This window comes from Passer domesticus, chromosome 1, assembly GCF_036417665.1.
Source record: "Passer domesticus isolate bPasDom1 chromosome 1, bPasDom1.hap1, whole genome shotgun sequence".
Lineage (NCBI taxonomy): Eukaryota > Metazoa > Chordata > Aves > Passeriformes > Passeridae > Passer > Passer domesticus.
This window is the reverse complement of record NC_087474.1, coordinates 94,211,274-94,333,169: the sequence shown is the minus strand read 5'-3', so window position 1 is coordinate 94,333,169 and position 121,896 is coordinate 94,211,274. Positions and strand designations below refer to the sequence as shown.

The 121,896-nt window shown below is 36.9% G+C and overlaps 2 long non-coding RNA genes across 4 annotated transcripts; both read left to right on the top strand.

Moving 5' to 3' along the window:
* The first annotated feature begins 10,662 nt into the window (after nucleotides 1–10,662).
* Nucleotides 10,663–93,772, top strand: LOC135288855 (uncharacterized). Of its 3 annotated transcripts, XR_010351738.1 has the most exons (4): nucleotides 10,663–10,909; nucleotides 53,770–53,898; nucleotides 93,126–93,309; nucleotides 93,674–93,772. It is a non-coding gene; the product is annotated as an uncharacterized LOC135288855 (long non-coding RNA). The 3 variants fall into 3 exon arrangements; XR_010351740.1 differs by lacking the exon at nucleotides 53,770–53,898; XR_010351739.1 differs by lacking the exons at nucleotides 93,126–93,309; nucleotides 93,674–93,772 and adding an exon at nucleotides 57,310–57,446.
* LOC135288870 (uncharacterized) lies at nucleotides 73,192–77,133 on the top strand. The gene is made up of 4 exons (XR_010351741.1): nucleotides 73,192–73,260; nucleotides 73,789–73,819; nucleotides 74,093–74,207; nucleotides 77,101–77,133. It is a non-coding gene; the product is annotated as an uncharacterized LOC135288870 (long non-coding RNA).
* Nucleotides 93,773–121,896: the final 28,124 nt, after the last annotated feature.

The following is a 121,896-nucleotide window of genomic DNA, read 5'->3' as shown; positions in this document are numbered from 1 at the left end:
ACCAGCTATGAAAGCAATTTTTAAAGGATATTTCATTCTGGAATAATTTTTTAGTGAGAATGGTGTAAACAAGGACCAACAACCTTTAGAGAGACTTCAATCAGTTTACAAATGGGTTTAAATAATATATTTAATTACAATGTCCCACAGTGGTTCCCCATCAGAATCTGGGGGAGGTGTCACTCCTGCTCTACTGTGATGTGGGGAAAGGCTGAGAAATTCTTTTTGATGGACTTGTCTTCAGAACATCAAGATATACCTGTTGTCTGTTGTGAAATTCTCTACCATAGTTTTCAAAATTTCTCTCTGCAGCTTTTCTTTCCTTTTCTTTTTTTTCTTTCTTTTTTTTTTTTATTTTTTAAATGTTTTTGTAGTCTCCATTTGCAGTTGCACCTCTTCTCTCCAACAAACATTGCAAGGCTTTTTTGGAATGTAACTCCTCTCCTCCCTGCACCTAATCTTCTTATCCAACACTGCAAAACTAGGTTCCTGCCACATTAAATCTTATACTTGTGTTGTTATAGGTAAGTTTCTGTTGTACAGATCCATACTTCAACTATACTTAAGTGTTTGTTCAAAAAAATAAAAATAATCCCATCTTAGTATATCAAATTTAAAAATGTATAAATTTGTGATGTTTCTGAGGACAAAACCTCCACAGTCCACCCATTTTCTGGACTTGACCTTGGCAAATGAAATCCAATACAGAATCTTGAAATGCAGTGAAAACTCTCTAAAAGAGGGGGTTTTTAATTACAAATTGTAGTAAGTCTGCTTTTATATACTGCTAGTGGAACAAAAATACTAAAGGGCCATGACCAGCCTTGTAGGAAAGGTAACTGGAAGAAAAATTATTTTCTTTTCTCTCAAACTACCTGTATGAAGGTCACAGAATTGAGCTTTGTGTTGTCATTCCAAATCATCCCATTGTTGGAAAGTTCTACATTTTTTCCAGATTGACTTCAGTTATGAGTGACATCAGTTCTACCACAATTAGAGGACCACCTAAGAGAAAAGGTATGCCTATTCTGCTTGGGAATGGGCACATAGCCTGTAGTTCTGGAAGCAGCTATTGGCTTTTGAGGAGTTAGCTGGGATTTTATGAGCCCTTCAAAGACCTGCTGTTTTCTTACCAACAAGACCACCTAGAAATAATAATTAAATTTTTGCTCTTGGCCTCTGTTATTCAAAAATTCTCTTTCTCTCTGTCCACTGAAAACCTTATGAAAGTACTGTATCATGGTAAGTGGAACAGCTTGTCAGTTAGAAAACTGTTCACTCTGGAGTCACTTAAAATCAGTGGATGTTGGCCACAGGGTCTTGAGACCCCCTCTTCCCACTGGTATTAGAGGTAGAAGATTATGTACATTGCCTGTCTAGGTACATCTCTTTGGTGCTGAGCCAGGGAAGAGGAAATGGGAAAAGTGACCTTTTTACTGCACATACAAGAAACTAAAATATTTAGGAGGGAAATGGTATGCATCTGTTTCAATGAGCAAAACAAGACAATTGAAAAGGAAAACAAAAAAAGGCCTAAAAAAAATTAAAAGTACTATCAGATGAGACTAATCCAAGATGCTGCTGGGATCCATGTACATGCACACAGACCCTTAAACTGTATTCTGAGAGGTTACTTGAGATTAACTGTCATTTCAAAACCAATAAAGTTGTCCATGCAAATCCACATTTAATATCCTACTGAGATGCATTTAAAACCCATTAGCAAGATAATATTCATATGCCTCATAGAAAGGGCATGAAAAGTAGATTTTTAAAGATATGAATCTTCACCAGTTTAACTGGGAACTTGCCTAAGGAAGGACAGAAAAAATAATTTCACTATCTCTGTCAGTGCTGGCAAATGGAGCCAAGGGACCAATCTGTTTTGGCAACCAGGTCTTGGCAAAGAGGTAAGCTTTTGATTCCTTCCTCTCAAGGAATTCCTCTCAACCTGCTGCCCCTACCCAGTTAAACCTACCCAGGTTATTTGCAGAGAAAGCCCACTTACTCAGCTTTCCAGTGCCGGAACAGACTATTCAAGGTCTGTCTTCAGAATACTTCAGAGTATGAGGTCACAATTCTTCATTTGATTGTGCCTGAATGCTTCCTATTACATCTTGCTGAAATGTTTCAGGTCTGATCCTTTGCTGGTGACCAGAATCTTTCCATTAGTCTAAGCAAGGGAGGTTTGATTCTCTCTGATTTGTTTATCTTTGATGCATCAAATCAGTAGAAGAGGGAAAGTCTCTTACACTTTAACCAGGTTTTTGCTATCACAAGAAAGTTTACTTATCTTTCTAAACCCAAAGACTGTATGTTTTTCAGTATATCAGTTGTTATCCTCTGCTTCTAACTACAGCAGTCAAATTCTATGTAACAGAACAGGGTTTTGTAACTGATTTCAGTTACAAAATCAGTTTTTGTAACTGAATTCCCTATTATGTTCTTATGTTCCTTCAGTACTTTTAATTGTGGTGCTCTCTCAATGTTATGGTCTCATTTGCTTTATATAAGCAGTGTTCTTGCCCCACCACTTTTTTAACACTTCTCTAAGATGAGACTTATTTTATCTGTTTGGGTGCCTCTCTTTCAATTGTTCTTGCTTTTGTGAGTTTTTGACATATGAAGTAAACCAACCTTCCTTCAACTGTACTAAAACCAACTTCAGAAACAATGTGAATGAAAGTGCAAAGAGAAAATTTAGTGTTATAACTTTAGACAGAAAAAATATAGCTGGGTTTCTACAGGAATGAAAAACATGCCCTTTACACCAGAGGTGCACGAAAAATTGTTTATATGGTTGCTTTTCTCTTTGACCATTCAATTCAAACCCAAAAATGGAATCCTACAAAACAAAACTGAAATTGTGTTTAGAAGTGCACCATTCCAATCCTGACAGCTGAAAGGAAAACAAGTTAAACAGAGCTAACTCCTTGAAATCAGGTGAGGGGATGAAGTTCTCTCTCCACTTTTTCCTGTAGCCCAGAATTACAGGAACTGTGCAGAGGGATGAGCACCATTGCTGTGGGTGAGATAGTCTTTATTTCAAGAGTTTCATTTAATTTAATGCCAATTAACAAACTTCATTTTACTGATTTGGGTACTGAAAAAACCAAGAAGATAAACAGTTAAACATTTACTGAAACATCTTTCTTCTCACTTCCCCAGGCTCTGTTTCAGTCCAGTACTTCTCCTCCTCCCTTTCTATTCTCAATTCCTCTTGTTTTTATAGTGAGTTATGTTCAGTTCCCTCTCAATTCCCTCTGTGAGGTAAAAAGTGGTGCTGGAGGCTGGAATCAGTGCATAATGGTTTCTATCAGCTGCTTCTTGCTCCTTACTCTATTTCACCTCCACTACTCCACGCACCTTACTTAAAAAACACAGAACTTGCAAGGTCACAACACTTTGAATAAATATCCATTATTTTATTTTTATTTTCATCCATTACCTTTTATTCTTGCACACCGGACTACATAATAATACTGGTTTGCATTACTTTATGGCCTTCTCTGTGCAAAACTCTCAGCCTAGAACACTACAGCAATTTCATTACACATGATTTACAAATTCCACACTTTATCACTGCAAGGGGATATCTCCTTTGGAGGAACAAGAGGATTCAGCCATCACTGATGACAAGGTTATCTTGCTTCTGCAGGGCTGCTTTTATGAGGGGAGTGTCCCCCAAGTTATGCTAATCAATGCTTTCTTAAAAAATCATCTCTATCACAACAGCGTCACTTTGGTTAAATCCAGGCGGAATGTAGATCTCTTATCCCAGCTAACAAGAAATAGGACAAGAAGAAACAGCTTCAAGTTGTGCTAGGGAAAGTTTAGATTGACTGTTAGGGAAAGGGATTGCCCTAGGCCCATTGTGTGTGGGCTGTGGCCTCTCAGGGCTGCCCTGGCCCCAGTGCATGGTCCTTCTCTCCTGACATTCCTGTGCATGTGTCTTAGCTGGCCCCTCTGACTGGTGGAGATTCTGAAGTAGGTTTGATCAGCCAAAAAACCATCTGCAGCTGACTGCAAGGGGCACAAGGCAGCACAAAGGCACCCCCATCCCCAGTGTACCCCATTGGGACTGAGGAGAGCCAGACTCAAACGTCTGGAGAATATTCTGTGGTCCATGGAATGGGCTGCTCTATAGCAGGGCTCTGGAGAGGGGCAGTGCTCTACTGGCAGAAAACATTGGCCAGCTCATCAGTGAAGGGATGGTGAGCCCAGTGGGGTGTTCCTGGTCACTACAGCTGGAGGAGTCTCTTCCATAGTCCAGGGAACATTCCTGTGATATGTCAGAAACTGAGGGAATGACAAGGAAATCTTTGGGAGCCCTTGGTCAGAAGTGGTGCAGTCTGAGGCTCAGAAGGTAAAGCACTATGCAGAGAACTGTGCATGCAGCCATTTCAATTCAAAGATCTGGTGGAATGAAAAGGGAACAGCCAGCAATAAAGGGATTGGGGGAACATGAGTCTTTTCCTCAAATCTATACTTGTGTTTTCCTTCTGCAGCTTCATAAAATTATTTCTGTTATAGGCTTTAGATGGCAAGACACTTTTTCTCATTAAGCCTATTTGTTGGTGCTGACTCCTAAGTGATTCCCAAGCTGAGTGCTCCTTGCAGACCGCAACACAGGCTGCAGAGTAGTCCTGTGCAATTTTGTTCCCCGCCCTGACTCTTTGGGAGGCAATGACAAACTGCTGTCTTGACTTGGCTGTCAACAAAATTGGATCCTTACTTACCAAGAGTGATGTAGTCTTTTAGGCTGCACTCTTATTGATCCTATTAACTTTCTTAGCAATTCATGAATATTTATGGCAACATACCAGCTGCACAGTTTACTGGTTCCCTTAGAGAGAAAGTTGTATTAAATTGGACATAGTTCAGTGACTTAAAGGCATCAAATATTCTCAAAGCTCCTGAGCAATGCATTCCGACAAAGAGGAAGTCAGGCAAAAATGCCAGGAGGAACAAGGAGCTCTTGAAGCAGCTCCATCTCAAAAAGGAAGCCTACAAGGGCTGCCTACACAGAAATTGGCTGAGCAGCCAGGGATCAGGTTAGTTAAGATAAAGCACTGATAAAATTATATTTGGTCAGGGACATAAAGGGCTACAAGCTTTTATAGTGATAAAATGAAGACTAGAGAAAATGTTGGCCGTCTCTGGAAGGAAATGCGTGACTTGGTTACCCAGGACATGGAGAAGGCTGAAGTACTCCATGACTTTTTTGCCAATCTTCACTGGCAAGTTCTCCAGCCACACTCTCCTGCTACGTTCCAAAGGCAAAGGCAGGCACAGGGAGAATTAACCAGCTCGTGTAGGAAAAAAACTTGGTTTTGAGACACCTAAGGAACCTGAAGGTGCACAAGGCCCTTGTTGAAATAAATTCATGGATCCTGAGGAAAGTGTTGAAAAAGTGGCTAAGTCACTATGAACCACATTTGAGAAGTCGTGGCAGTTCAGTAAAGTTCCCCCTGACTAGGAAAGGAGATACAACCCTAATTTTTAAAAAGGGAGCTACAGGCCAGTTAGTTTCACCTTGGGGCCTGGAGAGATCATGGAGCAGATCGTCCTGGAAACTGTGCTGAGGGACATGGAAAATCAGGAGGTGATTGGTGACAGCTAGCATGGCTTCACTAAGCAAATGGTGTCTGACAAATTTGGTGGCATTCTATGATGGGGTTGCGGAGAAGTTTTTGCTGCCCCATCCCTCAAAATGTTCAAGGCCAGGGGTGCTGCACAACCTGGTCTAGTGCAAAAGGTGTTGCTCTAAGTTCCCTTCCAAACATAACCATCCTATGATTATGATTCTGTGTCTTAAAACTCATGCTGAATTAGTCTCCAAGTAAATACATAAGTTGTATGCTTTAGCATATCCCCCTTTCTTTTTTCAGTTGTCTAGATTGTCTAGAAGGGGACTTGCTGTGATCTCTACCTTAGTCAAATTCTGATTTGCTTAGTGAAAAGAAATTATGCTGTATAGGGACTCTCCAAGGATTGGAAATGCAATGGATTTTAGGCCTACTGAAGTTTTTGCTGCTGTTGGTATAGATCTTTAATCCTATTATTTTTTTTTCTGAGAAGTTCTGTTGCTTCAAGTCTCATGGCAAGAACCAAAGCAGAGACTGTATCCTTAAACAGATAAAGAAATGCCACATGTAGCTGACTGGGGACAAGGATTGTGAACACAACTCAAAACCATTCCTGCACATTCTTCCTCCTTGTGCCTTTTGGAGTTTGAATCATCAGCGCTAAACTGAAGGGTTCCCCATGTTTGCAGCACTTGGATTAATATGCCTTTCTCAACACTTGCTTGATTTGCATGAAGATTTAGAAAATAATGTAACTCCTATTACATATGAGCTGCAGATTGAAGCTTGAAAAGGGTGTCAAACAGACTTCAAGCTGCATTACAGATGTCCTTTCTGGTACTGAGGATACCACTCCACATACATACTGCAAAGACAGCAACAGCAGCTCCCAGTATCTGACCTGTAGTGGCCTTCTGTGTTAGACACACCTTAACACCACCTCCCATCAGTAATTTTTGCTGGGGTGTCTCTTGCAGACAAGTTTCTGCCACAGATGGTGCTGAGGCATTGTTTTTTTGAATCTTACTTTGGAGATTTTCGTTTGCTCTCAGAATCTTCTGGATAACCACTGGGGCTGAGCTGAAATGATTAAAATAGAGCAATTAAAAAGAAGGGATAGCAGGGAGTGCAGCCCACAGAAGCCAGCCTGCTACTGCAGTGGCTTTACAGCTGACTGCATAAGTGGATATCTGACACAACAAATGTTGCTTTGAGCTCTGTTCTCTGCTGAGCCATGGCAGTGATTCCATGGAGGCTTTCTTGCGGGATATTATTATTATTAGAGACTTCTGATTAGAAAATTAAACCAGAGATATTCTGACTACTCAGAATGTGTCTTTGCAGAAAGGAATGAAATAACAAGGTGAGGACCAACAGGGAAGGGTAAGATTCTTGGGACTGCTGTGATGGTAGTTTCTGAGCAAGCTCATGAAATCTGTCATTCTCCTGTCCCATAAGAAGGCTGAAATCCTAAAAGGCAGAGAATTTTGAGAGTGTTTGTCAAATCTATATTTCACAGATTAAAAGCGGAAAAAAGAAAAGGATGGAAAAAAGAAACAAAACTGAGAAGAAATGGACACGTGTTTCTGGAAAACCAACCATAAATATGCCAAAATCTGTCAATTAAAATAAAATTTTGCAAAAGTCCTGTATAACTATATAAAACGTTTAGGCTAACAGAAGGGAATTCAGCACAGAGGCTAGAGGAAATATTAGTCAGGGAAATGAGAGAGCTAAAGGTGATGGTGTATATTGGTGCTCTGAAAGAACATTAAAGCAGGCAGTGCCAATCAGTTTAAAATAGAAGAGAAAAACATGAAGAATAAATATATTTTGTTTATTTTATTTTGCTTACTTTTACTTCACGATTGTGAGAAATGCATTTTCATTTCTGCTTTCAGAGGTCACAGTGCATTATTGATCTTATGCTCATCCTATGTTAACAGAAGTTATAGGGACTTTTTTGTGGACTGCTGCCATGGTGTCAGTCACAATCTCCCACTGTATCACCACACATGAAAAACCCCAGAATACTTTCTAACCCTAATAGGTAGCAGTTTACATGCACTATTGTATGAGATACTGCAGCACTGTTTTGATATTAAGATGAAATAATGAGAAATAATGGAGGTATAAACCTGAGAAAAGGCTTTTTGTCAGCCTAGCATGGAAAAGCACATTATAGACAGAACAAAAGCTGCCATTTTACAGGGGAAACAACCCCATGGGGTTTTTTTTGTTTCTTTTGTAGTGAAGTAGATGATTGTAATCAATTTGCCCTGCTTTAAGTCATTATTGTCTTTTCACCTACTTTTAATTATGTATTTGGAATCTGTGAATCTATCTCAAACTGTCACTTTTATTAGTGGTGGCTGAACTTGTACTGCTTTCACAGTAAGCCTGCCTGACTATTAATTCAAAAAGGATTTTGAGGTTTTAGCAGGGGAGATAGGGATAAATTTGTCAAAGGCAGAATGTTAGTAGTTTAGAGTGTCTGTCTTGTCAGATGGTGGCCTGCTCCTAACCTGAATACAGTACAGTGAGTACCTGAAATCGTAATGTAATCATGTCTTCTGTCACACACACACATATAAATCACAAAAAGACATATGGGCGAAATGGTGTGAGGATAAACTTTAGAAAGCTGTTTCAAAGTAATTTCACAGACAATCCATCAGTTGCTGGAGTTATTTAAGGAAGTGATGACATAAAGGCTGCATTTGGCTTCTGGTCTCCTAGTGCAAGCTCCTTTAGACAGACTTTAAACTTCCTTTTCAGTGTGTGTATTTATGTGTGTTTTGATCTTCTTCCACAGTCACTTAGAGAGTTGTTTCTCTCACAGGAATGGCAGTAACTGCTTCATTCCAAAAAGCCTAAATGGAAGATCCATTGCCATGAGTTTCTGGCCCCAGATACATGACCAGAAACAGCAGATTGCAGGAGGGGAGAAAGGGCTCAAAACTAATTACCTTTCTTAAGAAAATATCTTCCAGGGATTGTTAAACTAGAGGTGCAAAATGATCAATTTTATGAAAAAGTAGGCTTCATTTGGGAAACCTTACCAGATGAAACACAGGGAGAGTGAAGTCCCTCTTTTCCTGTATCGAGAAATGCTCTCTATTTTGGAAGCAGTCCTGTGAATATAGGTGTCTGACATTTTTTCTTTCTGGGTTTCTATTCTCTCAGATCTTCATAATTTTCAGACTGTTTTGGTTATGCAGTCTGGATAGGGATTCTGTTGCTGACTGAAGCAGTCCAGAGATTAGAGTCTGACTAAAACACTTTAAAATGGCAAGCAGTTCTGTGGGTCTTTGAGGGGATTTGAGGTCCTTTAGCTTTTCTTGGGAGGATTTAGCATCTGTCAGTTGTACTAGAAGCCACAGTCATCCTAGCAAGGGCTGTCCTTGAAGGCACAACAAGCTGGTGGATATCCTTATCAATTCAGCATTTCCTTAGGGCTCTCTCTTTGTGAGAACACAGCCTGTTGAAAAAAAAATAGCCAAAGTAGCTCATCCAAACAACATGCTATGTGTGGACAAAACCATAATCCAGTGGAGATTTGAGTTTTGCTCTTGGGGAGCATCTTGGGGAAGGGTAAACCATTATTTCCTAAGGAAGCTTATGCTTTCACCTGATTGCTACCAAGGATAATTAAGATGAGGGTCAATTGCACCTTAGTGGCAGCCATGTATCTGTCATGAAGCATTCCCCTCAGACACCTTTAGTGTATTTTGTAATCTCTTCTTTTTTGTCCTTTTGAAACAATTTATTACACCCTTGACAACAGAACCATCTTATCATGGATTTTAGTCATTATTACACAAGTTGAGCTATTAGTAGGGTGACACAATTAATGTGTAGTTCCTTCACTGTTTTCTTAACATAAACCGTGGAAAATGTGGATTTTCTTATAAGGCCAGCATGTTATTTGTTTTCCCCAGCTTAAATTTTAGAGGATTATAATGCTTTTAAGTGCTTCAGAATCCACAGATGGTGGTAGAAAAAAGGCTTGGTGGGATGTAAAAGAGTAGCTTTTTCCTTGTGACCCTCCTTTCCTCCATCTCTTCCTTCACAGCAGCCTTTATTATATAGAGTTTGTGTACATCTTTATATGCATCTTTTGTTCGAGGGAAGTACATTTTCAATAAATATGAGCTAGAGTAGCAATATTTCTAGACAGGAATAATTAGCTAATTGATGGAGCACTAGACTAAAATTCAAGAAACAAAGTGGTTTCAAGTGAAACTTTACAATGGAAGTGGTAAAAAAAGATTATGCTTTCCTTATTTATTGTGTTTTAGACAAAGCATGTTCATTTTATAACAGAGAAAAGAAATGTGTGAATCAGTCATCCCAAGTACTCATTATTGGGACCCAGAGGTCAAACTGGTGCATTAACAACACCAGAAATTTCCACTGGCAAAGTTATGTGGCTATCCTGTATCTCTCATCTATACATCCTTGATTATACAAATGAAAACCAAACCTGTATGATATAAGTAGCTTTATCCATGATATCTACTTATTCTGTGTGCTCTATTTTCACATTTTAAAGAACTAGCTGCCTAGAGCCCTCGGCAAAGAAAGAGATCAAAAAGGATGCACATTGTATTCCTGAACTGGGACTTATTACTTAAGTAGCTTCTGTAAGTACTTATCAGGTTTAAATTACTGCTGAAAGGCTATCTTGGATGCAGCTAGGGGGTTGTTAAAATGTGCTAATGGCTTATGGTTTTCATTGTGGGGCACCAAGGTGGATGACTTCAGTTCCCATGACCTACATTATGTCCTGTGCAGGTGCAGAGGAGACAGAATAAATTTTTATTTTAATATAATTTATTTGAGCTAGAGCTTAAACTAAGGCCTTGAAAATACCTCAGTGGTCTCTTTCTGTAAAAGACACCCTGTGAAGGGCAGCTGTTAACTGTTCACACATGGGAAGGCCTGGCAGGCTGGAATAACCTCTTTTCTAATTGTGCCCTGTTACACCTGTGATCATGACTGCGAGTCTGCACTGATGGACTTAATTATCTTCAGTGGGATTGGGGCTTATGGAGAGAAGTTTGGCTCAGCAGGTGAAACCAAGGCAATGTGCTAATGTGTCAGACTTTATGTATTCAAACAAGCAAGCCATGGTCTCTTTACCTGTGGCTGTGTTGGCTTTGCCCTGTTTGGAAGTAGGAAACCCTTCATTGAGTCAATTCAGCAAAGATGACTCTAAATGTTCATGGAAAATGAGTCTGCACAGTGAGCGGGTGCCATCTTTGTGCAGTGTAATTGTCTTGCATGGAGACTGAGGAGTGGGTTTGCTGAAGGAGAAGGTACAGTTAAATAATCAGACTGCTTCAGTGTTTGTATCTCTGCTGTTTTGCAGCTGCAGACATGGGAGTATGCAGCCTGCTGGCCCTTCCAGAGGGTGAGAGCTCCTCTCTGCATAACACTAAATTCTTTTGGTCTTGGCGCTTGCACTTGTGGGATTAGATTAGCTCAGGGTAAAAGTGTATGTGTGGTGGTGGCTGTTGTGACTGCAACAGGGCAGGTAATGTGTTTATGCTGAATTTATTGAAAGTAGAGGTTCTTTTGGATGGAGCTCTGAGGTGAGTTTAGAATCGAGCCTGGCTGGAAGAGCTGTCTATGAGCTTACTTGGGAGAAGTCAGGAGGATAATATTTTTAATCATGAGGCAGATGTTGATAAATGAAGGTTAAAAGATTATTTGATGTAGAAAGCAAATAACACTTTGCTGTTACAAAGACTCCAAACTACTATATCTAGAAATGTAATAAGTGTAATCAAGTAATTGTTGGGGGGTTTTATGTTTGTTAATAAAGGAATTTCATTAGAGAATATCCTTTTTTTGACCTCTCTTTTGAAAGTCCTATCTGCTGGCTTGATACTGAATCCATTTTACTGTAACTCTCTGTTGCCATTTCTTGACAGCTGTCTTTGTAGCAGGAAAAACTGTTCTTGACTAGAGGTGACAGAACAAGTGATGGCTGTAGAGGTGAGAGCATGTGGTCTGATAACAGTGATTTCTATAGCATACTCAGTGGTATTTTGAGGGAAAAATTGAATAGGGACAGAGAATTCCTTGCCTTTCTTCTTAAAAATAAAGTTATTGCCCAAATACTCTGTCTGTGAAGATACTGTTAATTCAAAAACATTCTGGAAATGTTATAACTGAAATAATGATTCCTTTTTTCCTTTCCTGAGTTAAATAATAATCCTTAGACTGAGAAACCCCTGTGGGAGCAGGGTAATGGGGCTTACCAGATAATTCTGACACCAGATCATTTTGTGAATGGACCCAGTGGATAAAAGAAGAAATGATAGAAGCCTTTTCATATCAAAACCAAAGTATGTCTGGATAGGAAGGTATTCCTCTTGTTCTGTAGAGCAGCCTGACTGGTTGGAACTGGAAAAGAAGGATCATAATGGTTTGGGTTGCATAGCTCTTCAAGATGTTGATGGTGAGGCTGATTTGGTAGCCTAACAGTTGGGATATTCACTTGGAAGAACAAAAATGCGTGTCTGATGTTTGAAAGCTTGAGACGTTGCCTTGTTCAAATGTCACAGACCAGAATCTGTAGAGCTTATTGACTCTTCCTGGTCTGATAATGAACTGTACTGACTATTTGTTGCTTTAAAGGAACATAGATATGGCTAATTCTACAGAATGCACTGTGGAAAACAGATTTGATTTGGTTAAGCTTCAGATTTGCTGTCATTGAGTCATAGGTTGATAAACTAGATCACGTTTTTGTTACACTGCTATTAATGATTTCTGTATATTTTCAAAGAATTGGTCTGTAGCTGTCTCCTCTCAGTCCATGCTTGCTTTCCTTTGCACTGAAACAGCAGAGTGCTCAGGCAAGCACAGAGCAATTTACTCAGTGTGTTGCCAAAGTACCAGTATGGTTTACAGCTTTTGCTGCACGAAGGAAAAGTTCAGTCTTCAATGCCAACCTGACACAACCTTCGTATTCTGGTCAAAGACGGTTTTCACGTATTGTAGGAAGAGACCAGAAATTCTGTAAAGGCTGCGAGAAGTGGTCTGAAAACTAAGGCTCAGATTCTAACTTAAATGGTAATTTGTCTTGCAGTGTGAATTTGCCTCATGTTAGTTAATTCAGAGTCCTGCTGCATGTGCATGTCTGGAATGTGGAGTTCAGTGTAAATGAATAATAAATGAATGTAAGAATGTTAAATTCAGAAGTTAATTTTAACAGCACCACATGCATTAGTGACAGCAGAAAAAAAATGCATGTGAGTTTATATTCTGCGAAGTTGTGACAGTGATTTTATGTGAATCCCCAGCACTTGTTAATGTTTAACTTAGATGGTGTTCTTGCATACTATATTCCTGAATTTTTATGTTCTGGGCTGAGTTGAAAGGAGTTTGACATGGGCTTTTTCTAACTCTAATACTGTAAGAGATACGTAATGTACTTGTGTGATAACTTTAAATTAACTAGTCTGCTTATGACTAACAATTTAGATATGAGATTATAAGAGTACTTTACATGTCTGAATAAATTAATTTGTGGATTGTTTTTGTGAAATTTAGTAGGATTGTTTTTCCTGTGCTCTCTGCCTAACCTGAGTTATCAAATTGAACATCAAGGATCTGGTTAAATGTCTAATATTTAAAAATAATAATATATAGCTTAAATTTTGTGAGGAGAGATCTTATGCCTGTAGCCTCTCCATTCCCCCAGTCCCAACAGCTGGTTTGTATTCCTAGAACTTTGCCTATTCTTTCTTAAAGCAAGGATTGCTAAAGTAGGGAGGTTTTCTTTTGTGATTTAATTCTTGTTTAGTCGATCATGAATCAGTCTCAGCCATTTGTATAACAGTCAATTTCTAAAAGTTATTATTTATAAGCTATATATAGAGAGTACAAAAACACTTTGGAAAAGACTTTCTGAACAAACCTCTGTGAGCAAAGAGCACTTTGTGGTTGGGTCTGTGGCAGCTCTGTAGGAGTACCTCTCCAAGGCACTCTTTGGCTCTGAAAAGTGATGTTGGTTCAGTGATGTTTCATGGAATGTTGATTACAAAGACAAAGAAGAAGTTAAAGGCAGGAGAGGAATTGTCTTCCAGGTTGGGAGCTACTTTTTATCCTGTTCTTGTAACTCTGTGAGCAGTCCTAGAGCCTCTTGGCTGCAGCAGAAGCATCACTGTTGTCCTCAAACCAGACTTGGTAGGTGGATGGGATTTGCAAATTGATTGATCACTGTTTTTAAGAAGTTGCCTCTTTGCTGTAATGTAGACCTCCTGCTTTTAAGAAAAACTGGAGAAACCAGTTTTGATTCCTTCTGTGCTTCATACATCTTTTTTTTATGCTAACTAGCCACAATGGAAACAATCAAATGTATCTTATGATTTGCATTTTCTATCAATTACTGTTAAAAGAATGATGGTGTAAAAAATGTGTGGACTGCACCAAAACCAGATGCTTATTCTTTTCTGATATTCAGAATCTATGGCCCTGTATATAATCATTTTATCAGTAATATAAATGGAACATTTTTGCACCCAACATAGTCCTCTTGTAAGAGAGAAATTTTTCATATTCAATAGATACATAGGGCTTTATGGAAATTCACAACTCCTCTGTGGAAGTTGGAAATAAAAAATTATAAGTTGTGGCATATATAAATCTCAGGTCGTCACTAGTTTTATTCTACTGTTATGAAAAGTCAAGATGGAGTGATCACATGATAATATAAAACATTAAAAGAAAATTGTCTCACTCGTTTGTATACTGAAGTAGCATACTTTGCTTGGAGATTGTCTATGTAGAGCAAAGTTTGAGTTCAGCAGTACAAGGGACAGGAAATCTGTGATGTTGCTGAACAAAACTTCTAAAAAGACCTCAAGAGATACTAATGAACAAAGCAGTGAATACCAGAGACTACTAAAAAGGGATCTTGGTGACAGCCTCTGTGGACCATGAATGATAATATCAAAAGCTTCTGTCTAGACATTTTTCCTTTTTATTCTGTTCTGTGAATGTTTTTCAAGGGTATGGCTGTTAAATTTTCAGTTATTGCTTGTAATGAAAGGCTTTTGGGTCCCATTAAAAAGTAATTCTATTTACTAACTGAGCAAGCAAGTTTCTCACTTCTTGGGCCTGATGGCTATATGTTTCAGCTGTTAGGATGTATTCTGTTTAATGATGTTTGGAAGATATAGGCAGTTGCAATTCTGAGACCTTACTCTCATTATTCAATGGAACAGGTGACCTGTGTGACTTGAGGTACTCGGAGGACTTAAAAGCACAATTGCCTGTTCCAAATGCTTTTAAAAGCTGCAGAAGGACTTTTCCATGAGATAAGCACAGCAGGGAGCAATAGGATGGCATCAACTCCAGGCCTGGCAGAGGCGAGATCTAGTTAGCACATTCTGTGTGATGCATCCAAACAAAAATTCCCAGTTCAGCACACTGTAAAGAAGCAACTGCCTGTAGTCATGTCACAGGTCCAAAGAAAGATCACAACAAGTTATGGGACAGATGGCATCTGCAACCACAGAATACTCTGTCTCTTCCCTTACCCTTTGCTGCAAATATGTCTCTTGTAAGTCAAATCACTCTGACAGAAACCTGAGATAACACCTAGACAATAATACCATCTTTATCCTATCTCAGACTTAGGAGAGGTGAACAAACCTAGGAGACAAGAATGTATTGCATGTAATAGACACAAAAAATGTGGAATTTACAGGGCACAAGGAAAGTCAGCTCAGCAACTGTGCAGAAAGCAGGTCCTACTTGATAAATGTTAATTTCAGTAGGGGGAAGCTGTGACCACCAACTCACGGCACACTGACCCAAGAAATCCACTGATTAAAAAGAAGAGAAACACTGCAGACTAATTAGCATGAGAAGCAAGGAAATAATTTTACCAACAGAATAAGTGAACTGTGCAGCCAATGAGCAATAATTCCTTTGTTTGTAAAAATGTATAAATAGATAAGTTTGGAACAATCTTGGGACCCCACCCCTGCTGAGAATCCCATGGTGAAACAGGGTGAGTGAAATGCTGCTGGATCCACAGGTGGTGACCATCTTCTGCTTGATTTCTCTCTCTGCCCATCCCCCTCCATCCATCTATCCATCTAATCTCTCTCACATTTAATGTTAAATAATTCTGTATTACCAACTTTGGTACATGGTGTTGTTTGCACCTTAATTTGGGCAGCGACATCTCTCACTACTTAGATCATAACAGGTACTGAAAGAAAACATAACCATTTTGGAGACTGAAAATATGCATTATTTAACTGGGATTGCAGTGTTGTCCTTTGGACTTAATTTAAGCACATTTCTAAAGATGAGTTGGACAATCCTACCTATTTAATAACTTGGACTTCTTTTCCCAAATAGTGATGGTGAAAAAAAAGGTAATAAAAGATAAATTTGCTGTTACAATCCCCATCAAGCAGGTATAGTGGGTAGTTATATTAGGTAGTATGTTATTATTTAAATATTAAAAAAATAAGAAATGGCATCTTGTTTTGAGAGAGACACATCAGTGGTCTGCAAAGTGAGGCATATGCAAGATGGGGTGTGGGAGGAAATACTGGAGCCTACATTTATGCATACTTTTTAGATTTAAAAAAAAAAAAACAAAAATAAGTTTACTAATACTTAATATACAGCTTGACACTGGTGCTCTGACTTGGTCCACATGTCAGATCAAGGTCACAAGGTCTATTCAGGGAAGAGTGGCTGCTCCAAAATGTAGAGGGTGACAATGGTGCTGTCACTTGTTCATTCCCTTGAAATATTTTGCGATATATTACAGTTTACATGTATCTGGTTAAGTGGATTTTAAACATTATATGATCTACTTTTAGCTAAAAAAGTCCTCATAAGATAGACTTTTAGACATAAGATAGATAAGTATCTTAAAAAGGTATCTGCAAAGGAACTTGTTGATCAAATGTAAGGCTAATAATGTGAGAAGAGGTGAACAAGAAGGAAATGACAGAGCTGAAACTTCTAGTTATAGTAGAAGCTGTCAGCTGCATTATGAGGTGAAAGCACTGATGTCCTTACATGATCTGACAACAACTTGGAAAAAAAAAATTGTCATGATAGAAATAAACTGAACTTTGAACCAGACTTTTGAATTGATGCATCAAAAAATGTTGAACCAAATTGGCAAAAATAATGGGCAATATTCAATCACATACCTCTCCCTAAAAAAAAACCCCAAAAATTAGTTATATTTTTAGGGGAAAGCAAAAAGGGGGTTTTTATGCTGTTAATAGGTAAAATTATAATTAAATTATTGGTTATTGAATCCTCATTTTAATTTACTTTTTTTGTTTGTTTTAAAATGTGCATAATGTATTAAAAGAGTAGTACATGTACATATTTTTTAAACCAGAAACTATGCATGTGTTGGGAATGCATGCTCAAATTTATTTTACTTTATGCTCAATAGGCTTATATGAAAAAAAGAATTGGAAACTGTTGAACTAGGGAATTGACACTTAAAGAGTAAATGGAGATTAGATCATTTACCTTCATTCATTTAGAGTCCTACAACACTCTAGACTGTTGGTATTTTGAAAGAATGGAAATTTTCCTGTGGTTCACCACAGTTTGCTTCACATGGGATATCCCAGAGGTGAATCAGTTGTGTCATGTACAGAATGCAGCATCCTGTGGTGCTGCTGTCACTCTGAGACATGTGTTGTGCAGTGCCTGAGTTATGAATTCAGCTAAAGAGTCTATACATTAACTGCTGGTGTTTTGTTGAGTTCATTAGCATCCTTTCTTAGGTTTTAGCTTTTTAATGTGAGTGGCTTTGATGGAGTGATTAGCACCAACCTTGGTGCTGGTGGGAAGGTTAACATGACATAAAATTTTGGAACACAAACTTTGTCATGGTCATCATTATATGAAATACTGCTGTATAAGTCAGCCAAGGACACCTTGATTAGTCTGTAACGTCTTTTGATTAACATTTCCTTTTTCCCCCAGTGACAGATATTTATTAATACAAGCTACATAATGAAGATTTATTTCTTCTACAGAACTATATACATGTTCTTGTATTTCTGATTATATAGCAATTTTTGAATTAATGGTAAAAGACTAATGACCTGAGGAAAGATCTGTGGAGATGCAAAACTTTGCCAACTCTGACTGTATAACATGGTGCTTTTTATGTTGGTTCTACATGAATGAATGAATAATCATGTATTTAATGTGAATATTGGACATTACTCTGTGATAATGAATTAGCACATTATTTTGCACAAGAATTGCACAGGGAAATGCAATCAATGATATTTCATGTTCGTTTCAGCTAATGTCATTATTTTTATAGCCTCATTTCAGTCTTTTCTTTCACTTCAAAAGTCTAGTGCTGTTATTTTGTGTGTGTGAAACAACACTAAGTCCACATTTGTTAAGGGCACAACTTTTCATACATCCATATTAATTCTAGAATTTAAACTATGAGTGTGCAAGTTAGGGCCTGAGATAAGATTTCTTTATGCAATTATAATTTTTGGACAATGAAATGTCTTTGCCATGAATATGACAAGAGATGATACTGTATTAAGTGATTTTTCTTTTTTTTTTTTCTTAAATGCTTTTCCTAGTAGTTTTCAGTCATACTTGGTATGTTCTATCCAGGGGAAGACGTAACTTGGGTGTAACTCAAATCCATTGACAATCATTTAATTTCTTGTAGTTTCATCTTTCTGTGATCTTCCTGTCTATTTTCTGTCTGATTCAATGTGAAGGCAATCCTTTTCCACTCCAGTTAGTTATAAACCTGGGATGTCTTTCCCTATATCCTTTTTATCTGCACCTGTGCACCATTTTTCTATGCCTGGGCAATTTGCCCTGCAAAGCAAACTGTAAGGGTCAAACAGACCAAGCCTGTCCTCTTCATCCATTGCCTGCTGCACTGATAAAAAATGTGCTTCTGGTGCTAAGCACCAAACAGGACTTGTAGAAGAGGCTATTTCTGCCATGCAGGTCACCTGTCTATAGCTGTTCTCCAATGATTTAGGGTGAGTGGTGTGTCTGTCTTGAAAAGGTTGCATTTCTGGACTTGCTCAGCTTGTCCTAAAAGAATTCATGCATTCTTTTCAGAAACCAGGAGGAGATCAGAGGACTAATTGTTACTGCAGCTTGCTCACGTATTGTGCTGGTAACTGCTGGGCCATCACTGATTCTGTTTTCTAGAAAATATATTGCCAAAATATTCAGAAAGGTCTGAAAGGGGAGTGGAAGGAGAGTAGGAATGATTCTTAGAGGATGTAGTTCAACAGAAACCTGGAAGGTTATTTAGTTGCCACTCAATATTGGGAAGTTTTCTACCTTCTTGTTTTAAAATGCACAGCTTCCAGGTTTTTAAAAATAGTTGTGTACTTTTCAAAGCTCTAGTGCAGTTCAATATTTTTCCCTGTTATTTATGGAAACCATGATTTATTTAGAGACTCATTTGGACTTAAAATGACTAATTTTATTAAAAAGGATTGGCTCTGCTTACATCTGAGGTAACTTTCAAGCAAGTCTTTTACAATTGTGTGTTTTTTCTATTTTGTTTCAGTTTCAAAACTCCCTCTACTTTAAATTTTATTTCAGCTCTGAGACAGGTTCTTCCTACTTACTTGTGTTAAATATTTATATCAAATAAGAGGAATGGTGGAAGAAATAGAGTTGGGATGAAGTTATTGTTATTCAATAGTACCCTGGAGATACAATGAATAAGTCAGGTGTTTAATATGAAAGAGTGATCAGTTTAATTTCTGCATCCTTCACTTCTCTGTGCAATCATGTAATTTATCAGTAGTTAGCACAAAATGTCACTGTTATAAACAGATTTTAATTTACAGATAAATGTTACAATGCAGAATACTGAGGAAAGAAATTGAACTCCTTTTTCCATCTGCTTATGTGAATTCCCACACATATGTCAAGAGTGCAGCAGCATGTACATAAGTAATGAATAAAATGTGTTTATTATTTAAGTAACATGTAGTGCTCAGATTTTAAGAGAGTGCATCTGGTCTTGCTTCTCAGTTTAATATTCAGTTTGTAAATGCATGGAGACTTAACTTTGGGGTTCAAAGTAAAACAAATCTAGTGTCCTTCCTGTATTTCTTCTTAATCTTTTCAGCCCTTGTTTTTGTTCAGAATAAAGCACCATATATTGAACTATAGTACCAAGTCTTTCACTCTTGTGTTTCTCTCAGCCTTAATTTCTCCCATTCTCTCTCGTGTTCTTAGTAACAGTGTGTGGAGAGGTTTTCTTAAGTTTTTCAATCTGAAGCAGTAGACTAAGTGCAGATTATCATTCTTTCCCCTGGCTCTGCTTTGCTCTTGTGATGCTGGAACTGAAATATTAGGAACACTTAAATGAGACCAAACTGCTAGCTTGTGACAGGAATGAAGTCTGGTTTTCTACAGGTTTTGGCCTTATGAAATATGGGTTTGAAAGCAATGGCAAAATAGCATACAAATGGGCAGGAAACCATCTTGACACAGATTTTTGGGGTTCTGGTTTTAGCAAGTCCCATCTTCCACTACATTTCCATCTTGCCTAGTCAAACAGGAGGAGGTGCTGTCTCAAGATTAAGATTCCAAAGTTTTCAGTGATTTCTGCTCCCTGAAACTCTCCTCAACAGTCAAGATTTCACAGTGCTTCTCAATAAGGTTCTTGGTTAAGATTTTTCTGAAGAACAAGTTAAATATTGCATATAAATAAAAATTACTGAATTGGACAAAAAAATCTGATTTTGTGGGTAGCTGTGGACAACGCCATGTATCAAAATTTTCAACTGACCTTGATTAGATACGAGGAAAAAGATCTGCAAACTACATGCCACATTTCTGCCTCTAGGACATTCCTCCTGCTTGATGACAGAGTTTGAGCACTGTTATAACTGAGTGGCTGTAAGCAAGGTCTTTGCCACAGTTCTTTGCTTTTTCCTTGGTGTGCAGGAAAAAAAAAAAAGTCTCAATTTTTGCATTTTTAGTTTGGGTTTTTTTTAATGTTTTAACATAGCTAAATGTAGACTGTAATATAGACCAAGTCATTTGAAAATGGCCTTGCAGAGTGGTGAGAGTGTATTTCTGGACTGTCATGGCTTATAAATTTTATGTGGCTGATGAATTACACAGTAGACAACCACCTCATACTTTGTATTTCCTGCTGTGGATAGAGAAACTTCCTGAGATCTCTGTGGTAGAGAAGGACAAATAATTTATTGGCTTTTCTCACTTCTGAGTTTTGTAGGCAAAGGACCAAAAATACTTCTTGCTCTATGACAGGAAACCCAGACTTTTCCCTAAGTCTGTTATTCAACCATCTGGGAAATGATGTTTGTTCTACCACAGAAAAAAGAAATTCTATTTAATTTCAATGTGGTTGAGCAAACTTGAAAGTGTATATATGTCATTATAAGAAACATCTCTTCTGTAGTGCAAGCTAGCATTTAAGTGCTGTGACTGGGAAGTATCCTTGTCCTTCATGCCTTCCAAAGGATCTTACATTAATTTAAATTATGGGATACTGTAGATTTACTAATCTTGGCCATAGCCAAAAGTATCTGGCAGCAGGATGTTCTTGGGACAGCTGGGTGCCTGCAGTACTGCCTCTGCATCCATTGCTCCCATGCTCCCTGTGCTGCTCTCTCAGAGGACTCTGGTCTGGCTCAGGGTGTCATCTCCAGGTGCTCTTCCCACATCCCTTGGGACAGACAGCTCTTGTGAAACTGGGTTCCTCTCCTGTTGCCTCCCTGCCCTCTGCATCTTCCTGTTGAAACTGCTCTTTGCCCCCATGGTCTTCCAACACACCTCAGAACACCTGGCTTTTTCTTTAGTCTTCCCACTTCTCCAAGGATGAGAAACTTGCAGGTTATTTAAATTCTAAGCACAAAAGTGTTGGAATAGACTTGGTAAGTAAACTGAATAATAATAAGGATATTTAAGTAATTAAATTTCTTTGTGAGTGAGTGCTTGCATTTGGTTACAGGTATCTGAACAGGTGCACAGAAATGAGCTTTGAACTGGCCTGACTGGTTTTGTCTGTGTTTTGGAAGGGATATGCAAACAAACCAGTGCTCTTAAGCTGTTTGAGGTAACAGTGAAGACAGAACAGAAAACAAGTAGACCATTAACCTAGTTGTCCATGTACATTTTAACTTCTGATATATGTGAAAAGCATAGTTTCTTATACAGTAATTTTCTTTACAGTGGTATATTTTTGCAGTCTGAGTTAGATGGAGTATGTCTATATCTGTACAGATTATATCTCTATCTGTTTATATATATTGCCTCAAGATCAAGTAGTCCAAGGATCGTTTGAGGCCTCATAGCAATGACAGGAATGACAAACCACAGGGCAGTGTTTTCAGGCTTAGCAGAAACCTGAGAAAGCTCACAACAGTAGGTATTGCCAGCAGCCCTGCTTGACTGGGTAGCTAGGAATGATGGACAGATTTATCACAGGTGAGTTCATAAAGGTCTCTATGATTCCAACAGCAGTGCAAATATATTGGTTGTAGGTGCTATATTTCAGAGGCATAAAGTCAAAGAAAGGCTGTGTTCCCAGAAGGGATTGGAGAGTCATAATATCATATGTCTGGAGTGACTTTCATCTGCAAACAAGCTAAGGTTGTGTCTTACTAATGGGCTTAGATTGAGCAAAACACTACTGCAGAAAACATGTGAACCACAGCTGATCGTGTTATCAATTTCAGTGATCACTAGAGCTGAAGGAAAAACAGAAACTGCCAGGTGTGTGTTTGGAGAAATGATGTGCGAGTTTAATTCCATTAATTTGAGATGAAGTGAGAAGAAACTTTTGGGGTAGTGTCTTAGGGACCTTTCTCAGGCACTTGTTTATTGGATTACGTGAGAATATAAACTGTATTCTTAAAGCAATAGAAAACAGTGTTTTTAAACTCTGAATTGCAGTGCCACTATTTATTTTAGAATATCAGATTTTATGGGCTAGCATCCTTACTATCCAAAAGCTGATGCTGATGTGTAGAAGTCTAATTAGCCATTACAAAGGTATGAACCAGCCAATTATGAGGAAATAAGATTTTTCCAAGATTTTGCCAAGAGCCCTGAAAAAATCTTCACCACAGGAGCATATATATTTAGTCAAACCAAGCCATTGTGCATTCCTGCCTTGTCTCTGATAAATGGCTGGGAGGAATAAACAAGCTGGGAATAAAAGCACAGGGCAACTGTTATTACAAAGAATAAAAGGACATGGCAAGTGTCTACAATACATATTCCTGATTCCTGTCCAATTTTTACTGCTCATTTCCAAGGAATTTCAGAGCCACCTGTGATTTCTCCATGGTTATGTTGCTGTTAATGGATTTTTTTTTTTTTGTGATTATGCCCACTCTCTTCTTGTACTTGTATAAATTTTTAATATAATTATATCCTTGTCAAGGAATTCTATGACCTATCACCAATTTAAGAAACAGCTGAGTGGGGTTGTGAAGAAGGATGCTTACTAGAGGTGTCCATTTTACTGGAAGCTTGAAAACCACACAAGTTCCATGGAGAAACATTGTCTTCTGCATGATGTTGACATATATGTTATGTCCAATATTTGCCTATGGGACACATTTAAGCATATTGATTTACAATTCTGACTTAAATAGAGTGAAAAAGGAGTGAGAGAGTAGAAATAAAAAAATAAATTCATGGGATATACTGATTAATCCTGCTGAAATTTGGGGTATGTCAGCTGTTCAAATCAGTGTGATGGCTGTGACTGTCAGGAATCACAACTTTGAACTGGTGTATTGTGACTTGTGAGCAGGCAGCTCTGAGGAGTTTGTTGTGGGAGCTGTGACAGTAAACTGGTGTCATGGACAGGACACTGAAAGGGACTGAACAGCCCCTTAGATATTTTTAGCTGGGATAGGCTCAGTTTTCTCCATCCCTCAATGGGAGATAAGATGGATCTGGAGGATGCAGGAATAGGATATACCAAACCTTGAACCCTTTCACTTTGTGGACAATACCTGCCTCATCCTTGTCTTCTTAAGTGAAGTGGGTCTTATGTGTTGTGCTGATACAGCCTGAACAAATAAAAAGATTGATGACTTTTTATGAAAATGTTTAGATAAAGTGCAAAATGAGAGAGACAAATTTTTACAAAATCTGTGTGCTGCTTTACAAAAACATTCACAAGTTCTGGTTGTTTTTTTACAAAAACATTCACAAAATTTGGTTGTCTCCTTACAGAAATTTTCAGGTTACGAGAAAAATGAAAGGGTGAAATTGGAAGCTCTGCTGCACATAGAAAGAGGCCTTGTCTGACAGCTGCACTTTGTGCCCTGTGTGGCTGCAGAATGGGAGCTGAGGGCACTGTTGAATGCTGGGATAGGAACGAGATGGCATTGGGAACGTTTATTTTGTTATTGCACTATGATTGAATTATTTTAAGGATCAAAATGATGACGAGACTGCTATGGGAAATCTGGGACTGAGCCAGTGAGGAAACTTGGTCAGATTATGTGAGTGTGGGGTGTGTAACTGCAAGGGGCCTTGATCCCAGCTCAGGTGGTGCAGCTGTGGCTTGCCAGATTGGCTCCTGGATGGTTGGAAAGGGAAATATCCTTAACAACTGTACAATAAAACATACAAGTTCCCTGATATGTGGTCTGATGTCTTTGTACAACTGGAACATCTCTTGTCCCATTGATGGGCTGTGACACTGCTTCCTGCTCTGTAGAAATAACCTATTTTTTTGTTCACTGTTTTCCCTGACAGAGGTGATTCACATCACCAACTTGAGGCAGATCTGGAGTGAATTTTGAGAATGAAGGGTGGGTCTGAATACATTTTTAAACATTTCTTCTTGTGGCATTACATAGCCTCCATTTCTTCTGGTTCTCAGACATCTGCAGGAGTGTGAAGGACAAACAAGGATCCTTCTTTTGTATTTGTGTAGAAGTAAATTCAAGTAAGTCTCCTAGGTTTTTATCACTCTCACCCCATATTTTTAAATGAAGAAAAATATCTCTGCTGTCAGGTTAATAATGATAAGGATTCCTCTGCTTTGGATTTCTTTGCTCTGTGCAGCAAGAGCAGCATATCACACAACTGAAATCATAGCTGAAACTGTGATTATGGATAGTGCAGGCATCTGTGTTTGACACAAGTCTAAACTACCTAGGAAAGCACACTTCTTATGTCCTGTTATGGTGAGAGAATTCACCTTGATTTTTTTAGTAGTCTCTCTAATTGGTTGAAACAGGTGTTATTTTATTGTGGTTATAAAATCATAATTAAAAGCTGAAATGTCCTCCTTTTTCCCCTTGTATGTAATGAACCATACCTGAAAATACACACAGATGTAAATGTCTGAAAATTTTCTCTGCAACAAAAGCAGACTGTTAATTCAAAATGGGAAGGGATTGCTAAGTATTACATGTCTAACAATATTTAAAAAGTTTCTTTAAACAGTTCTGTGTCATTCAACAAGAGTTCTTCTATGGGAGTGTTATTTTAGGAAAAAAAATACTTGAAAACATGCTGAAATATGCATTGGAACTGAATACTTAGCATTGCTGTAGGAGTTCACATTCAACTCTGCAACTTTTTTCCTGCAGACTTGATGTAACTTTATTGTGGTCTCTTTTTCCCAGTGAATCTGTTGTGAATGCCTGTGTGTGCTGTCTTATTTAATATATTAGAAATTCTGATTTTTTTTTTAATGAGATCTCTTCATAAAGAGTTCAGGAAGTGCTGTGATAGTAATGTGAATGCCTTTGGTGAGCCTAAGAGTATAGTGCAGGATAATATGAACCCTCAGAAATTTCCAAGTTGTTTTTGTACCCATACTAAGGCAGCAAATAATAAAAATTAATATGATCTCCACTGGTAATTTAGCATGTTTCTCTCTAGGCATCTTAAAGCACAGTAAAAGACCTATGATGCACTGGTCTAGATGATGTTTAAGGTCCCTCCCAGCTCAAACTGTTCTATGTTTCTATGAGATATTTTTATTTGGGAACAAATGATCAAAGCATATTCCTTTGCAGACACAACAAAACTTTTGTTCTTTTTCTTTCTTGGGATGTGTATGAAATGAGGAAAAATCCTAGTCCCACTATATTCCTTTACACAAATCCTCTTTTCTCTTACTAGTAGTTTTCAGTTGTTGTCTCAAAAGACGTTTTGCTGAGAAATCACTTGGAATGCAGTTTGAACCATATATTTTAAAGTGAATAATCAGCATGTAGCTAATGCTTTTATGTCTACTATTTAGATTAGTAAATTGAGTTATATATCTTCTCTCTGTACAGCTGATAGAAAATCTTTCATTGTGGAGAATCTTTTGTACATGAGATTGTTTCAGAGCAGAATAATAATGTGCTTCAGCTATGTGTGTTTTCTTCATGGTTAAATTTTTTTGGTTTTGTTGTTACTTTTGTTCTTCTAAAGTTTTCTTTCTGTCTTACTCTAAAATTATTTGTGGAAAGATTTTTTTGCCCTTTCTCCAGGACAAAAACTTATGTTCTTCCAGTGTCCCCAGGTCGATGCTTGGTATTTTTGGTACAGTGAGAAGAGGAACAAAGTGTTTTCTTCAAATCACTTTTCCTTAGTTGGAATTGGCTTTTATGGGGCTTTTAGAATTCTCTTCACTTCCAGATATTTGTTCTTACTGCTGTAAAGAGTCATGAAGAAACAGATGAGCAGACAACTGATGGGTTTGTGATCTGCAGTCACTTGAAGAGCTGCACTTCCCAACCCTGTGTTATAATTCTAGAGAGAGAGAGATCCTCTCTCCCAATGCAGCTGTCAGATCACACAGTGCGTGTTCCAAAAAATATTCCAGAAAATATTAACTCTTCCAATTTTAAGCTCAGGTCATCCTGGATCCAAATTTCCAGTGCAGAAAATGGCCATCATTGTAAAATCACAGTCATCTGACACTATTCAGTGAAATGATTAGCTAGATTGCTCTGGATTACAAAAAAAGTGAACAGCATTGATTCAAGTTGAGATAAAAAGCACCAGCCGCACTATGGGTCTTGGAGTTTGTTGTTGCTGACAGAATGGGCAGTTGAAGCTGCTTTTGTGAGCAGTCAGAGTTTGTTGTATTCTTAAACTGTCAAAAACGTTTATTGTGTTTGGAGTGTTGAACTAGAAAATGTCTTGTTTTCTGTCAAGTGTATTGCTACTATTTCTCTAATATGAGAACCTCTCACTTTGTTTTCAGGATAATTCACAGACCTGCACAAGACCCTAGGGTTCCAGCAGGCACTAAAATCCTCTAACTGACATTCCTGGCTTTGCTCAAGGGCAGTAGCTGGTAAAAAAAAAAACTGACTTAGAATCATTAGACTCTTGTGCTTAGAGTTATAGCCCTTCAAAATGCTGTAGTTGCGAATAATTAACTTGCAAGTTAAGTGGAAATTCATTAGAAGTATTTCAGAATTCAGTGGATGTGGAGAAAAAAGGCTCTGAATGAAAAACTGCTCTAAGTGTTGAGTGGAGTTCCTCTGGTGATCAAAGGCATTACCAACCTCATTAAGGCTGGTGCTGGAAACCTGGAGCTCTGCATTCCCATGGGTTTTTCTGGGGTGGAAGGTTGCTCTGTTTCTTCAGGACTTTTCTGGATATTGGAGAAAATTCTCATGAAAGACCATAATCCTATGAGAAAGGAGACACAGGGGAGTAAGGAGAGTGGGGAGTAACTTGATGTTCAGGGTATGAAGCTGATATGTCTATATGTGGTAGTGTAACAGTGATAAGGGCAAGAGGTTCACCAGAATCTGTTTGCCAGAAGAACATTCCTAAGCAAATTGCTTTCTCCAACTCAAGAAATTCTCTTAATTCCAAAGCAGATGTAGTAGGTTTATCTTAGAGAACTTAGACTTTTTTTAGGAACACCAAAGTATTAGCATAGATGGAAGGTGTGAATGTGACACTTTTAATAGGTGTTGAACTGCATCTTGAGTAACACAGGATGATTGTGAAGCTCTACAGAGAAGTAATAAAGGTGGTAGAAGGATCTCTGAGAGGGACATGAAGACAAGAAGATACTCAAAATTCAAGTCAGGTGAAAACACAGAGAGATAGATGACTTTGTTATATAGCACTGCATAGGGAATGGAAAACTATGATCCTGTTTTTCTGGAGACAATAAAATTTATTTAGAACAGGTAAAAAATAAAATGTTCTAAGTCATATCTGAATATCTATCTGAATGACATTACATTATTTAATACTGGAAAATGAACTAAATTCCCACAACAGGAATGTGTTTATATTCTATAGGTTAGGATTTCAAAAGTTCCGTCAGACTTTATTTTCATCTGAAACTGAAGTTAAGAAATATTTCATAACCTTAGGATTTTGACAGCTAAACACTCTTGAGATCTGCTTACGCTGAAAATACTTAATGTTTTGAGTTTGTATGTGTGTAGTTATGTTGCCTGCAGCACTTTACTATCATCATCTGCTGTGATTGCTCTAAGAAGGTTAAGATCATTCTAAAAGTATTTTCACAGGGAAGAAAAACTCAGTAACAGAAGAATCTTTCAATAAGCACTGAAAAGTACAACAAGTGTCAGTGTCTCAAAACTGAAGCTGGAAAAAAAATCAGGCAAAACCCAAATAAACAACACTACCTATAATGTTTTGACATCTTTCACACACTCGTTGAAATGGATTTCATATTTGGTGTATTTAGTGGCAAGGGATACTATTTTTGCACTTCTTTTTGCTGTACTGTCTTCTGTTCACTCTCCACTAAGATGATATTGATTCATTTCTGTACAATTCTGGACAATTCCATTTACATTAAATTTGAAACGAAACCTTGTGTTTTTATTTGCTACTTCTGGTTTTAGGGAGTCTAACTGTTACTAGTTGTTCCTTTTTTTCTAAGCAAGTTAATAGCATCCCTGTGCTTTGAATTTATTTTTCTTTAACAAGAATATCTGAATTTAATGAACTTGGGAAGAATTCAAGTGGGACTAAAACAACTGGATGAATTTGTGAGCTTTACTACAATTGAGGCATCTGACTTGATAGTTTAGTTAACTAAGAAACACTCAACCCTACCTTTTTTGAAGAACAAGGTCTTAGGCTCACTTCTTTTTCCCTTTTCTTTTGGTTCTCTCTGAGCTGTTGCTTCATAATTCTCCCCAATTGTTACCAAGTAACAGCCAGCAAATTGGCCTTGTCTTTAACAGGAGAAGGCTTCAGTATTGTTTGACTGAAGATGTTTCTTGCTACTTGACTCCCTTGAAGAGAGCAGTAATGTCTACTTATTTCTGCTAGGAATTTCAAGTATGCTGGAAGGACTTTTTTGCTTCACTGTGCAGGTGGCTTCTTTAATTAACCATTAACCTGGATTGCAATGAGCCTTTTCTTCTCATCTCATCATGCAGTAGGGCATTCAGTTTCTGGAGACTGCTTTGAAGATTTCTTTTCTGCTTGTGGGTTTTTATTTATTGAATTAAATTAGCAGTTCCTCCTCATTGATTCTTCACACTGACACAAACTCTGGGCTCTACTGCATCTGCAACATTTGGTATGGGTGTGGTTGTGTTAAGTAGTATAGTGCTCTTTTTAATCTTTGCTTTCTTTATTCTTGTATGTTTCCTGTGAGGGGCACGATCCCAGTGTTCCAAATCCTTAAACATAAAACCCCCAAACCAATCCTCCCACTGTGTTGTACAAAGTTTTCTCTTTTCCTGAAGAAGTTTCAGTACAGAGGTTTCTGCTGTGACCCAAGGGATATTTAAAAATCTTCCTAAAAGCAAAAATTACCATTTTGTTATAAGTCCTAGTCTTCTACTTGCCTATCAACCTTTTTTGCCCACAAAACCTTTAAAGTTCAGGTATCCTAGTTTGATGTCCCAGGAAACTATGCCAACTTCTAAAACTAATTTTAAAAGCTCTTTCTACAGTAACCTTTTCAATTATAGTATTGCAACACCAGTATATCCTGCTTTGCATCGTCACTGTGGTGATCTTGTGATGAGACTGACATGGCAACACAGGCCTGTGGGATAGAGGGACAAAGACCATGCCTGGAAAGTGGTAATCTATCAGTTCAATAGTCACAAATGAGATTATGTCTCAATGAATGCTGTGGAAGTGATAAAACCTGTAGCATCTTAGGAAACATCTTCCATTTTCATCAAAATATCTTTCTCTTTGAAGGAGACTTAGTCTGCACTTAACTTTTCAGTTTGTGTGTACTCAGACATGTGCTCATAAATGTATACTCTGAGGAATATTTAGTGGGTTGTACCAGGTAAAAATTCAGTCCAAGACAAAATTTGTGATAAGAGAAATGCTTTCATGGGCGGGTCTGTTTCAGACATCTTTTTCTTAAGAGTTGCAAGCTATGTGTGCTGCCTTTACCTCTGAAAGAATGAGTGAACTCTGCTGAACTGGGTGGTATCTTTGCCACTGCTCTGAATGTTTTGACAGGAAGATCTATGTTTAGGCTAAGCTTGACTGATCTTTCACTCTTATATATATATATATATAAAATCTTTCCTTATCTATCTTTCTGATACTTAGTTGTCTCAGACTATTTAAGCAATGTGGCTGCATTGGTTATGACTAGGATAAAGTTAATTTTCTTCAGAACAGTTTGTATGTTGCTATGTTTTGGATGTGCTTACACAGTCTTCACTGTTTCCCAGAGTGTTTCACCAGCAGTGGAGGAGGCTGGGAGTACAGAAGAAGCTGAGAGGACACAACCAGGACAGCAGACCCCAAAGGACCAATGTTGTATAATGATGTTACCAGGGGGCATAAGGGGGAGAAGGAAAATTGGAAAATTAGGATGACGGAAGTGACTTTGGGAGTGATGGTGTTTGTTTTCCCAATTTGCTGTTAAATGTGATGGAGCCCTGCCCTTTGGGGACTGGCTGAACAGCTGCCTGACCTTGGGAAGTGTGAACAAATTATTTGCTTTGCTTTGCTTGAGTGCATGGCTCTTTTGTACCTTTTAAACCATCTTTATCTCACCCCATGTCTTCCTGCATTTTTATCTTTCTGATTCTCTGTCATCCCATAGTGAGGGGGTTAGCAAGGGTGGTGTTTTGTTGCCCGCTGGGGTTAAACCATGACAGAGGCAAATTCTTTTAATGAGTGAGACTGATTTGCACTGCAAATACTGTTTCCCATGGATTTCTGTCCAGCAAAGCTGACCAGGATCCCAACAGGATCCAAAGTGTTCTTGAGGGTTTCACCTTCTTCTCACATGAAAATTCCTTTCAAGAGAGCAAGTGATAAGGTCTAGCTCAAGTATTATTTTATTTAAATTCACCCTTTATTCTAATACAGTGGATGTTGCATACCCCAGTACATACATATGTAGCTTATGCATGAAAATGGAGCAGAATTTTTAGGTGTGGACTTTACAGTGTCTATGCCAGAGCATACATGTAATAATGTGCCTGTTTTCTTACTGCCCTCCATATCAGTTTCATTGGCAGAACAGCTGTATATTTTCTGCTGACATTTTTATGGGAAGTTATATTGGATGACTGTGGGAACTATGTTATGATGTTGTATTACCTTCAGAAAGTGGCACTATTACTTATGTCAAGTAGCTTACTTTGCAGTCTGTACACATTCCCTAGTGGTTAGAAAGCTAATGATTTAAAGATCATTTTATGTTTTAAAAGAGACTTCTGTGGATACATTTTTTGTTTTAAAAGAGACTTCTACTTCTGAATGTGGTAGGATGCAATTAGTTGTAGAATATGTTTAGTAACTACCCATTTACAAATAGCAGGCTAAATATAAAGTGTTGTAGCTACTGCTAGTTCTGAAAGATGCTCAGTGGGCAGCCGCATTTTTTTTATTAGAAAACCTGTAATCTTTGATCTGTTAAACTTTGTGTATTCAGAATAACTGCACTAAAAACATACAACAGGCATTGTATTAAGACCAGGTGATGATTGTTTTTCTTGCTTTTGTCCCCCTCTTTCAGCTTTTGGGAGCCTGAGAGTATGTCACCTGTGTAGGGAAAAAAAGTCCCACAAAATCCCCATGCTATAATCAGATTTTTATACAAGTGTGTGAGCACCTTCTGGTTGGGTTCATTCCAAGGTGCAGAAGTAGCTTTTAATGTGTTTGATAGTATCTGGAAAGGGAAAGAAGGTGGCAAATCACATCCACTGTGACTATGAAAAATAAGGTGTAAGATTATGGCATACACACATGTGCATATTCTTCAGGTTCAAGGCTGGAAAATTGTAAACCTGGCCATTACATTTGCTTGAGAGATGGATCTGAGGTATGCAGGAAGGTTGTGATGACATTTCTTGCCTTTTTTTTTTTTGGGGCACAAGAGGCAGAACTGAGTGTTGGCTTAGAACAATGTGAGCACTGTGCTCTGTCTCCCAAAGAAGGTTGGTGTGGCTGAAAAGAGGTGGTGATGTTGCTACTCTCCCTTCTGCTTGAAGTTGTTTGGCAGCATGTTGAAAGTCCATCTGTCTGTGGAGATGGGCAGAGCTCACAGACATTATTTGACTACTAGTTTATCCCATCCTTTCCTATTCTATCTTCTTCCCCTGATGCAGTAAGTTTACCTCTAACACTCCAAAAGTTAAAATTCTACTTCCATAACTTTATGACTTGTGCAGTAAAAGTTTTGAAGGCTTAGCCTGGAAATATCACTTTTCTGCTTGAGAAACCTTATTTCTGGACTATCCAATTCTGGTGTGTAGTAGGAGGATTTATGCTTGGTGACAGAGGTAACTGCTGAAGCATGGCAAAACACATTTACTTAAAATTTCAGCATTTTTTTCCAGGTAAAGAAAAGAAACAGCATGAGTAAATGAGTGAGGAATGTTTATGAATTAGATGTGATATAAAGAAATTAATTTCTTACTCAACTCAGCCTGAGTTGCAGCAAATGTTGCTATATTAGAACTGAATGTCATGGATCCCCTTGTCAATATAAAATCTTTGGTATAAGTACTATTTCTTGCATATATGCTAGGAACATGGTGGACTCTAAAAGAGGAATTGAACTAATCTGTAAGCAAGCATGGTCTTTAAAGATTGCAGGCTATTCTTCTTAAAGGGAATTAAGCAAATTGTGGTTATATTCTAGAATTTTTAGTGTGAACTAATCTTTTCTTATTAATTTGCTTTCTGCTTCATGAATACTTATGCTGTCTTTGCCATATGTGTGTGATATATTGATTCCATTAGTCTTCCTGGTTAACTCAAAAGGCATCAACAATTGCAGTCTTAGCCAGCCTTCTTACAAGGGAAAGCCCAGGGAAGGTTATGGACAATGTTGTCCAGTTTTAGCAGGTTATTTTTTGGACAGAGCATTATCACTTCTTTAGTGGTTATATGAACTCTGGGTGTACCACCATTGCAACAGCAATGTCATCTGGTACTTCTCAGAAGCCCTTAAGTGAATCAATAATAGCAGTTCTTGCTGTCCTTGGAAGGAATTTGGACAAAGGGGTTAAAAATAAATAGACTAATGGTGGAGTTTAGCTGGTCCTCTAAACTATTTGTCACTTAAAATTGCAAGTGAAGAAAAGTAAATTTTTAGTGGGAGACTTAAAATGGGCACGTTTTCCATCAGAAAGAAAAAGTCCTTTACTGTTTCATTCTATTGTGTCTAAATGTAATAAAATGAACACTTCATTGGTTGTGCTGGATTTTTTTAAAATAAAATGATAAGCAATAAAATGTAATACCACTTATCCTACTTATCTCAACATTATTTTTTTCCTTGAACTTGTTTCTGTGTATTTTCAGTTTCTGAGTTCTCATTCCCCAAATTCAGCATTACTGCTCAAATTGTTGGTCCTGTTTCGCGAGATCAATAACTCATTATTCTTCTCTTTTTCGTGTACCTATGTCTTGCTGAGAGATCAATTTTTCAAATATGAAATCTGAGTAGCAATGATTATTGGTGTGTTAAATATGTTAGGTTGGTAGGAAAGATTTTGAGAAGAAAAGGATAATTTCCAGTGTGTGAATATGCTTGGACAGAGCCATTCCTGAATGATTAAACTAGAATATATTTATTAGTCTGATTATGATCAAGCATACGAAATTCTCTGATGTCTTATTGTTTTTATTTTGATGCTGATCATATTGTAACTTGATTGCGGAGGAAAAGAAGAGCTAAGTTCATTCTTCACGAGTTAAAAAGACTATCTCAAGTTTCCTTACTTATTGCTGCGATATATTGGTTCTGCCTCCCATTTATACTAATTTGTCTGCAAGAGGATGCATGAACACTTAACAAACCCAAATTAAAAAAATTTCATTGAAATAATAGATTGATCCAGGAAGGAAAGGTGGAATAATAAGCCAGTTCAAGAAAATTTATATTTAACTGCCACCTCTGTAGCTAAATTTTTTGTAACATGTGGAACTGTGGTTTTCAGCTTCTCCTAAATTGTGACCCCTTATGTACTTTTTTTTTTTTTACAAGAATGATCAAGTTGATGAGTCTGAAAGCAGTTTTTTGGTATATAACACTCTCTAAATTCAGCCTGAATGGCTGTATGTTGGGAAGTGGTCAAGGGGAAAGGAGTGTTGTGAAAGTACATAATTGCAGTTGTGATTTACTGTTCTGTGTAAGTACCTGCCCCTTGGTCTTAGGAAAATAAAGTCATGTGTGGCTGATCAGTTTTTAAGAGAAAGCAAATGAACATGAAAAATAAAAATCATAATATTATTAAGTGAGGCTTTAAAAATAGTTAAATGTATGTTCGTTACTTATGTGATCTTACTATCCTTTTGGGAAGAATCAACACTTACAAATAGAGTTATGTGGTTAAACCGGAGAGAGAATGAAAATAACTTGTAGATAGTGTTTGTGAATTTTACCTTTTTTCAGACTCAGTTGTATTTATAGGTATAACCACTGGAGATGTTCCAGTCAATAGGCAAAATTACTTAAACAAAAATCTTCCTTTTTTTCTTCCTGTTTTCTGCATTGTTATTATATGCCATTATTTCTTTGACTTTTGTAGGAGGAAAATGTAGTATTTAAGAAAGGTAGGTCTGTGAAAAGCTTGGATATTTTTCCCGCCTCTGAATGTGGTATGAAATAGTTGACTGGCACTTCAGTATCTCATTACTCTGCTCTACCACCTCCAAAGAACAAATCTTGTCCTGTTTTCTTACTGGAAAGAAGAGTTTGTGTTTTAGGACTTTAACCTAAAAGATTTACCTTTAGGCTATACAACACTTAAAGGTTAATTTGAGTCACTGGTCCTTTGAGATGTACTTGTCATTGAATATGCAACATTTGAATTTAAAGTTGGGAAGTTTTGTTTGTTTGTTGTTTACTGTCAAGTCTGTACCCCCTTAAGCCAGGTAAATTATCTTTTGTGTGTATTTCCAAGTTGTTTGTAGGGTGTACTCTATATCTTCTGTGTAGTTTAGCTGAGAAGGTGCTTTAAAGGACTGGCTTGTATGACATTTTACAACTGATCACTGTTTCTGTGTTTTGTGAAGACAGGTTGGGATTAATTCAATCATTTCACTCAGTGAAATGTCATGGTACAGACAGTCTTTCTGACAGTTATACCTTGATTTCAGTGTGTACAGTGACTGGTTGATAGCTCCAACATAATATGCACAAGTCACTATTGAGCTCTGGTTTAGTTAATGTTGGGGATATTTTTTTTTGTGATTCTCTGTGCTATTTTTGTTCTTATGTTGTCATTTTGTCTCTTGCAGAAAAGAGGAATGCTATACTGTCTTACTAATGAGAATGAAAAAACATTCATTCTAAAAATTCATAAGACTTTTGGGATTTCCAAGTGTTTTTACACAGCTTGCTACTACAGTGCTCCTAAATAACAACAGACAAACATCTCTGTGAATTACACAATAAAAATGCCAGTTTTTTAGGTTTTTTTGCTTGGAACTCTGTTCCAAGGTCCATAGCTTTGTTGGATGGCTTGCATTGACTCTTCCAAACAGCTGTAACTTAGTTGTCTTCTGCAAGGAGAGGTACTGAACAATCTTAAGGGAAAGTAGCTGTTTACTTATAAAATGTATTTCTGGCAATGCATCCAGGCAATGTTTTTTTCCATTCACCAGTGCTTCTCTATTCATTTGTATCCAAGGTTTTTGAAAAAAAGCAAAAAACCAGCAGCTGCTTCTATTTTACCAGAGCTGCCAAAAGTCTCTGTTAAACACTCCAGTGTAACACAGAAATTTCAAGAAAATTTATTCAGAAATGCTGTAACATATTTCAACCTACAATCTGAACATCTTTGTATCTTTGCATTAGTCCATCATTGAATATATATAGCATATTTAATCTGTGAGTGTGTTGGACATTGTAGGTTTCAGACAGCTTCTTCTTTCCCTGTTTTCAATGATCTCTACTTACCATAGATGTGATTCTGAATCCTGTTTTATCATCATATAGTTTGCCATCTTGAACTGTCTTCTAAAACATTTAAAATCACTTGGATTGGTAACTCTGCTCCTAGAAAGGGAGAGTAAATCAGTTTTCCCTTACTAATTTTGTTTGTATCCGAGAGCTGGGGGCCATAACGAATAACTGAGCTCATGCTAGGGAGAGCAATGGTCATTATGGCGGAGAGGAAGAAATTTCTGCCTTTCTTTGGTGAAAGCTTGTTGTGGAGTTGTCTGTGGGAAGCACTGTTCTCTATTGCCTTGCAGTATTGGTATCAGTATAGTGTTGGAAAAAATCTCTCCTCAAGGTAATAATTGACTGCACATATGGCACTGCTCCGACTACCCCTGTGACAGGCAGAGCAAATAAATTGTATCCCCTTGTCAGTGGCAGTAAGTGAACTCTTAGATGATGAGAGAATTTGACAAAAGAAAGATTTCTCCTTTTTCTCTGCAGGATGTAATTGCTCCAAACAGATGTAAGCGTTACCCCCTGCTCTAAAGCAGTTTAGAATAGGGTGAAGCTGGGAACCAAAGATAAAATTCATGTCAGAGCATTTACTGAAGGTGTAATTTGCTCTCCCAGCTCAACTGAGTCCCAGTGGCTGCCTCAGTGCCCTGCTCTGATATGCAACAGGGCTGCAGAGCATCACTGTTACCGCAGCAAATGCAGTTGTAAGCTCGGTTCAGAAAGAAACTCTCATGCCAGGATGATTCATGATCATCTAGGAGAAGTGAACAGAAATTCTGGAAGAATTTTTCACTCTGCACAGCCCAAGGACAGGACTTGTTCTCTTTGGTATGTCTTGCATTGAGCATTTTAAATTTAACTGTCAAAGTTGAATGTTTTTTAGGGTGCATTTTAGGTAACAAACTTTAAAGTTCAATGAGTGCCTGGCAAACACAGAAACTGCAGCCTTCTCTGAAGGTTTTCCTTGAAATTTTATGATGTTTGCAGTAATGCATACTTGTTTCCTAAAATTTGGAGACAAAAATGCATCCACCTTGCTTTTCTTTGGGTGTGGCAATTTATTTGGTTTCTTGTTTTTCCTTCTATGTTTATTTGTTGTTTTTTTCCTTTGTCAATAAATAAAATTGTTTTGATGGTGGAAAAATCATAAACTCATAGGATAGCTTGGGTTGGAAGGGACATTAGTGTTGCCAGGATTTTTAGTGAAAAAGCCTCTGCTAGGATTTTTCCTGTCCTGAGGAGCTGAGGGCCTCAGGAAAGAAATGTAAACAATAACTATCTGCTGCTGTGGAGTGCCACAGGTGAATCTTCCATTGGTCCATGTGGATTGTTTTCAATCAGTGACCAATCACAGCCACCTGTGCCAAGGCTGTGAGCAGTCACAGGATTTTTGTTATTCATTCTTGTTCTATTCTTGTCTTTGTAGCCTTCTGATCTTCTTCTCTCTGTTCTTTTTAGTATAGTTATAATGTAGTATTTTAGTATAATATATATCATAATAAATCAGCCTTCTGATGAAAATGGAGTCAAGCCTCGTGTCCTCGCACCAGGGGTCCAAGTCAAAGCAACACATTAGTGATCATTTAGCTTCAACCTCCCTTTCATAGACAGAGATGCCACCCACTAGAGTAAGTTGCTCAGGGCCTTTTCCAACTTGGTCTTGAACAATTCCAGGGATGGGGCATCTACAGCTTCTTTCGGCAACCCGTTTCGGTACTATCACTGACATATTAGTGATGATTCTGAACTTAACTGGGCTGCTCCTTTGGTAATATTAATTTTTATATATTTGAATTTATTAGCCCTCTGTTCCTAAGTTCAACTTGTGTTCTCTAACTACTTGTATGACTTTTTTTAAAGTACTTCTCCACTGGCACAGCTGCATCTACAAACTCTTTAAAAAGCATTCAAGGCATCCTTGTAAATAACTGTAACTGACTCTATTTGATCACTTTTTTCTCCTGAGACATTATTCAGAGGAGTGCGGAAGTACTTCTTCCAGGTAGCTCTCCTGAGGGCCAGTACTCTGTCATGCTGATTTAGGCTGTTTGAACAATGTTTTTTCTGTATTCCAGGAATTCTTTGTGTAGGCAAGCAGAAAATACATGTGTATTCACTCTTAAATTCACTAATTTACCTCTTAAGTGTATAAACACATCTGATGGAATTTTGCCATCTCAAAAAGAAGAGAGTAAGCTTTGACTAATCGGTAATGAGAAAACTCAATTTTTTGAATTTTGAGGATATTTTTTCTCCTTTTGTAGCAGGCCAAAATTATTTGTTTAAATGTGTTATTTGTTTTAACCAATTTGTTTTGGAAGTTTGGCAAAGGTATGCTGAGAAAGGAAAACAGAACATAGGGGTGGATATCTAATATGCAAACATACTGAAACACTATTTCTTAAGGACCAGAACAGCACTGTGGTTATATGACCAAAATGTCTCTGAACATTTATAACTGTTCCACCAATAGTTGAGAAAATGTTGTTAGATAATTTAGTTTACTGAGCACTTGAAAGCGTAAAGACTCAGCTTACACTTTGTAACTTGATGTCTGGAGCCAAGAAAGCAAAGTGTGTTGACATTTCCCTTTCTCATCATTCTGTACTTTTCTAATCCTTGGAAAAGATTGACTGTCCAATTTAGGCTCTGTGAGATACTTCTGAAGTGTGTCAGTTTTCAAAAGGTGTGATTGCCCAGATCTTAAATATTAAAAAGCCCAATGCCTCTGGAAATGAAAGTCCTTTTGGATAAAAGAAATGGATAGTCCTTTTGGATAAAAGAAATGGATTATCAGGGAGTGTTATCAACATGATGCATTTATTTTTAGAAAACATGATGTTTGCTTCCAGCAATGTGCAGTTATGGGCTCAGTACTAATAAATCTTTTCTACTATATATAAGGAAGGTTATTTGGTTTAGTGACAAATAGATTTAAACAGATTCTTGCCTTTTGCTTTTGTCAGATCTGTGCTGTCCAAGTGGAAGGCATTGGGGATGCACTTGCCAAAACATAACTGCAAATGCTTTTGCAAATTAAGTTTTCCCAAAGTAATGTAACAGCATGAATCTGCTCATAAAAGTATTGCAGGAAAAAAAAAATAGACCTTTATTCAAGTATGTGTACCAATAAAATATGTCATAAAAGATGATAATTTTGACTTTATATTGACATAAATCACTTACTGGTGAGCAGTACCTTTTTGTGAAAGTGGCATCATAAGAACAGGCAATAACCGATTGGAAAGGTCATTTGATAAACCAAGAACTTCAAGCATCTGTTTATTATTGGCATTCTTCTTTTCTCTCTCAGAAAACAATTTTCTTTCTGTCACTCTCAAATTTCCATACAAATTGCTAAGAGTAGCCAAATACCTTGGCTTCAGGACCTGAAGGAATTCCTCCCCTTTCTGTCTGCAGTATCCAGATCCTGTAAGGCAGACAATGTGCTTCCAGTTGGTGCACCCACATCAATACAAAAAATTTTTGTACAGAGATCAACACAGACAGGCAAAAACCACATGTGGGGACATCCCCACAAAACATGAACACATCTACTGGCCTCCCCTGAATCTTCTCTTCAGCGAATTTGTTTTAATGTGCGCTCATGGAACACACACATGCACACATGTATTCTCACTCAGCTCATAAGACTGGCATTATCAATGGGGTTATTTGGGCACTGATGATCTTGGAAAAGATGCTGATCTGTCTCCCAAAAGATCTACTTTTCCCTCAATTAGCAACTAAATTTTGGGCATTCCTTGCACATCTTCCCCTTCAACCATCTGTGAAAGCCATCTATCTCTTAATGTGCTTTCAGGAGCATGTAAGCTGCTTGATGTTATCCATTTATGTCCACCAATTTCTTAGGTCACCTCAAGTAGTTTCCCATACGAGGTAACTAAGTTACCTAACTTAGTTGGTTCAGTCAGGTAACTTGAGAGAGCGACTAGTATTTTGCCTCCAGCCTCAACAAGTTTTTTTCTCTGTCTTTATGTGCCCACTTCATTGTATGACACTAAAGGTTTTGGCTTAATTCCAGGCAGCTGTTGAAGAATATCTCCCATGTGAGGCTATCTGATCTGCACTTTAATGTACCAAGTAAATACCGTCTTCATGTTGTGATTTAGGAATGGTACCCCTAAATCCAGTGCTCCTACTGAGTGTCCCAAACCACACACTGCTCTCACACCACCTCACCCCTGCCTTCCCTTTTTACCTCCAACTGCAGGGGAATGGACATGAGAATTGGAGGCACAATAGGGGACGATTACAGGTTGAGAGAAGAACACTTTACTGGAAACAGCCATGAGATAAGAAAAGGGACAATAACAGCCACAATATTAATAACAAAAGTGTACAAAAGAGAGGGTAATGCGCATGCAAAAATGCTTATCATGGACCCAGAGACAATGAACAATAGTAGACAGCTTTGCCACTACCCTGCACTTCCAGGCATGAGGTGCCCACAACTTCTCTGAGCAACTTGTTGCAGTGTCTCACCACTCTCAAACTAAAGAATTTTTTCCTGTTAACTGATCTAAACCTACTCTTCTCCATACTGAAACCAGTCTCCCTTGTCCTGTCACTATGTGCCTTTGTAAGCAGTCCCTCTTCATCTTTCTTGTAGGATCCCTTTAGGTACCAGAAGGCTGCAATTAGGTCACCTTCACTTCTCCAGGCTGAACCCAATTCTTTCAGCCTTTCCTCATAGGACAGGTGCTTCATCTCTCTAAACAACTTGGTGGCCTCCTCTGGACTCGCACAAACAAAACCATGTCCTTCCTGTGCTGGGGCCCCCAGAGCTGCATGCAACACTCCAGGTGGCGTCTCACCAGAGCAGAGCACAAGGACAGAATCCCCTCCCTGGCCCTGCTGGCCCCACTGCTTTGGATGCAGCCCAGGACATGTTTGATTTCTGGGCTGTGAGTGCACATGGCTGGGTCATGTCCAGCCTCTCAATCACCAGCACCCCCAAGTCCTTCTGGGCAGGGGTGCTCTCCATCTGTTCATCTCCCAGCCTGTGTTGATACTGAGGATTGCACTGATCTAGGTGCAGCACCTTGAACTTGGTCTGGTTAAACCATATGAGATACCTATTGGCTCCCTTTTTGAGCTTGTCCAATTCCCTCTGGATAGCATGCCACCATACAGGAGTGACAACCTTACCCTATAACTTCCTGCCATCTGCAGATTTTCTGGAGGTGCGCTCAATCCCTTTGTCTACATCATTGAAGAGATCATCATGTCTACATCATGAAGAGATTAAATAATATTGGTCTCAGTACAGACCCCTGAGGGACACCATTTGTCACTCTTATCCGTTGGGACTCTGAGCCATTGACCTCTGGACAGGACTGTCCAGCCACTTCCTTCTCCATCTGAAAGTCCATCCTTCAAACACATTTCTCTTTAGTTTAGAGAGAGGGATATTGTGAGGGACCATGTCAAATGCTTTAGAGAAGTTCAGGTAAATGACAGCTGTCCCTGTTCCCTAGTCCATGGATGTAGTTACTGTCACAGAAAACCACTGGACTGGTCAGGCAGGACTTGCCCTTGGTGAAGCTGTACTGGCTTTTCAATTACAGCAGCATTGGAACAGATTCTCTGGATCACATTTCTTGGTATAGTGTTCAATATTGTCACTTCAGGTTTACTTTATGGAGTCTTGATTTCAGGGGGAAAATTATTTATTATGGTTAGAAATCCAGGTGATTCTAAACCAAGTGCCATTTAGGCCATAATATTGTTCTGCTTCATATATCACAAAGTTTGACTAAGCAGAACACAAATTAAGAAAATTAGTATCAGAGGAAATCATGGAATTTTTGACACTTCTCTTTGGTTGTGAAGGGAAGGCTGAGGAAGGAGGATTGAGAGAGAACAATTGGAGTAAATAGTCAAAAATTCAGTATTTTGTTTAAAAATAGTACATAATTATGTATTTATTCTAAAAATATGAAAAATCTACATGACATTTAGTAAGTAAGCAAATTCCTTTCAACAGATGTGAGGATGCTCTTCATGTTAATTGTGTAGCATTGTGTGATATTGCTTGGCATTCAATATCTTCCTGTAATTATTATTGAGATTTGTACTTCCTTGCTTGTTTAGAGAAATTTTCTGGTTTATTTGTAAAACTTATGTTCTCTAGATCTTTTTAATGGCCTTACATATTTTCATGTAAGCTTTCTGTACCATATAACAGAAACTGCTTCTGAGGGTTCAGTTTTCCTTTTTTTAAAAATTTTTACATTCTGGATTTTGAAAATACCCTCTGATGTATTCCTGGGAATATGAATACTGCACAAAAACGTGTGATGCAGAAATGTTAGCCTGATGGAGAATACACCATTTCAGATTTTAAAAAGAGCATTTATTTTTCAGTATGGCTATGCACTTCCACAGATATCTATTCAGGAGCAGGTGCTTTCTGTCTCTCTCTATCATCTACTTTCCCAAACTCAAGTGTAGGAAACTACCAGAGAGATAGAGAAAGATAATACTTTCAAATATCTCTTCAGCAGCAAAGAGGTATGAGTCAAAATCTTCTCTGAGCTGGCTTTAATTTAGAGTTGCTTAACTACCTTTAACTAGTTTTAATCCCCAACCTTGTTAAGGTTGGAGATAAAAAAATTACACAAGTATTACCAATGAACTTAAGTTAGACTTTTCTCAGTTTCTAGCACAAATAGTTCCTTCATAGGCCATTTCCTTTCAAATTATTCATTAACAGAAAAACAACAACTAGAATGTTTTTTCACTCTTAATGTGGTTAAAAAAAATGTCCACACATTTTGACACTAATTATATGTTTCTAGCACTTTAATTTTCAGCATTTTACTTTCTTCAGTTCAAGTATAACAGTTCTCTGAAGGTTTTACTTCCACTTTATGATCTTTTTTGAAGTATTGTTGACTTGTGAAAGTTAACATGATATGTTATGGGTACTTGATATAATAATGAAAACTCTTTCAATATTAAATAAGTATATATGGTCAAACTTAGTACTCACTTCATGTAACTTTGACTGTCTACCTCTAAGTAGTAAAATACAACATGAAACTGTAGATTCACAGAAGAATGGTTTTGGTTGTTTTTCCTAATAGGTAAATACAGGTTAGTTTTGGCATTGATTAAATGGATTACTTAGAAATTCTAAACTTTTTTTGATACCCCATATTTAAGGGCTTATGTTACAGGAGGTTATGGGAGACCCAGAAATAAAGAACATATGTTTTAGAGAAATATGTCACTTTTCATAACACGAACAAGGCTTTATTTTTATAGGCTGGAGAAAATTTCTGCCACTAGAGGGATAAATAATTAATTTTAATGGTTCTAAGAATATTTAGATGCAAGGATCCAGTACATAACCTCTAATCTCCATCAAATCAATGCAAACTGACCACTAAAAAGTGCCAAGTTCCTATGGGACACAGATGAAATGCTGCAATATGAACATGTTATTTCATTCAGTGGGAAAATGTCAATCTTCCTCATTCCAGAGGGACCACTCTACTTCTCAGTAGTCATGAATGTATAAAACATGGGAATATTCATATTCATTATTTAGGAAAAGAATGTTCATTGCATTATGGGGAAATCTGAGTTATATCCATTTGTGGATCAAGATAGGCACATTCTTGATGATTTTTTTCAGGACATATATTTTAGAGAGAGCAAACCATTAAAGCAACCTTTGTGTAGTACTGCAGAACATATCTGTATTTGTGGAAATATAGACATTAATAATTTAAGATTTCCATTTACACTTTTAAGTAGGTGTGGTGGGTTATCCCTGGCTTGATGCCAAGTGCCTTCCAAAGCTGCTTTCTCTCTCCCTTCTTCAGCTGGACAGGGGAGAAAAAATACAATCAAAGATCCATGGGTTGAGAAAAGGACCAGGAGAGATGAATCACCTGTTAACATCATGAGCAAAACAGACTGGACTTGGCCAGATTAGTTTAATTTATTGCCAATCAAATTTGAGTAGGGTAATGAGAAATAAAACACCTTCACCTCACCTCTCTCTTCTTCTGGGCTGAGACTCACTCTTGATTTTCTCTACCTCCTCCATCTCAGTGATGCAGTGGGACTTGTAGCAAAGAAGGCCAGAAGCAGGTCAGGGGAGGTGATCCTTCCCATCTCTTCAGCCCGAGAAGGCTCAGGGGAATTTAGCATGTATGAGCACCTGATGGGAGGGAACGAAGATGGAGGCAGTCTCTTTTCATCAATGCCAATGACGGGACAAGAGGCAATGGGCAAAAATTCATGTATACAAAATTTCATCTGAACACAAGAGAACACTGTTCTGCTGTGAGGGGAGTCAAGCAGAGTAACAGCTTGTGCAGAGAGGTTGTGGAATCTCCATCTTGGACATACTCAGCAGTCAGCTGGACAAAGCTCTGGACCCAAGCTGACTCCCCTTGAGCAGGAGGTTAGGATGGGGAGGTAACTTTCTAACCTCAATGATCCAATGATTTTGATATCCCTGATCATAGTCATCACAATTGTTTTTATTTACGTTTTACCCAGTGCATCTTAAATTGTTCAATCGAGATATGCATTTAAAAGCTTTTTTTTTTTAATTTTATGAGAAAGATTTTATTATTAAGCAACAGAACTAATTTGGAATTTGCAAGCCAATTTACGAGAGAAATGCTTATTCTTTTTCTCTGTCACATGCAGAGTTCTGAAAATGTAAATTATTTCTACACTCTTCTTTGTAGGATTTCAGTAGAGATGTTTCATCTGGTAGAGTAAGGTATCTAGAAAAATTAAGGTACATTTGTTCTCTGAATTTGTTACGTTATTTATGTGTCAAAATATAGATTGGGTATCTGCATGCAAAATACATGCAGTAGCTTGAGCATTTTTCAGGCTTTCATGCTTTCTTGCATGAAAAATAAAAAGAAAAAGAAATTAGATGACACCTCATATTTCTTCTTAAAAAGAAACAACATTAAGCAAAACATTTGTAAAGTGCAAAAGACTTCTACAAAGATGGGGAGTTGATCTTATTTCTTGTCCATTCTGAAGTCATAGGTTTAATTTTTTGGGGCAGACAGGATGGATTCCAACCAAAATGTAGAAATTTTGGCCAGGTTAATCTTAGCTTTGTTATTTATGTGTTTAGCATTTCAAAAGATCCTGGAGACTTCCACATATTCATTGTGTAGATTTTTGTCTAAGAGGTGATTCCAAGTTGCCAGCACCAGCCACCTTGAAGGCAGATGTCATCAGTAACTCCTTTGGTTCTTTAAGATATGTCATTCTCTTGCTACACATGGCGTTCCAAATCAACAGATATGGCCACTTTGGAATATGTACAAGAGGAGATGATGAAGTAGTGAAACTATTGGTGTAAGCTTTAAGAACAGCATCAGTCATTTAGAGCCTCTAGATCTGCCACTGAGGAAGATATAGAAGTTTTATTTTTCCTTTTTGAGTACAGAGTATATTTTCATACCCTTAATTCTAGCAGCCCATAACTCCATGCAGGTGACTTCTTGTGGGTCAGCAAAAAAATCTTTCACTGGAGATTACTCAAAAAGCTGGATGCTAGTTTTTAAGGTGACAGATATTTTTAATGCTGAATAGAGAGTAGGTGTTCTTAGAGGAGAAATATAAATCAGAGGAATACTATTGTTTAAAAAGAACTAAAAGAAACTAGAATATTTCCTGAGAAATCTATTGGTCAAGATGGACCTATTGATCAAGCATCCACCTTATTTTCTAAGATTTAGCCTAATTAAAATGGACATTGAGCAATTAAAACTTTTCCAATTGTGTTTTAGTTTTAGATCACTATATTCTAGGTATGTGAGTCATAAGCAGTATTTCTTCAACCCAATTAATTGGCAATAAATGTAGCTACAGGGTGACAGAGACTTTCTGAGGGGACAGGAGGCTTTTCTGAAAAAATAAGCACCTAGTGAGAAACACATGAAGAATATGGTACTTCATTACTGTTACTGCAGTTAATATTGATGTTTTAATTGGTTGTATTAATAGCTAAACAGTACGACACTTATTTTAGGGTCTAATTTTATTTGCAGTTATAATGAGTAAGAGAGTTCTTGAAAGTGGTTTTTAGCTGAAGGCTTCAAAGTAGACACCTTGACGCCGTGTAAGTGGATCAACAGGACAATCACTGCACAGAATTTAGCATTAGGTCCCTTCTCTCCAGCTATGTGAAATGAATTATCATACAAGTGTTTGGCTGCTCTCTCTAAATGGAAATAGGTTTCTAAGTATTTGCATGGTTTAAGCAAAATGATGAAACTAAATTTTGCATAGAGCTCATGCCTTTTCACAGGTAAAATAAAAACTGAAGGAAACAAAAGAAAAACAGAAGTGTATAGAAAAGTAAAGCCTCAGGGAAATAATATTTCACTAGCAGATAATGTGCCTAAAATTGTCACAAAAGTTTTCAAAGTAAAATGTATTTACTAGTAATAAGGTATTTTTTTCTTATTGTATTTTCTGACTATATAGATGCAATTGGCCAAAATTCATTAGCAGTAATTGTTGTGTACTTTGTTCTTTGGTTGAAGTATGTAATGACAATCCTACCATTGATTTGTGAGTATATGACTGTATAGGTTTTGTCTAGCAAATTAATTTAAGATTACCTTAGTTGGTTGGGGCATGGTGCTAATAACACCAGGGTTGTGAGTTTGATCCCTGTGTAGGCCATACATTTGAGTTGCACTCCGTGAACCTTGTGGTGAGCCCCTTCCAGCTCAGAAGAGTCTGAAAATTGTTTTGGCATGATTGCTCTCTGTATTTTTTATCTTTCAGGATAGCATTTAGATATTTGCAAGAAGCTTTTTTGGTGGTTGTATTTTGCCTTTTTTTTTTTTTTTTTTTTTTTTGCAAAATGTCCTGCCCATCCAGATGCATAAGATTGTGTGCATATTTTGTGTATGCAAAAAACCTATTTTGTGTGGTAAATATAGTACCCATTATTAGGCCCTCAGAATTTCAGGCTTTCATATTTGAGCAGCCTGTTTTTCATAACAAGTCTTTGGTTTTCTGAAATAAGTTATACTTTGTTCGGACTGGCACTAGTTCCAAATCTGTTCTCAGAAAAAGCTTTAGAATTTGTGAAACCATGGCACTGTCTCAGAGGACTTAGATGCTCCTGCTTTCTACTCTGGCATGATGTTGACTTTTTTTGTGATTTGCTGTCTTAAAGAAAACTGTATCTTGTCCTTTAACATTGCTGTGATGGTGCAGGTACAGAATTTCTAGAAGTATGTTGTGATGGTTGCAATTTAACATCTTTAGCCTTATTCACCTTAACTTTTGTAGTCCTGCCTAAAAAGGTGATATTAGTACTTGGCTGCATTTAATTCTGATTTTGAAACATTAAAGGAAATGGAAATGAAAGGAATGGAAAGGCTCCATTAAAATGGAAATTTTAATACACAGCCCCTGAATTGGAGACATTGCAACCATTAGAGGCAGAGCTCAGTATTCTCTGTTTCATGTAGGTAACAAGAGATAACAGTGAGAAATGTTTCTCCACAAAGCCATACTGGGTGCTCACATTGCCTGTGAATCTTAATATTTCAAGAAAAGGTTGCTTTTAAAAAATAAAAATATTGGCTTTTAAATCAGAATTACTGAACGAATTGTTAGCATGTTGTTTATGTGCCCAATGCTCTCAATGTTTGATCTTTCTGTGCAATTATGGTAAAACTGAGATATAATTGTGGAGATGTAAGAAAACCCCTCATTTTTAAAACAAACATTTTTTAATTGAAAAATTTCAAAAAAGAAGAAACTTTTGGCATAGTAGAGAAATTCAAAGTCAGTGCACCAGTATGGTTTTAAACTAATATGTAAAACTTGGAAATGGGAGCCTGAAATGCAGAAATTGTTTGCCCTCTGTTCCTCCACAAGTTTTTGTACAGATTGAATTAATGTTGTTACTGAATTTACTTTTTAGTTCTTACCCATTTAGTAGTGAGAAGTGCTATGTGCAATCTGGGCAGCATACATACTTTAGTGTCATAGTTTAAGCCATAATAGAGTAGAATCTCTCTAATCCCCGCCAACGGGGTCAGCAACATGCAAATGGACATAAGGATATTATATTCATTTATTCATAGAAGTAGGTTTATGGATGTTGAGGCTGTGTAGATTAGCTTCAGAAACTTGTCAGTTAGCCATTAAAAATTGGTATTAGTTGTTGAGATAATTTCTTGACTGACTGTGCTGCTTTTGCATTGGAGCCACTCACAGAAGTGATTTCTTTTCTGAGGGAGCCTGCTGAGAGCTTCTTCTGTGCCTAGCAAAACTAGTTGCTGGTTAGCTTTGAGAATAAGCATGTTAATTAGCCAGTTAAAACCAGATCCGTCTCTGTGAGATGCACATTTTAAAATGAGCAAACTCTGGGAATTCTCTCTAAACTGAAAGAAAAAGACAGAGTAAAGACACGTAAAGGAACAACATAAAGACGCCAAGGTCAGTAAAGAAGGAGTCAAGTCCCAGATGGAGAAGAATGAGGAGGTACCTTAATCTTGGGCTGAAATCCTCTTGTAAGGCTATAGAAAATATATAATTGATACATCAGACTCTTTTTCCCTGCAACTCATTGAAAGTATGGGGAGATGAAGTGTTCAAATTTGTAGATGTGAGCAAAGTTATCTATGCTAAAGGAAGCAAATGTTAAAGTAGCTGTGATACCATGAGAAGTTTGAACAGAGAGAGAGAGGAATGGTAAAGACCCTTTGCTCCCAGCTAAAGAAGAAGAAAACTTCTGTTCCCGGAGATGAAGATGATCTCAAAGATAGATAAAGAGAACCTTTGCTTTTGAATAGCTCATCCTTAAAATAGTACTCCATAAGTTGGAATGGCCTATAAACACAGCCGGGGGAAGGCTGCGAAAAGGACTTCACAATTGCAGATTCCTGGGTTGCTGCTATTCATGGAAATGAGAGAACTGTTTTCCTGTGGAAAAGTCTCCCTAAAATGTCAAGAGGAACTCCTCTCCCTTAGTGAACTAAAGAAAGACTCTTCTACATGTGATAAACTGACTGAACTCTTTCTGCACATTGGTAGTGGGAAAGAAAAAGTTGTAGTGGGAGTAGAAGTGTGCTAAAAGTTTTATTATTCTTATTTATTTCACTGTTAATAAACTTTTCTTTATACCTTTTTGAAGTCTTGAGCCTGTTTACCTTCCTCCTAATTCTATATCACAGCAAGAAATCAGTAAGTATATTTTAGTGAGTGCACTGGCATTTAATCAACACTAGACCCACCACATTGACAATGTAGTGAACCATTAAGTTCATTGGATTAAAACCTTTGACTTTGTCTTGCAATCTCCAAGCATCCAGATATTCCTAACTGTGTTAAACCTGCTTCAGTAATGCAGAATTTATTCTAATAACTAAGACACCTGAAAGTCAAATTTGGTATTACTGCTTTCAAGACAAGGCATTTGCTCTTGTGTCTTGTCTTGCAAAGTAAAGATGCAAATATTTAGAAAAGTAGGGAAGGCTTATATGTGCGGTGCTGTAGTACATAATTTAGGCTTCAAGTAAAGTACCAAGCTCAATTTCCTGTTTAAAACCAGTTCTACTTATGAATTACACCATCGAGCATCATTTTACCCCTGCATATAGAAGCGGCTCTTCAGTGCCCTTTCTCTTTTCTACAGGTTTCAGTAATAATTTTTAAACGAACCTCTCACTACTGTGAACTGAAAGTTTCTGAGAAACTCTGTGATGTATAGTATTACTTCATTTACATTTTCCTTTCTCTTTTCTTTCATGCTTCTTTTCTTTCCTCCATCTCTTCCTCCCTTTTCAATCCCTAAAACCTTTAAGCTGCAGACTAGTCACAAAATCAAAATTTAATTTTGTGGTTAGGGTGTCTCTTCTTATTAGCACAGTAGGGATTAATACCTGCCTGTTTCTTCAAGAGTACACATCGTGTATACTGAGGCAATTTGGAGGCATAGGACTTTTTCCAGCTGTTGAAGGTAATGGTAACACCTTGCTTGTGTCTTACTGTGACTGCCACAGAGGGCTATAGTCAGCAATTCCTATTGCAATATCATTCAGTGCTTGTCCTTTTGTTCTTTCAAAGTCTAGGATCTGTGTGGGTTTTTTCCCAAGGAATTCAGATTTCTTTGGTTTGGAACTGCAAGTTTTTCTATTGGGGACATTGGATGCATTCATCTCTGTCCATATAACTTTTTCCTTTACACATGTTGCACCTTTCCTCTGTGCATTGCCCATAACCAACACTAATCAACTGATTTTTAGAGTGGTGTAAGAGTGAAACAAAAAACTATGTGCAATAAATGTTTAAATGTTAATATTGATTAGGGCAAACTATTCAAAAGAGCTGAATCACAACAATTAATTAATTTGAAACAATGAGCTTTCTTAAAGACATGTTCTAAAAACAAAGCAGTAGATCAATAGGGATCCTAAAATTCAAGTAATGCACTGAAACACCTAATTCATGATTATTGCTACTGTGTGTGCTGAACAGATTGGCAGTGATTGCTGTTGATGAGAAAAAGCCTGTCTCCAAAACCTGATGAGCATTTTGCCTCTGGCATCAAAAGTGGTTGGGATTTTACTGTTTTGTGGGTTAGTAAACACCAAGTTCATGACTTGTTTGTCCAGAGAATAGAGAATAAGACACAACTATTCTCCATCCTGGTGTCTGTATTAAAAATCTATTCCTTAATATTTGAAAATTCTATCCTTCTCCTGTTGCATCTTATAAAAAAGAGATTGTGCAGTCTGAGAGCACTGCGTAAAGGACTATTTTGTAGTCTCCTCCTCTAAAACTGCTATCAAGAGATGTGTTGCATGAAGAGGAAAGGAGGACTATTTCTGGCCAGTTTTGCTGGGATGCAAGGGAGTGTAGAGAAATTTGAAAAAAAAAAACATTATACCAGCTTTCTTTGGCTGTTTTGCACAGATGTTGTAGCAGTTGTTTCTCAGAAACCTCTTTGGACAATTTTTTCCAGAGACATGAGGCAGCTGTAGGTGGCCCTATTTACTGACACTGAAATTCTCAAATGGAATCAAGTTGTTAATGCTTTATGTCTCTTTAAAAAAAGGTAGAAAAAAGAAACAAGGGTGGGCAGCAGAAAATGGAAAAAAGTCATTGTGCATGTCTTGCTGTTCTTTAGACTGTTATATGATGCTAATCAATATCCTCTGATAGAGTTTGAACAGAGGTTGAGATTGCTATTAATGATCAGTACAGGATATTTGAATGTTTAGCAATCAATGCTGAATATCAATTTTGTTCAAATTACACCAAGAATGTTTTCCTTATTTTTATTCCCAAGATAAGTTGTATATCTTTTGTTATCCTGGCAATAAATAATTTTGCTACACATTATGTTGTAATTTGACAGTTGTACTGATGTAATTTATTTACCTTTTAGGATGGAACCTTTCCTGGGGATGTAACCGAGTCATTTGTTATGAATAAATGAAATTTATTCTCAGCCATGTCTCAGTAGAACATAGCATATTCAGGGAGATAAAGACCTCTAATACAAAGTTTGCCATGTTAAAAAAAAAAAAATCATTTTCAGTCTCTATGCTCGTGTAGAATTCTGCTATCATAATTCTGCAGTACAGTGTAAGCTGTAAGACATTATTATCTAGTTCTCTGTATACACCTGTATAGGCAAATGACATTAAATGAGCTCTATTTACCAAAAGGAAGAAATACCATGATTATCCTCCCTAATAAATAGAAACTCAGACTTAAGTCTCAGTCATATAAATTCACAGCAATATAATATTAGGGAGAATGATTTTTTTAGAACTAGGTCCCAGACTGGCCTGTTAAAATAATATATACTACACTAAAATAGTAAATTCAAAATGTTCATTAAGATGGTTGAGTATTCATATGTCTCAGTACTGCCAAAGGTGAAGGAAAAAGAAATTAATGTAGAAGCATATAAAGAATGAGACAAAAAGACAATCTAGGAACGCCACAGTGTGTGTTGCTTTAGTTATTGCAAACATTGGCCAACAAAGAGATACAGAAAACATCATAGACAGTCACCTATGAAATCTTTTAAACTGTTGTGGAACTGCTTTAAGAAATACGTGTTCAACATTTGGCAAATGAAACATTTCTGTCAGGTAAAAGCAGAGGTGATTTAGTTATCACTATAAAATAAATACATCTTATTCCTTCCTTGACTACTTTCATTTACAGCATCTATTTACAGAAAAGAAACTACACATGGAGAACTTGATTATTTAGGCCGGTCAAGTGCTATTTCCAGGCTTACACAGCCTGGAAATACAAACTTGGTCTTCTAGATGTCCTAGCACTGGGTTGCTTCATGATGGATGCCTAACCTGAAAATGTCTTTCTTAATAATGCTTATTTAGGAGGAGCTAGTGTCTGGGGTATATTCCTAGCTTCCTAACAGTCAGTCTTAAGCAAAGAATCTGTCAGTATATAACTTCTATTTTTTTTTTTTGGTGGTTTTTGGTTTTGGTTTTTTTTTTTTTTGGGTTTTGTTTTGATTTGCTTTTTGTTTTTTGTGGTTTTTTGCTTATTTGAATCAATATAGCCAGGAATTACAGAGGACCTACAAGTAACTAAAACCAGTTATTTTCAGATATCCTAATTTTCTAGTCTCCTGCTTCAGATCTGGTTGATTAATGCCTTAGCCATTGTGCAACTTTGCTCTTTCACCTGAAACTAAGTGAGAGATACACATTCAGCTTTTGTAAACTATGTTAGAACAGTCACAGTTTTGTAGTGAATTAGAATGTGCTGAGTAATACATCTTTGGTGATTAAACTGTGATGGAAGTAAATCATCCTCTCTCTGAAAGTCTCCTGTGGCAAAAAGAATGCCATGATGACAGCATGAACAAAGGCTGCCCCTCATGAGTGTGATTTGGCTTACTAGCAGGACATATCAGGAGTGGAGTGGATTTTCCTGCCTTTCTTATTGGTAGACAGGTGGGGAGGTAACTTCCTACAGTGTAGTGACTGCAAAACTACAGCAGCAGCTACATCCATCCTTGAAAAACAAACTATCCATTCTGAGGCAACAATGATGTTTGGTCCCATTTAAAATTGTTTAAACCTTGTTTTGCCCTTTGGGAAAATTTGGACAATATCGCATTATGTTTTCACTTAAAAGATTGCACTTCCTTGTTGTGTGTATGTTTGTACATGTGTATTATTAGAAATACTTTAATAGAAACAGGGAAGTTGAAACTTCTGGTTTCACAAGGAAGTATACCTTACTGTACGAACTCTATGAAGTAAGGTTTTGGTAGTGGGGAGGTGGGAGCTGCAGAGATAACCTCTGAAGGAATACATGATGGTCTGCTTTGTTCTGGTTCCAGTCCTCTCTGTAATGGACTTACTGGAGAACACAGTGAGCCCATCAGCCACTGTGGGCACCCGAGAAAAGTTATGTAAGGCAGGTTAAGAGCAAACAAAAGATCTGAAGGTGGTACTGAGATAAAACTTGTGTGCTGAGAACTATCTTAGCATGACAGTTTGGGAGGGTAGAGGACTGTGAATGCCTGTTTGCCAAAAGATTTTTAATTAAATCTCTTTATCAATTATCAAAAATACATCAGCTCATCTCCTCTTAAATGTTGTTGTATTTCTTTGGTGAGGACATAACATTGTAGAGATTATAAATAAAGCTAATTAGAGTGGTGGTTTATTTATTTTTTAATGCTTACCTTTCTACCAAAGTGAAGAAACTCATTTACTACAGTACAGGAAGGCAAGTGGATGCTTCACACTTTATTTTCTCCTTTCACAGTGAATTATCTTGCCTTCATCAGTGTTTTGAGTAATATTTCTGTGACACTTCAGCTTCAACACCTTCCACATACACATAACAAACAGTAAACAAAGTCACTATGAGACCACAGGGCAAGAAAACACCTTGGTAAGTACATATTTACTTTACAATTATGAGCTAACTATATGGAGATACTGAAGTATTTCATGCTAATTTTACTAAATTATCATATGATTACACAGGTAAATTGACATCTGCAAAGTTGTCTGAGTGCCAGGCAAGCCCAGCAGCAACATATTGTATAAATTCACATTTTAACAGCATGAAGCTCAGTCCCACAGGTCTGCTATTCAGTTATTGTTCCCAATCAAGCTGTCAGTATTACTTGGTGTGATTCAGGTGCTTATATGTACTAACATTGCTATATTGGCTCGTTCTGAAAGCAAAAAGGATTAGTATACACATAAATATGTAAAATAAGATTATCAATTCAAGTAATTATATGCTAGTATACATCACCAATAAAATATTTAACTCAAATTCCCGTCTTCATATTTGCCTCCTTATTGACTTTTATTTGTCCCTTCTAGGTCCCATTACTTATCACTTTCCCTTTGTGAATTAAAGCGACATCATTTTACATATAATACCTTACATGTTATGAAAATTATGCATAACAGTTTTTATCGGAGAGGTATTTAATCACAATATTTTGTACACAGCATAAGAATATGTGCTCGAGTCTTAGAGAACTTGAGACATCAATAGTGATGTCTAGCCTTTTTCCCCTCACTAAACCAGGAGAATGGTTGGAAATTAAAAATTATACTGTCAGACATTGGTCCTGCCCAAGAGTCCATCAGCTGTCACTCTGTTCAGATGCACATGGAGTTCAAAGGTGCCTTCTGTGAGGGCAAGACATAATACCATAAGATGAGGTAAATGCGCTTCCATTAGGGATAATCAGGAAGACAATCATGTTCATTATTCAATCGTTGTCCCAGAAGGCCATAAACTCTTAATGCTTATTCCTTATTCCTTTCAGTGAAGACTCTCCTTGCCAGCTAAAGGCTGCTGGGCTCAGTTCTTCAGTTTACTACTAAGGGGAGGCAGCCCATGTACCTGGAGAGGGCCTGTCACAGGTCTAGTGTTAAGAGCTCAATTTAAATACACTACAGGACTGCCCCATGAGGAGCCCTTTTTTTGTGCAGGGGTGTAGATCTGCTAGAGGGTAGGAAGGCTCTGCAGAGGGATCTGGACTGGCTGGAACAATGGGCAGAGGCTGAATGTATGAGGTTCATACAAGTTGTATAGGCAAAGCGTTGGGTCCTGCACTTGGATCAGAACCAGCCCCTTGCAGTGCTCTATACTTGAGTCAGAGTGGCTGGGGAGCAGACCAACAGAAAAGGACCCCATTGGTGCTGATTGACATGGAACATGACCCAGCCCTGTGCCCAGGTGAACAAGAAGGCCGATGACATCCTGGTTTGTATCAAAAATAGTGTGGCCAGCAGGACCAGGGAAGTGATTGTCCTCCTGTACAAGGCACTGCTGAGGCTGCACTTCAAGTCTTTTGCTTAGCTTTGGGCCCCTCACTATACAAAAAATATTGAGGTGCTGGAATGTGTCCAGAGAAGGGTAATGAAGTTAGTAAAGAGGACAAGTCTCATGAGAAGTGGCTGATGGAGCTGGGGTTGTTTAGGCTGGAGGAAAGGGAAACCTTATTGCTCTCTGAAACTATCTGACGAGAAGTTGTGGTGAGGTGGGTTTCAGCCTCTTCTCCCACTTCTCAAAATGATGGGTTGAGAGGAAGTGCCCTCAAGTTATGTCAGGGAAGGTTTAGTTAGGGATCAGGAAAAATTTCTCCATGGAAACAGTGACCCAGAATTAGAACAGGCTTCCAGTGAAGTGTTGGCATCACCATCTTGAAAGTGTTCAGAAAATGTGGGGTTATAGCATCTTAGGATGTGGTTTAGAGGTGAACATGGTGGTGGTACTAGCTGATGGTTGGTCTTAATCTTAAAGTTGCTTTCCAATCTTAATAACTTTATGGTTCTATTGAAATGCAGATGAGTGACAACTGCAAACTCTTTTCCTTCCCATGTGCATTGCCACTGGGCACGTAGGCCGTTCCTTCTAACACCTAAATAAATCCTCTTTCATTATTGCACTGAGCAGACTGGGAATCACTTCAAGCACCAGCTCTCAGGACTGACAGGCAGATGGTTTGTCTGTCTTGGGGAAAATAGCTATGTTGGTGTTTCAGTGTAGCATATTCAGTAACTGCATGTGCAGAATAGTGAGGAATAAAGCTCTGTTGGGATGAGTGATGTCTGAAATCATTGACAAGTCTGTGAACAAAGGGCCTGCCAAATGGCATTCTGGCATCAAGTCTGATACCCACTACTCTTTGTTGTTCCTTGTTTAGGGTTCTTCTCTGTATGATGTAGTAACTTTGTGATTGCCAACTTTATGCATCTGGTGATCACTCAGGATAAAATTGTTTTTAGCAGACCTGCTGGTCTGGAGAACTAGTACAGAATATCTCCTCTGAATGGCAATGCCTCAGATTATTTCAGTATTTACGTTAGAGATCAAGAAGGCTAAGATAAGAAGGAGGCTTTGACCAGTGGAAGAACAGTGATACTGTTTCCAGTGAATCCAGCCGAGAGCATCTGGTGGACCCAGCTGGATTACTGTGTTGGGCTCAGATGGAGTAGCTCAAACTTTGGCACAATCATCTGCAGTGTTTATTCAGTGTGTCGTCATAAAACCATAGTTTTATGAAACCATAAAACCATAGGAAGGGGCCTTAAAGATCATCCAGTTCCAACCCCTGTGCTGTGCACAAGGACACACTCCACAAGACCCTGTTGCAGGAGACACCCACAACTTCTCTGGGCAATCTGCATTCTACTACTGATGTTGATAGGCTGGAGAGTTTTCATACTGTAAAGACATGACACACTCTAGAGTTTTATCAGTCTTCAAGATCAGTATGTAAATTGATCAGAAATTTGCAAAAGGGGAAGAAAAGTGGAGGGAGGTGGACCATATTCCTGAAAAGAAAGCAATTTTTGCTGAAAGCTTCTAAACAGTTGAAAAGCTTTCTGTTTATTTTCATCATAATTTTGGATTCTGTGGTAAAGCACAGCAGGTAGGTTGGTTCTGCACAGATTTAAAAAGAAAATGTTCATCTGTACAATATAGCATATTTTTAGGAAATGGTGTTTTGTATAATGTGATTACTTTCATAAAGAAAACTTCAAAATGTCTATTTTGGAAGTCATTCAACTTTGAAAGCAGTTGGACAAGACATATGTATCAATTAACAGTACTTTTGCAGAAGAGGATAAATAGCAAGAGGGCATAAGTGTAAATTCTCACAAGGTCTAAATAATTATATTTAAAGGAGCTTGTAATATGAAAGGAAAAAATAGAGAAATCTGTGCACCAATATTTGCCTCTGGAATTATTATGGTCTATTTGTTCACTCTTCAGGATGTTTGAATGATGTTTCATGGTTGCAGTAGGCAACTTGTTCGATTATTATTTCAGACATTTTCTGACGTGGGGGCTGAATGTCATCTACAGTTCTAGCTCCTTTGGACCTTGTCCTGCAACTTGTCTTCAGAACACTGCATCTCTTGCTGTACTAAACTGGAAAGAGTTTGTATTACAGCACAAGAGAAAGAACTGTTATTCCAGGATATTTAAGTTGTTGGGTTTTTCCTGCTTATCAGTTAAGTATCTTAGTACTTTACTGTTATCTTCAGCAAAGAATGCATGCAATAATTTAAGAAACAGTTTTAAATTAATTTTAATTTGGAGGATCTGTGCTGTATGCTAAATGTGAAAGAAAGGGAAAGACGAAAGGAGGAATTACCTCAATGTGAAACACTCTGCTTCTAGTTCCACAGTTCATATCCATCACTTGAAAAAATAAAGACCAGCTTCTGCACAGAAATTTTGTCTCAAATTGTATATATATAATAAAATATTTATAAGATTTAATGTATTTAATCTACAATATAGAAATTAAAGACAACTAGAGCTCTAAGTCCTCTTTACATAGCCATCTATTTCCACTGGTGCCTTGTTCTGCATTGCAACTCGGCCACCCTATCCCAGCTGTCTGCTTTTCCTGCTCCCACACTGAACACCTACTCTGCTCCCAGTGGGCTCTTGATTGCCTATCCTATTTCTTTTGTCCTTACTGTAATCTCATGACTGATTTTTAAATTTTTTGGTGCAATTTTCTTCAAGAGCCCTCGAGTTGTGTCAGTATAACAATTTTCACTGATCCTCTAGCCATGTTGTTCTTTACTGGTCCTCTAATTTACAGTTGAAAATTTTTGCCTTATCTTGTCCCAAGTATTGTGGTCTTTCAGTGATGGTTGCTTTTCTGACTTGACATTTGAAATATTCCTCTGACTCTAATTTTACTTTTCCTGCTCAGATTTCATCAGCTTTCATTGTTTCTCATGGTTTTTGTCTTCCATCTTCATTTTTCATTCCTTTTGTGATATTTAGTCAGTAACAATGGTCAAGTGTCAATGTTGTTTGACATTGAAGGTGCAGGGGTGTGTCCCTAGGATAATGCAGCTCTGTGACTATCTTTGAATGCCTTACTAATTAAGTAAATCAAAGCAGCCCTGTAGAAGCGAGATGAGTTGTCTGAAAAGTCACTCCCTTTTTCCAATTTTTCACTCAGATGCGTTTCCTTTGGGAAAGATGTGGAGTGCCTAACTTTTTTTGTCCTTTGCCAGTTGAGCAGCAGTGTATAGAATTGAAAAAGTCCATGTTGATTCTGGCATCATTGTTTACAGCACGGTGAACAGAAGCAATTGCTCTCATCACCTGCAACTACAATTTAAAATCACACTTTTAAAAATTCATCTGTCCAGCCACAGTAGCCAGTCTGTGGTTACTTGAAACCCCTTTCTATTGGTTTGTGATTGTCGTGGGTGTTTAACCACAGATTTTAGTGTCTAGCCACGGATTTCTCTTTGTCTTCTCTCTTTGTTTTTCACTATTCTCTCCCTTTTCAAGTCTGCAAGTTTAGAAACTTCCTACTATAAAATATAAAATATTAACAGAAGAGTGAGCATAGCATCAAGAACCAGATGACCCCTTTGAATTCATCATCTGTGAGTTGCACATTAAATGTGGTCAGTGAGAGACAAACTAGCAAGATGCTTTGCTTTTCACCTGGGTGTTTTTCATGTACATATAAACCTACTTTTTGAAAGAGTGCAGGAGGGTAGAGCAAACATTAGGAGGGTAAAGAGGTTCTGCCTGAAGATATTAGCACTTTACAAATGGTGCTAGGGCTTAGTCAATCTTGGTCAAAGTCCCAAATGTTTTTGGTAATATAATACACGTGTAAAAGTAAAAAAAGTCATGCCATTTTTGTTAAATGCCATAAACCAAGGCAGCATCTCACTGCCACGTCCTTTCTCACTAATTGCTTTTCATTAGTGAATGCATGAGTAAAGTTAATACCTTTGCTAATAGTGATCTCACTCATGATGTATAGTGAGTTTCAGAACTCTGAAACTGCAGCAATTGCTCATGTCCATGCAGAATGAATTGTGTCTTGCATCTGGAATATCATCTTGCCATGAGTACAACATCAGGCAGTTCAAAGAATGGGTAACAGGAGATGCTAGATCTGCTTTTAGGCAACACAACTGTGAAACATTGCAGCAGTTATGTCCAGTAGTGTAAACACCCATCTTGGTTTTAATGTTTCTTTTCAAGAGAGTAAGTGCTATGTATCTAATTATTTCTTACCTCTTTGTTTAGTTGTCTTTATTAACAAAATGAGCAGATTTTCTGCATAGGTAGGAAGAACATAAATTAAACTAATACAAATAGATTTAATTTGAGGAATTACAAAGCCAGTAATTCATCAAATGAGAGAACTGTAATACTGAGGTTTGCAACATTGTAGCTGAGCACAGAGATTAAAATGTTCCACTCTAGACTGAAAAGATGTAGGCTCAAAGAAATGTGACTCTTTGGATTTCTAGAAGCTCAAAAGACAGCTGAAGTGCAAAGTTAAAGATAAGTCTCATATGTGCTCCTGCTTTTTGGAAACATCTGAGGCTGATGCTGGGCTGCAGTGGAATTTCAGAGGGATACCCAAGGAATGTCCATCCCATTAGGTGCTGTATTGCACAAAGCCACATCACTGAGGTACAGCTCTGTAGTTGTGTTGATCTAGCACCAAAGCCAAGATAATCACTCTGAGGATATAATTAGCTGAAGTGCAGTGTGGTAGAGCTATACTGCTTCTGGCTCCACAGGTACTGTGATTTTTATCTCCCTTTGCTCTGTCTTCACTGCAATCAATAAACTTTTTCCCTTTTTCCCCCTTTTTTTTTTTTTTTCCCTTTAAGTGAAACTTTGGTGAGTTGGCTGGTCACATTTCTCAAGGAGAACTTTAGATTTATGCCTTTAGGTGGAGCTCCATACTCATCTTCTGCTGAGGCAGACTCACTGGTGTGAAACATGCAAACCAAAAAGCAAACCTTAAAAGATGACTTCTAAGTACAATATCCAATGTGTAAAATTTTACAGAAGAACATGCTTACAATTTTATAACAGAATGTTTCCAGTTTTCAAAATAATGAGAACTGGTAGCAGTTTTATGGTTGAAAAAAACATGTTTGTTTCCTTGTTCAATCATCTCAGTGGAAGCAATTTCTTCCTGTTTAGGCACCTTATTTAGCCTTATAAAATTTTAAATCTTAGTCAGGAAAAGGTAGTAAAAGCCCCTTTATTTTTCCTTCTTTTTAATGTCTTCTCTAATGTGAATGTTTAAACACGAGGCTATGACTTGCTTCCTGATAAAGGGATTTGTCAGCAGTCTGGTTTTGTCCATGATTTTCTTCTGTGAAGCATAAAGATGTAGCAGATATCAAACCCTGGATCGGTCCTTTGTGTTATAATCCCTTGTTTAGCAGAAAGTAATTTCAGAGTCACCTCTGTCCTAGTGAGCACTGTGTGTGAATTTCCTCACATTTAATGGGGGATTTGAATTCTGTGATGAGAAGAACCAGTGCAACCATGCTGTAGAATGACTATTCTTACTAATTCTTTTAATTAGCTTCTTTCTTTATGTGAGGACTGGAAGAGATAACTGAATTTGGGTTATGATGTGGGAGTTTTCAGGTGATTTTTCACCTATGTGAGTTTCAGACCTTCACTGAAAGACCTTTTTTGTTTGTTTATTTTCTTACTGTTTAATCCTCAATTTAAAGAGGAAATAAAAAAGAAATCTCTGTTTATAATGGGTATTATTGTAAGAACTGTGTTTTTACCTCGTTGGTTTTTCAGCGACATATTTTTTTCCATTCAAATATCAAGATACAAATGCTGCAGTTAAAAGAATTCTCTTCTCCATAGTGACTTTATCCATTCTTCTCCAGATGAGCAATGGTGATTAGTTTTTAATGTGCTTGGAAGAATGGATGTGAGTAAATCATTGGTATTTGGAAGGCAAACTAACAGAACCCCCCAGGTGTACACTCAGCAGTGTATGCTTAGTACTCCTACTGTTCAGGGAGATGCATATTGGCTCCTTTAATGTACTGTTAGCCCACTTACAAGTTATACTATAAAACAAAACAATTCCTTCTGGGACAAATGATATTTTAAGAAGAGGCAACAGATGTGGTTTAAGGTGCTAAGTCTTCATTGTGCAGTGTCTTTTATATAGTATGTTGAAATTGTCAGTTGACTGCATTATGCTGCCAAAAAAAGTGTATTCTTATCAGAATCTGTTTTGTTTACTTCCTTACAGAAATATCCTTGTAGTATATGGGGCTACATTTATGTGGGTTGAGGGATTACTTGTGTGCCTGTAATAAAGATTTGTTGGAAGAAAAGGAAAGATGGGTAAGATTTCAGATGATACACAAATATCCCCCTAATCTCTCTAGCACTACAGTTTTACTGACAGAGGTTATTCCAGTTTTTGAACATCTGAGATAGAACCTGTAATCTTGTTCGCAAATAGCTCTTGCTATTTAAATATTTAAGAGCACTAAAATAATATTTCCTGAATTTCAATTACATAAATGACAGTACAGTAAACAAACATTTTATCCTTAGACTTAAGAATTAAAAACCCCACATTCTTTTGAAAGTGGTGGCTAGCTTAATTTTGAGAAAAAGGAGAAAAAATATTTTACTGGTTACTTATTTAAAGGGAACATCTTTTGCTGACTAAAGAGTGACAGCTTGATACATCTGAAATGCAGTGTGATATTTGTCTTCACAGGTAAGCAGACTTGTTGCTGACATGGTTTTGACATGAAACATTTTTTTTTGTAGCTTGATATATATATTAAATTAACAGAATATTTCATGTTGAACTGACAATGCAAAAATCTTTCTATGATGTTTCTCTGATCAGGGTGGTAATATTAGGGAAGGTTTAAACAATTCTGGTACTAGTTTCTAGACTAGGAGTAAGACTTGACATCTCAGCTCTGGCTTATTTCATTTGCTGTTACTTTTTTGATCTTGTTTTGGTCTTTATGGAGTTCTCTTTACCAAACTTCACCTCAGAAATAAAAAAAAAAAGGTGCATGTATTTCTAGAAGATACAATATATTCCTTTTTGCCATCTCTAGACCATGTGCTAGCTGATTGTACCTTCACTTTCTTCTAATCTAAAGTTCAGGCTGCAAAGGCTTGTGATTGATGTCATAAATATTCTGCCCTCTAGATACAGATTCACCTGGTCTGTCTCTCCGATCAAATTCCTAATTTTGGCCTGTATCTTACATTAAAGTTATGGCTGTAAGGAATCTGTGACTTGTTTTAAAATCCTAGAGACTGATCAGGTCTGTTCCTGTTCATTGTAGCTTTTTGAAAGGGCTGGGACAGCCAAATAGATCATGCCAGTGTGTTTCCTGTTGATAGTGCCTGGAAGCAAGTGAATGCTCTGGGTGCAAAGCTATGTCAGATCTGTCTTATGGGAATGATGCTTGACTATTAGAATGCCAATTTTACTCTTTCCCTACAGAATGGATGTTTCTGAGGCACCTTGGGGAGTGGATGCATTGATATGTGGATGACTTGTGGGAAAAGAACAGGAGTTCTAGAGCAGACATAAAATGAAAAAGAAAAAAAAAAAAAAAGAGGAGTGGGGAGATCCTGGAAACTGAGTATACAAATCAGGGGAAAAAATGAATGGAGATGCATTAAGAGCAGATTGGACATTTTCTTGCCTACAAATACATGTTTCTTTAGTTTTAGAGTATGTGTTGGATTATTTATAGAAATTTTCATTCTGAATGTTTGTCTCTAAAAATAGTTATATATGCTAAAGTTATGCAGTATAACCATTTTTTATTTTTCAATTACTTTTTTGCCCAAATTCAGTCTGCAGACTTATTGTAAGAGTAAGCCTAAAATGTGTGATTTTGGTGATACAGTATTGATTACATTGTAGAAACAGAAATTGAAGGGCTTTTCCCTTTCCATCCCTAAATATTGAGTATAGTATTTTGTCAGTACTGAGTACTTTCAGTACCTTCTTGAGAAATGGGATTCTGTTACTGACTTGACAAACTTTGAATTAAACCTTTAACTGGGATTATTGTTGGATTATTGTTTGTATCCACTTGCACTGTGGTATGATTTCATTTATCCATTCTTAATGTGTTTGGCCTATAGCAGTGTTATATGGAATAAAAATAAACATGATAACAGCAAAGCAACTAAGGATCTATTCCAAAGTCCATAGAAATCACCCATAAGAGTCCTTTTCAGCCCAGCTGCCCCACTGCATTCTGCACCAACAAAACAAACAAACAAACAAAAGGTAAAATAGTTTCTTTCATAAGTCTATATTCTACGATACAGTGTTTTGATTATGACAATGGCATTTCCTTTAAGAAATTTTATTAACGAGTCTTTAAAATTCTATAGATTATTTCCTCTACATCTCTCAAATTTATAAAATCATTACTAGCATTATGTTGTGGGGTCTAAAACCTGTGAAATTCTGTGAAATATTTTCATTTGTTGTGTGCTTAATACAAGTTCATTTTTACTGATATCTTCCTGTTAAAATTTGTAGCCACAGATCATTATTTTCTAACGACAAAAATAATTAGCAGTAAGACATATGAATGACTGTGTTATCAGGTAATGATGTCTTCGTTAATGCATGGCTCTAATCTTTGAAATAACTTTGTCAGTAGCTGCCCGTGGAAGGAATGCTTAGAGAAGAGGGAATGTTTTGATGTACCTACTGTCCAAATTCATTAACTGCATAAAACTCAATCCTGTCTTCTGGATGGTGAGGCTGTACCTCAGGTCTTTAAAGGCCAGACTTGTATTGCCTTGAATTTATACTGGAAACTCTCTGTGATATCTGTTATGGTTTTGTATGTGCATGCATTTGTTGAATTCAAATGCCATATATCTGATCAGTGAGAGTTCATTCTAGTATCTAAGGATTATCAAGACTAATGTGCTAAAAGAAATCTTTATTTGGATTTTTAATTGAATTTTCTATCACTGCCTTTTTTCTACTCTGGACTGAATTGAACTGTTATATCCTGGACCCTAGAGACAAAGAGAAAGAATGAAATTTCTTTATGGTTTCCAATTGGTTTGGAACTGTTTGGTTGGTTTGTTGGTTTTTTTTTTTTTTTTTTTTCTTTTGATAAAATATTCTTTTCCAGGATTATCATGGAGACTGGTATGAGAACTTGGAGGAATTCAGTAAAATGAGTAATGTTGTCAATATAACAGTAGCTTTAAGCAAATTGATATTGTTTACAAACTTTGCAAATACATTTTATTTTGTAGTTGATAGAGGGGAAACAAAACAGGGAAATCCTTCTGTATTTAATTTTTCTGTTCTTTATTTAATAACATTTATTTAGGACACTTATATGCTTATAATCCTTTTCATATTTAACTTCCAGCTCTTGGACATTCTCCTGTAAACTCTAATTGTGTTTTAATTATTAAAATAAGAGTGAGAATTTTGTTCTGCCTTCATAGCAGATATTTACAAATATCTGGAGTTACATGACAGAATTTCTATAACTTTTCTCTAGCTGTGATTTCATAGAATAGGGTTCCATTCTAAATACATTTTTGATTTCAATGTGCAAACATGTGCTGCTTTCTAATAAGTTTTTACTTTTTTAGAACTTCATTGGAGGTGTAAAATTTTAAAGAAATTATTTGATATGAAAACAACATTTTTTCTTTTAGTGTCACGATTTTTTTTCTTCATTGCATAAAGCCTCCCTGCTTTATGTAAGAATATAGTTGGGTATTGGACTATTCTTTCCTTTCACCCTCTGTGCTTAAATGCATTTCCTTCAATCTCTGAAAAAATCCCAGCCTGAAAGCATAACATCCAAGGCCAAAAAGTAGAAGCAGCATGACAGGTAACAGATGTAGGTGTGAAGATTTGTTGTGTATTTTTTCTTAGTAGTAACATCTGTCTTGGCTAGTTTCCCCATAGTTATGTGGAAGACCAGTGATCTGTCATTGTTTTTGTTCATGGAAGTGAATACTACCACTTACTCCTGTGAATTCTAGACCATTGTTTTTCTTTTATATTGTCAAGTGAAGCGTAACTCACTTTAAGAACTACTCTGTTATATTTGATGTAACTCTGTTGCTGCTATTACAAGATTGGAGTGTTCTAAGACTATTCACCTGTGGATATCTACAAAAATATTTATGTGTTTGCAAAAATTAGCACCAGTGCTTGAAAATGGACTAGTCTCCGTGTCTGAAATTTTGATTTATGGGTGGTTCTGAAAATGTAAAACAGTGTGTCTGTAGAGATGATTATTGATTTTGCCATCTGACTAGTAGAACACTTAGTTTTCTGAAAAGTGGGGCAAGAGTCTATTGTTTCTCTTTTGCAGCAATATCATAATTTCAATATATCTCTGAAGACAAAGAAAAAAGATTCTTATATCTCATCAATCTCATGTCTAATGATGACAAAGAAATGTATCCTCTCTTTTCTTTCCTGTACCTTGTATAGGCCGTATTTTCAGAGGTAGTTTTGGGGCCGCTTTTGTTCTGTATTCTTCAGAGTTTCACCATTAGTTGACCAAGTAAACACAGGAAATAGATCTTTTTTTGATAGCTCAAATAATTCTCTAGGAACATAATGAAGGCTGACAGCTACACCAGTGTTATACTGGATTGGGAGATTTTTTCCCCCTGATTTGTTAACTTCTTTTCCTCTAAAAATGAATAATAGCTAAGCCACTGTGGAGGTAGCGTGACCCACTGAGGCATTCCATTTTAAGACAAATATTGAGTCACACTGGTGTGAGAGACTGGAAAGACTGATGTCTCGAGACATTTTGGGGTGCATATGTGTGCACAGCACTGGCCAGGGGCAGGTCCTGTGATGAGGTGGGGCACTGTCCTGTACACCACATCCTGCTAAAGCCTAAATCCCTCCAATCCCTGGCACATGGAGGCAGCGCTCCACACCCACTTCTGGAGCCCCTAAGCCCTGAGTGGCCAAATGACCAGGATTCCCAACTGTGGGAAGGGCCCAGGAAGGCCAACAGGGTATTTAAGGGCAAACATATGGCAAGCACACTCTACCTCCTCTTAGAATTTCTATCTAAGCACTGCTGGAGCCCAGGAGTTGGTAACTGTAAGTGTGCTCTTCTACATATTTTCTGTCTTTCTCTCTTTCTCTTATTCTACTTCCTTTTTCTAGGAATTTTTGAGTTGAATAGGCTTGAGGTTCACTAAGTTGGGTGGGCCAAGTTAATGCTTTGAGAAACATTTTATGTTGATTAAATCTTGCATTAAAACTTTTGCCAAAGTTCTTTTGTTTTCCAAATTTGTTTTTGTTTTTGGTTGTTTTTTTTTGTTTTGACCTCTGGAGAATATGTTGTTGACATTTCTCCTGTGTCTCTAGATCAGAGTATATGAACAACAGTAACATCAGCTCTTTTGAAAACCTCATTAACTGGCTTCTTTTGGTAGTCCTTACAACCGGAATATAGAGAGTCCAGGTTTACAATTGTCATCATAGCTGACAAACAGTGTGAGGACAAGAATAATTGAAAATGGATTGTAGTGAAAGTGGTTAAGATGGGTTATAAGTCATGTCTATTCATGTGCTGTGGAGGGAGTAAGAATAGGCACAAAGACGAGAGAGGGCAGAGAAGACACCCAGTCTGAAAGAATAATTATACCAGGTCTGTGTTTCAGTGAACCACCTATTGTGTTTTCTGGGTTTCCTTAAAAAATATATGATTTTAAAGGGTGAAAGTATCTTGTTTCTGGTTTGTTCACTCTCATAAAGTTTAAATTGTGTAGTTACTTGAAATAACTGAAGCTGGAGGTTGAGGCTTAATATCATGCAAAACTCACTAAAGAAGATGTTTATTTGCAAGTGGCCTTCTGAGAATCCTTTCAGCAGTTTCATTACATTCTAACTTAGAAAAGAGATTTCTTTATGGTGTGTTGACTAATTCACAGTTGAGAGAGACTCCTTAAAATACAGTTTCCAGGATCATTAGATCATTTATGGACTGTAGTTTCCTTCTTTTGAATGAGTGGGGAAAATCATGCTGTTCTACACAACATTATTAATCCATTGGAACAGGCTTTTGTAACATAAAATAGCTATGGTGTAAAACAACAGAGAAAATCTGCGTGAGATATTCAGCACACAAATTGTGTTCCTTTTCCTGGAAACGGATAATTATTAAAGAAAAAAGAAGAGTGAATGAGGGAAAAAGATTTTTTTAAAATGAAGAGAATAACTCAGTGAGTTAATAGTGTAATGACATTTAATGATCTGCCATCAATTCCTGATCTAAACATAGATTGCTTTTTAGACCTTTGTTTTGCATGTATAATGTTTGACCGGCAAACACAGAACATGTTATTTTAAAATAACTGTTATTTTTGTCCTTTAGAGAGAAACAAAACACTCCATAAAACTCTGCTTGTTTTTTGTGTTGTGCTATATTTTTAAAGAGTTCTTCCATATGATAAAGATTAACCAAATGTTCCATGAAAATATTTTTTTTAGAAAGTTTTTCATTTGTTACTTTATTAATAATTTGTAGGTCTTTGGCAACACCTTGTTGTACTGTTGCACATGAACTTTACATTTCTCTGAAGGCAAACAAATTTATTTTGACAAGGTATTATTACCAAAAGTAGATAAATGCTTAGTGATATGTACATCTTTCTCATGCTTTGTCATCTTAAATCCATTTTGTTTTAGGGCCCAGGTGGAGCCTTGTATATAATTACCCTCATAAGCATCTTGCTGAATAATATTGACTTTTGCAATAACTAAATCTGCAGGTTTTCACTGAGTTACTCTTGCTTCTTTCTAAAAGTATAAATCCTGCAGAGTAATGACTGAATGCTAAATATTTTGTGCATACAGTGTATTGGGGAAGTATTATTCCTCATAAAAGTCTGTCAACAAACTTTGTAGAAAATGTTTGTACAGAAGTTTTGGACAAGGAAGCAGAAAGGAGTGTACAGAGCCTAAATTGCTACATGGAAAATGCTAAATTATTGTGGGAGACTAATCCACCATGCTGATAGAAATGAGGCAGCTCTGTGTCGTCATGGCCAAACAAAAGCAAGGCTGAGAAAGTGTTGCAGACACACAAACATAAGTAGATGCTATGTACATGCATGCAATGCTCTTCAGCTATATTTTAAAATGTGTTCTCTGCCTTTAGACAGTGACCCCCCCTCCGACTAAATGGTGCCCCAGAGAGCTATCTCCTGTTAGTTTATCTTGGGTTTCACACCTGGATTATGGGGCTGCTGGCTCTCCTGGGACCTCCCTGGGGCAGAATGGACACCCGAAGAGGCTATCCATTAGCTTCCTGACTGTGCTTGTTCTTCTGTGCATATCTAGACTTGTGGAGATGGACCACTGATGGACCTGGGAGGAGCTAGGACAGGGTATTTATTATTCAGGTTGCTGCATGTGCCATTATGTCTCTGTGTACAGATAATCTTTTTATCACATGGCATAACAATAGGAGGCTCAGGAAACATATTTTTGCCACAGATCACCAATACTTGTCTAGAACAAAACTGACATCAGACTATTGATGAAAATTAAGCTATGCAGTCCTTTGCCAAATTATTTTCTGCTGTAACTGTTGTGCTGATATGAGCCTGTCTATTGCTAAGCTAAAAGTTGGGCATTGGTGTTGGCAGTTTGTTAAATAACAGTATTAAGGGAGCTGACCTTCAGCTCATCTGCTGGAAGGCCTACTTTTCCATAAGGGATTTAATCCACAGGCTTTTGACATCAGTGGAAATACTCCTATGGACCTACTGCACTATTATTATTGAAACTTGATTTTTCCAACTGCCCCCTTGCTGGTGCTTGACTGACTGTTTTAAATAGGTATTATAAACTTTTTTTTTTTTTAACCTGGCATAGGCTTGGATATGCTAACTTCTAGGTCTTAATTCCATGAAGGATCTGGCGGCATTCTCAATTAAGGCTGTGTAGTAAGTGGGTCTGTGGGTGAGGGTTGTCTAGTTTCTTTGGTCAGCTTGCATTTATTATCTCATGTCAAACTACTCAATTCACCCTAGAATGTTCATGTTTCTTTTCTTTTTCTTGGCATACTTGCTATCTTTAGCTTGAAAGGAATTTAGGCTGTTATGAGTTTGTGTGGCAAGGCAAAAAATTTGCTGGTATCAACTGTGAAGGACTAGTTTAATATAAACAATAAAAATAATAACAAGACAATTACCTTGCTACAAATGCCTTTATCTCTGAATATGGCTTGTGTACACTATTATTGCATTTTTGTAGTCTTAGCATGTTTGTTGTCTGTATTGTTATATGTGAGTTTTTAATTAAGGAAAGTGAGACAGAAAAGAGAGCCTCTGTAAATGCATCTGTCTCCCTATAATTTGATCACCACGCTGCACTTTTTAAGCAAACTCACAATAGTTTTATAATTTCCTCCCTTTTAAGCCAGAGAGTGCTAGCAACAATTGTCCTGCTATAAATGTTAGGTGTGCATAATGATTTAAACATGAGCCAAAATTCTGTATATAAACATTTCTGGTTGATATAAAAAACAAGAGAGATGATAAACATAAGCAGTTGTGTATCTTCTATACATGCATAGCACATAATTTTTCCATTGGTCAGTTGAGTACAGGCTCCTCTACGTCTAATTTAAGGCATATGAATGAAAATAAAGTGACAAATATTTTCCTTAAAAAGCTGTTTGGAATCACCATGACACTACATAGAGGATATGCTTCTCCCTGAGTGCCCCATTCTGCTGCTAAAGTGGCCATAGGTGTCCCTTGACCAGGCTAAATATTATTGCTTAGTTCCTGTGACCAAGTCAGTGTCTCTGCCAGGTTCATCCATTCCTGTGAATACAGTGAGCAAACGTCTGAGTGAACCTCCAGGATAGGTTGATAATGTACAGAAAAAGGAAGTACTATTAATCTAACTGTCATAAAATCAACAGTAGAAACATGACAATTTTAAGATGAGAAACTGTTGGAGCAGCAGGTAAATACTTGCAGTTAATCCTTTAATGGACAACGTGACAGGAAAATGACACAAAGGTTTTGTCTGTGTAGTCTCTGTGCTAACCAAATTCCACATCTCATGTTTTATAGCTATACCACATGTAACACTCCAGTACTGTTATTCATCTAAAATGTAGAGAGTCACTGGAGATTTATCTTTATTTCCAGCCTGACATTTAAATGTTGCTAGGTATTTTTCCAAGCTTTTTCTGGTTTCCAAATGCTCAAAACTATTTATCTCAGTATGTATGTGCAACTATATAGATATATTTGTTGGTTATGCTGACATTTTAGAAAATAGTATCTACTTTTCTTGTTGTTTTTTTTAAAATTGTGGGGTTTTTTCCCCTTACTGCTTTATACTAAAAGAGATTGTTAATGCTTCATTAATCAACTGTTCAAAGTGTGATTGCTTCTGAATAGCTCTCAAAAGCTGGCTTTTTACCACTTACTTTCATTAGTGCTTAATTAACAGAGGAGATGAAAACTAAAATCTTCAGCCCACTCAAGAATGAGATATTGCTTTTCAAAAGAGGTATTCAGAAAAGGTCTGTGTTTTGCAAATTATTGCAAAAATGCTGTAAATTTAGACCAATATTTTCTGTATAGACTAGAAATATCCCTCCTTTGTGACAAGAGGAAAAGTGGTAATATTGGGCTATCACCTTAAACTGTAATGTATAACTTTGCTGGATGCATAAGAAACAGTAAATGCCTGAGAAAACATTACTAGATTTGGAAGCAAGGAGTACCCCATTAAAATATTCTCTCTGTTCCCAGTCTTCTCAGCTAACATAGTACTGATCTACTCTGGTCTGCCTAATATAGTGATAAAAAAGGACAAAAATATTTATCATGCAAAAGAAGCTTGGGAGTGGAACAGCTTCCTGAGCATCTTGTTTTGTTGGTGCTGTTTGTTGGCAGGTATCTCAAGAGGGCCAGGTTTGTGTGACAAATAACAAACATCATATTATGGTTCCCCTTATTTTTCTTCTCTTTCACTACAACTCAGTGTTTGACATCTCACCTGACATCCTAGAACAGAATTAAAGGAATTTAAGTCAAAAACAAGTACATAAGATGCATGTCCTATGAAGGAATTGGCTGTTACACACTTCATGATTTAAAAGGATTAGGATTTGATTTCCTACTTCAGGATTATTGATTATTTTAGAGCCTGATCCAAATTTGGTCAGTACCATGGACATGTGCTTATCCAACTAAATGACTGAACATCTTGGCCTTAGTTGCATATAAAAGAAGAGATGATTTCAATGTTCCATGGCAACAAAAAATGTTATGGATTGAAGTGACAATATGTAACAGCCTAATGTAATAAAGAAAACCATAAGTACTGTATTTTAAAATATTACCAGACACTAGAATATGCATGTGTGTTTAGGACTGACTTTTATGTTCTTGTTTCAGACATTCAGGAAAATATTCGCTCAGGTTTCAAATACTTGAACCTTTGCTTGTGAGTGCAAATTAAGGAGCATCCTTAAATGTGACACTTTACCACATTTTATGAGAATGTGTTTTGACTTTTTCTACTCCTCTGTAGATGCATATAATATAGGTTACTTTTCCTTTCTTATACTTTCCTAAAGTTTACTTTATTAGCAAGTTCTATACCAGGATGCTAGTAGTATAAGATATTTTTTGTCTTGTTCTGATTGCCATTATTTGACATGTTGTTGCTTTAGATATGCATTTAAACAAGAATGTATGTGAGAGTCTGTAAGGTATCAGACCATAATAAAATTTGTAATAAATATACAATAGCCTGACTACAAATAACTCCATCACATTTTAGAAGGAAGTTGAATATTATGCTTTAACTTATCTAAAAACTTCAGAACTGGTTGGGGCCTCAGATCACTGAATCGGTACATGTGTATCTTCCTTGAAAGCTGTGATGATTAGTTGTGAAAACACATTTAAAGATTTAGCCTGAAATTTGGAAGAAATTATTCTTCAAAGGTAGCCTGGCACATGCATTAGCTGCATTCATGGGTGTGTGTGGCCTGCCCTGGTTCTATGGGCATTTTTGATCTAAGAAACAAGAAATCCCCAGGCCAGGCTACTTATTGAGAGTTGATGACAGATGAGGGAAATGGGCTGACAGGAACTCCATGAGGTCCTGCACTTGTGGAGGAGCAGCCCTGAACACTCAGTTTTGCAGACAAAGCCCTGGGGGCTTTGGTGGACACTGGGTGGACAGGAGCCAGCAGTGTGTCCTTGCTGCAAAGCTGGCTGGTGATATTTGGGACTGCCACTGGCAAGGCACTGGCAGCAGGTTAAGGAAGCTGATCTCTCCACTGTGTTTAGCACTGGTGAGTCCACACCTGGAGTGCTGGATTCAGTTTTGGATGCTTCAGTGCAAGAGAGACGTGGACATATTAGAGGTACAGAGAAGGTCCACAAAGATAAGGAGATAGATGATCTCACATATGAGGAAAGGTTGAGAAAGTTGGGGCTGTTCAGCTTGGAAAAGGCTCAGTGGAATCTTGTCAGCAGACACAAATACCTGAAAGAAGGATGCAAGGAAGACAGAGCCAGGTTGTTTTCAGTGGTACTCAGTGACAGGACCAGAGGTAATGGACACAAACTGAAACATGGCATGTTCCATCCAAACCTCAGAAAATACTTTTTCACTTTGAGGATGATTGAGCACTGGCACAGGTTGCTTGGGGCTGTTATGAACAGTCTGTCCTTGGAGATATATTCCAAAGCCATTTGGATGTGGTCTCAAGAATGACTGTGCTTGAGCAGGAGTATGGAGCACATGACCCAGCTTCAACCCATCTGTGATTTCATAAAGGTTCTTGTAGAAGTGATTTGCTGTTTCTTCTTGAGAGACTAGTTGACTCTTTATAAATTCTTCAATTTGACTTATGGTGCTATGGATCAGATGCTCTTTGTGACCTTCTGGTGTGATATTTCTTTCCTGAAATTTTTATGATTTAAGGCTGCATAGCTGTTGGAAATGATTGGCATGCATAAGGCAACCATATGTCATGGCTGCAGAAGAAAAAATGTTTTTAAAGTCACTGGAAGTCAGCTGACATAGCAGACTTAGACTAGTCCTTACTCATTCTAAATTACTTGAGCATACTTTTCTCTACTTAATTGATACTGGGAGGTTTTATGGGAAATTTAATCAGTCAGGCTTTGCCAGTTCTCAAAAACAACCCTATGGAACAATATTTATGTGATATTAAACCACTAGGAGTTACTGGAAAGGCTAATTAAAGCAGAGTTATTTGCCAGTTTAAAGCTATATTGCATTGACATATTTCATCCATGTCTGAGTTTTTAAATATATGTATGGAGGAACATCAAAACAACAACTTATGCTTGTGTGCATATATTATGTATATTTAACTTGTATCATGACAGTGCATCATGAACCAGAATTAATTTGATCTGTGGAATTTTTTTTTTTTTTTTTATATAAAGGATGAAGTATGTGCACCCTACAAGATCACAGGTAATTAAGCAGATACTGTTTGGCTTGTTTATCCTCAGTGCCAGAAATTGTTCCATATCAGCTAATCAAGGTTGGAGTATGGTTCATTATGCATTTTCATTTCAAACCAACACTTTAAAATGCAAAATAATTTTTACATAGTTCAGCAGTATTAATGCTCTTATTACAGAATAGGAGTATTTACTTTGCAAAAGATGACAAGGAGCTAATATAATTTACTGCTTTAAAGTATGGTTTCAGTCCTCAAGATTTTTTTTTTTTGTTATTTTACAGGAAGGGAAGTTTTTAGTGACCTAGGCATAGAGTAATAGGAAGAACAATCTGTACACTGTGGACAGGAGTAGAAATGGTGATGGATGGTCTGGCAAGACGCATTTGGCTTTTCAGGGTAAATATGCCTATAACTGCCAAATAATTCCTTTCTTCATGCTATTGATGTGTCATTCAGTAAACCATATATTTCCATCAAATAGTCTCACTTTGCCTCAGACTAAAAGCTGTGTTTGATGAAGAAAAGTGAACTTAAATATTTTCTCATAATCAATGACAGAATTGCAAACATAATGTAAATACAAAGATGTCTGTTTATATATGAGTAGATTTTTAAGATGAAAACCTAAAAACTGCATTGCTGTAAGGGATTGCTTAGGTGAGTAGTGGTGTATATAAATACATATAAATCAGAAAAGCTGGTGAATTCTTCACTGATCAGAAGATTGAAGTTCCTTATGGAAAGTCTTATATGTTTGTGTATTAGGAATATGAAGATGAAGTAAAAAAGAAGTCACGTCTCACCTGATAATTATGGGATTTGTGTATTTTTCTATCAGAATGCATGCTGATATCATGTTTTCTTGGAGGCATCATAAGTAAGGCAAGCACTGCGTGTAGTAGTCATCCTTTTGTTGAAGTAAACCCTGTATGACTAACGTAGGCTCACTTGAAAACAGAATTCTTATTGAAATAATTATCCTATTTTCTTTTTTGACATTTTAAAAATGGCACAGCAAGGGTTTTTCAAATATTCACATTTGAAGAGAAGACATATACTGCAGAAAATACAGAAAAATACCCCAGACTTTATTAATCACAAAGCCTCAGGCAGTGGTATTGAACTGGTGTCTTTATCTAGCTTGACTCTTTTCCATCTCAGTGTTACATGTCATGACTTTAGGTGAGAATTCATGAAATTTTTTAACTTAATAGAGAAGAAACTCCGAAGATTATAGGTGGTTTTATGCCCCACTTATTCCAAAGCTTGATGTCTTTCTGCTGACTTTGTCACAGCAGTAGTTTGTGACATTTACAGTAGACAGCTGTGCAGATCAGATGTCTGCTAAAAGAAACACTTGCATTTTAATCCTAAATCTGTGACAGAGTGTTAAAGGAAAACGTACACCAAAAAATACTGATGTAGAGTTTTTTAGTGTTTTTTTAGGCTGGTATTTACATTATGTCTTGCAGCTTTGATCTCTGGAAAAACCCCCACAGTCTCTCTGTTTGAAAATGTGGAGGATTGAACACAGCCAGCAGCTGAGCTCCTACCAAGTGATGTGCTCATTCCCCTACAACAGGATGGGCAAGCAGAAAAAAAGTTGTGGGTTGAGATAAAGGCAGTTTCATCAATGAAAGGGAAAACCACACAAACTAAGTTATGTGAAGGCTGTCACTCATCACCTCCCACTGGCAGACCAATGCCCAGCCTGTCTCTGAGCAATGGATACATTGGGAAAACTGCTGCCTGACAGTTTTATAGCTGAGCTTGATGTTATGTGGTCAGGAACGAGTCCTTGGTGAATTTGAGTCAAATCTCCTGGCTGTGTCCCCTGACAACCTCTTGACAATGTTACTCCTCCCACATTGCTTCCACTTCAGCTGTGGATCTGGGAGCCATCACTCTGGTGTGCCACACAAAGATGGGCAGTCCCTCTGCTCCAGGTCCTCTCTTCTCCAGTGATGGCTGGCATCAGAGGGCCCCAAAGCTCAGCAAATTGCAAGCCAGCTACTGGGACTCCTGTATTTATAGGGTCTGGAAGAGAAGGCAGTGAGGTGACTTACGGCATCAGCAGGATGCTGTGATGACTCCTTCCAGATATTGCAAGGACTTTTTTAGCAGCACTGTGACAGTGTGTACAGCCTGCATGCCTCAATGCCCACATATCAGGGACTGCTGCCCCATCAGGGGTTACCTAAAAGGACTCTAGTCCCCCTTGGATGAAACCATTCTGTGGTGACAGACCTTTTTGCATAAGGAGAGAGCCCTCCACAACCATTCTGGCTGCCAGGTCACTTGCAGTCTGACTTTCCTAGGCCTGTGCAGTTACATGGATTTCCTTTCCATCTTCTATGCCAGCTCCTGCCTTTATTCTCTCCTGCCACATGTCTGCATGCCCTTGATTTGCCTTTGTCTCATTCTAGTTTTAAGGACAAACCTCACCACTCTTTCAGGTTTCTTGCCTAACCAGTTTAGAGAAAAAAATTGCTGGGTGTATTTGAAGAACTGCAAAGAGTTTCTGAATTGGAACCTGCAAGCAGGTTGCCAGATTGAAGCTCCTGCTCTTCCATGACTTTGGGTACACAGAGGTTGGGGAAAGATGAAAGAAGCAGCATTATTTTTCTGTCAGTAGCTTCTTAAGGGAGAGTAAGAGCAAGGAATTAGAAAAGGGAGTAATGAGATCAGTTGAGAAATGTGTAGAGACACTAATTATTAAAGGTTTGTCTTTGCTTAATTAGGAGGTCTTTTCAGGATCAGGTTCAGTTCTTGACATAGTCAATACTTTCTTCCCTGTTTGCACTGGGTGTTTGGCAGCACTCTTTTCCAGGACTGTACTATTTTTTTTTCCCTACTCTAGTAGATAAGCTGTACCATTTCCCTTCCTTTCTTTATTCCTTGATGTTCAGTCTGGTGATTCATATACATTAAAAAATATTGTAATGAAACAAAAAGATAAACCAAGCCTTAAAACTTAATATCGTGTTATTTTTGTACATATCCTGAGGGATCTGGGAGACTTGGTCAACAAAAGGAGGTTGAATGCAATGTCATAAGGAATACCAAGGAAAAACAAAAAAGAAATACATACTACCTCAAATGCTTTTTAAATGTATAGTATACCTTATGCATATGCACATGTAATTCATATTCTTGGCTTGCCTTTACTGTACGTGTACTAATTTTTAATTTTAAGAAGCTGAAATGAGCTCTCAGTGATTTAGTTTTACTTTTTTTTTTGTTCTGACAAGAAATATTTCCTGTTTTGTGTTCTCCTACTTATCTAAAGAAATACGTATGTCCTGGAATCTTTTGTTGGAACTTGTGGTGCAATAGATTTGGCCTCAAAAGGCAAGTATTCAAGTCTTTTCATCAAATTACTCCTGTGAGTTCTTATTTCCTATTTCTTGTTAGCTTTTCCATGTTTAAGGACAACCAAAAAACAAGAACCCTCACATGAAAACAAACCCTTTTAATTTAAAAATATTCAATAAATAGGAGACAGGCATAGTTTTTCAGAAATGTTAATATTCATATTACTGAACTTTAACTTTTTTAAATGCAACTTCAACAGGAAGTTACAATTATGGACTAACATTTCTAGAAAATGCTTCCTTTATGTTAACCTTGATCTTTCAGTGGCTTTTTTAACATCACAGCCTTGTTCCAGATTTGTTGAACGATGCTGAAGTAGTCTATCACAAAATAAAGCACAGAACAAATGGAATGGCAAACTCGCTTCATCCTGATTTGTCGTATTGGTCTTCTTATATTGCAAATTCATGAAGAAGTTGAAGGAAAATTCTCACTTCTTTTGTGTAGCTAGCAAAGTCTTTTCTAATGTAAAGAGGCAAAATCTGTGTATTTTCATTTAAACTTGTCTCTTTTTGTCCAGTGAATTTAAGGAGGTTTGCATAATTTAGATACTCCTTGCACTTTCCAGAATCTTCAATTTGCTGTGATGTTTCTTCTATTGCATGTTTTAAAGCCTCCTATCTAAGAGTTGTAAAACTATATTAAAATCACCAAACTATATAAAATATTTATTCAATGCAGTCATATCTATTTTTCTAAAGTTCTTTTATGATTATTTTTTCTTCCTCCTTTTTTAAAAGTAGTCACTGAACTGCCTGTCTTCACTTCCTGGAAGAACCAGCATGTTTTTGTATATTGTAGTAAGAGAGAACAAACATTTTGGCAGAAATTTGACAGAAAACTGCTGGATATTTTAGTAGGTCTGCTTTCCACTGGCTTTTTAAAGTAAGATATTTAGACAGCTCTTTGATAAAGAACCAATTTCCATTGTTCCTGAGAATTTGATTTCCAAAATTCCCTTGCGTATTTTGTTTTTAAGTTTCTGTATGACTGACCGTTTTGAAGTCTTTGGGTTTGAAGGCTTCAAATTCAAATACTTTTAATCACAGCATGTGGACTAGAGAAGACTTTTTCTAGTCGTGATGGCATTATGAAGAGAAATTTTTGCATTGAGTTTTAACAGCAAGTCCTTGGTGGGAGATAACTACACTAAAGAGATACAATCAGCAGAATCTCAGAGCCAGGAGAAAAAAGCAGTTCCCTGAATACAACAATCATTACGTATGTAGCAATAAAAGCTCTGGCAACAACAAAACACATTATTTGACTTGTGATTAATTCTAGTGTGATTTGTTTGTCTATGTTTCTTGTTTCAGAAGAAGAATTTTGTTCCCAAAAATAGCAGTTTTGTGATTTTTTGAGGCAGGGCTACAATATTCAGTTTACTTGGATTGATAAGCTCATGTTATTTTTCCATGCTTGCTGTTGCCTGGCAGTAACACTGTCTGCCAGTCTTTGGTGTACTTAATAAAGATGGCAATGCAAAATCAGTGTGCAGCATTGCTGTCTGTTAGAACTGTTTATTAAGTTGTGGAGGCTTTTTTTGCCTTTCTTTGCTAGTCATGTATCTCTGCTTTTGGTATTTTTTTTGTTTGTTTGTTTTGTTTTGTTTTTTGTTTTTGGGTTTTTTTTGTTTCGGCATCAAAAAGGGTAAGCAACTGGTTGTTTCTTTGATTGAAACTGCCAAAAAAATCCCTGAAGGCTGTACACTGAAGCACCTGTATTACTGCCACCTGTTTCACTATTCCAGCAATGCCAGAACATATGGTTTCATTCAGCTTCAGAGTTGCAGTTCTTTGATATTTTTCAAGGCTGTGCCTTAACTTTTTGCAACTGAGACTTATCAACAGGAATATCCTCCTTATCCATGCCATCTTTCCATCTGATTGCTGGAAGGTTTGAGTCTTTGTTTTTATGATTTAGTGAGTTCAAATTTTCTATGTGTGAACATGCAAAGTGAAGTGTGCCAGTTACAGCATGTCAACCAGCTAGTAGAAGTCTCTTAAAGAGGCTTTGACTTGCTTGTTTTTGACAATATAAAAGGAGCTCTACGTTTTTAAGGAGAAAATTCACTAAGGCTTTCTGAATCCTAACTGTGACATCTGTGTTCTAGGTCACTATCCATTTGTAAATTAGAGAAGTCAATATTTAACTGTAAGGTATAAAAACACTAACATGCCCATCTTTTGTTGGAATTGCTCTGCTTTTCTGGAAATATAGGGATGTTTAATAGGCTATGTACTGGAACACTGCATCCACTCACACTGTTTGTACACTTTGCCCCTCATTGTGTTGTGATCTCAGTGGATTATCCTAAACATGATCTCTTTCCTGTTCATTTTATTCTCCCTGCAGAGTGTTTTGCTTCACTGTGAGATCTCCTGTGACTCATTCTCATCAGATTACATCCTGTCACTTAAATAAAAAGTGATTTCTTTTTAGTGAGGCTTTAATAACATGCTCTGGTTCCAAACAGAACTTACTTGAAGAAAATATTTTTAGTTGTGTTTTCTGAGACTCAAAACCACATACTCATTCACTTTCTCGCAAAACAATTATAGCATCAGCTTAGCAGGCAATTAACAGTAACTTGTATTTTTCCACTAGGGGAGTGTTGGTGGCTGAAAATTATTATATTCCTGTTGGTAAGGAATCTGATGCATGGGTAGTTTTGTCCTAAATTTCCTTTCCTCCATAAAGCCTAATTTCAAGCAGATGTTCTATGCCTTCAGAGTGATGCTGTGTAATTTTAGGCATGTGGTAGATGTTATGTGTGTCTTTTTGGGTATGATCAACACAGGTGTTGTAGGATGTGTTGCTCTCAATTTCTGTAGGCAGTATTTTACTGTTGGTGCTATTTAGCTTGTCCATCCAGAGTGAACCAGCAGGGTTTGCAGAGTAAGGGTAGAGCTATTAACACTGCTGTTGCTGCTGCTGACACTTTTGTTTATCCAGACTCTGGTTTCCATTCACTTTTCCTACAAATTCTTTTGTACTAAAGTTTTCAGCTTTCTTGCAGTGTACTGTTCTTTTCACTTCCTTAAATGTAGTGTGTTTTGGGCTTGGTTTTGTCTGAATCAAAATGGATGCAGACAGCTTGGAGAAACAAAAGGAAGCAATTGTCAAGATCTATGTTTTGGTTCAGGAGGTAAACCAAAATGCAAATTTACTTTTCTGCTTTTCATCATATATGTTTCCAAAATAGTAAGAAAAATAAAACTCGTTTCATCCTTTCCTTTCTACAACCTATAATGTGAGATTTATACGCTTCTTTACTAACACCAGAAGATATTCATCACAAAAGTGGTAGCTTTAGTAGGAGGTATACTGTAAGCTGGGAATTGACTACCATAGAAGACCACAGGGCTCTGAATTGATACTTTTGGTGAAAATGTAAGAATTGTCCTCATGCTTGCACTGTAAGTGTTTATTTGGTTTGTATTGAATACAGGATGAGTGACTGGCTAAAATGTCTTTCCTTCCTATATGACTCTGACTTCTGAAAATAATGTGGAATGTACTTAACCTGCTGACATATCCTTGGAAAAGTTGAAGTATTTTATCTAGAGAATGTCAAAAATGAAACATTTTGACTTTTTTGAGTGAAATGTCCGATTTTGAAAATGTTGCTGTAAAATGTGCTAATATTATGAAATTCCCTCTTTCATCAAGGCTAAGCTACTTTGCCCAATTTGACTTGTATATGTGATCAATTTTTCTCTGAGACAGGGCATCTGATGAATTTTCTATTCTATGATGTATTCTTTGAGCTCTAAAGAAAAAGCCTGTTATGTGTTTCTATTTTTTAAAATGATTTGACATATATAATTTAATGTGGTCTCCCTTCTTTTAACAATTAAGGACTACTGGCAGTTGTAGTCTATATTTATGCATATATAATATGTGGAGGTAGTCTGCTATTTTGAATGGCTTTGAATTGATCATTTACATGTTTAAAAGGTTTCCCTCCAAGTAATTAAACTTAATATGTTTTTCTTCTTAAAAACAAAACAAAGCAAAACAAAACCAACTTTACCTATATTGTGTTATAGTCTATCTGTAGCTTCTCGTTTAACATGAAAAATTAAATCTGTTAATAGAGCAAAGTATGATGAATATGATAATGCCTGTGCCCTTTTTATTGGAGGAAGAACAGGAGTGGCCTCCAAAGACCAATGTAACCAAGGAATGAGGGAAAATTTTCTACTAGAAATGCATCTCCGATCAAAAAAGGTATAAGGCTTATATAACACTTATTCAGGTAGACTCCTTCACTGTCTTTACAGAGAGGAGTGTTAGATGAAGAAGGAACAATTAAAATTTCTTCTGGATGTTGCATCAATTCTACTGCAGCTCTCTCAGCCAGTCATCTTAGCAGAAGTGTTCCAATTCCCCCACTGACTTGGTGTCCTTCCTCTGGACTTGCTCCAACAGGTCAATGCCTTTCCTTTAGTCCCCGAGCTGGATGCAGCACTCCAGGTGGGGTCTCAGCAGAGCAGAGGGACAGAGCCCTTCCCTTGCCTTGCTGCCCACGCTGCCTTTAGTGGTGCCCAGGACACATTTGTATTCCTGGGCTGTGAGTACCCATGGCTGGGTCATGTCGAACTTCTCATCCACTTTCAAACCCAAGTCCTTGTCCTCAGGGCTGTCCTTAATCCATTCTTTGCCCAGTCTGTATTTGTACTTTGAGCCTCCTCTCCTGGATTAGGGCAAATTTGGAAAAAAACCTCCAAAGGGACCCCCCCACAAAGCAAACCTACACAGCCCCTTCCCCCCACCAGTTCGGGAATGATTCTTCAGAGAGAAGTGGAAAGAACCTGTTTATTTAACAGGCAAAGCATCCCCAGCTCACAAAATGAACAATACCAGATGACAACACTCCTGATCTGAAAAGGATGACAAATTCAGAAAGTCTTTCCTGGGAGTGGTCGCTCTGTTGTTGCTCCCTCCGGCCCTGGGCATGGCTGCTGCAGCCACCAGATGTAAACTCTTGGTGTTTCCCAGGTCCCAGTCTGGAGCAGGTTTGAATGGTTCTAAAAAGGGAAAGGCAAAACAGTCCAGGGAAAAATCTGGACTGCTTAGCTAAACTGACTAACAAGCAGAAGCAAAAAGCAAAAGCAAAGCAGGAGCACAGCAGAAGCAAGAGCAAAGTAAGCAGCAATAAGCAAAGCAAAAAGCAAAAGCCGCACTATGTACTGCCCCGTCTCTGTGTCCTGCCAGCCGTGGGAGAGCAGGCTAACAAACCAAAACAAACCTTGCTCTTCAGAGCCAGTATTGAAGGCACAATACATAATATCCAGCATTAACAGAACACACAATTGGGGTACAAGCATCATAACCTCACCCTAGGACAAGCCTCTCCAACCAAGATAGAGGACCTTGCACTGGGCTTTGCTGAACTTCAGGTTTCACATGAAGCCACCTCTCAGGCCTGAGGTATTGCATATTCAAAATCAGTGTGTCAGATACATGTCTGTCTCCTTGCTAACTGCTTCATCATTATCAAAGAATTATTTTTCTCCTTAGATATGGATGATTCCCTACTGAATACTCCACCTGAAGGAAAGGAGAGATATTAAAAATCATTCTTGATACTTTTCTCTGTTGAGTTGTATTGTGCAGCAGAATCAGTTAATTTTGTCAAATTTTAGAATTTTTTATAGAATCTGAACTTTCAAAAAATATGCTTGACTACTTAAGCTTCTTATTATGCTGTATATATGATTAAATAAGCTGAGAAAAAACATCACTTTGAGAGTGTTCTACTTTTAAACCAGGAAATAGTGAAGTGATCATAAATAATAATATATTATTGGAAAAGCGTGAGAAATTTTGGTTGTCTTCCCTTTTTCTTCACATTATATTGGTAATTTAATTGCAAAGTTTGCTGTTCAGTACATTTTAGTTTTGAAGTAAGATTTGCCATTTAGTACTATATATTTTAGTTGGAAGGATATGAAACTTCTAAATAAAGTTGTTAAGCCTTTTTAATATACTCTACATGGCAATACAAAGGACAGGTTGTCTGAGCCAGAATGGGAAAATCTGTGTCCAAATGTTATATTGCATATACTGTTTTTACTGCAATTAATGTTGTATTCTAGCATACTAGAATGTATGCTTTATGTATTTTACATGAAACAAAGATTTCCCACTTTAATCTTACTTGTAATGCCACAGTTTCTAAGCACTTGGTGAGTTTGACTCAGATCGCCTATATTTATATTTTATTTATGGTGTCAACATAAAGCAATCACTAGTCAACTTTTCTATCATAATTAGTGAAGTCATGCTTGTCCTTTCATTTTTCTTTGAGGGAAATGCAGGTGTAAAAATGAAGGGAATTTGATGCGACATGTATCTTTCATTGATTAACTTGAAAGAACGATTGCTGTTGTGGTATGGGAAAATTTCACTTGCAATATGGATTCAACATGTCTTTTAAATATAATTTTTGTGATTGCTCCTTGGGTAAAATGTAACCTCAGTTACAGTCTCAGTGCAAGTTAAGAGAGTTGCATGGTGCAACTGACCAATGGCGAATTATCCACCTAAAGCAAATCCCATGGATGGGATTTGGATTTCAATAACTGTCAATTGTGTCTTCAGAACACCAACTTTATACAGGGTGGAAAGTAAGATGTTTTCCTGTTATTTGTACAGTTCTTCAGTGGTCAGTGCCAAATTAATTGCTGAGAGATCAAGAGACCAACATTATCATGCAGAGAAAAGATTTTTTTCTCTTGATTTTTTTCTCTTGATTTTTTTCTCTTCATTTCTCAAATGAAATCTTTTCATTTGAAAAAAGATTTCTCTTACAGGACAATTTAGGATTTTTTTCCTCCATTTTTATGGTGGGTCACTCACTATTTCTAACCTCAAACCTCTCTGCTGACAGAACTATATTTTCCAGTCAAACCAGATAAGGTAAGTAGGAATGCAGACTTAACTTCAAGGCTTTTATGTGAAATAATCATGGATGCTGCTGATTTTTTTCTTTTTTGTGAAAAGAAGGTCAATGATATTTCTATACCAAGTACTGCAGTGGTCAGAGGGCATGCTGTTGGAAAGAATTACTTCCTACTGACAGAGGTCCCAGCTGATGACAGGAAAGTGTAAAACATACCCTCGTAGCTCAGAGTGGCAGTCTGTCAATCCTCATACCCATCTCCAACGGTGACTCTGGGAGATGAGGGTTAGGGAAAGCTTTGTGCACTTGTACATGTTCTCAGGTCCTTTGTCCTGGAGTTTTTCCAGGATCTGCAGCTTTATCAGACATGTGAGAGGGTGCATCCTTGCCCAGTCCTTCTAGTACATGACATGCAGGGGTCCTGAATTTGTCTGATCTGTCACTGATCCTTCTAATACTGACTGCCTTCACAGCCTCCTGTGGCAGAAAAATGTGTTTGCTATCTGTTTGCTGTCCAAAGAAACACTTTTATCTGCTTTGGGCTATCTCTTTCCCACTGCTTTTGTCAAGTGGCCGCCTCATTCTTGTGCTGCAGGATTTGCTGAATCGCAGTTTAGCCATCGTTTTTGTGATTTTATAAACTGCAGTCCTGCCTTCCCTCATGCTACTTCTGTCTAAAATTGGAGTCCCAGGTTGTGGGGGTTTTTTAATAATTTTTAGTTGGGCTTTTTGTTTGTTTGTTTGGGGTTTTGTTTGTTTGTTTGTTTTTGTTTTGTTTTTTGGGGTTTTTTTTCCCAGTCCCTTACCTCTGGGTGTGCAGCCAGCATGGTTAGCCATGCTCTATTTGTGAACACAGTGTGTATAGGAGGAGTCCAGCTCTATGGTGTTGGACACTCTTGGGGTTACAGGGCTGCTGGTGCTGAATTTCAAATATGATTTCTGTGGTGCTGCCAAAGTCTGCCACCTCTAAGCTCAGCAAAACAATAATGTTGTTTTCTACCTCTGTAAAAGTTTTCATATGAAAATCTGAAATGATTATATGCATATTAAGGAGCTCTTCTTTAAACAAGGGTTGCAGTAAGAAAGAAGAAGAAACACAGTATGTTTCTAAGTAGAAACTCCTAAAATATACTGTACATTAAATGATATGTTTGCACTGCCTCATTCTTTTTATATAAACAATTAAATCTGATTTTATTACATTGGAAGTTAAAACTGCTTCAATCAAGATATAGCTTGGGATGCTTTGGGATTGAGGATTTTTTTAACTGTGATTTCTTGATTATACTCTTGAAATCTGTGGAGAAAAAAAAGAAGTGATTAAAATGTTATGTTCTGCATATGTCCTCCAAGTACACTGAGTTTTTACTGCTAAAATAGGAAAGTGATGACATTATTACGAGAGAGCCTATATATAACCTCTGTATAACCTATTTAATATAAAATGATACCTAGCAAATGGAATTTAGGTCAGAGAGCACACTGATTCCTGTATTCTAAGTATTTTTAGGCTTTCTATTATGAACAGGGTATTACCCATGTTGTAGTTCTTGAGGTACAATAACTAAATTTTCCAGCTGACCACCCAAATGCTTTCAGAATTTCTTCTTGAAGCTTGACTACATTCTTGTATCAAATTCGGGAATTGTCCACATTTAAACATAATCCTCAAATCTACTTGAGGTTACTCTTAAGAATGTTTTTACTGTAGAATAATAATGGAATCTCAATCCTAGAATTATTCTTATTATCCAGTGTCACGACACTGTAAAAGAGGTTATATGAAAGAGAAAGACACTCTCTAATCACAGTGTTGCAACAAACAAATACCTGCTTTCAGTTTTTGAGAGAATAGATTTCCGTAACTCTGGGAATGTTTGCAGCAGAGGATGGGAAATATATTGTAGTATTTGTTAGGATGATTTGTTTGGTTTGTTTGTTTGGGTTGCTTTTTTTTTTCTCTTAGTGTGACAGAGCCAACAGTAATAGGCTGATATAGGAAGGACGCAAAGATGTCACTGTGGTACTGCAATTCAAAATAAACCTGGAAATAGAATTACTTGCTGCTACTGAGAGACCCTACCACACGACACTGTAGTATTATGATACCTTTTCTTATGTACTGGTTTGGAAGACATTCATATTCTATGACTCCAGATGTTCTGTAGTTCTAAGTCTTAAAGAGGTTTTCAGACTTTCAAGTGCGCTCTTAAATTTCTGATGACTAACCCATTTTCAGCTGGCTCTGTGGACACATGGAACCATGCATGCATCTCTATTATATAACTGTTCATGGAAAAGGTTATTTCAAGAAGAAAGATCTGTTTCTTAGGGTGAATATTTGATTTCATGGCAGTATGTTGCCCACAGATGCATCAGATTTCCCTGTCTCTCCTTACTTGATGACTGCTTACACATTGTTTTATTTATTGATCTGCTCCAAATATGGCTTTGTTCTTGGTAGCTTTTTTCTTTACCCACTTCTGGGAAAGTCTCTGTACATGTGATTTCAGTCTCTGGACTGCACTAAACACAAACTGCTTGTCTGCACTTTTGTTTATAAGAAAACACTTGTTTGTTCCAAGAACTTTCTGTTTAAATGTAGCTATTGTAGAGAAGACTCTCACAAATTCTCTGGAAAACCATTTGGGCTTAGGGGAGAGGCAGGATAGATTAGGGCAGAAAGAAGTCAACTAAGTTTTTAAACATGTACTGCTTTTAAAGTTCCCTACTGCCTCAGTGCATTAGTTGGCATGTCACACCACCTTTTCTGAGCTCCTTTGTATTATGTCACACAATGTGACAGAGATAATCTTTGCGACAAATCACAGAAGCCAGTGTGTCAGTGGGGAAATAGGAAACTGACAGTTTTCTGAACAGTCCCATAAAAACACTCAATATATTTATGTAAAAAGCAGCTTTTTAGAAATTTAGAATTCAGACATGCTCTTGCCTGAAACCTTTTCTTCAGGCAGACTAAGGAGTATTAATTAAAAAATGAAGAAGAAAAGATAAAACAACCTGACATAGGAAGGGCTCTGGATGATGCATGGGAAAAGCCTAGACTGGACTGGGGAAAGGGGATCCAGACCCAGTTTTCCTTTCTGCCCCCATGGCACAATTGTCTGAGATGTTCATTCTGCAGTTTTACAGTCTTAAAGCTTCCCACTGGAAATCACACTGACTCCTGGGTAGCTCAAGAGCAGCTTCTGTATGAGGAGAACCACAAGGCGTTTTGCTAGCTATACAAAAATAAATACCTGGTATTTCCCCTGAAACAGAAGCAGGCTGGATCAGTAGATCCTCTTTCCTACCCCTCTTTCTGTCTTTGCACTAAATAATAATTAAATGTTTAGGTTTTCTTTCCTGGTAAAACGCTGATGTTGCTTGTGTATTTGTACTCATTATTTGTATTCATCATGGTTTGCAGTTTCTATTTCAAAGACTCACCTTTGCTTTCTGAGTTTTCTATTTAGAAAGTGTCTCTATAACAACAACAAAAATGTCTTTGGTTCTTGGGTGGCACAACCCTGCAGCTGTTATAAAAAGAGAAAGGTATTAGAGGTGAACTTTCACATTTTGAAAAACCTTTGCTGTATATTGTACCTGTTTTCTCTTTTGTCTTCTTTTTTTGTTTGTTTTTTGTGTGTGGTGTACACTTGCAAACTAACCAAAGCAACACATCTCTGCTCAGTCTGTGTAAACCTAGCTACAGCATTCTCACTCGGATTACATGGGCAGCCCACAAATTTAGAAGTTGTGGGGGGGAACCTTTGTCCTGAAATATAAAGAAGAACTTACCGGTAACTGGAATTGGTGAATATTTACATAGGTAATAGGCTCTTCTTAATATTTTCAGTGGTTCTTTCTGAACAATAGGAAACAAACAAATGGTGCTAAAATTATTACCTACAAACGTAAAACCTAGAACCACTGATATACTATTGCTGTCATTGGTTTCTTGTAATTTTAAAATTTAAAGTAAGTTGAGTGATTGATAAAGCCCTCAGGCTGTTTAAAAAATAAGATCATGTTTCTCTGCTACAATTACTTCTAACAGTTTCTGTTTTCCATGTTCCTGTACAGCTAAAGCAGTAGCATTGCTTAGGGGGCTTTATGAGCAATTTGAAAAACTCACCTGTGGGTGGCATATCCCCCCTTGTATTTGAATATTGTTTAATAGTAATAAAAAATATTTTAGTAAGTCCATCTCACCGGGCTGTGATTTACATTCCGTATAACAAAAATATTACAGTAGTTTGAGATGCTACAGCAACCGCGATGGCTACCCTAGTCTTAGAAGTTATGATCCCCAGGTTAGCCAGCACTTGCATCTCTCCTATGACAAAGTATTCCCCTCTGGCAGAGACGTCATCTCTGCTCAGTTGGAAGGGTTATCTTAAACTCTTGCAGATATAGAGATTTATATATGTATATAAATATATATTTCATAGTGTCTGTACAGAGTTAAGTTTATTTTTATGGGTAAGCAAAATCTGCACTCTGTTTTTGTTCCGAAGCTTGAGAGGATGAATAGTTGTAAGACATTTGTTTTTGTAGAACTTCAGTATGTGAATAACATCTGCATCCTCATTCAGCACTGTGAGGAGGTGGGGAATGAGAGGGAGAGAGAAAATGCTTCAGGGATCTTTTGGAACTCAGTAAGAAAGACCTGACAACAAATGGAGCTGGTTTAATAAGATAGAATAAGAAGAGGAACACAGATAGCAAGTAAATCCTACATCCATTCACATGCTGGGAACTGCATTTTCATGGAGCATCAGATGGATCCTGGATGGACTTTCCCATAGCATGTTGCAGAAAAGGGTTCATAGGGAGCTTCCTCCTCTATCATGCCCTTGTGCCTTCTTCATGAACCTACTTTAGAGAGATTAAATGTTACCTTTTAATAATACCGACTAGTCTACCACACAGACTGGAACAGGGCGCCCTGACAGGTTACCTTACAGCAGTTGCACATGCCAACATTCAGGTTTCTTCCAAGATATGAGAAGAGGCAGAGCTGGCATTGCCTATTCAAGACTCTGAAGTCATCTGCAGAGTTCTTAGTACAATCTCTGGTGGATGCTAGGTACTGGCTTTCAAGACAGTGTTTTTAACTAGGGCTAGGTTGAATGTGTATGGGGAGGAAAGGCTGGAACCCTAGAGAAAAGAAGAAAATTATGCTTTGAGAGTGGTCACCTGTGAACTTGAAAAGCTATAGTTATGTGTTTTGCCATATAGTTATGTAATTTGCCTACTGTAGTAAATCTTGATGACTGCAAAGCAATATCTGATGGAAACAACTCAGGGATTTATCTTTGATCACATAACTGCTAACAGTGAGTGAGAGATGTATTTCTCTATTCCCAAATTTGTTTTCTGTGATGATAGAATCAATTGCATTTACTCATGCTGATTCTGAAACAGGAAAATAATTTGTTGAATGACTTTTGCTGATGCCATCAATATTTAGGTGTTCCTACCAACCTGTAAAATAAGCTTATGTTCTTTTAGGAAGCAATTGCAATCTGTAACACACACCGAATCAAATTTTGCACTTGTACAGAGGGAATAAGGTATAGGTGTAACACAGGCTATAGAAGAGTTCAACATTTTTTGAGGAAGAAGGATAATTCAGTATAATGTCCTGTTGATCACTAGTTGCTAAACTTTAGTTATCTCAGTTTTGAATCCTGCAGCTTGATTTAAATACAACGATCACACTAGAGTCTGATATTAACTTCCTTACTGCCTTAGCAATCCCATATACATCTTCTGTTAGAGGAAAAATTAGTGTCTGAAATCACAAATTCCTTCGTTCCTGTCATTTGTTGTGTCACTTATGTAAAATTACGTAAAATGGTTTCAGCAAAATATTGTCCTCCCTCCAAGCCACCAGAATCTTGGGTTTTGCTTGTTAATATAAATTGCTCTCCATAAAGATCTTGCTTACAGTTGATTGTGTGTGGTGCTTGCCTTGATAAACAGAACCTTATGTTTTTTTTTAAATTTTTATTTCTTAATATTTAAGATCACCGTAAGCTGTTGTATATCTGCAGCTGTTACAGGAAGGCATAAAAGTCATGTCTTTTTTCCTGTTTTCCAATGGGGATGTGTTAATACACAAGCTGTTTCTTGACCTCTTGTGTTTCCCTTTGGCAGTCCAAGTCTGTGCAATTCCTTGGACTTAGCTGAACTAGGATTTTTCCAAGCCAATTTTAGTCTGTGACAGCACCAGGCATTTGAAATTTATGTACTCACTTTCAGCAGTGGTGTAACATTCCCTCACTGTTAACCATCCTGTTAACCCCTCTTCCATGTAAACATTAGTTGGCATTGTGCTTTGAAAACTTCTAGCTGAGCTGTATCAGAGCACATTGGGATATTTATGCAGCACTGTACAGAACTGTATAATTATTCCAAGTGTGGTATGTCTGCACAGTTCTGTGATATGCTATTATAAGTAACACTTTCCCAATTTGATTTTTCATTACTTTTCTATGTGTTTTTGTAGAACGGTTGATACAATAAATTTTTCCCAAAACTGAGATTTTGCATATTAATCCCTATTTATTTTTAGTACTTATTTCCTTTCCTACTTCATGACTGCTTTCATTTTCTTAGCCTTAGCCTGTAACCTGAAATTGGATAGGTTTACCACATCTATACCCAATAGTAATGTGATATGCTGAATATTGTGTTGAATTCACTCTTTTTTTTTCTTCATGTAGAGCAGGACAGTTTTTCTGGTGGCAATACAGTGACAGAAAAGCATTAATAAATATCTCCTGTTTTACTAAGCACAGAAATATTACAAAATCTGTGGGCTTTTTTGTATTATGGGATTCCATGAAAGCTTTGGTGAAGGATATTTGGCTGAAAAAATTATAAAAACAACAGTTAAAACTTGACTAAAATCTTAGTACAATTTTGGGGATTTGGGATAAGGACCAGTTTGCTGAAAAGCATCTCATAAAGGAAGTATGTATATTTTCACTATTCAAAGTGCTTCTGTCAGTTCGTAGTGTCTCTGTAGCCATCAGGAAGGGCAATTTACTGTTTACATATGTGAGATGTTGGTTGTACACTCTGTGGTACATGCTCCTGACCTCCAGAATGTCCCAGAGGACGTGTTGTTCACATCTCACATATGCATGTTGTTTGAAGTAGCAGAGTACTTCAGATAAAAAGTACTGTTAGATATGAATCTTGTTTAGGAAGCATCTTCCTACAATGTATTGCTTTCCCTCCCTTTCTCTCCATGAAATCCTGCTTGATATTACGTCAGGGATATTTTTGCTGACTTTTACTTCCTCTAGGGAATTAAACCCACAGGATCTGACTGACTTAGCAGTTCATTCTGCATTTGGCTTGGTCTTTCTGCCTTCTGTATGGAATTCTGTTATTTTCAGACAAGTATGTGTACCTTACTTGCACTTTGCCAATTTGTGCTTTATTCCCCTTTTCACTTTGACAACTGTATTCACAAAGTGAGATTTCTTGTTCATTCTCTTTTTAATGATCATGAATATTTGAACAGAACCTTTGAATTTTTCTGATTCTCCACTAACAAAATATGCGAGGAAAAAATTTTTGCTGGATTTATTTTGTTTTAACAAAGTTATATTTAAAGTCAAAATTGAAGAGATTTCTTCTCTGTTTGTTCACTTGCAGACTTGTTTTCCAAACTCTACAAAGTCTGACTTTTAAATATTACATGACAGTTGAGGCTGAATATAGTGGATTGCACTTGTTTTTATGTATCTGCCATATTGAATGTCATGAAAATTTGGCACATAGGAAATTCCATGCAAGCCTGCTTTCCATCATGTTGTGTTATCAAAAACATTTTATTATTAGCGGTTTGAAAGGTTTCAGTAATTAAATATATTGGGAAATTTCAGTGTCTGTGGACATGCATGTATAACAAATGTCAGAATAATCCCACTGATTCTGGTTGGTTATGCCAAGTTAAATTCTTCTCATTAACATAGGAAATTATTTTTTTTATTTCCCTGTTTGCAGAGGACACTGTGTTTCACTGTGCTGCAGAGATATCAGCAAAATAACAGGAGTGTCACTGTCAGCTAGATGTTGCTGCTGTGTAGCTTGGTGAAACTCAGAGCTAGCTGGAAAAATGGCACTGTTGTGGCATATTTGAAGACTTTGAAACTTTTCATGTCAGCAATGGAAAAAACCCCAAATTCTGTGTACTTTTATGTAATAAGATTATGCAAAATAATGGAATCAGATCCATTTTTTTCCCCATACAGATATTTCACTCATACTTTGAGCTTGAAAAGCCCTCCTGTTGTAACTTAAAGCTATTTTTGTCAAAATGTTTTTGAAGCTTCCAGCACTTATACAGGAAAACTACTAATTAAGTGTACATTTTGATTTGTTGGAAGCCATAACTGATCAGTACCTCTTCAAAAGCTAGGCAGATTAGTGGTGTTCTATCTTTCATCCCAATGGCAAAGCCAGCTAAAATGGTGTTGCAACAATGGATGAGTTCATACGGATGTTTGGCAGATGTTAATTTTTTTTCCCAGTGCAGCTTTACTTAATACTTTAGTTTATTATTTTGTTTAGTATTTTTTTTTCTTTTTTTATCATGTCAAAGGCTTTGGAGCCATTTTCTGAAACCATGCATTTTAAAGACTCAGTGTGGACACAAGGGCACATTCCTTGCATACAGCTTCCTTACTCTGACTGCCAGGTAATGCCTTTGTGCATGAAATCACACTCTGTGAAGGTTTTATTTTTGAGAAGTATACATTTACAGGACATTTCTATCACATCTTCAAACTGCAGATAATAAGGACAATATAAAAGCAAGAGGACCATCTGGTATAGAGTTTAAAAATAGTCTAATTGGTCAGTTGGAAAAAAGAAACAGCAGGAAAAATTGGAAGAATGGGATTACGTGAAGGCAATGAAGTTACCTGCCCTGAGGTGTTGCATCTTGGAGATATGAAGGCACATCAAAGTTTTAAGCTCTTTTGTTTTCATTTTCTTTTTTTCAGATCTTTGTTACACTGAAGCCTGGTCATTCCTGGCACTGGCTTCACAAATTCTTGAGCACCTGAGCTCTGAGCTGGGAAACAAAGTCCAGTTAAGAATATGACAACAAATAAAGGCTTTGGCTGCCCTACTACTGAGTCACATGGGAGGAGGTTCAAGTGAAAAAAAATCTCTGTTGGATTTCAAGTAAAAAATTTTTTCAGAAAGTTGATAATAATTTGGAGTAAAGAGGGAAATTTTCCTACATTAACTATTAAAATAAAGTAAAATGAAATATCTTGTTGGATGATTTTGCAACTCTTTATTGGTTCTCTTCTAATAGTTTCTAAATTGTGTATTTGATTAATTATCTTTTATTTGAGATCATCATCCAAGAGGACACTTGAAAGAAGTTTTATGTGTGAGAAAATGATGAAGTTATTCTGGTTGAAGTTTTATTTTGGTGAAGTTTTCTTTGGTTGTTGTTAGCCAGGTTTTTTGTTTGTTGGGGGTTTATGGGGTTTTTTTGTGTAATGAAAGAAGGGCTACTAATTTTCTTTCCCTAACTCAGATACCCACAAAAGAAGTTTTTTCGGAAAGATTTGCAAAACAAGCCTTCAAACAGGAACAGAAGGGTTGTGTAGAGGTGCATGGTGGTAACACATTACAATGTATTCTTCAAATCATAAAAGTGGTACCTAGGAACAAAAATTTTAAGATGATTTAATGGTAAATGATTTTTTGTTAAAGTGACTTTCTTAGCAAGGTATCATTGCCTAATTATTACAGTGATTTGTTGCTGGAGAATCTAGTGGCTGGTGAAATTAAAAGAAAATTAAGAAAGCTGATAATAAAGAACCACTTTGCCTTGAGCTCTGTTATTTTTTTACTGATAACTCATTTGATACAGCACGGAAAACAATTCTGGCTAATTAATATAGTTAGTATTTATTGAGGATGCTTAAGCATCAGCAAGTTAAATTGAGGTTTTTAGATTCAACAACCATTGGTTGTTCGTTGTTTCCATGCCATTCAAGTGATTCAAAATTAGGTTGAGAGCAACTGAGCAGGGAAAGATGGAGCAGGAAGTCTCAGGACACAATGTGAAACACAGGAAACCATTACAGGCAAGGCAAGTTGATTGACTTTGTAAATGTTCAGGGATATGCAGTGGGCACACTGATTTTATCAGTGTCATTAGTATTGTGGTGTAATAATGTCATAATAAAACAAACTGTGGGTTTACTTAAACAACTGCTGTGCTTTGTAAACACAGAAGTAAAGTTTCAGGAGACACAGGACTGGAGAAACACGAAGCAGATGAAAGAGAAGATTACTAGAAGAGCACTTCAGGATGAAAGGCAACAAGTAGAGGTAAGGAATCTGAATAAACCTTCAAGTCAATAACTTATATAAATGGATTTGGTTTCCAGTTCTTTACTGTACTCAGTTTTGGTTAGTGTTTGATGTCCATACTTTTTTTGTCGACTTCCATGGTGATCCATTGAGATACCTTGACCTCTTGTACTTGATATTTGTTCTGTTTGTCTTGTACTTGACATGTGAAGTGCTTGGAAATTGGTGCCAGGAGGTGCTGCTCTGTTATGACTACAGCAACAAAAGCACTTAAGGGCAGTATAATTAAAAAATTTATTTATTAGAGTTAAAAAGTTAACTATAAATTGAGTTAAAAAGTTGTTTCTAATAGTCTTTCCCCTCCAAACTTCAGACTAGCTGTAACATTGCTGACAGATGAGATCATTGGTTGGTATTGCACATGGTGTTTGTTAAAGGAACCTAAGCTGCATGAGGAGTAACATCCACAGAGCAATTGTATGCCAAATGAGTAAATAAAAAAATATTATGCAACCAGGGCAGTTCTGAATATTTCTTTTAATCATGTTTCCTCTGAAAAGTCATGTGTAGGCAGCTTTTGTGGCATAAATACTATTTATTGCAAAATGTCTGCTAAGCAACTTAATGCAAAATTTTCAACCATTGTTACTTGTGGGTATGTTAAGTCAGGCTCTTACAAAAATGAATGCTCATCTTTTGTTTCTTTGTCAGTGAGGCAGTCTCTGTGGGATGTTGGATCAATTTATTCTTTCTTCTATGTAAGACAAATCAACTAAAAAAGGAATAAATTACACTAAGTTTCCTGTGCATGAGAGAACAAAGTCTGAAGTGATGAAGAAGTAATTTTGTCTAAACATTTACAGTGTAGAAAGAAAGGGAGGAAGGTTTGTACCTTCACTACAAATCGTTGACTCCAGAACTACTATTATGTAGGCAGGATGATTGGTAACATCAATAGATGACATGGTTTTGAAAGTTCTTACTCTGAGTGCTTCCTATGGTTCATGGAAATGACCTTGTTTTTTGCTTTGTGTATGACCATGGAACACTCACAAGTATTTGAGTTTGAACTCCTAGTGCGGGTTCCTGTGTCAAGCACAAGGTCTGGGCCCTTTGTTGTCAGTGAAGAAAATCTCCAAACACAGCTTGAACAATATGGATCAGCTCCTCTACCAAACTAGCAATAGAACTGGGGAAGAGTATTCTCTAACTATGGTGTGGGGTTTATTTCCAGGGGTAGTTTTACAGTGACTTAGGTCAGTATTGAAAATTTTATAATTCCTATTGGAAAAGAAGAAAATCTGGTGTTTCTATTTGCACAGTATAACCTGGAGAAGTGCATTAGTGTTTTGATAATGATTGAATTATTTGAAGTTGGTCCTGGATTTGTATTTTCTATTTATTACTCCAAGAAGTACAATAGAAAATGCACATTTCCTATGATGGGGGTGGGGGGGGGGGGGAGATTGTGTGGTTTTGTTTAAAAAGTTATTTATGCAGAGTGCATTTTAATACATTCTGTGTGTTAAACAGCAGTGTGTAAGGGGAAATAAAAATGAAATTTCCTTTTGGAAATTCTGCTGTTATAAAAAGTCTGTGTTAGAAGCTGTTTTTTACTTTTAAATCCCCATTAGGCAATATCAGCTGTATTAATTGATATCTGCATCTGGCATGTCTAAATCAGAAGCTGGATTAGGTCTGAGCCAGGCTATTTGAACATATCTCAGATCCTGATGAGCAAACGAGTTTATTGTCAATTTTCTCACCAATGTCAACCTTAATTTAGTGCTGCAGATCACTTTGTTTTTGTACAAGATCTATACTTTCTGCCCTTTGAACTTTAAAAATATTATTTAAGCAAGCCAAATTTATTCTTTAAATAAGACAAAAGAGATTTGAAAAACACTTTCTGTTGGTTTTGAGAAAACACTTCGTGGAAATACAATTTTAGTATTTGTGCTATGGAAAGCTGAGAGTCTTATCCTGTTGCTTTTACTTGAACCTTCTTTGTACCATGAAAAACCAATGCACTCTGTGCCAGGAGGCTTGTTCTCAACACTTAACTTGAGTGGGAAGCAGATGATGTTAAATGGAAGAGCAACATATGTGTGTGACAAAGCTTGTCTTGTCTTCTAACAGCAGCTATTTTTAAGGAAGGGTAGAAGGGCTCCTTCTTAAAAGAGGAGGGTGCTGATAACACATGGCTTTTGTTTTCAACCAGACAAGGGTAAGATTAATTAAAGACATTTATTAGGCACACAGGCTTCATATAAATTTTTCTGTGATGTGTTTTGTATTGAAAAAAGGTGCTAAAATGCCTAAAGACAAGTGATGAGCATGGCCATTTATCTGAATCTGCAGCTTTAGTTCTAGGGCTGTGTCTAGCAGTGTGAATAAAGCTGGCTGTCTGCAAGGTCAAGCTGTGTGGAGGGTCCCTTTAGAGTTGTTTGTAAGCACAGGAGAGAAACAGCTGGGAAGCTGGGAAGGTTGCCCAGAGAGGCTGTGGATGTCCCATCCCTGGACATCTTCAAGGCCAGGTGGGCTAGGGCTCTGAGTAACCTGATCTGGTGAGTGGCAACCCTTCCCCTGGCAGAGGGGTTGGAAGATGATCTTTAAAGTCCCTTCTAACCCAGACCATTCTATGATTCTATGCTTGTTGCTTTGTTTGATGGCTCTCGTGTTCACTATTATTCCTTGGAAAACCTTTATTTTTGTTGAAGTTAGATACTCTGTTTAGTTATACTGCTGCATTATTCCTCTGTCTGAATATCGGGACTATAGTCCTAAATACCCAAACCTAAATACATAAATACCCCAAGTACCAGGCATGAAAGGGACCAATTTTTGTATTATTTACTCTTGCCTTGCTACTGGGCAATGAGGGGTCATGTTAGTGTGTAGGCACACAGTTTGTGGTGATTGGGAGTGGGGCTGTGGGAGCCTCATCCCCAGTGGGTACAGCCTTGCAGGACAGGTGAGCAGCATTGAAGGCAATGGGACATGGAATGCCGAGGTGTGTTGACCAATTCCAAAGGGCACAGAGGGCACGCAGGTGTAAGGCATGTAAGATGAAGGGTATAAAAGGTTGCACTGAAGAGCAATAAAGAGCAGACACTTGAAGTCTTCTGAAGTGGTGTTGGTCTGTATGGACTGATGCTTTCTGATGTTGTGTGGTGGTACTCTGTATTGCAGCCGTCTCAACTGCGGTATATGCTGCGACAGCAGTGGTGTTGATGTGTGGCTGTAGAAGACGCATCTGTAACACAATTCTAGCCTGATTGCCACAGGTTTGGGAGTATATAAACATGCTGTGTGAGCCATGTAGATGTATTGTGAAAGGGTGGCAGGATAGCTGATTGAGTATGGACCTGCAGCTCTGGAAAAAAGGCACTGGGAAAGGAAGACAGCCAGAAGGGGTGCAAAACAGTAGGTATTAGATTTGGCAAGTAGATTAGGAAACAAAGCAAGAGTAAGACAAGTTGAGAAACTCAAAGAGTAAGTCACAATACAAAGGTGTAGAATTCCAAATGAATTCTTGTTCATGGTGAAGTGATTTGGCCAGTTTGTGTGAAGGGCAGCATTAGGGTCCAAAGGCTTGTGTTAACCTGCAGCCCATTCGCTGGAGATAATGCATAAGACCTGGACGGCATTCTATCTTGCCAAACAACATGTGATTGACTTGTTCTTCAATCCATCTGATATAATGCTACAAAATGTGCTGGTGTTTTGCCAATAGATTTTTACCTCTTTATTCTTGAGTACAAAGTCTTCTATGTACACTTAAACAGTTGATCTAAAAAGAGCTACAAATATAGATTGAGTTGTGTAAGTAAAGCCTCAGAATATGGCCAGGCAAGAATGTGGAATTGGAGCTGGCCATATTACTTTAACAAAGAAGTTTGCTCATGTTCTCATTTGAGATTTTGTTTTTAGCTATTTAAACACAAAGGTTTTCAGTAAAAATATGATTTTTAAACTGGTTCCTATGCTTTAGATTGGGTTTACCATCTTATCTTCAAGGGGAACCCCTTCTCAGGAGTTACTTGTAGGTATCTGAGCCATCTTCTGTCAACTGTCTTCCTGTTTGACCACTTAGAAATCCAATGGAGCATGGAAAATAATCAGTGTTCTGTGTTGCTTTGTTTGCTGTGTGTGTTTTCCCTAACTATTTCTCTGTGTAAGAAAAAGGCAAGTAGGGCTCAGTTTGGAAAGGTTACAAAATGCTGCTTTGCCAGCTTACCTGGAGGATATTTTGAAGTTCCAGCTGTTAGAAGGAAAGTGAGCCATTTAAAATCCTGCCTAAGAGATTGTTTATCACCATCTTGCTGAGGCTACATAGCTCTCTCTCTCTGTGGGAATGGATAAGAATGTGCCAGATACCCAGTTTAGAGGGCAAGCTTTGTACTGCTTAATACAAATGGCATTCTTCCTCTTCAGACAATAATCCTGAAAGAACAATAGTCACAAGAGACAACTCCTCTTGTAGGAGGAGAGGGTCATTGCATGAATAGGAAGAAGTTTTCCCAGGTGTATTCAAATCTTCTGAACTCTGAGTATGAGAGAGCCCAGAAGCTGCTGAGCTCTTAATGTGTTAACCTTCCTCAAGGCACTCAAATAAAATAGACATTTTCTTCCAGGTTCAGTAGATCTGAAACACAAAAGTTTCCAATAAAAATGTGGTTTTCAAGATTGTTACTGTGTATGTAGGAAATGGACATGTCTCTTTCGTAGTAGAACTTGCTTTTTATTGCTTACTGTTAATTATAGAAGAAGCATAGGACGTAGCTGTGGGCAAATAATCAGGAATGGGGACGTGGTATTGGCCCATGAGAAGAGTGTTATGTCTTTAATTTTTCATTATGTTCTTCATGAAATGAAGATAAACATACAGACAAACTTAAATAAAAATCTGTCACTAAGGAAGCCAAGAAGAGAAGACCTGTCCCTTTATACTTATAAAGCTACTATATATTTTACAGGACAATGTTCATGTTCACAGATAGAGTACGAGAAAAAGCCAGTAAATAAGGAAGACAATAATCAGTGAGCTTCCTGAGATAGTCCCTTGTCTTTTATACTGCATGTTTCAAGGGATTTACCTATAAGGTAACTCTGTTTTAGTAGTGAAACATTGCAATGCCTCAGACAACATCTGTAACTAAAGAAGCCCTGTAGGTTACTGAAAAAGGTTCTGTTGTCTGCAGAGAGAAAAAGGGACAGACTTCAGTAAAATATTCAAGAAGTGGCAGATACATTTTGTTGTTGTGTTTTGTAAATGCACTAAACAGTTCCCTGCAGAGATGGAGAATGAGATGAAGGGAAATCCACAAAACTGTTTATGCTAAAACCAGTGCTGCAAAGGCATGCTTGAAAGGACAAGGGGTAGGTAGCTATGGGAGAAAGTCTATGTACCGCACTACTGTGCTAAAACAGCGAAGGCCAAATCTGAAGAGCTTTGGGCAACTGAATTTTTTATCTATTTTCATTTTCTCCTGTTGTCCCAAACTACGTGTGACAGAGGCATTTTGCAAGGGTGAAGCTGTTCTCAAATATTCTAAGGTCCAAGATGGGGCTCCTTTGCTGCTGTTTAACATGTTGTTTACCTTTCCTCACAAACAGGTGTGACATATTTGAGGGGTGGAAATACATAGTCTGTGTTATTTAGTCTTATGCTTATCTTGCTGTATCTGGCTTGGCTTTTTTTGCTAATGCTTCTCTGTCTTCTTAAAATTTGGAATAAAATAAACCCGTGTATTAAACAGGTAGTTTTTACAAGTAGGAAGTATTAAAGGTGCTCATTCCTTCAGCATTTTGGTGATTTTTTTTTCAGTTATTTTTTAAAGGTGTGAATTGAACAATATGATTTATTCTATACAGTGCTTATTTATAATCATCTTCCTGATCCCTGTGGGCAGGTGCACTATTCTGTGGGTAAAACACTTCCTGGATGTCTGAGCCCATAGAGTGGATGGAGTAACATCCACCTGGCAGCTGGTCAAAAGTGATGCTCCCCAGAAGTGATGTGCTCAGTTTTGGGGCCAGTTCTGTATCAACCGGTATCTTTATCAACAATCTGCATTCTCAGCACTAGAAAAATCAAAGGACAGAGCCTGTGCATTGTATGCATGCATGAGTTTGACAGTAATTAATTTGGCTCTGAAAATACATATATTTTTGTTGGAATGTGCATTTCTAGAGTCTGCATTTCACTCCCAATATTTGTCTACCTGTCCTGTTCTTCCACTGCATGACTTACTGCTACTATTCTTGCATCTCTCACGCACTTGATGAAAATATAGCACTTAAGGTTAAAAAGGGAAGTCTTTCTTGTTTCATTAGTATCTCTTTAGTTTGCCCCATCAACTGGTTGAAGGGGACTTTTGTCCTTCAGCTGACTCTTCTCTTGCTTTCAAAAAAGGCTTTCATTCCTCTTAAAGGCTTTTTCCTATCACAACTGGATTCTTCAGACTTTAGCTTCAAAACTTTGTAGTAAGGCACTATAACATCCAGAGTGCCATTCTGCTCTCTCCCACATGAGAACTCTTTCCTGCCAATGTGTTGGACCAGCTCCCCTGTCCCAGAGTACTGGCAGTAAGTTCGCATTTATTTGTCTCTCTCTTGCTTTGCTCTCTGCTCACTTTTGTTTATCACCTGATTAAATGCAATTATTTGCTATTGTGAGTTATCTTCAAATTTTTGCATTTTGAAGAAAGTGCAAAGAAGAAGAGACTTCAAGACTTTTACAAGTGAAATGTGTCAGACTTGTAGATCACGGTCTTGAAAAAACTGTTTAGGGAGGAACAAGTGCTGGTTGAATGAACTGTCAAAAATGGTCTGTTCTGTTTGGTTTTGTTTTTTTTTTTTCCTTGTTGCTACAAACCTAGAACTGATTAGGGTGATGACACTTCTTTTTTCAGTATAGTTTGACAAATGAACATGTGAGTATTTTCAGTACTTGGTCAGGACAGCTGTGATTGCATAGACACAGTGAGTGGCTTGAAAACTCTTGAGAAGCTCCAAGAATGGGGTTTCCTCAGTCTGTGCAGTAGACCTAAGTACAAAGGAAGCAGCAGAGAGCAAATCACTCTGAGCAGTAGGGCTGAAACACCTTAATAAAGGTGGTTTATTGCTGCTGCAGTTACTGGTGCTAACAACTGCCATCTTTGCAATGGCTCAGCACAACTTTCAGCTTTGTGATTCACAAGCTTTTTACGGGGAGGAATAAACTAGAGATACTTCTGCAATGTTTTTCCTCTGTATTGGCTTTAGGATTTGCATAATGTCTTTCTATTTTTTAATATGCATATTTGCAGCCACTAGGTTGCTGGTTATAACCCTTATTTTTTATTAGTGCTGCTAAGTCACTTGTCGTTCAAACAATGTAAACTCCAACCTGTTCATCAGTGTCTCTCTCACTAAACACAATTCCATTCACACCCAGTGAGCTTTGGCGTGACAGTATTCTTGGAGGAAAAAAAAATAAACCAGAAAGCAGCCCTGTGTCTTGTTTAAATTAAACAAAGATGCAGGAATCCAGTACTATAACTGGCTTCTCATCAAAACTGGAGAGACTAAACATTCCTGTTACTGAAAAAAAATTAATTAACAAGCATCAGCACGAGTAACAGAATTAACATCCCTGGTTGTCTATGGGCTTGTTCCACATCCCCTAGTTTTTTCTCCCTTGTCCCCACTGCAGCGCTTCTACCTGATATATTTGGCTGAGGAAAAACAACAGCACACATGTACAGCAGCATACTAACCACAACGTGCCGACTTAATGTCTGGGGTTGTCCCTTGATTACACAAAGACCTAAGTTATAAATTATTCTTTAATGATATACTTAGCTATCTGTTTTTTTAATGAAACCTGTAAGGCTTTAATCTATTTAAGGCAGCTCCCTTTATCAAAATGTATTCAAATGTGGCTAATATATTCAAAAGATAGAGGGGAGTGCTGTCCCTTACCATAAAGCCAGTCTGAATGACACAACATCTTGCAAACTTTCATTTGTGCATCCTGATGGAATGTGCTCTTGTATGCTAAAAGTGTGCTGCCAGGTCTTTGGATAATGATTAGTACCACATTCTTTAAGGACTTGGTAGCCTCACAAAAGTGTACCAACCAACACCAAAAGAAAGAATTGAAATAAAGGAAGAGAAGCTGCTAATCTCTGAAACTGGAAAAAATTATCTGCCTAATTAATAAAAGACTCTTGAAAGAGACAACTGAGGGCCAATCTGCCATGTAAGAAACAGTTTTTTCATAAATACAGATTTGCATTAATGTTCTGTCTGATTAAACAGAATAGCTTGGATTTGGACTAATATTGGAATTTTTAGTAGTAATCCATAATATGCATTTATTAGCTTTAATTGACAGAAGGAATTGGGAGTGTGACAATTCAAATATTGTACAGACTTACAATCTTACATGAAAAGAAATACGTAACGTTTACTGCCAACCAGTCACATATTTCTGTAATGTAAAATATATTCATTAGTTCCTTAAATCTGCTTGTAATTTGAAAATCACAGATTTAGTGTTTAGTGGTTTTGGATGTTCAATACATTGTCTGCAATTGGTTACTTTGTTTCTGGCAACTTAATTGTTAGAGGGAGACATAGAAGAGAAGTATGAAGAAAAGTTGTGTGAGGTACACAATTAGAATACAATAGGAAAAATACAGTCATGATTTTCACTTAAAAGTAAGCTAGTGACATGCTCAACCATGGTCTGGGGTTTGATGCTGCATTTTAGAATTGTGGGGTACTTCCCTAGCTGTTTGTAGTTTGAGTATCTGCAAAATACTTGGTGATTCCCACACATTCAAAAAGTGAGTTAATAGAGTGAGTAATGACCAGACTTTGATGGGAAATTCACAGTAAACAGTCATCACTATAGAAACTCTTCCCTCACTTTGAAGCCATGTCATGTAACCTGTCTAGGGCTTCATGATTAAAATATATACTTTTCTAGTAGGAGAGTTGTGGAGTAACTTTCAGTAAGTAATGGTTTGTGCATTCTTTGAAGTTGCAGTTTGGTTTCAAGAAAAGAAGCCTCAGATCTCCCCAGCTGAAGTGCTTTTCTTTAAGAAGAGATGTATAAGCCATGTTTCAAAATTTTGAGTCAGACTCTTTTGTTTATATAAGATACCATTTCAATAAAATATCCCTCATCTGAATAATACTCTTTAGTTCAATGTGAGTATGAGCAATTTAACAACTTCAATCTCTACATTGCTTTTGGTGTTACTTTTTGGGCTTCTTTGTTCTATTCTTCTATTTTTCCAAATGCATCTTATTCTGATTTCCATGGCTTAGTTTTTGTTTCTCAATTTTCTGTTGTTATAATTCAAGCATTTTTTACTGTCTTTTTGAAAGCAGTATAATCAATTCAGTGTAGTATTCAAATATTTCACTATATAATTAACTTCAGGTTTTTTGATACTTGCTTCTTATATGAAGTACAAAGATATTTTCTTTATGAAGTCAGTAAATTAAAACTCTACAGAGCTTAATGAAATTTTAATGAAATGCTGTTTTATCACACTATGGTGTTTTCTTTCATTCTCAGTTTTGACATGGGTGAATGTAACTCTTATATTTCCTAAATATCTTTGTGGAATATAAGGAATAAATACAAGCTGCATTAATGATTACTGGTTAATGATTGATCCTTGTATAAACAAAATTGAGAAATATTTTTACTTACTTGAGAAATTGTTTTACTCACATTCTTTCAAACTGGAAAATCTGTTTCAGTCCTTTAAAAGAACCCCATAATGCTGGAATTAGTTTCACCACTTATGCAGTGTGTTTTAGCCATTGATAATTTCACTGTTTTTTCTTTACTTGTCCAGTTCCTTGAATAAAAAACAAAACAAAAAAGCACCACAACCCAGAACCAAAACAAAAACCCATCAGGAAGTAGATTTAGAGGTGACAAATCTGAAGTGGCTTCAGGATGTCATTTGGTTTGCTGATATGTGGTATATAAAAGGACCTTTTCGTTCATAATCCTGTAATAAAGGAAATGTGCAGGAGTCTCACAAAGCAGTGAAGGGCAGTAATGAAATGAAGGGCTCAATAACCCAGATTACAGAAGGGAAGATGATTTATATGAATTGGTTGATTTTCTGGGGAGTTTTTGAGTGACCTCACTAGGGAGCAAATTTTGGGGTTTTTTTAAAAATATATTTCTATCATCTTATTTCTTCTTCCTGAGGTGTTGTCTTCAGTGTTTTATCACCAAAAAATTGTTGTTTGTTTTTTTTATATTTGAAAAAAAAGAATTTGTAAGCTAAAAAAGAACAATAAAACAAAGAAGCAAAGTGGTAAATTACTGGGCAGGGGAATATTTCTGTTTTAATGTACTGTGAAATCTATAATTTCCAAGGTAGTTTTTGAAGTTGGCCCCACCTCCACCCTTTTGCCTTTGTTTTTTTTTTTCTTTTTTTTTCTGTAATTTCAAGCTTCTATGCACCTACATTTGATAAGACTGTAGGACCATTCTTTTGGCATAGAAAGGAATTAAATTTTCTGTTACCAAAGGAGAGATTATTGTTTTCAGTTTTAATCCTTCATAATTACCACCCCCTTTATACCCCTGCAGATTGTGCAGAATAATTCAGATATGTTTTTTCTAGGCTCAAAAGGGCCGAAGGTGGATTTGGGATTTAATTTCACTTTTTCTCACAATTGCTTTCTGAAAACATAAATGATAAATGAGTTGTGACAGCCTACTCAGCACTGCAGTATGAGGAAAGGCCGTCCTTTCTACAGAAGATACGAGTTTAAAAAACTGGAGGCTAAACAACTTGGATTTCAGCCTCATGACTTTAGAACATGGTTGCCAATGTTTCATGGTTTATCAAACTAGAAATTGCACTGGTAATTAAATGGACATGAAGTGAGACCAAAAGCACATCTAAGGTATGTTGAACTATTCAAGAAAATTTAGTCCTCTGTGAAAGTTATCCCTTTCCTAGTCAAAGTTAGAAAAAAACTTGTCATCCACCCCACCAGGTTTTATTTAAATATTTGGTCTTAGATTGAGGCCAATAGTCACCATTGTCACATAAATTAATAACTGAGTATTTCTGATCATACATGCAGATGCAGCCCTGCAGGTCATGGTTTAATTGTGCACTTGGCAGTGGTAGGTTAAGGGGTGGAGTCAAGGATCTTGGAGGTCATTTCCAGTCTAAACAAGTCAATGAATCTGCAACTATTGATTAAGTGTATTTGGGATAGTCATGTGTGCTTGGAAAGTGGAACAACTTAGAAACTGCCACAGAAAGGCAAACGACAAAGAACAGAGAAAGGGAGTGATGTATTACGATAGAGTAAGTGTGCAGAGGAGATAATATTAACCAGTGTAGGTATGGAAAATTAGGATGAAAAAGTATTTTGGAGTGTACAGTTCAAAAGAACATTTACAGCTTTTGTAAAAGCTCATGAGTGAGCCAGGAGGAGATGTGAATGGAGGATGGCCTTTAGCACCAATGTTTTGAATGAACTGTGAGAAAAGAAAAGATGAAAGCAGATAGGCAGCTTGCAAAAAATGAGTAATTTAAGAATGGGAGTAGTCTTGATTTGGTCTCTGTCAATAAGTTGGACATGTAGCTCAGTTTAATTTGTCTGGACTTCCTTAGTGTGCAGTGCAACTCTAAGGAGTAATTAATCCTGATTTTTTAAAATGCCTCTCAAAATGGAGTTGCTTTTGGGGGTGGCTGTTTTCTCTTATTTTTTGAGAAGGATGTCTTAAGTGGTGACCTCACATGACCTTCCCAGCCTGTAGGCAACTGTAGCTAAGAGGTTCTCATACTAAAAAAAGTTTAACAAGTAGAAGAATGCCAAAAAATTACAAGGGCAGGGGAGTGTTGGTGAGCTTCCTGATTGCCAGAAACCCAAGTTTAGTCCCCCAAGTTCCCCAGCTTATGATTGGCTGGACACAAAAATATCTATCTTTCTGGCCACAGGAAGAGCAAGTTAAACTGGAATTCCAAAGGCAGAGCTAATTATGATATAACCTGAAGCATGCTCCTTCCTCAGGGGGTATCCATAGCTTTTGACAGGATCAGGCATCCTTGCCTTAGGTTGTCTGAAGAGTCTGTCTCTACGTTCAAGAACTGGTCTTTTTGCACTTTTGAGTAGCTAAGATCTCACTGCTATTCATGACAGTTTTTTCAATATAAAAAAGCACTATTTATTGATTAGTTGCATATCTCCTGACTCTAAGGGTCTCTTTCAAAGAAAATCACTAGAAGCCATAGAAATCTTAAGTAACCCACAGAGATTTCTTGTAATTCAGTGGACTAATCTCTATGAAAAATGAAAATGGAACCTTATCTGAAACTTAGAGAAGTATACTATATATTTAATTAACTTTTTGATATACTGCATTCTCACTACTTCTATTTAAAATGTCTTTTTGGGAGGATTATTTTCCCTGGGTCATTTTAAATCTCTAGGGTTTTGTTTTCTGGAGTGTAAAACATTGCATTTATGACATTTTTCCCCCCTTCAAATGGCAATTTTTCTTTCATAATTTTAGGGATTTTTTTGTTACTATCACACTGAGTAACAGAGGATTAGGCTACTCTGCAGAAAATTTGTATTCAATGTACATAGCTGAATTAAGGATAAAATTCACTGAGAAATTTATTGAAAAGTCTGAGAGTTGGAAGAAGTTAAGTTTTTCCTTATGTTCTATGAGAAAAAATCCTCTGTTGCCCTTCTTTAAAATCCGTCTGGCTTTGTGTGCAGGGATAAGAACTGATATATTTTTTTCTGAGCATTTTCTCCTGGACATTAAAAAAGATATGGGGGGGATGTGGCTTGACTACACCTGCATTTCTAGTTTTCATCTGGGATAGCTGAATGATATGCATAAAAGAATGATGTTCTTATTCTTTACTTGAGCTTTTTTTTTTTTTTTGAAAGGAGCTGTTCCCGTCCTTTCTCTTTTAATCAGTTCCCATCCCATCACAGGACTACTGCTGTTTTCCCTCAATGATACTATGTTTCCCTACATAAACGTGAAATTTCAAAAATTGTTATCTGTTCTGGATATGAGGAGTTCTGACCTCCAGAGTTCAGCTCCTCTAGGAATTTCTCCTCTAAGTCCATTATTTTCTGTATTATTGGAAACTTTTATCCCATGAGCAACTTCTACACACGAATATATTATAAGTAAGTAAATGACAATTTAATTAAGTCTAGTTGAAGTCAATAGAAATTTTCCTCCACATGACTTTGCAGATGCTAAAGGGTAAGTACTTTTGAATTTGGGAATAAGAAGTAGAAATCAAAACCAAACATTGATAAAACATACTTGGGAGTTTGTTCTGGTTTTGTATTTACTGCTTGTCTGTTCACATGCTATACTCTGAGAATAATGGCGTTTTTTACAAAGTGATTATTCACAGCCAATTAAAATATTTGTCCTTTAATGTAAAACAGGAAATACAAGAATTTTAAAAATATATTCTGGATATTCAGAATTGCTCTATCTAATCAATATAAATATATATTTTTAAAGAAACACATTGACTTACAAGTTTTAGAAGATTCCACAGTGAGACATAGCCAGGTCTACAGAATTCTTCAAAGGATTAATTTAAAGCTGTTTCCAATTCAAACCCAAGATGATGTTTTTTGGGCTACTTTGTATAAAATATTTGCATCAAACTATTATGCATATGCTCATCCTTCTATTTTGTTAGATAAATACTATTTCTTGTTTGCATCATATCTGTGCTTTTAATGTTAACACCCACGATACGCTAGGAATTTATTCTTTGAAGAACACTGAACTTTAAAGCATTCCAAGACTCTTCAAAAAACCTGCATTTTTAAATATTCCAAGATTTAGACATTAGAAAAAAAAATAAAATAAGGAAATGAAAATCAATCCTTCGGTATTTTTGCATCAAAGTTCTGTTGAAAATAAAATATTTTCTTCATAATATGAGGAAGAGGAAAACCAGATTCAAATTCTGAAGGAAATAATTGTTCAGAATATGACTTCATTAAACAATAAGTACAAAAGATTTTGCTTTGGGCAAATGTGGGTATATTTCACATCCGATGAATTAAGAATTAAATTTTTTTTGGCATAAAGCCCTGAGGCTCCATTGATCTTCCGTTTTTTAATTATTTATCTGAGTATGTGGACTTAGGCTTTCTATATTAACTGTTTGCACTTTCTGATTTTTTTATAATCTGATAAAGTAGATCTTGATTTTTACCGTTGTGTTAAGAAAATGGTGAATTTCACAAATCCAATTTGGAGGTTTCCTCTAGGTCTTAAGACTTGTGTGCTTTTCTGAACTTGCATGTAATATTAAGTCTTTAAGCATAGCTTTCCACCTCACTAGATACGTATTTGGATAACTAAATAAAAAAAATGCAAACCCAATGCCAATAGCATTATGTATTTTAAAATACCATTTTTGAAAATACTATAGAAACCATATCCCATTCCTCTTGTTCAGCCAGATGAATTACAAGAACTGTGTTCTATGAAAAATTTCCTGCATAGAATTCTGGATTGCAAATTGTTTAGCGCTCTCTCTGTTTTACAGGGAGGAATAGCTGACCCTCTGTGGTACTTAGGTTGGCATGTTTAGATTCTGTACTGAGACAGAGTGTGTTAGTATATGTGGTCGTAGGAACTGGCTGAAGTACTTGAAAGACATTTTGTGTCAGCTCACCTAGAACACTCTCCTTATTAACCATGAAAATTTTCAGCCGATCAGTCCAGTTAATTAAATGATGAACTATTTCGTTGATAGCTCAGAGCAAGACTCAAATAAAAGTAATAAAAGAGCAGCTGGAAGACTTACTTGCTCTTTGGGCCACTTTAAAAAGTTTGTTTAATTGGAATATTTAATCAGAAATTGGAGGTGGCAGTTACAGATTTGATTAAGGGATAGAATGAATAGGAGATAGAAATTAATGAAAAGAAACTTCAGGTGATGGATTGCAGGTTTTTGCTGCAGTGCATAAGCACTTTCTGAATGTTTAGTAATCTGAAACTAAGAAGTAGTAGAAATTTAGGAAGTGACTAAGGAGGAATAAAATAGAACAATGTAAGAATTACGAAGTGTGTGTGTGTATTAGATATGAATATTGCATGAGTATATGTATTTACATGCAGACACACATATTGTTGCCCAGATTGGATTTCCGAATATTGGGCAATCTTTTCTTTGTCACCCATCAGCTGTCATAAGCACTGTATTGATATCCAAGCCTCCATTTCTTCTTTGCTTTTTTCTTTTTAATTATAGTACAAATAGTGTTCCATTATTTGAAAGATGAACCTGTGGCAAAGCATCCCCTCATCAAAAAAATCGTAATTTTACATTTAGTTCTAAATACTGTTGAAACACTCATATTCGATCATGGTGAACTTCTACCATATGGAAATCTGCACTGATTAAATTAGCATTTTCTTGACAACTTTAAACCTTCCAGAGTTTCTGACTGCTACTTCTGATAAATGCTTTCCTCTTGAGAGAATGAGAAGTACTTTTACAATGCTGCATTATGGATGCTTCTGTGCCAAAAGCAACATGTGGCACATGTTCAAAGCAGTTTTATCTCACTCTGAATAGATTTGTTTTACTTACCATCAGATTTAGCCTCAGTTAAAGATAACTGTGGTTACATCTTTCTGGTAATTATATATAGAGAGAATGGGTTGATTAGGTTCAATAGAACTTTCCTTTTCCTTTTGGTGTCCAGCATGTGATAATGGCTTGTCCAAATGCAGTGCTTTAACCCCAGGCAGGAAAAATGCCCCACTCAGACACTTGCTCACTCCACACCCCTATGAGGAGAGAATGGGGGAGGGTGGTAGAATCAAAAGAGTAAAAGAGAGAAAACTGATGAGTTGGGACAAAAACAGTTTAATAGGGGGAGAAAAAGCCATGCATGCAAGCAAAATAAAACAAGGAATTAATTAATTGCTTCCCAAGGACAGGCGGGTGTTCAGCCATCTCCTGGAAAGCTCCATCACATGTAACAGTGATTTGGGAAGACAACACCATCACTCCAAATGTCCTCCTTCTCCCCCCATGCTGAGTGTGATGCCATATGCTGGGGAATGTCCCTTGGAGCAGCTGGGGTCAGCTGTCACAGCGGTTTCCCCTCCCAGCTCCCTGTCCACCCCCAGGTTCCTTGCTGGTGGTGTAGGGTGAGGTGAGAAGCACAAAAGGCCCTGGCTCTGTGTAAGCACTGCTCAGCAATAACAAACTGTTTCCAGCACAAGTCCAAGCCATGGCCCCTGCTCATTGGTGTGAAGAAAATTGACTCTACTCCAGCCAAAACCAGCACAACAACCATGTGCTGATGGCAGAGAGCAAAGTCAGTAATGAACAGTGAACAGCCCTGAACAAATGTTATGGTATTAAGTGGAAGTCAAGGATTAACTGGTAGCTTCATGCTTATTGTTGGCCTTTTTTTTCTACAACTAAAAATATTAAAACATGTTTTCTGTTGATCAGGATATGAATTTGGCTAATGAGCACCCTCTAGACGAGACTAAGAAATAGTAAATTATTATTACACATTATGTTTCAGGGAACTGTTTTAAATCACTGGGCATAAAAGTGTGTACACCAAGGAGATAATTCAGTCAAGTTGTTCTCATTGTTGGTGGGTTGCAGCCATCAGGCCCCTGGGCTCACCAGCAGGCCCCAGCTGTCCTGGCCAGCCTGTAACCATCCAAAGTCTACCAAAACACAATAGTTTTTCAACAGTGATCTTCTGGCCCTTGGGGGTGGTTCAGGAGGACATGGTTGCAGATAAGGAGGATTACAGCCTGGCCAGTACAACTGGAGACTGCTGGCATATGTAGGTTCCAACAATGAGGGGGAGCCCTTGGAGTTAATCTAGATAACACAGAACTCCTGGTTAAGGTTTTCTGTGGACTTGAGCAGATTTTGAGCCTGGCTTTAAGGCAGTTACAGGTGGCTATGCCTGCTCACTTAGACCTCTATGTAAAAAATAAGTTATCTTTCTCCTTTTATTAGTTTTGATGACCATCATTTCTGTAGGAGTGGGAGGTCTCATTTCCCCCTTTCTGCAAATAGATGGGTGTGCTGCCAATTTTTACATATAGCTTGTAATTTTAGTTAATTTCATTGCTTCATAGAATTTTATTTGTGTTTATTTTACATTTGCATGTAGTCCTAGATCAGGCTGCTAATAGATAATTAGTTCATTATCTCTTTTTAAAGGAGGCAGTCTGCTCCAAATCATTACTTGCAATACTAGAAATTCAATCTGCAAAGTAATTAAGTGCTGAAGTTCTGGGGGCTTTTTTTCAGTGTTTCATGTTTTCTCAGATATAGCTGATTCATAACCTCTGAATTTTTAAAAATGGTAGAAAAGGATATTACAGTTTGCTGCCTATTTTTATGATGTCTGAAGTAGACTCTAAGAGAAGGTTTATTTGTGTTTTCCAAAAATTAACAGGAAGAAGTAACTGATAAAAATTTCATGTAAAGTTAATGACTCAAAAACCATTCAGTTGTCATATTTCCTCCTCTGATAAAAGTAGGGTAAAGATTTGTAAGAGAGAATTTACAGGGACTACAGAAAATTATGTATTGCATCTGTAATATTATATGGTCACATTATTAGCCTTTTTTATAAAATGTCTACATTTTGAAAAAAATTAAAAGAAAACACAATAAATCTGTTGTTTACTTATAGCATAAATTTGTATATATATGCTTCCTTCTGAAACTTTATTAATATCAGTAATTTTAAGATGATTCCCTTGTTTTGTGTCACAAATTTATTTTTATCTTTGTAATTTAATTTGGCTTTACTACACATTTAGCATAGAAGGAAATATTATCTAATGTTTCCTAACACCAAGTGTGTTCTTGACCATTGTTGTCTTGTTCGCAGTTTGAATAAGGAAGGGATAAAATAATACTTGATGGTAACAACCCTGGATTGGTTAGAGGGGCAATGCTGAAATGCAGCTTGATATACTAAAATATTTTCAGACACATGCAATCACTGTGATTGTTTCTGCAATAAGATTAAAGGAAGTCACAAGATTTCAGAGTGGGATTGTTTGGGGCTTTTTTACCTCTAGGAGAGCAATCTAAATGCAAATTTTATACCTGAATAAAATCCAAGAAGTCAGTATGAATGAGGCTTGAGGGGAAATAAAGTCAGTGCCGATGACACTTGGCAAGTTGGTCTGTCATGCACTTTGAGTGTGAAAGCATATTATTTTTTTTCTCAATTCATCATATACTTGCAAGTAATAAAATAAAATCAGCTTTAATGATGATGATCAGTGTTGATCATCTAAAATTATATAGATGCTTGTTGGGTGAACTAGTCTGAAATAAAATCTAAAAGAGTTCTGCTGTGATGCTGCTCTGTTAGAGTTCTGAGTCTGTGAATGAAGTAGTCTGGTGATTTCATTCAAATTAAGTTTGTAAAATACAGTTCAAATTGCAAGGTCATAATAAGAAAGCTTAAAAAGGGAGGGGAATTCTTTGAATTCTAGGAATGTAGAGAAGATTGGAGTCTATTATTCCGATGCTTTTCAAGTCTTTTGGTATTATATTGAAAAACACAACCTAGAAATTGTTGACATTCCCTTTTTCTTCCTGCGCTTCCCAGTCTGATACAAAACTCTAATGGAATAATGTACCCTTGGCCCTGGATCTCTCCAAGAGAAATAACTCAGTGTTTTCTGAAAGATATGGTTCCATGCCTGTTAATGTATTTGCCATATTTTAGACTTTACAAGTACTTCTGCAGTTACATCTGGAAGCAGTATGTTTTCTTATGACCCCTATTACTGAAGCTCTCAGACCAGTGTAGTTTTGAGCAAAGACTTGTTTTCCCACCTTCTGCATTCTCTGCATCAATTAGCTTGGGAACATGTAGGAGGTATTACGAATCACCATGTATGAAGGTCAAAAATATAATAATGTTGAACTGTTAGGACCAGACTATTTGTAAGTTAAGCCAATTTAAGATAAAATACCAGTTTAATATAGTTGTTTACAGCACTTGAAAAACCATGTAACATTTGCTATGAAATATAAACAGGAAAAGAGAGAATATCATCCTGTTTTATTGGGGTCAAACTTAAATGTGGTCATCTCTTCACTCTGTGTGCAGTTGTATTGCTGCAGGTATCAGGGAATCAGGATATTTCAGCACTATTTCCTTAAATCACAAAGTATGTAAGACAGAAAAAGTACCTGGTGAAGAGTGTCATTTTTGTGGCTATTCTTCCTTGGAGTTTCCAGGAGTTTTGCTAGCATCTGTTTTGTCTTCAGTAGAGCTCCTTCTCCTTAGAACATCACAGGAAGTAATTGTCCTGATTCTAATCTTATGTTTTGGACTGCCCTTACTTTTTAGAGATACCAATGCTATTTTAACAGATCTGTTGTAATCCCTGGTTGAAGACTGGCTGACTGGTGCCTTCACTTGAGGCAAAGTAAGACTTTCTTTATAGGAAGACAATGTGTGGATATATTCAGCATATTCATTTAGTGTCTCAACCTGCTGAACCTGGTGTTTCATATTGACCTGTGAAGAGTGAAATATTTTATGCAATCACATAAATTGCACCTTAATCAATGAGGGATTTTGCTTCAGATTGGAATGATTACAAATAACCACTGTAAAATGTAACAGTTTTGGGACTTTTTCCCCAGAACATCTAGAAGACTGACTGATCTGGAGCATATTTGCCAGTATCTAATGGTTAAGATAAGGATCGACTACACAAGCTCTTCTATTTTCTTAATGCTCTTTAAGTGACTAGAAAATAATGAAGAAATAAGGGTTTGCCTCTCCCACTTCCTAGTAATGTCTGTGTCTTTTTGCTCTTACATAGCAACCATTTAAATTTTTTTTTAAATATTTTTATTTTATTTTAAAATTTCTTTTGCAGTACATTTTGTGAATAAAATATGACAATCTGTTAGATATATAGCATTGGAGGAATGGATACAGAAAATCCAATGTTTTTTACTTCTTCCTTTCCCACAAAAAAATGAAGAAAACCTCCTATCCAAACAAAAAAAAAACCAAACCAACTTCCCACGCAGAAATATTCCAGTCCCAGCACTAAACATTGAAAAGTGTTTTTTTCTCCTGTGTATGAAGCTTTTTTTCTGTCTATAAGTAAATGAATGTTTCCTGAGGATACATCAAAAAGACTGAGGGAAAGGAGGAAGGATCATAGACTGAGATTCTTTCTGAGGACATTTGACACTTTAAAGTTAATTAATCTTTTGTAAAGAGATCATTATAAATGAACATAGTTAATGAGTCTTTTTGTGTCCTGCTAAAGTAAAGCTGGCTGAATTTAAGTCTTAGGGAGATCTTGAGTTCCTCTGTTTTTGTTTGTGTTGACACATATTGCTCTTCCAGACCTTTGCCAATATGTTAATCTACACATTTGCACTGTGAGAGAGAAACTTGATTTTAATTAAATTATGGATGGATCTCATTAGATAATGAAATCTATTTTTAGACTCTGGACTGCAAAACCCACATAGAATAGCATACAGTATAAAAACATAAATTATATTATCATACTAGTATTTTTATTTCAGCAAATTTTATCATGTGATTAAAATGTCCTTATTTCTATCATGTATGCTATACATTTTTAATTGTAAATTTGTATTTGTCAATTATTTTACACTCTTGAGGTTTAGAGGTGCTTTTGTTGTTTTAAAACTTTTCAAAAATAGTTGTCTATCATAAGGAGTTAAACCTCTTGGTGTCTTATATACCGAAAGCACTGATAAAATCCAGTTGGTCTAATGGCAATCCTGAAAGGAAAGTGAAATTAGCTGGCTTTGTCATTGTTACCTGTCAAAGTATCTATTTCTCATGTGACATGCTATGATATTTTGGCTATTGTATATAAACTTTTAAATGTCAAAAGTTCTTCTAGAGCTTTTTGTCTTTAGATCCACGGTTGTGAATATATTGCAAAGATTAAAGTTTATTCTCTGTTGCATCAACCTGTACCTAGCTTTGCTTAAAGTATTGACTGTTTTTTTGAGGGATTCTGATTGTTCCAGACACAGAGCTAGGATTCTACCAATGATTACTCATCTCTACTCCTATAAGAATGGTTCTTTAATAATTTTATCTTCACTTCTTGATTAGTTTGTACACCTTCCAAATAGATTTCTGTTCCCGTTAATCAGCTCACAGTAAAGATGGTCCCAAGTCAAGAAGCATCAAAGTTTCTTGGTTAATGGATTTGCTAGCAGAAAGCACCAGCACAGAAACAATTAAAATTAAATTTTCTTCCATTTTTATTCACACGATCATGTAGATAAATGGGAACAGTACTTTTACATTTGAATAAATTGAAATTGAATATTAACAATAAAATTTCTTGCGGTGTACTTATATTAAAAAAACCAAAGAGTTTGAGCCAGTTTGTTGAAGAGCTGTCTCACCAGGATCAGAATCTCACTCCTGGCTTCAGCAGAAAATGAACTTCTCTGGTATTTTTTCCTTGTTTTTTGTTTATAAGGACACCCTATCCAGACTCTTTCTTTTCTCCTTTCTGTTGCTTTGAACTTCAGCTCTTCCCACAGTGACTTATGGTACCAAAAGATCAGAATGTCTGGCTTGTTGCTTTGACATAATCTAACTTTAACTGCCTGTATGAGATACTAATTTTTCTGGACAGAACAGGGAAATATAAAGACAACGTGTTTTTCACTCTCTGACTGCAAGCAGTATGGAATGCTGGTAATTAGCTTTAAGGGACCTGTCCAGATTCAGTTGTATCTTGAAATTAATTAATTGATTTTTAATGATCTTAAAGGGATTAAAAGTGCAAATATGGACTAAGCCCCTATCTAAGATTATACAGTCAGTCAATGTTTAAAGTTGTCTGAGCTGCAAACTAACTGCCCAGGAGCAGAGCAGGAGGTTGGATGGAAAACTTGACTTATTTTGAATAGAAAAAATAACTAAAGGAAAACCAACATGAGTTAGGGATCAGACTAAGTAGAAATGACAACAGCAAAAGTCATCAACGTTAGTAAAATCTTCCAGTAGTAAACAGAATAAAGCTTTTAATCAAAGGTGTTCTTAGTACATGCCCTATTTTTACCTTGTTTCTTTTTAAGGGATATAATGGAAATCTCCAGGTATGTGAAAATTACAGGCTGTAGTTGATAATTTCCTTTCTCTCAGGAAACAGTGGTAGACTTCATGTTACAATGGATTTGGGGCTGCACAAAACTTGGGTCCTGCAGGGCTGTGAAACTCCTGCCATCACTCTCACAGATTGGTGCTTTCCTTTTGCTTCTTGAAGACAGAAAATAGGGCATTCTGTTATTTAAAAAATTTTCTTTTGTATGAAGTGTTTGCTGCAAGTGGGCAAACATAAATTACCCTTTCACCTGCACCATTTTGTAGTGCATATGGATTGCTAAATGTCTTGAGAACTCGTGCCACCTTTGTCAGATACTTTTTAGTTGAGGAATGGTTGGCTCAGTTTCCAGTGTGTTTGCAGAGACAGAGAGCCACAGTCAGTCAACAGCTGCAAGTTTGCTAACAAATATGCACTTGGATTCATGCCTAAGTGTACTTGCTGGGAAAAGTACAAACATTACCTCTCAACAGAGATGATGTTTTCCTCAGAGTGCTGTAAAGGGACAGGCTTCACAGAGTTACAAAACGGGTCAGGTTGGGAGGGACCATGGTGAGCCATCTGATCCAACCTCCCTGCTCAAGCAGGGTCATCCTAGAATTGCATCCAGATGGTTTTTGAGTACCTCCACTGAGGAAGACTCCATAACCTCCCTGGGCGCTGTTCCAGTGCATGCTTACCTGCACAGTAACAAAATTTTTCCTCCTATTCAGGGGGAACTACCTGCGCATTAGTATTGAAAATTTTGGGGAAAAAAGGCTTTTATAAAAGCAAGTATAATGTATATGCCCAGTAATTTTTGGGTCTCTTTTGTTGGTTTTGGCTGCATTCTTATTCTGTAATATGAAAATAAGGGGGGCACTGATAGACTAAGATCCAGAGCCCTAAATGTATTTAAATCCTCATACCAACTGAAGTAATTAGAAATTCAAAGCTTACATAGGAGCCGAATGGTTAAAATCCTTTGTAGCTTACCTACGTGATTTAACCATGGTTTTGCATAAAACCACAAAACTTAATTTTGCATGATGTTGTGCAACAGCATAAACAAATGTGATGATACAGGACTATTTTGATACTATAACATATATATAATGAATAAAAAAATTTAAAAGAAGTTTGTGCTTGCTGTGATTACATTACATTTTTAAGAAATACTAGTTTAGGAGAATCACATCTTCATGTCCTGGAGGAAATATAGTGATTACTGGCCAGATTAGCTAATTTTTAGTATTTTTACCCTCTTTTTTGGAGATATCCCTTTTACTCCCACACTTACACGAATAGCTGGCATTCAGAGTCTTATATCTGAAGAGCTGAATGAAAATGCAGGGACAATCTTGGCACTTTTTGTAGTGTCTAGGCAGGGAAAATAGCCATACTTGAATGTATTTTTAGCCTAGATCAGAGTAAAGCAGACTGCCAGTCTTAAAGAGAGTTTTAAACCAGTTTTTTTCCTTAATTTAAAAGTACGTATTCCTACTTACTCCAGAATTTTTAAAATTTCAGTCAATAAACAGGTTGTATTATAATTGTTTCCTTTTTTTTTCTTTTCCTGAAAAAAATACATCTTAACTCAATAATACGGTGTTTCTTTAAATGTAAAATTGGAGATAATTTAAGGCACTTCCAATTGCCTGGCCTATATTTTGTAAATCCGAAAAGTGGTGTCAGTGTAAGTAATTTTTAAATGTAATGTTTTCCATAAGCAGTATATATACAATATTATTGTATATTATTCATATTATTCATATTATGACTTTAGGACATGTATTAGTAGTCCTCAGAGTTAATGAAAAATGAACAGCTACTGGAGGTAATATATTGTATGGTTTTTTGTTAGTAGCAAACACAAATAGCTTGTTGTAACATATAGTACATCAATAACTTTTACATTTAATTGTATTGCTTAGAGGCAAAATCCCATCACTCTAAGTCAAGGGCAGGTGGATGGATATGTAGATGGATAGACAGGTGAAAAACTAGATTAATTCATTTGATGAGTGACACACTTGGAATATTAAAAAGAAGGAAAGAAATGCACAGCAAAGGATGCAAACTGCATCACTCATGTATTTCCCATGTTTATTAAAAAAATTGAGGGGAAAATTGCTGTAGTCTCCGTGTATGTGGCAGGAATACAGTTTTCATAGAAAGAATGGAAAATGTTTTTGCAGCGCTTTGTAAGAGAAAAACATAATCACTGGGGCTTTTCATGCCTTGCTTCCTGTAATGTATTGGCAATATTGTTGGTATGTGGAAATGGAAAATTATAAATTGAGGTTTTACATCATGTTTTGATAAATATTTTTTAAAAGACATATTTTGTCAGCTTTTAAGATGTCTTGGGCATGTTGGGGAAGAAAAAAAATTGGATTAACTTGGATCTAAGGAATTTCCCAAAGATCATGGCAATTAAGAACAGTGGAAATATATTTTAGGTTAAAAAAGGAAAAATCTTAAAAAAATTTCCAAGAGCTAGGAATTGACCTTTCTAGAGAGCTTGTACAGGAGGGAAAGCAAATAATCTCTGAGAAACAGGGGAAGCTTATGTTCAGTCTTATACTTCATATTTGGATTGCTGACCCAGTGAAAGATTGTCTTGATTTGTCGAAGGTCTTAAATTTCAACCAATTACCATGGCTATATGGCAGAAGTTCTAGTTTAGTTTATGAAGAAAAAGAGAAAGAAAGTAGGGAGTAGCTTGCAATAAAGTCAAAAGATAGTGGAAAGATCCACACTATAAAGACATTGTAGTGTTTGGTAAGAATGGTGATAGGAAGGGGAAAGTGGAAAACGACAATAAAAGATGTAAAAGTTTTTTTCCTTTTTCCTGAGTTTCATGGTGGAACAGAAAATTGCTAGGTATGGAATTACATATGTGTGAGCAGAGTATTTCTGTATCACAGACATTAAATATCTATTGTAATGTATTATATTGCAATATTATAATATACTATATAGTAATATTATATAATATATATTTCAAATATATTTTTATCTATAAAAATCCACTATGACCCCAAAATTAAAGTGTAGTAAATGGAGAATATTCAGCATTTTTTACTAGTGGCATAAATTGTGAAGGAGTTAGAAGAGAAATACTAGAGGTAAACATTCTCTTTCTTATCCTGTAGGTAAGAAAATAGCTGAGGAGAATGGGAGAAAATTGGATTTGCACCCAACAGTCTTGGTTGCATGGTGTGGTAGCCTGGTTTTATTTGTTATCAGAAGAAGTCTGCCTGCAAAAGAAGTGAAATATTAATAAGCAGGCCAGAGTGTCTTTTCAGTACAGCCTGCCACAAATGTTGATTGGGATTTGAGTGGTGGTTAAATGATCCCTGCATTCAAAGATGAGTGTTGTTATTATTTTATATCACATTGGTTTTCTTTTTCATTTACTGATAATTGTAGATACTTGGTTTTCTTCTGCTACAAATTTGGAATTATGCGCATCCATTTTGGTAAAATTTCACATCAAGTCACAGGAAACAAGGACAAATTGTTTCTTTCTGCCAGACAATAATTTGGAAGAAACAAGAATTCTCAACTTTATTTGCTTGTAAATTGGAACATTTTACAGCCAGAGTAGTTTGAGGAAAGAACCATGAACTGCTAAGGGGAAAAAAAAGAAAGAAAGTAAAATACACTGTCGAAAGAAACTTAAAAAGAAAGAAATATTAAGCCATTTATAATATGAGACAAAAAGGTGATGATTTTTTTAAAGACTGACTGAAATGACACTATAAAGAAACAAAACCCTAAAAATTTGGATGAATACAAAGCTTAATAAACAAAGGAGGAAGCTGGAAAATATATATAATTGTTCAAGAAGATGATTAGAAGTTCTAAAGGTAATTCTATCATGACTGAGGACAGAAGTGAAGAATAGAGAAAAATGGAAAAGATGAATTTGAGTTTTTTCAGAAGCATTTTCCTGATACAACTGCAGGTGGTTGTCTGAATTCCATAACTGGTGTAGTAATCAAATTTTCTGATAATTCTTAGATGAAACAAATTATGATATTACATAAATATGTAGTTGAGGAACACTAATAGCACATCAGGAGTTCATAGCAGATCAGTAGGGATCCTGAAAGTAAGAGGACCCTCTGTAGTGAAATTGTTTAATTCCTGAATCATAGAAATATAGAATAAATGGATGTCTGGAATTTAAATTACTTGTTGCTGTAGTATAATTCTCAGATAACTCCATTGAAGATTAAGTTTTAGATGACAAAATTTAAACCACACCTTAATAATAAAATATCTCTCAAAATACCTTTTCAGAAGAGAATAATAATTTAAAATACAGTTTTATTTGCTGTTTGTGAAAGTGTGTAGATATAATCATATCTAGGCATGTATTTTGAATCCAGACACCCAGATTCCATTTAATATACTTAATTCAACAGCTGCAAATCTGGTTAAATAAAGATGTTTTAATGTGAGATTCATTTGAATATCGAAAATAAAATAAATTTGAGAGCACATGAATGTTTTGGTATGTACTGCTCAGTCTTCAGAACAGAAATGAATCTTTATTTTGTTTAACTGGTAAAGTATGGAGAAGAAAAAACCAAGGAGGGCTTAAAGAACACTAGAAGAGTTTAAAAACTCCTCTGTCACCTGTTCCAGACTTGTACATTTCCCATAATTATTTAATTAACCAGTATTTTGATGTCTCTCCCTTGCTTGCTTCTCTACTAATTTGCCAAAGAAAAGTTTAATGAGCTATTTCCTTTCATATGTTGTGAGCTTTGACACAGGACCTGGAAGTCAGTACCTTACTCACTTAGCCCCAGTTAATGTTAAACCAGGCCATATGCTGGTGCTCCTCTCTCTGCTCACCCTGGTCAAATATATTTGGCTTTGTCCCTGCTCTGCGTAATTATGACCTAGCCTCCCATTTGCCTTCATTGGATTGCCCCAGTTCTCTTAGATTGTGCCTTATACCTAACTCTGCACTTCCTACTCTGGTTTTCTTCCCTTGGAGAATAACATTTCTCTTTTCTCGCTTTTCTTATCTTGAGATACTTTTTTTAAAAACTGATAAGAGTCAACTAGTATGTATTTTGACAACTCCCTGAACCTTCTTTGCGAGGAATCCTCCATAGGGAGCCTTTCATCACAGTTTCTCTTTTTCTTGTTTCTGTGGAACTTATGCCATGTTTGGGAAATGAGCATGTCAGATGCAGCAGAATGAGAAATACTAAGGAAAAAAAAAAAGAGGTATCTTTTTTTTGTGC